The 116,935-nt window shown below is 42.7% G+C and overlaps 2 protein-coding genes across 8 annotated transcripts; one reads left to right on the forward strand and one right to left on the reverse strand.

The window, feature by feature from the left end:
* Positions 1 to 288: 288 nt before the first annotated feature.
* Positions 289 to 40,020, forward strand: RMC1 (regulator of MON1-CCZ1). Of its 6 annotated transcripts, none has more exons than XM_060173596.1 (21): positions 289 to 620; positions 1,093 to 1,169; positions 5,108 to 5,192; positions 7,602 to 7,658; positions 10,218 to 10,304; positions 12,927 to 13,067; positions 13,311 to 13,414; positions 15,842 to 15,931; positions 16,024 to 16,129; positions 16,595 to 16,706; positions 21,708 to 21,752; positions 21,978 to 22,031; positions 23,530 to 23,658; positions 24,307 to 24,413; positions 30,901 to 31,020; positions 31,241 to 31,318; positions 31,770 to 31,874; positions 31,982 to 32,050; positions 32,138 to 32,363; positions 37,484 to 37,569; positions 39,903 to 40,020. In XM_060173596.1, the coding sequence occupies exons 1-21, from the start codon at positions 519 to 521 to the stop codon at positions 39,996 to 39,998; spliced, it is 2,076 nt and encodes a 691-aa protein (XP_060029579.1). In that variant the 5' UTR covers positions 289 to 518; the 3' UTR covers positions 39,999 to 40,020. The 6 variants fall into 6 exon arrangements, with proteins under 6 accessions (XP_060029579.1, XP_060029580.1, XP_016045956.2 ...); XM_060173597.1 differs by having other exon boundaries at positions 37,484 to 37,622; positions 39,903 to 40,006; XM_060173598.1 differs by lacking the exon at positions 289 to 620 and adding an exon at positions 651 to 1,018.
* Positions 33,348 to 103,327, reverse strand: NPC1 (NPC intracellular cholesterol transporter 1). Of its 2 annotated transcripts, XM_016190469.2 has the most exons (25): positions 103,160 to 103,326; positions 88,128 to 88,250; positions 86,657 to 86,763; positions 84,325 to 84,500; positions 78,413 to 78,580; positions 76,717 to 76,966; positions 76,316 to 76,389; positions 75,401 to 75,771; positions 74,160 to 74,386; positions 69,901 to 70,001; positions 60,787 to 60,889; positions 50,521 to 50,710; positions 49,563 to 49,745; positions 48,636 to 48,750; positions 45,392 to 45,519; positions 45,158 to 45,298; positions 42,591 to 42,680; positions 41,962 to 42,152; positions 40,849 to 40,964; positions 40,020 to 40,149; positions 37,876 to 38,076; positions 36,738 to 36,969; positions 35,414 to 35,527; positions 34,059 to 34,221; positions 33,348 to 33,872 (listed from the first exon to the last, which is right to left on the reverse strand). In XM_016190469.2, the coding sequence occupies exons 1-25, from the start codon at positions 103,214 to 103,216 to the stop codon at positions 33,790 to 33,792; spliced, it is 3,834 nt and encodes a 1,277-aa protein (XP_016045955.2). In that variant the 5' UTR covers positions 103,217 to 103,326; the 3' UTR covers positions 33,348 to 33,789. The 2 variants fall into 2 exon arrangements, with proteins under 2 accessions (XP_016045955.2, XP_060029577.1); XM_060173594.1 differs by lacking the exon at positions 34,059 to 34,221 and having other exon boundaries at positions 103,160 to 103,327.
* Between the last annotated feature and the right edge of the window lie 13,608 nt (positions 103,328 to 116,935).

Genomic DNA, 116,935 nt, shown 5'->3' on the forward strand with positions numbered 1-116,935 from the left:
ACTGAGTTGGGCTGGTGCTGGTCTGAGTGGTGCTGGGGGGGTTGGTTGCTGGGCTGTGCTGGGCTGTGCTGGGGCTGTACCGGCTTGGGGCTAGCTGGGCTGGGCGGCGTGGACAAGACCTGCGACTCCTTCAGCGCTCTCCGCAGGGAGCGAGTTTAGCAGTGACCCCGCCACCCTCCGCCCCGCCCACTGGCGAGCTGCGCCCGCAGCTTGTCCATCCAGAAAGGTGAAGAAGCTCCTCCTCCCTACGCAGCGCCTTAGTGGCTGGTGGGCCCCTGCGCTGCCAGCTATTGCCCTTTTAAGCGCGGGTGGCGCAGGGAAGGCCGCTGGTCACGTGGGAGCTGGTGGGGGCGTGGCACCAGGAAGCGGCCTGGCCGCCGCCTCCGCCAGGACCTACCTAGCAGCGCCCATCCCGCTGCCCCGCCGCCTCCGCTACCGCCTGGGCCGCCCCACCGCCCCGACACCCCAGCTCCACGCTGGCCGCCGCTGGGTTCCCCGCCGCCGCGGAGGCGCCCGCCATGGGCGAGGAGGACTACTACCTGGAGCTGTGCGAGCGGCCGGTGCAGTTCGAGAAGGCGAACCCAGTCAACTGCGTATTCTTCGACGAGGCCAACAAGCAGGTCGGGCGGCAGGGCCGCCGCCTCCCTCCCCTTCCTCTCCTCCTTTACTCCTCTTTCCTCCTCCCATCCTCTTCCCCCTCCCCCTCCCCTCTCCTTCCATCCATCTCCATCCCCCCCACCCCCTTGCCAAGGGCGCCGGTTCCTCAGGTCCCAGGACCCCAAGGCCCTGGCGGGGCGCTGCCTCCCCTTCCCTCCTCGGGTGACAGCTCGCCTGGGGACCCCTCCAGCGAGCCGCGCTGCCAGCTCATGGCCTGCTGCCTTGGCTTGTCACTCACACCTGCACCTGGTGGCCTGGAGCCTTGTGGTTGCCTGAGTGCACACTGGCAACACCTCCGGGGTCTGCAGGCCTTTCAGGATCCCCGGACGCTAAGCACCTGGGGTCAGCCAAGCCCAGCCAGGTGTAGTGGAGCCCCAGGGGAGGTTGGTGTGCCTGCCCCTTTCAGAGCTAAGACTGACACTTCCTTCCCCTCAGGTCTTTGCTGTCCGATCCGGTGGAGCCACTGGGGTGGTAGTTAAAGGCCCAGAGGACAGGAGTCCCATCTCCTTTAGGTGACTATGATAGAGATTTGCGACATGTATAGACATGTACAAGGAGTGGGGCTGGGAGGGGGGAGTGCTTTCTGTTTCTCAAGTTGAAGAAATTGAAAGAGTTGTTCTCCCAAGTGCCTCTGTGTGTGTGTGGGGGGGGGTGGCACACACCTGCGGTGTCTTGACAGCACTTTCTGTCGCTGAAATTTGTGGAGTAGTTGCTTTCCTGTTGCTTGGGAACTAGACACACCAGAGTAGGGCGCATGCTGATGAGCCCATTTCCTGCCTATCTGTCAAGATTGAGCTTCATTTCCTCATTTGACTCAGGCCTTTTCAGCCTATAGTGTAGACAGGAGGCTCCTAGGCCAATGTCCCTGATGTGGTCATGCCTAAGACACCTTTAAGGATGTTCCATTTACACAGGCAGAATTGGTGTCGCTATGGCAGAAGCCCCTTTCACTTTCAGAAGTGTCAGAATCTGGGCTCTGGATACCTTAGTGCCTGTGATTCTAGAAGAAAGCACAAAGTTACAGGAGAGGAAAAGGCCCTCAGTTCAGTGGTGACTTAAGCAGAACCGCTGGAAGTGCCAGGGCCTTGCACACAAGAGATTGCACTGCTCCATAGCCAGCTTTTCCAATACCATGACAAGTACTCGTAAATTCAGTTAGGCTGTGGGGAGAGATTGAGGGAGGAACAACGAAGCACCCCTCCACCCGCCACGGTGCAGTGCTGGGCTCGTTGAGCTTTTCCTGGGTGCTGAAGAATGGTTCTTATAGTTGGCTGTATTAGGAGGAGACACTTGGTTTTATCTTCATTTGTTATTCATTTTATCGTTTGTTGGACCAACACTGCTGCCTCTACTAGGTGCCAGGCATGGGAAGGCTTTGGGTTAGTTAGCCTGGCTGACTCTCCCTGTGGGAGAGGTCAGATTTAGTGAGAGAAACAAATGAATGGAGACATTATCAGTATATCAGTTTATATGAAAACTACTGTGGGTTGTCAGGAAAGTCATGATTTTTTTTTTTTTTTGCATAAGGAAGACATAGAAAAATAAGTTGTGACTTTCCCGACAAGTCACATATAATAGCACTTTGTGTATAATGGGGTCACCCAGAATGGGCGTGGCATTTTTCTTGGATGGGGCAGGAAGGAGCACTACCCAGAAAGAGGGTGGTTACAAAGGAGACAGCTTGTGAGGTGTAGTGTCCTGTCGTAGTCCTTGTCATTCTTCCCCTTCCCCAAACACACACACACTAGAGCACAGCTGAGCTCTGGTTTATGGTGGTGCAGTGGATTGAACCTGGACTTTATAAAGCCTCAGGCATGAAAGTCTTTTTGCCTAACCACTATGCTGTCTACCCCAAGGAAACAGCTTATGAATGGGATAGGGAAAACACTAAGTGCAAAGCAAGCATGGCCATAGGGACTCAAGTCACCAAAGGTCAGGAATCCATTTAGGGAATTGGAGATTATGGGCGAGGTAATTGGTCATTGGCAGGGACCACCTTTAACCTTATACATTCTTTTTAAAATAAAATACAGGGAGTCAGGTGGTAGCGTGGCAGATTAAGTGCAAGTGGCGCAAAACGCAAGGTCTGGGGATCCTGGTTCCAGCCTCTGGGCTCTCCACCTGCAGGGGCGTCACTTCACAGGCGGTGAAGCAGGTCTGCAGGTATCTTTCTCTCTCCTCTCTGTCTCCCTTCCTGTCTCCATTTCTCTCTGTCCTATCCAACAATGATATCAATAACCATATTAACTACAACAATAAAACAACAAAGGCAACAAAAAGGAATAAATATTTTAAAAAATACATAATGAGTTGGGCGGTAGCACAGCGGGTTAAGCACACGTGATGCAAAGCACAGGGACTAGCATAAGGCTCTGGGTTCGAGCCCCGCTTCCCCACCTGCAGGGGAGTTGCTTCACAGGTGGTGAAGCAGGTCTGCAGGTGTCTATCTCTCCCCCTCTCTGTCTTCCCCTCCTCTCTCCATTTCTCTCTGTCCTATCTAACAACAACAACAACAACATCAAATAACAATAATAACTACAACAACAATAAAAATAACAAGGGCAACAAAAGGGAAAATAAAATAAATAAAAATCTAATATATATATTAATGAGAGAGAGAGAAACAGAGAGAAAGACCAGAGCACTGCTCAGCTCTGGCTTATGGTGGTGCTGGGGATTGAACCCAGGACGTCAGAGCCTCAGGCCTGAGAGTCTTGCAGAACCACTATGCTGTCTCCTGGCCAAGCCTTATACATTCTGTCATGGCGTAAGGACTTTATCTTGTTATTGAGAATCTGTAAGGCGGGAGCGGCATGATCACAGCAGTGTGGAGGGAGCACGCAGTGTACATACTGAGTCTGGATTAGTTGGCAGTGCATCAGAGTTAGGGGTGCCATTGAGATTCCTTTGCAGGAGTCTGAGCTAGGTGCAGTGAAGACCAGTCAGGCAGCTGTGTAGACTGCTTAGCCACTCAGGTAAGACTTGGCCATCTGTGGAATGTGGAAAATGTTAGTGAGCCCAGGGTGATCCAGATTTGGGGGCTCAGTATGGGCCAAAGGGGAGAAATGTGGATTCTGCTTATCAAATTTATTGTAGTATAATTATTCTTACTATTCACCATCAAGGGTCATGCCTGCACAACTCTACCATGTCTGGAAACGGTTTTTTTCCTTTCCTGTCTAGATGGGGTGGAGGGAGGCGGGAGAGGAGATACAGATACAGTACACTCCATGGCTCTTGAAGTTTCCCTTATACCGGTGCTCCCATATGGTGATCCAAGGCCCAAACCTGGGTCTGTGCACATAGAATGTATGTGCTTTGCCAGGTGAGCCCCCTGCAACCCCTACTGTAGTATAAGGACTATTACTGCACATACTTAGTTGTCAAGATCGATGAGTTCTGACATACATACTTCCATGAGACAAGTCATCATCACCACAATAAAGATAATGGACACTAACTACCATGCCTCCAAAAGTTTCTTTGCGACCATCCCTTGATTTCACTTTGTTATTTTTTTTTTCTTTCTTCTGACTGGAGTCTGCTACTGCACAGAGAATTGCTTCATATTTTCATAAACCTTTCTTCTTCAGCAGCATTACACCCTGAGAGTGTAAAGCTTATCTTCTTTGTGTGTATGTGTCTCCAGGGTTATTGCTTAGTCTCAGTGCCTGCACCACGAATCCACTGCTCCTGGAGGCTATTTTTTCACCGTTGTTGTTTTATCATTGTTGCTGCTGTTGTTATTGCTGTCGTTGTCCTTGGATAGGACAGAGAGAAATGGAGAGAGGAGGGGAAGACAGAGGGGGATACAAATACAGACACCTGCAGACCTGCTTCACCACTTGTGAAGCGACTCCCCTGCAGGTGGGAAGCCCGGGGCTAGAACTGGGGTCCTTATGTAGGTCCTTGTGTTTTGAGCCATGTGCGCTTAACCCGCTGCGCTACTGCCTGGGCCCTACTTTGTTACTTTGGACACTGTTGTGAGACACCCAGATGGGGCTGTTCTGTGCACTGAGGTCCCTGGGTAGTGAAATAGGAAGGGAGAGCAAGCAGTCTGTAAGCCCCTCTTTTCTTACATTGGTCCTTGCACTTCGCACCACTGCGCTTAACCCGCTGTGCTACCACCCAACCCCTAAGCCCCTCTTTCCAAAGAACTGAAAAGTGCTGGTTTGTGGAGGGGTTTTCTGTGTGGTGAGATGAGTCTTGTGGGAAAGTGCAGGTGATCCCAGTTGTTGAATCACTTGCCCACAGCGCAGAAACTTTCTCCAGCAACTTGTCAGTTGGCTTGCTGTTTGGGAAGAGTTCCTACTGTTAGCTTCAGAAACAAAATTTTAAGCTCAGACTAAGATTTGCTGCTTCCTGACTACTTGCCATTATTTTCATTATAAAATGATAGAAGCTAAAATTCAGTTATGGACTTTAAATCTTAACATACTCTTTCTTAAAGGATGGAAGACAAAGGAGAAGTGAAGTGCATTAAATTTTCCTTAGAAAATAAAATACTGGCTGTTCAGAGGACCTCAAAGACTGTGGTAAGGCATGTATTTAAATATAACATGTTCCAGGAGGGTTCAGGTCCTGGAGCATGATGGCAGAGGAGGACCTAGTGGGGGTTGTATTGTTATGGGGAAATATTATAGGGGCCAGGTGGTGGTACCCCTGGTTAAGCGCACATATTACAGTGCACAGGGCCTGGGTTCGAGCCCCAGTCGAATGCAGGTGTCTGTCACTCTCCCTCTCTGTAACCCACTTCCCTCTTGATTTCTGGCTTTCTCTATCCAATAAATAAAGATAATAAAAAATTTAAAAAAAGAAATGTTACACATGTACAGACTATTATATTTTACTGTCAACTGTAAACCATTAATTCCCCAATAAAGGAATTAAATATATATATATATGTGTGTGTGTATATACATATATACACACATATATATATATATAAAACATAATGAAAAGAACATTAGGGGTAGATGTTAAAGAGAATGAATTGCAAAATTCTTTTATTGTACTAATGCCATGAAAGCTATAATTGTGTTGCATTGTATTTGAGCTTTCAGATTTTTTTAAAAGGTTTTTTTTTGTATATTTTCCCTTTTTGTTACCCTTGTTTTTTATTGTTGTTGTAGTTATTATTGTTGTTATTGATGTCGTCATTGTTGGATAGGACAGAGAGAAATGGAGAGAGAAGGGGAAGACGGGGAGAAAAAGACACTTGCAGACCTGCTTCACCGCCTATGAAGCGACTTCCCTGCAGGTGGGGAGCCAGGGGCTTAAACTGGGATCCTTATGCTGGTCCTTGTGCTTCACACTACTTGCACTTAACCTGCTGTGCTACTGCTTGACTCCCTTTTTTTTTTTTTCCCCTAAAGATTTTATTTATTAATGGGAAAATAGGAGAAGGGGGCCAGACATCACTTTGGTATATGTGCTGCCAGGGATTGAACTCAGGACCTCACGCTTGAGAGTCCAATCTTTTATCCACTGTGCCACCTCCTGGACCACAGCTTTTGAATTTCTTAAAGCTGAGGCAGACATTTGAATGAGTTATGTATGTATGTATTAGAGGGAGTGAGAGAGTGAGCACAAGAACATCATTCTGGCACAATCATTGCTGGGGATGGAACTGAAAATCTCATGCTTAGCAGTTTAACCCATATTCCCTGTGTTACTTCCTACACCACAAAAGGATAATGTCTTATGACCCTAATTTGTCATTTTGCCTTAAAAAAATCTTTATAGCCTTGATTTAGCAATTTTTTTTATTTAATAGTTTGAAGCTTCAAGTGTCTTTTACATTTTTCTAAATATTCACTAATGAGAGAGAGAGAGAGAGACAGAGAAGACACACTAGAGTTTCACTCTGGCATATGTCGTGGCAGGGATCAAACTCAAGACCCTGTGCTTGCAAGTTCTGTGCTCTGTCCACTGGGCCACCTCCTGGGCCCCATGTTTCCTTTGTATTGATTGATAGCTGGCACCATAGATGGCTAGGTGTATGTTTGTCTGCTTTGTGAGTTAACCTTACCCGACTAACTTCACCTATTTACTTCTCACATCTTTGAATACTAGAGCTAATAGAAACAATCCATAGTTGGATCAGCTTACTAGCATTCCAATCTTTATAAATACACACTATCTCCATTTGTAAAGAAAAAGCACTGGTGGGAGTTGGGCGGTAGCGCAGTGGGTTAAGCACAGGTGGCACAAAATGCAAGGACCGGCATGAGCATCCTGGTTCGAGTCCCCGGCTCCCCACCTGTAGGGGAGTCATTTCACAGGTGGTGAAGCAGGTCTGCAGGTGTCTATCTTTCTCTCCCTCTTTCTGTCTTCCCCTCCTCTCTCCATTTCTCTGTCATATCCAACAACGACATCAATATTAACTATAACAGTAAAGCAACAAAAGGGAATAAATAAATATTTTAAAATAAAATTAAATTAAAAAAAGAAAAAGCACTGGGAGAAGCAGAATTGTATTTCCATCTGTCAATATTAACTGCTAAAATTTGTGAAAAGCCTATTATAAAAGGCCCATTTGAAGATCAAAGTTTCAGAATCAGTTTCTAAAATGTAATTGAATATTTGCATTAACTTTTTAACAAAATATTGAATTGTTTACCTGTTGCTATTATGTGACTCAGTTGCTTTTTTTTTTTTTTTACCAGCGCACTGCTCAGCTCTGGCTTGATGGTGGGGGATTGATTGAACCTGGGATTTTGGAGCCTCAGGCATAGAGAGTGTCTTTGCATAATCATTATGCTATCTACCCTCCACTGCCTGTTGCTATTAAAGAAAAGGGTTGTATTTCTTTTACTTGTCTGGGTTTTTGTCATTTTTTTTTTATGATCGCTTTTAAAATTTATTTGTTTTTCTTTTGTCTGGTTGTGTACTGGTCTAGCTCAATCTAGGCTTTTCTGTTTTTTTGTTTTTTTTTCTTTCAGGATTTCTCTAATTTTATCCCAGATAGTTCTCAGCTGGAATACACTCAAGAGTGTAAGGTAAGGACCAATCCTTTCTCAGCTGGTCAGTCTTTAACTATATCACTGGAAAAACAACAGGGGGCTACTTCACCTGATAGCTCACTTATCTGAACTTGGACCCCTGGCCACCACATGCAAATGGAAAACTTGATGAGTGTTGGAATGGTATTGTCTCTTCTCTGCTTCCTATCTCTCTTTCGTGTCTGGAAAAGAAAGAAAGAAAAAGAGAATCTGCTGGTAGCATTGAAGTCCTGCCAGACATGAATCCCTGGTGGTGGAAAACAAACAAACTAACACTATCTGCCATGCTGTAGAGACATAGCCTGTAACAGAGGGCGCAGATGGGAGACTGGCTGTGCTTCCTGCTGCTTTGTGACTTTGGGCAGATTAACAGTAAGGCTGCTGCTTCCTCTGTGATACGGAGCTGGAAGAGTAAGTGGGCCTTGGGTGCTGATATATTCTGGTCACCTTTGCTGCTCAACTGACAGCACCTCTGAGCCAGACCTGGTGCCTTTTCACAGCGACTGCTCATGAAGGTTGCTGGGAGAGAGGAGCTTCTGTTTCTTTCCTGGTGACACTTTGACTTATTTTCAAGGTTTCTTTTATTGATTTCACATTAGATAGCTTCACATGAAAAAGAGCTCTTGTACATGTGATAACGGGGGCTGCAACTCGGGGTCCCAGTTATGTGATTCATGTCCTCTACCAGGAGAGCTCCCTGGCTTTTCTGATAATGCTGTCTTTGCACCATCTGCACTCCCTGTCACATCTTTCCTCCTTTCCTCCCTGGGTGTAAGTTGTAGTTCCTGTTAGTCAGATTTGCGAGGTCTGTTAAACTGGGATAGAAGGAGCTGGAATCGGGGTGTGGCACACACCCTGGAGACGAGCCAAAACTCTTCATGAATGGGCTGTGACATTTTGCATCTTTGTAATGGTTTCAGTCAGGGCAGTTGAGAGTGAATTCTGGAAAGCTGACCCCCTCCCAGGCCTCTGATGCTCTGTAGAGGAGCCCTTGTCATTGCCCTGTTGACCTGCAGGCTCTCGGGCTCTGCTGTTCACCACGGGAGTCTTTGTGTGGCCTCAGTGCCCCCAGCCTCATCTTGGCACAAAGAGCAATAAGACCTTTATTATGCCAGCTTTTTCATGACAGGTTTGGCAAAGAAAATGTCAGCTGCCCTTCATTCTAAGCTAAAGGTAGGGGCTGGTGTCTGTGCAGTGCTGATAATCAGTCACCTTCTCTGCAAAACCCTCCCCCCTTTTTTTTCTCTGTTCTGACAGAGAGAAGGAATCAGCCTTAGTTGAAGTATTTAAGAGAATATATGGGGAGGCTGTATGCAAATCTGCGTCTTTTAGTAAGTGCTACAGTCTGGGTGAATTTTAGTAAAGAGTGACGTAAAAGCAAGGCAGGATAGCAGCATATTTGGTCTAGCACTCCTGTCAGTACGAAAGGATCTGGGCTTTAGCTCCTGGTCCCCACCTGAAGGGGGTATATGCTCACAGACATGTTAAGGATCTTTTTAAAGTCTGGGAGAGTTCACGCAGTAGAACACATCCTTGAGCATGCATGAGGACCATGATTAAAGCTTCACAGGCAGCGAAGCAGTGCTACAGAGGTCTTTCCTTTTGAAAAAGATTTTCTTATTTTATTTATTTATTGAGTAGAGATAGCCAGAAATGGAGAGGAAGAAGGAGGAAGAGAAACAGACACCTTCAACACTGCTTCACCAAGTTTGAAGTTTCCCTTCTTCTTTTTTTTTTTTTTCCTCCAGGGTTATTGCTGGGCTCGGTGCCTGCACCATGAATCCACCACTCCTGGAGGCCATATTTTCCTCCTTTTGTTGCCCTTATTGTAGCTTTGTTGTGGTTATTATTATTACCATTGTTGATGTTATTCATTGTTGGATAGGACAGAGAGAAATGGAGAGAGGAGGGGAAGACAGAGAAGGGGAGAGAAAGATAGACACCTGCAGACCTGCTTCACCGCCTGTGAAGCGACTCCCCTGCAGGTGGGGAGCCAGGGGCTCGAACCGGGATCCTTACGCCAGTCCTTGCACTTTGTGCCACGTGCACTTAACCCACTGCGCCACCGCCCGACCCCCTGAAGTTTCCCTTCTACAGGTGGGGACAGCGGGCTTAAACCTGGGTCCTTGCACATTTTATTATGTGTATCAACCAGGTGTGCCACCACCCGGCCTCCTCTCTTTGTCCTTCTCTGATTCTCCATTCACTCTCAAGTTCTCTCTGTCTCTATCAAAAACAAAGAACAAACTTGGCTCTTGGGAGCGGTGGATTTGTAGTGCAGGCACCAACCCCTATTGACAACTCTGGTGGAAGAAAAAAGTGATATAAAGACAGACTGTTTTTTAACTTTTGAGGAGAGTTAGAAGTTTTTCTTAATTCATTACAGAGAATTCTTTCAGGACCCAGAGGCATGACTCGGGGGGCTTGCATGTGTGAGGCTGTGAATTTGATCCCTGGCACCACTTGAGAGCAGCAGAAGAAAAACTGAGAACCCCATGAATGGTAGAGTACTTATTTGTGTTCTGCTTCTCATAAAAAAAAATTAATTTTTTTCAGACTAAGAATGCCAACATACTAGGATTCTGCTGGACCAGTTCTACTGAAATTGTTTTCATAACAGATCAAGGGATAGAATTTTACCAGGTATGACATCTATCATTTTGCTTGCTGGACACAAGTCTGATAGCAGTTTAGGAGTCTTTTTGAATTCTAGAGCTTTATTCTCTCGCTTTTTTCCCCCCCTCTTGTTACATGTAATAGATAAATCATAGAATAGACATTACCAACAAAATATAAAAATGGAAAGAACTAAAATAATCCTTGGAAATAACTATTGTGAACAATTTGGTTTTTTTCTTCACTGTTTTTGTTATTGTTATTACTAGTGCTTTGTTGTTTTTGGAGTGGAGAGAGAGAGAGAGGGAGGGAGAGGGATAGAGAGAGAGAGAGGGAGAGAGAAAGGCAGGCCACAGCTCTGAAGGTTCCTCTGTTACAGTGGGGGCCAGGCTTGAACCTGGGTTTTGCTTATCAAAGAAGGTACTATCCAGGTGAGTTATTTTGCCAGACTATACTTCTATATTTTCCCATTTCTCTCTCTCTCTCTCTCTCTCTCTCACACACACACACACACACACACACACACATGTTTACATGTACCAAAATGGGAATATATATATATTTTTTGTAGCATAATGTCTTTGGTCTACAATATGTGTGTACTAGTTTATTTAACTGGTTCCCTGTTGAATGCGCAAACTTAGACTTAGTTTGTGATTATGAACAGTTCTGCAGTGAATATACTCATCAACATATTTAAAGGTCTTTCTAGGGTCTGGGAGACAGCTCACCCAGTAGGGCACACACACTAGCATGTGTGAGGACCGTGACCAAAGTCATCACAGGGCAGCATGCAAGGGGGAGCTGCCCCAGTGTCCAGCAGTGCTGGCACGTCTCCCCTTTCTCTGACTCCTTATCTGCCACACTTTTTTTTTTTATTAATGATTTATTTACTTATTTTTTATTGCCTTCAGGGTTATTTTTATGGCTTGGTGCCAGCACTACAGAGCCACTGCTCCTAGCAGCCTTTACTCCTTTTATTTACACTTGACAGGACAGAGAGAAACAGAGAGGGCTGGGGGCACAGAGAGTGAGAGAGAAGACACTTGCAGACCTGCTTCACTGCTTGTGAAGTGTCCCACCACAGATGGGGAGCAGGGATTCAAACCCAGGTCTTTGCGCATGGTGATATGTGTGTTTAACCTGGTGCGCCACTGCCTCCCCCACCCCTGCTATCTGTCACACTACCCACTCTCTTGTTAGAAATGAATATCTAGGTCTCTAGATTTTATAAGTTTTTGCTAGAGGGATAGAAAAATGTTTTATTCTTACTTTAAATTTTTGCTTATAGGGGCTGGGCGGTGGTTTACCAGGTTAAGTGCACATGTTGCAAAGCACAAGGACCAGCATAAAGATCCTGGTTCGGGCCTTTGGCTCCCCACCTGCAGCAGGAGTATCGATTTATAAGCAGTGAAGCAGTTCTGCAGGTGTCTATCTTTCTCTCCCCCTCTCTGTCTTCCCCTCCTCTCTCTATTTCTCTCTGTCCTATCCAATAGCAATAACAACAACAACAATAATAGCAGCAACAACAAAATGGAAAAAATGGCCTCCAGGAGCAATGGATTTATAGGGCAGGCACCAAGCCTCAGCGATAACTTTGGAAGCAAAATAAATAAATAAAAATAATAAAATTTGCTTATTATTGAGAGAGGATCAGATCAACACTGACATATGCAGTATTGGGGATTAAACTTAGGGTCTCATGCCTGTGTGTCCTGTGTCCTACTGTGCTACCCCCTAGGCTGCTAGGAAGACGTTTTAAGTTTCTTGCACTGTCAGTGGAGTCCTGCCTGTGTTCTCTGGGTTTGGCACTGGCCATGGTGCTCTAATGTGGGCCAGGGATCAGCCCTCAGACATGTGCTTTACCCACTGAACCACCTCCCAGGCCCCAAGGAGTTATTTATATAGTCTGGGTATTAATCCTTTATCAGATACATTATTTGCAGATATGTGTGTTCTTACTCATTGTGGGAACTGTCTATAAACAAATTCTGTGGCTTATTTTCACCTCTCAGATTGGGTTAATGATACCTCTCAGGGTTGGGGCAATACAGAATGAGTCAAGGTTTGTGAGCACTAAAGTACATGCTACATTCTTATTTATAACAAAAATGACTTTCAATTTGGTGTCTTTTCTGCCTTGTTTTTTTTTTAATATTTATTTTATTTATTCCCTTTTGTTGCCCTTGTTTTTTTGTTGTTGTAATTATTATTGTCATCGTTGTTGGATAGGACAGAGAGAAGTGGAGAGAGGAGGGGAAGACAGAGGGGGAGAGAAAGATAGAAACCTGCAGACCTGCTTCACCACCTGTGAAATGACACCCCTGCTGGTGGGGAGCCAGGGGCTCAAACCGGGATCCTTCTGCTGGTCCTTGCGTTTTGCGACACATGCGCTACCGCCCGACTCCCTTCTGCTTTGTTTTTTAAATTTAATTCACTGTGTCAGTCTTCTGCCATGTTGATGATCAATCTATCTGTTGATTTATTTTTACCAGAGCACTCCTCTGCTCTATGTTGTGGTGCTGGGGATTGAATCTGCGACCTTTGGTTCCTTAGGCATGAAAGTTTTTTTTTCCCCCCCTAACCACTGTGTTATCTCCCCAGCTTTTCATGTCCTTTATGAAGATTTTGTGTCAAATTTTGCTTCAGGTATCACCAGAGAAACGCAGTCTGAAACTTCTGAAGAGCCAGAATATCAATGTGAATTGGTATATGTACTGCCCTGAGAGCACGGTCATCCTGCTGTCCACGACTGTCCTTGGAAATGTGCTGCAGCCCTTTCATTTTCGGGTGAGAGAGAATTCCTCCTGCCCCTGCTTTCCTGTCCTCTGACATCCATGATCAAGTCCTCAAGTGGCAGCGCCTCTCCCTGGCCTCAGTGTGACCACTAGAGGGTGCCACATACTGTCCCTCTTGGAGACTCTGGTCTGTTGGGAAGGATGGAAAGAATGGTGTGTTCTCAGTGATTTCACTCAGGAATGCCACAACATGAAGGAACTTGACAAACTCCTCCTAAAACTTCCTCCTAAACAGGCTGGCACTATGTCGAAGCTGCCCAAATTTGAGATTGAATTACCAGCTGCACCCAAGTCAACTAAAGTGAATCTTTCTGAGAGAGACATCGCCATGGCAACCATGTATGTCAGCCCTTTGAGAGCAATGTCTGTCGTGCTTTTTTCCTGGATATAAGTAATAGAAGTACATGATGAGGAGTCCAGAGCTGCCCTTTGTTAGGTGCCCTGCAGACACACCGCAAGGTGTTCCCTTGCCTGCTCGGGACCTAGGGCATACAGTTACAGAAAGCCAGTGGTGGACTGGGGAGATGGCATGGGTGGTCATGCAGAAGATTTCCATGCCCAAGTCTCAAGTCCCAGATGTGATTCTTGGCACCATCAAAAAAAACCGGAGATGGGAGCCGGGTGGTAGCACAGCGGGTTAAGCGCAGGTGGCGCTAAGCGCAAGGACCAGCATGAGGATCCCGGTTCAAGCCCCCGGCTCCCCACCTGCAGGGGAGTCACTTCACAGGCGGTGAAGCAGATCTGCAGGTGTCTGTCTGTCTCTCCTCCTCTCTGTCTTCCCCTCCTCTCTCCATTTCTCTCTGTCCTATCCAACAACGACGACGACATCAACTACAACAACAATAATAAAAAAAAAAAAAAGACAACAAGGGCAACAAAAGGGAAGATAAATAAATAAAATTAAAAAAAAAAGTTTAAAAAAAAAAAACGGAGATGAGCAATTTATTTATTTCCTTTTGTTGCCCTTGTTGTTTTATTGTTATAGTTATTACTGTTAATTGATAGCGGCGTTGTTGGATAGGACAGAGAGAAATGGAGAGAGGAGGAGAAGACAGTGGGGGAGAGAAAGATAAACACCTGCAGACCTGCTTCACCATTTGTGAAGCAATTCCCCTGCAGGTAGGGAGCCAGGGGCTCGAACCGGGATCCTTCCACTGGTCCTTACACACCGCACCACCTGCACTTAACCCACTGCGCTACCGCCCAACTCCCAGTGCTCTGTTTTTTTAAAAAATAGAAAAGTCGGGGTTTTCGTCCAGCCGCTGTCTTGGTCTGTCATTGTGGCTAGTTTATTCCATCTTCCCTTTCAGTTTGGCTTTCTGTGAGAACAAGGTGTTGAGTTGGGTGGGGGCTGAGCTGGACCAGCAGGGCCAGGGCCAGGCTGTATTGTAGTGGGTGCTGGTTAGCAATGGCAGAGGAGGGCCTGGGTGAGTGGCAGCACAGCAGTTGCCACAGTGGGAGTCTGGTTGGGTGGTGTGGAATCCTGCAGGATCTGAGCCTTTAACTCTGCCGTGGGAATCTGTGCTCCTAGCCTGGATTATGGGCTCCTCCCTTCATTATTAATTATCTAGGTTCCAAGCTAGTTTTTTTGTTTCTCTTTTATTAAATACTTTATTGCTTTATTAATGAGAGGGATAGGAAGAGAAGAACCAGACATCACTCTGGTATATGTGCTGCCGGTGATCGAACTCAGAACCTCATGCTTGAGAGGCCAGGGCTTTATCCACTGTGCCACCTCCCAGACCCCAAGCTAGTTTCTATACTGTTTTTTTTTCTCCTCCCTCATGTATGTTGTAGAGGCCATGAGAGAAAATAAATCAGCTAGCTCATCACTGTCTTGGCCAAGATATGTATATCTTTTTTTTTTTCTTGGCCAATATACATATATTACCCCTTCTTCACTTTGTGATTTTTTTTAATTTCTTTTTTTTTTTTTACTTTATTTTTCCTTTTTGTTGCCCTTGTTTTTTAATTGTAGTTACTGTTATTGATGTCATTATTGTTGGGTTGGATAGAGAGAAATGGAGAGAGGAGGGGAAGTCAGGGTAAGAGAAAGGTAGACATCTGCAGACCTGCTTCACTGCTTGTGAAGTGACTGTCCTGCAAGTGGGGGGCTCAAACTGGGATCTTTACGCTGATCCTTAACCCGCTACGCTACCGCCCAACTCCCATTGTTTTTTTTTATTGTTGTAGTTATTATCGTTGTTATTGATGTCATCGTTGTTGGATAGGACAGAGAGGAAGGGAAGACACGGGGAGAGAAAGACAGACACCTGAAGACCTGCTTCATCCCTTATGAAGTGACTCTCCTACAGGTGGGGATCCGGGGGCTCAAACTGGGATCCTTACCCTGGTCCTTGTGCTTTGTGCCACGTGCAATTAACCCACTGCACTACCGCCCAACTCCCATTTTTTCTTTTTATACCTTATTTTACATGACAGGACAGAGAGAAATTGAGAGGCAAAGGGGGTAGAGAGGAAGAGAGACACTTGTATCACTTCTTCCCCACTCATGGAGCTTTCCCCCTGCAGGTGGGGACCAGGGCCTTGAACCCAGGGCCGTGTACATGGGAACACATGTACTATCACCTGGCCCCTTTACTGTGCAAATGCAGTTTTTCTTTTTTCTGCACAATAGAAATGGTAAACATTTTCACTAGCTGTAGAATATTTCACGATGTGAGCCTATCCTGTATGATTCAGTATTTAGAATGGAGCGATTTTCAGTGACCAGAAGTGGCCACGGTGTCTTTGTTCTCTGATCAGATATGCACAGCTGTATGTTCTCTTCCTGAGGCACCATTCTCGGACCTCCAACAGCACAGGAGCAGAGGTGGTCCTCTACCACCTTCCACGGTATAGTCGATGCTTTCTCTCTTGCCCTGTGACCTAAAAGTGGGAACTGAATCTTGTTGATGCATTTTCTGACCTTCCTGTTAACCCTGCAGAGAAGGTGCCTGTAAAAAGATGCACATACTAAAATTAAATCGGACAGGGAAGTTTGCTCTCAACGTTGTGGATAATCTGGTGGTTGTTCATCATCAAGACACTGAGGTATGAAGTGTGTCTGGGTATCCGGTCTGTGCTGGTATAACTTAGCAAACTTGGGAGGTCTGTGAGCTCTGGTAAGATAGTTAGAATCAGGATTAGAAAAGTACTTTCTTGTGGTCTGGGAGGTGGCACTGTGTTTTAAAGCATTGGATTCTCAACCATGAGGTCCTGAGTTCAATCCCCAGCAGCACACGTACTAGAGTGATGTCTGGTTCGTTCTCTCTCTCTGCTTGTCTGTCTCATGAATAAATAAATTCTTTAAAAAAAGAAAAAAATACTTTCTTTCATCAGTCAGGAATATTTGTGAGAGTAAAAGAGTTGTGTAACAAACCATTTCTCAGACGCAAAGTAGCCTGTTGGGACGGAACACAAGTACCTTCTAAGTGGTTCTGAAATAGCGAGGTCTCAGCTAATGGAAGAACAGAACCAACTGTGACTTATCTGGCATTTTCTGTTTCTCCAATCTAGACTTCAGTAATATTCGACATCAAGTTAAGGGGAGAGTCTGACGGCACTGTGACCTTCCACCACCCAGTCCTTCCAGCTCGATCCATCCAGCCCTATCAGATCCCCGTGGCAGGTAAAGGGAATCACGCTGTGCTTGGGAGTCAGATTTAGGCTCTTAGATAGACACAGCATCCAGATCATTCTGCTTTTTCAAGTTTTTTTTTTTTTTTTTTAATGCAACCAACTCTTAGTTCTGTAAGCAAACACTGTATCGTTGTGGAAAACATTTTCTGGCAGGAGTAGTAGATAGCTTAATGGTTCTGCAAAGAGTCTCTCATGCCTGAAGCTTCAAAGCCCTAGGTTCAATCTACTGCACCACCAGGAGCCAGAGCTGAGCAGTGCTCTGGGGAAGGAAAAAAAAAAACACTTTCTTCCATTGAGGAAAAGTAGAATGATTTTTCTAGAATGATCTCCTAAGCTTCACAATAAAGAGTGGTGACTGACATTGAAACGGGGAGATTTTGTAATGTTGAATGAACTCTTGACATTTTCTGCTTGTCTGTGACCCTGAGATTAGAATGGGCTGCTTATGATTGTTACTTTAGCCTGGGGACATTTTCCTGATCTTTCTCAAACTCTGTGCAGTTTTCTCCCCTCACTGGTAGGCTCATAGCTGCCTACAGCTGTGGATCTTAGGATCGTCTAGATCAGTTCTACTTGAAAATGTGAGAGTCAGAGACGGAAGTCAGAGACGGAAGGTTAGGATTTCAAGAGAGAAATCATTTGGCTTTGTCTTTCCCTAGTATCAGTGGTTTCAAGTTAGAAGTCAGGTAAATACCCAGCTCTCTTAACAGGGTAAGGTGTTGCAGTGTCAGAAGGCACACGGTTGGAATTGCAGTAGCAGTGTTTTATTTATTTATTTTTTAAAATATATTTTTATTTATTGTTGAATAGAGAGAGAGAAACTCAGAGGGAAGAGGGAGATAGGGAGAGAGACAGAGAAACACCTGTAGCCCTGCTTCACCACTTGTGACGCTTCCCCCCTGCAGGTGGGGACCAAGGACTCAAACCTGGGTCCTTGAGCACTTTAGTGTGTGTGTTTAACTAGGTGCGCCACCGCCTGGCCCCAGTAGCAGTGTTTTATTTCCGGGGGAACATACATCAGATGGCATTGGAGGGCCGCCCGCCTGCAGTCAGGATGTATTTATCCAGAGAAAGCTTAAATATTGGCAGATAGTGAAATGAAAGCACCGTAGTGGCCTGACCACTCATTCTTGCAGGAATTTCTAGAAGCTTCTAACTAACTCTGAAAGTTGGAGAAGGAACTAGTTCTCACAGATACTTGAATAGGTCATTTGACATCCTTTATCCTCCTCCTCATTAATAATAGTAATAATAATAGTTACTGTTATTTAGACACAGAGTGACACATAGCACTAAAGCTTTCTTCAGCGTGATGGGGGCTGGGCTCAAACCTGAGTCATGTCTGTGGCAAGGCAGCACACGACCTACGTGAGCTATTCTGTTCTTTTGAGCTGCTTCCCTTTCCCCAGGATGACAGTGTTTAACATGAAAAGAAAAACTTATGTCAAATGATTACCCGTGCCTGCTACCCACATGAAGTACAGCTGGTAAATTAGGGGGGGAAATTACAAACATTAAAAACCTCCAACTCTGTTCTGGTTTAGGAGTAGTTCAGAGGTAGACCTGTTCTAATTGCCTGCTTGTAGTAAAAGCGAAGTCAGGGGTGGTCAAAATAGTAGTAAAAAGATAAGAATTTGAGTCCAGTAACTTCCTAGAGTTGGTGATAAATTCTTTCTTTACAGTCCATGACTTTGTTTTGCTTTTCCTTTAGACTGAGCCCCTCAGTTACGTAACATCCTTGTGTCTGATGTCCAGAGGGCTCTTTTGGGAGAGCTTCTTGGGCTGTTTTTTTTTTTTTTTTTTTAAGATTTTTAAAAAATTTATTTATTTTCCCTTTTGTTGCCCTTGTTGTTTAACATTGTTGTGGTTATTGATGTTGTTGGATAGGACAGAGAGAAATGGAGAGAGGAGGGGAAGGCAGAGAGGGGGAGAGAAAGACAGACACCTACAGACCTGCTTCACCACTTGTGAAGCAACTCCCCTGCAGGTGGGGAGCTGGGGGCTCAAACCGGGATCCTTTCGAGGGTCCTTGCACTTTACGCCACGTGTGCTTAACCTGCTGCACTACTGCCTGACTCCCTCTTGGGCTGTTTTGAATGATGTGGCCAGCTTTGGGAAGAGCCAGCTGTTCTCACTTCCACCTGCGTTTTTTATCTGTTTGACTTGTGGTTCTCAGCGACCACACATTAGGACCACTTGGGAGCCTTAATGCCCAAAGCACTTGACTCACCTGAGAGCACCTGAGACCATTTGAGTGAGTGAGTGAGAGAGAGAGAGAGAGAGAGAGAGAGAGTGTGTGTGTGTGTGTGTGTGTGTGTGTGTGTGTGTGTGTGTGTTGAGACCGTGTGTGTGTGTGCAGGCTTCAAATACAGGTGTCCCTTGCTTTATCTAGGCACTTTTCTCCTTAAATTATTTAAACTTAGTTTTTTTTCTAGCCTGCTGATACTTATCTTCTGGGAGTCAGGTGGTAGTGCAGTGGGTTAAGCGCACATGGCGCAAAGTGCAAGGACTGGTGTAAGGATCCCAGTTCGAGCCCCCGGCTTCCCACCTGCAGGGGAGTTGCTTCACAAGTGGTGAAGCAGGTCTGCAGGTGTCTGTCTTTCTCTCCCCCTCTCTGTCTTCCCCTCCTCTCCATTTCTCTCTGTCTTGTCCAGCAATGATGAAAGCAATAACAACAACAGCCAACAGTGAACAACAGGGGCAAGAAAAGGGGAAAATTAGCTTCTAGGAGCAGTGGATTCGAGCCCCAGTGATAACCCTGGAGGCAAAAAACAAAAAACAAAACTTCTGATTAGAGCTGGGTAGTTAGAATAGGTACAAATGGGAGTCATACTTTGTCCCAGGTCAGTGTTTCACCAGGATGCCCAACTTGTCACATGAGTCATGAAACTGGCAGGTAGGAGTTCCTGTCGTGAGGAGTTTTGGAGTCTTTCTTAGAGGTTATCTCTGTCTGCATCTGCTCTCAGCAATGGAGAGCTGGGCTAATTAAACCACAAAACACTTCGATTTGAAACATTGTTTGTGAATCATCTGGGTACATTTCTCAGATCTTTAATATGCACATGGTTAGTCTTTTTTTTTTTGCCTTCAGGGTTATCGGTGGGCCTCCTCGGTGCCTGTACTACAAATCCACTGCTCCTGGAGGCTATTTTTCCCTATTTTTGTTGCCCTTGTTGTTGGATAGGACAGAGAGAAATGGAGAGAGGAGGGGAAGACAGAGAGGGGCAGAGAAAGACAGACACCTGCAGACCTGCTTCACCGCTTGTAAAGCAATTCCCCTGCAGGTAGGGAGCCAGGGGCTCAAACCGGGATCCTTATACAGTCCTTGCGCTTTGCGCCATGCGTATTTAACCCATTGCGCTAACACTCGACCTCCATGATCAGTTTTCTTTGGCTGCATGAAACCCTGAGACATTTTTCCTCCTGTAGGGAAAGTATTTTCTTGAATTGCTTTTTGTTTTGTTTTGTTTTTGATTTTCCTCTTCCTCCCTGTGTGTTTTCTCAGTGGGACATGGATGCACTTCTTAGTTAACTATAATTGAAGGTACATTTACTGCACTCACCCAGTAGAGCCCATGAAGCCTTATGGCAAGGCCCCAAGTTCAAGTCCGAATACCAAATGGCAACATCCTGGACAGCACCACGGGGAGTTCCAGAGATGGGGTTGTAGCATAATTTGTCTCTCTTCCTCCCCAAAAATAGAGAATGGAAAGTATTGGTCCGAGGAGTGGGTGAAATAGCGTACTGGTTACTCAAACAGATTCTAATGCCTGAGGCTCTGAGGCCCCAGGTTCAATCCCCCAGACCACCATTAAGCCAAAGCTGAGCAGTGCTCTGGCAAAAAAAAAGAAAAAGGCCCAGTGTCCTTACAGTTCGGGGCTCCAGCAGGCCAGGCTAGCTTTGCGGCGGTAGACAGAGACGACCAGAGACACACGGCTTAGCCAAGAAGCTGTATTTCTTTATTCACGAACAACGATTCATAAACTAACCCAAACTAATCACCACACAGATCTGTCTTGCATTCTTCTCTTTGGTGGGGGGGGGTGTGTGAGACCAAAACCAATGTGAAGCATACAACAATTCCCCCTTTTCTTTTTAACTAAATGATCATAGTATCAGGGGTGTGGTGTGAACAGAAACCTATATCGTACAGGCATTTTTTTTTTAAAAAAAAGAAACTGGCACAAACATGGAGGAACATGTAAGCGAGTAACAAGAACCAGTGTGCTGTCAAGGGAAGACCTGAGGGGGACCTTTTTTTTGCCTCTGGAGGGCGTTACTTGCCTCGACAGGCATTTTTTAGCATGGGGGGAGGGGTAAGGCCTAGAATCTCAAGGCAGCTGGCTGCAGTCAGTCTTTGTGTACCAGTGAATCTGATAGAAATGCCAGTCCAAAGCAGATGTCCACGGAAGAATGCCAGGGGGTGTAACGTTGTATGAGGAAGGTCAGCTGCTTGGAATTCCGCTTTTCTGTAGAGAACTTGACAGCTGCAATTTATTTACTATGAAACAAAACTTGTAGCAGGTTAGAAGTTTATCACAATTGATAACTCTATTACAATTGGAAGCCTTTTTTAGTATGATTTTAAGGTTGTTTAAAGTTTAAACAATAGAATGTGGAAGGGTAAACAGAAGAATCATGAAAAAAAAAAAGCCTCATGTATGAGAATCATTAGCATAACCATAGCGCAATCTAATGTTTCTAGTTGAGAAGGAATTTGAGAGTTTTACATATCAGCAGCGTCTTTTTAACCTTTTGTTACACCCATTCTGAGGCCCCGGGTTCAATCCCCCAGACCACCATTAAGCCAAAGCTGAGCAGTGCTCTGGCAAAAAAAAAGGTCCAGGAGGCTACTTTACAGTGTTATTGTGCATATATGAGTGTCTTTTCAGGAAGAGCTTGAACATAGACACTTTGCATATTGAGTACCAATGTTGGCAGTGTCTTCTGATTGCTTCCTCCTCCCTTGCACTGTTTTCTCCATTTGTAGGTCCTGCTCCGGTGACCAGCCAGTCTCCTGTCCCGTGTAAGCTCTGTATCCTTTCCAAAGGCAGTGGCACTGCACACAAGGGCAGCTGCTCCCTCCCTCTCCTTCACATGGGCGTCTGAGAATGGTCCTGAGCCCTTGTCAGCCATGAATTCCTGGGGAGCCTGGGCTGTAGAAGCAGCCTCAGCAGATTACTGGCTGGGCACACTGATCAAAGTGGGTGTGCCTTTTGTTCGCATCTCTTTCTGGTGTAGTATTTCCTTTACTATGCAGATTCTTCATCCTGGATTGTCTTTCAGCCTGACATCATCATCAGTGCAAGCCAAGGTGGGTCAGAGATGGTCCTTCTGTTAGAGTAATGGTGCTTGTTGACTTGGGGTGGCAGGTGTCACCAGGGACATTTTCAAGGTGAAGCTGAGAAATGACCTCCATCTTGGGAATGGGATTGTTTTCCACTTTCTACTGTGGATATTTTTTTATGAACATATATTTTTCTTTTCTTTTTATTTATGAGAAAGACAAGAGGAAAGAGAGAGAACCAGACATCATTCTGGTACTTGTGCTGCCAGGGATTGAACTCAGGACCTCATGCTTGAGAATCCAATGCTTTATCCACTGCGCCACCTCCCGGACCACAACATATATTTTTCTAACTAAGAGGAGGGGCCATTCCCCTGCTTGAAGTCTTTTAGTTCCCGCCTCCTGAACAGCCTTCCTGCCCTGTCTCCATCTGGCAAAGTCATGCCCACACATCCCTGTGTCCTCTCTTCTGTTTATGCCTCGGATGCTCTGTTTCTTATAGTGCTGATGAAGCCTCCATAGGACTTAGTTGTCTCTTCCTGTCAAGTCTGCTATTATCATTTGTCTTTTTGTATTAGAGAATTTTCTACATTAGTTTCCTATTTTTACCCATTGAGATTGTCAAGGAAGAGAATTATTAATATCCAAGACATTACTATAAACAATGAATTTGCATCAGTAGGGGAGAATTGAGAAAGTGGGCAGATCATTCTTGTCATTTGTCACTGCCTCCAGGGCACTGTGAATCTGTTCTATTTTATCTGATAGGGCAAATGAGAGAAAAATGGAGAGCACAGAGGGAGATATAGAGGGAGAGAGAAAAAAAATAGACATCTTCAGACCTACTTCACCACTTGTGAAGCTTTCTCCTGCAGGTGGGGGTGGGGGTTCATAGCCGGGGCCTTGCATGGGGTGACACTGCTCAACCAGGTCTGCCAGTGCCTGCCCACAGCAGATCACTTAAGGTCTTGTTTGATCTCTTGTGAAACCCCCCAACTGAGAAAGGCTCTGGCTTCCTTTGGATTTTCAGGGAGTTCACAGATTGATGAATGGATGGAATCCCTCAGAGTTAGTTGTGTGAGTTTTTGGATCAGTGAGCTGACACAGGAGAAACAGAAGTACAGGACCAAAGTTAATGCCACCTATTAGCATCTTTTTCTTTTACCTTCAAGGTTAAAGGGAGCTAGGTATGGGGAAGGAATTGTTCTGAGTTGAGTAGACTTGTTTCCTGTGGGGGTAGATAGCATAATGGTTATGGGAACAGACTCTCTTGCCTGAGGCTCTGAAGTCCCAGGTTCAGCACCCCCCCCCCCCAGCTGAGCAGTGCTCTGGTAAAAAGAAAACAAGACTTGTTTCCCTGCGCTGCTCATTCTCAGGGAGCTATGCCAGTGATGCTGTTGTCAGCAGAGGGTCACTGTGTTGCAGTATTCATGTGCTTTATGGTCTCTGCTTCCTTTGATTTAAGGAATCACCTGTTAGGCTTTTGTTCCCATTTGATCATGAAATTTCTCCCTCTTGAACCCAGGTTACCTCTGGAACCTCCAAGTGAAACTTCAGCCCATAGTAAACCTCTTGCCAGATAAAGGAAGACTTATGGACTTTCTCCTCCAGAGAAAGGAGTGCAAAATGGTCATTTTGTCTGTCTGTTCACAAAGTAAGTAGAGGAATCCTTCCCCACTGGTTTGCTTCAAGCCTCCTGACTGTATTGGGGCTGGGAGGTGTGACATTTTAAAGCTGTATCTATAGGTTGGAGCCTCATTGTTCAGATAACTTAACCTACTAGGCTGCTAAGTGGGCTGGGGAGACAGCATAATGGTTATGCAAAAAGCCTTTCATGCCTGAGGCACCAAAGGTCCCAAGTTCAATCCCCAGAACCACCATAAGCCAGAGCCGAGCAGTGCTCCATTAAAATAAATTTAAAAAAAAAAGAAGGCTGCTAAGCTTAAACATGTGGCATGCAGACTCTGGGAGAAAAGACATCATTAGGGTTGTTTCAGACAAAAGCGGCCGTGAGCAAAGGCACATGAAAGTAGTTTTTCAACATAGAGTGCAGCTCACTCGCTTCATATTATCTGTGCTTTAAGGTTGGCTTGCTGGTAGTCTCCATGGCTATTTCCCCCTAGAAGTCAGAAAGGACTGGTGAGTGAGCTCTAGGCTTACAGTCTCTGTACTGTAACATCTCCCTCAATACCTGTTCATGGTATGTTTGTACTGGCAACCATGAGTTCCATTATTTTTGTCCTGTGTGTTCAAGTTCTGAAGTTGATTGACCTTTGTGAACACTGATTCTCACTCATTCCAGTGTTGACTGAGTCAGACAGAGCAACGTTGCCTGTGATAGCCACTGTGTTCGACAAACTCAATCATGAGTATAAAAAGTACTTAGATGCTGAGCAGAGTTATACAATGGTAAGTTGATGTATGCATTATGGTGATTGGCTGCTCCATTCCTTCCTTTTTCTATTCTGTAACTAGAGAGCAAGATCTTGCTTGCTGTGTGTGGTCTGTGTGGGGGACAGTAACTTGAGGTGCATGTCACTTAATGCCTTCACCTTTTTAAAACTGTTTGTAGTCTAATCCTTGATCTACCTCTTTGAAGAAAGCCAGTATAGTCTCCCAAGAAAATTTTTTGTAAGGGGCGGACCAAGTCAACGTGGTTTTATGACCAGGTTTTGTGATACTTTTAGTATATCATATCTTCTGAAACTACAAAGGTTTAGGATAAGTGGAATTAAAATGTGGGGGGGGGGGGTTCAGAACTCTACTTCTCTCTAGTCACTGAAGGCCAAGTGACCCTGAAGAGCTTCTGTCCCTAACAGAGGGCCAAGCTCCAGGTGCCTCGCTTTTCCTGCTGGGCAGTGGGAGGCGTCAGGTCTGGTGCCAGTGGCAGTGTCTATTTGGTAGCTCCTAAGTCCTTGCTAATCAGGAGTGTGATCTTCCACCACCAGTGCCGATTTCCAGGCTGCCCCCAGCACTCCCACAGAACCTGCATTGGTCTGAGCTCCTGCACGTGGAGGATGCGGGGTGGTCAGGATCTTCTCAGTGATGCTTGGGGAGCACTGCTGACCATTCAGAAATCCAGACATGGCCATATTGTAGGGCTAAAATTTAATAGAACCAGAATACAGTAAGATACACATATTTTATTATATAGAAATAATAGGTGTTTAATAGTCCACGGGTAAGAGAGAGAGAGAGGGGCCTGGGAGCGGTTTCAGTGGATTAAAAAAAAGCACACGCCTTACCATGTATTTGTGGTTAGCTTCAAGGCCCAACACCACATGATAGGACAGCAGTAAGAGAACTCTGTAAATGGTATTTAGGTGTTTCATTCTTTTAAAAAATATATTGGTGGTCCGGGAGATGGCACATTGTTTTAAAGCATTGGATTCTCAACCATGAGGTCCTGAGTTCAATCCCTGGCAGCACATGTACCAGAGATCTCTGGTTCTTTCTCCTCCTATCTTTCTCATTAATAAATAAATTCTTTTTAAAACTATGGAAGGTGCCAGGCGGTGGCTCACCTGGTTAAGGGCACACATTACAATGGCAAGGACCCAGGTTCAAGCCCCTATTCCCCACCTGCAGGAGAGAAACTTCCATGAGTGGTGGAGTAAAACTGCAGGTGTCTCTCTCCCTCTCTACCTTCCCTATCCCTTTCAATTTCTGTCTATATCCAATAGTAAATTAATTAAAAAATTATGGAATAGAAATTCGGACTTAAGAGTATTGAATTAAGGGCCCTGGGTTCATTTCCTGGTATCACATAAAAAAAAAAAAAAAAAAAGGTGACTTAACGTCACAGTGAATGCCTTGCTCCTATGCAGCTGAGTTCAAATCCAGCACTGCATTAAAGAAACAAAGTGAGCTCCAAGGATGGTGGAGTGAGGTTCTTACTGTCTCACTTTCTTTTTTTTTTTTTTACTGGGGAATGTTATGCATGTACAAACTATTGTATTTACTGTTGAATGTAAAACATTAATTCCCCAATAAAGAAATAAATTTAAAAAAAAAGAAAAAAAGAAAAAAAATGTACTGTAGTATGGAGGATAATAGCTCTCTAGAGATATTTGCACCCTAATTTCTCTAACCTATGACTATGCTACCTTAAATGGCAACAGGGCCTTTGCAGATTTAATCATACTAAAAAAAAAAAAAAAAAAAGCTTAAAATGAAATTATCTGGGTGGTTGTTCACCAACTGGCAGGACAAGGCTAAATTGGCAAATAGAAGCCTTACTTTCCAATCCAAAGGAGCCATTTTTATGTCTTCTTAAAAATAAGAGGGGGTGGAGGTAGATAGCAAAATGGCCATGAAAAGAAATGCTCATGGCTGAGGCTCAAGAGTCCCAGGTTCAACCTCCTATACCACCATAAGCTAGAGCTGAGCTGTGTTCTGGTAAAAATAAACAAATAAATAAATAATGAGGGTGAAGGGGTGGAGATTTGACAAGATAGCTCACTTGGGTAATATACCTGCTTTGTCATATGCATGATCTAGGTTTGAACCTGGCCCACACTACACCTAGGAGGAAGCCTAGGTACTGTAATGTCTTTCTGTCTCTGTATGGATGACTGAAAAGTTGACCAGGATTGGTGAAGTCCTAGAGACTACAACTATTTTATTTTATTTTGTTTTATTTTGTTTTATTTTACCAGAACTGTTCAGCTCTGGTTTATAGGGTGGGGGGGGGGATTGAAACTAGGACTTTGGAGCCTCAGGCATGAAAAGTCTGTTTGCATAACCATTATGCTATCTACCCCCGCCCACTACAAGTTATTATTATGTAAATCATTGTGTGTGGGTGAGAGAAAGAGAGAAAGAGAGAAGCTTTGGAAGTTGGTAGGTATCTAGGAAATCATTCATTTCTTTCAGGTTCTCTAGCTTGGTGGCATATAGTTGTTCATAGAAGCCTCGCATGATATGTTGAATTTCTGCAGTGTCTGTTGTGATATCTCCTCTTTCATTTACTATCCGATTTATTTGGGTCTTCTCCCTTTTTTGTTTTGTGAGTCTGGCTAAAGATTTGTCGATTTTGTTTACTCTTTCGAAGAACCAACATTTACTTTCATTGATCTTTTGTATGGTTTTCCTATTCTCAATGTAATTTATTTCTGCCCTAACTTTAGTAATTTCTGTCCTTCTGGTTGCTTTAGGATTCCTTTGTTGTTCTTCTTCTAGGTCTTTAAGATGTGCAATCAGGCTGTTTATTTGTGCCTTTTCTTGTTTCCTAATGTGTGCTTGTATAGCTATGAACTTCCCTCTTAGGACTGCTTTAGCTGTGTCCCAAATATTTTGATAGCTTGTGTCTTCATTTTCATTGAACTCTCGAAACATTTTGATTTCTTCCTTGATTTCCTCTTTGACCCAGAAGTTGTTAAGAAGTGTACTGTTGAGCTTCCACATTTTGGCACTGTTACTAATCTTTTGTTGATTGTTAAGTGTTAGTTTAATTCCACTGTGGTCTGAGAAGATGCTTGGGATGATTTCAGTGCTCTTGAATAGGCTGATGCTGTCTTTGTGGCCTAACATATGGTCTATCCTTGAGAATGATCCATGCGGATTTGAGTAAAATGTGTATTCCAGTTTCTTGGGATGAATGACTCTGAAAATGTCCAATAGTTCTAGTTTATCTATCTCTTCATTTAGCTCCCTTATGTCTTTACTGATTTTCTGCCTGGATGATCTGTCAAGTTGAGATAGTGGGGTGTTGAAGTCCCCTACTATGATTGTGTTACTGTTAATATATTGCTGTAGCTCTTTCAGTAGAAGTTTGATGTATTTAGATGGCTTCTCATTGGGTGCATAGATATTAATAATTGTTAAGTCCTCTTGATTGACTGATCCTCTGAGCATTAAGTAGTGTCCATTCCTATCTTTTTTAATCTTATCTATTTTAAAGTCTATCATGTCAGATATGAGAATAGCTGTTCCTGCCCTTTTTTGTGGGCCATTGGCTTGAATGATAGTTTTCCATCCTTTCACTTTAAGTCTGTGTTTGTCTTGTTGAGTTAGGTGAGTTTCCTGTAGACAACATATTGTTGGGTTGTGTTTTCTGATCCATCTTCCTACTCTGTGTCTTTTAATAGGTGAATTCAGGCCATTGACATTTATTGATATCAAAGATTGAAGATATTTTAACGCCATTCTTGTAGAGTTTTAGAGTGTTTTGATATATGTCCTATTTGTGGTGGTCTGGTTGTTTATAGGAGACCTTTCAGAACTTCTTTCAGGGCAGGCTTGGTGATGGTTGCTTCCTTCAACTGTTGCTTGTCTGAGAAGGTTTTGATGCTTCTTCTAGTCTGAATGACAATCTAGCAGGATATAGTATTCTTGGCTGAAAGCCTTTCTCATTGAGCACTTGATAGATATCTTGCCATTCTCTTCTGGCCTGTAGTGTTTGTATGGAGAAGTCTGCTGCTAATCTTATGGGTTTTCCTTTGTAGGTGACTCTTTGTTTTTCTCTTGCAGCCTTGAGGATCCTTTCTTTATCCTTATTCCTTTCCAATCTAAGTATGACATGTCTTGGTGTCTTTAGGTCTGGGTTAATTCTGTTTGGGACCCTCTGGGCTTCTTGAATCTTTATGTCTTTGGTGTTGTCTAGACTAGAGAAATTTTCAGCTATTATGGCCTGGAGAATGCTTTCTTCCTCCCCTTCTCTTTCTTCCTCTGGTAAGCCAATAATGCGTATATTGTTTCTTTTGAAGTCATCCCATAGGACTCTGTTGTTGTTTTCAGAATCTCTTAATCTCTTTTTGAGATCTCTTACTTCTTTTTTAGTTGTCTCTAATTCATCCTCAATCTTGCTAATTCTGTCTTCAGCCTCATTGATTCTATTCTCTCTGCCCTCTACTGCTTTCTGGAGTTCATCTATTTTGTTGCCCTGCTCTGATACTGTTTTAGCTTGTTCAGCTAGTTGCCTTCTTAGCTCAGCGATTTCAGCTTTCAGCTCTCTAATAACCATGAGATAATTAGAATTTTCTTCCATTTTCTCATTTGTTGTTCCTGCATTTCTGATTACAATTTTTTCAAATTCTTTACTCACTCCTGTTATTATTTCCTTAGCTAATGTTTGGATGTTGAACTCGTTGTTTTGTGCTTCACCCTCTGGAGGACTTTTAGCTGGACTCTTGTCCTGGTTTGAGTCTCCAATATTTTTTCTTGTTGTTTTAACCATTTTATATAAGTTAACAGTTTTTTCAATCCCTGAGTTGGAGTTCAGTGGTGTAAAAGCCTTTTTTTTTTCCCCTGTAGGCTATGGGAGCCTGAGGGCTTTTAAACTATCAATAATAGGCTTCTTAGCTTAATCACTGACTCCTGACCAAGAGATAAAGCAGGGTGTGGCAGAGATAATCCAGTGGTTATGCAAAGAGACTTTCACAGCCCCTCAGCTATGCCACCGAGGTATAGGTCTTCTCCTGAGTTTCCCGGTTAGATCTCTGTACCCTGGTGTCCCTCCCTGTTGCTGCTCCAGATTCTGAGGGTAGTAGCAATGGAGACTCAGAGTTGCACTTGGTGAGTCTCTGGGGAGTCCTTTCCTCCCTTCAGCTGTCCCCTTGTTGGTGGAACAGACTGGAGGTGGTGTCTCCACTGACAAACTGTTGAACTGTTAGCAGTCACTTAGTCTCTCCTTAGGCCCCTCTCTCCTCTCTGTCACCAGCCACACGTGTTTGTACTCACAGGTGATTTACTGGGTTCCTGTGGTCATTCTAGTCCTGTCTTGTTTCGGTCCGGGTGGTCTCCTTTGGTATTCCTAGTTGATCCGGGAGAGGAGAGGAGAGGAGAGGAGAGGAGAGAAAGCGATCTGCTGCTCGTAGCTCCGCCTCCGGAAGAGGACTGTCTCACTTTCATGATTGTTTTTTTTTCTTTTTTAAATAGAGGCAGAGAGAGTGATGGAGACTACAGCATTGAAGCTTCCTTCAGTACAACAGGGACTGGGCTTGAACAGGGGCTGTATACATGGCAGAGTAGCGCACTATTCAAGTGAGCTGTTTTGCCAGTCCCCATAATTTTTTTTAAGAGAGAAAATTAGAACAAATTTTAAAAGGGGGGTTGGATGGGGAAGAGAGCATAATAGTTAACACAAGACTTTCATGCTTGAGGCTGTGAAGTGCCAGGTTTAATCCCCTGCATCACAGCTAGAGCTCAGCAGTGCTCTGATTTAAAAAAAAAAAAAATAGGTGGGATTGGGGAAAGGGGTGCTGGCAGTGTGACTGACTTGGGTCGTGTGCTACTTGGCTCTATGTGACCTAGATTCCAGCCTGGCCCCTACTTTATGGAAGGAAGATTTGGTGCCGTAGGCTTTTTCACTATCACCCTCTTTAAAACAAACAAAAAATGCCCAAGAAGGCCAGGAAATAGGTTACCTAGTGCACACCTTGCCACAGGCCAGGCCCTGGTGTCGAGCTGGGAGCCCCATGCTGGTGGGATGTGTTGAACAAGTTAGCTTGGGAGGCCACTGACTGACACATATGAGACCCTGACTTCATCCGTCATTGTCAAAAGGTCTTGGGCTGGAAATCTAGCTCATGAAGTAGGGTGTATACCTCACGTGTGCACAGACTGGGTTCAAATGCCCTGACCCCTGGTGGTGCTGCGGTGCCTCTCCCTGTGTTGAATGTGGCTGGTGCAGGAGGCCAGAGTCTGAGGAGAAAGATGTCTTATGCTGGGGTTAAACAATGGAACTAAAAAGTGCATTTTCAAGATGACCAATTCCAAATTCCTACATTCTCTCCCAGTCAGCCCAGGAACTTTTGTCCACGTTTTGAAGTTAAATGTCACGCTCAGTTTATATCTTTAGTTCACATGCAGCATTTAGGAATTTAGTCCTTTTGAGTTAACTATAAAACTACCAATACCTAGATAGCCAAGATCACATTCATACTTTCTCCTCTAGGCAGTGGAAACAGGGCAAAGCCGGAGCAGCCCCCTTCTCAAGAGGCCTGTACGGACACAGGCTGTGGTTGACCAGTCTGACATGTACACACATGTCCTATCCGTGTTCACAGAAAAGAAGGTAGGTGACTGCTCGTTGGTCTTATTTTGAAGGGAAGTAGAAAAAACTAGACTTCATAATGTTACTGGAGTAACAGTTTGACTCCTGATAGTCAGACCTAAACATGGCTGTGAAGAGGATTTGTGCAAAGTGAGCACAAAGGAATCTTGGGCCACATTAAATATGGGCGGGTGGACCAGGAGTTTGACCCACCTGCTTTGTAACTGTTTCTTTCTCTTAGGAGATGCCTCATAAATTTGTGATTTCCGTGCTGATGGAATATATCCGTTCTCTTAACCAGTTTCAGATTGCAGTACAGGTACCTACAAACCAACATTTGTCTTCTCAATTTATAACAGATAAGCAGGGAATTTTCTTCTCCAAAGACAAAAGTTGTTTGTGGGGAAACAGCATAATGGTGATGCAAAAAGACTTTCATATGTAAGGCTCCGAAGTCCCATGTCCAGTCCCAGCACCACCACAAGTTAGAGCTGAGTAGTGGTCTGGTTTAAAAAAAGGCAAAAGTTCTTGTAATATCTTTGTGCTGCAAAGGTTGATACATAATTGACCCCAATTCTGTATTTCCCAACATTTCCCTGTTGTTGTTCTTAGTTGAAGGGAATAGTACATCAGGCAGGTTCTTCACCTATAACCTGAATCCAGGTCTTTCAACAATGGGAACTTTGGTAATAGAGCAAGGCTGCAGGCCCTTAGCAAACCTAGTTTGTGGTACTTGAGCGCCCTGGAAATGGTCTTTGGTTCTATCTCAGCACTACTTACATGAACTTGTGATCAAGACGCTGGTCCAGCACAACCTGTTCTACATGCTACACCAGTTCCTGCAGTACCATGTCCTCAGCGACTCGAAGCCTTTGGTATGCATTGCCAGGTTCACTCTTGTAGTCACAGAGTTAAAGGCTAGCCCCTAAAATGCCAGCTGGCTGACATGGTGTGCTGAACTAGCTGAAAATCTGCCTTTCAGGCTTGCCTGCTGTTATCCTTAGAGAGTTTCTACCCTCCTGCCCATCAGCTGTCTCTGGACATGTTGAAGGTAACTGACCCATAAGTTTTAAGCTGCGTGGCAGTGTCTGTTGACTGCAGTGACCAGGGCTGACTGCTCTTTCTCCTTGCCTTCTAGAGACTTTCCACAGCAAATGATGAAATAGTAGAGGTTCTTCTTTCCAAACACCAAGTGTTGGCAGCTTTAAGGTTTATCCGGGGTATCGGTGGCCACGACAACATTTCCGCACGAAAATTTCTAGATGCTGCGAAGCAGACTGAAGACAAAATGCTTTTCTACACTATATTTCGTTTTTTTGAACAGCGAAACCAGAGACTGCGAGGAAACCCTAGTTTTACACCAGGTGAGAATAGAAAGATGCAGGGTGACAAGAACCAGAGTCTTAGCAGGGACATGGGCAGCTGGCAGGCAAGCATCGTGCATCTGGACCTCTGGGTTGGCTTTGTTAAAAACACACTTTCCTAAAAGCTCACTTACTGCTTGGCCCATTGTTTTCAGAACAGTGATTTGGGATGTTATAGAGTCTGAATTCTGCTTTAGAACTTGGATAGAGGGAGGCTCAGGGCCCCAGAGTAGGCAGTCTGGACACAGCTGACATCTTAAGGCTGCTTTTGGAAAAATACTCATTTCTGAAGAACTGAGAAGTGGTGACAAATGGGGCTTAGATCCTGAAGCTAGGAAGTTTCTGGTGGCATTTAAGGATGGGAAGGAACTTTTTTTTTATTATTATCTTTATTTACTGGATAGGCAGCCAGAAAGCGAGAGGGAAGGGGGAAGATAGGGAGGTAGAGAGACAGAGACACCTACAACACTGCTTCAGCACTCACAAAGCTTTCCCCCTGCAAGTGGGGGCCAAGGGCTCGAACCGGGGTCCTTGTGCATTGTAATATGTGCAGTCAACCAGATGTGCCACCACCTGGCCCCCCAGTTTTTTCTAGTTTAGAGGATAGTGTTAAGATGGCACTTAGTACCATGAGGTCAGATTGTCTACTTCTCTCAAAGCAGATGGCTGTTGCTAGGAGTTGCAAAGGTGTCTGAACTTATTTGCAACGGCAAGAGCTATGTAACAAAAAGGACAATTCAGAAGCTTAGGAAAACAAAGTTATTTTATGAAATAAAGTAAGTTAAAACCAGTTCAGATGAATGGCAAAGTTTTCCTCTTTTTTGGTGCAGCATCTAATGGATCAACTCTGCATCTTTTTCCAGGAGAACACTGTGAAGAACATGTTGCTTTTTTCAAACAGACGTTTGGAGACCAAGCTCTAATGAGGCCTACCACATTCTGAAGTCACTTGCTAGGCTGTTTTGCTTTTTCACATATAAAAAATATGTACAAAGTTAATTTATTGCATTAATAAAGCTCTTTAAACTATAAAATGTTATAACAAAGTGTCTCTACAACATCCTCAAGTGTTACTAAAATATGATATTGATGGCTTACTCCTAAAATGGAGAAATTGCATTGATTGGCCTTAGAAAGTATCAGTGAGCAGATCCCATCCACAGCCATCCTAGTACTCAGTGGAGAATCCAGTTTCATCCCGGAGAGCTGGAAGATGCTTTAGTGTTCTGGAGTTGCCTTCAGGTTTCGTAATACTGCCTCACAGTTCATATTTGCATTCCTGGGCTTACAGCTACTGCTGCTGAATAGCCTGGCTTTTGATCACATCTTCTCTTTGTTCGACTTCCTGACAGTGCAGCTACTAATCACCCAAGAGAAACTAACTGACCTGCAGAGTCAGAACTCAGAGTCCCCAAGCTCCGATGGGCTAGAAATTTAGGAGATGTTCTCGCTCTGTACCTTTGAGTCGCTCTTTAGTGGCCAAGCTTCTGGCTTTATTTATTGATGGTCCTATGAGGAACAGAAAGAGAAAACTTGTATCATTTCCTTAGAAGGAAGAAAAAAATTGTACTATAATATGAAACAATTGTGAAGCCCTTGGATAAGAGTTATCCTCAGTCTGGTTATCAAATGACCATCAAAACCTAATGTTCCTTTAGTAACGTGTACCCTTGTATCCCACTGTTGGACTCTTACCTATATAACTGAGCAAGATGGGGAGGAATATTAATCCGTGAGTGGCTCCTAGTAAGACCATAGCTACATACATCCTGAAGTAAAATATCTGGAAAATTTTAGATTTGGCAAAGGCCAATACCACAATCCCTCCAAACTTTGTTAGTGTGATTCCACTGAATACCTAAAAAAAGAGAAATGATGTTTAGAAACTATTTTTATCAACCTTTCATAACAATATTTCCCTACACAGGCATTTTTAAATAGTTAAGGCCCACTTTTTAAAAACAACGTGAGTCGGGTGGTAATGGGTTAAGTGCACGTGGCATGAATTGCAGGACGGGTGTTAAGGATCCCAGTTCGAGCCCCTAGCTCCCCACCTGCAGGGGAGTCACTTCACAAGCGGCGAAGCAGGTCTGCAGGTGCCTATCTTTCTCTCTCCCTCTGTCTTTCCCTCTTCTCTCGATTTCTCTCTGTCCTATCCAACAATGATGACACTGACAACAACAATAACTACAACAATAAAACAAGGGCAACAAAAGGGAATAAATAAATACTAAAAAAATAATATTAGTGATTTACAAAGTTATGAGACAACAGGTATAATTCCACACCTTTCCCACCACCACAGTTCTGTGTCCCCATTCCCTCCACTGGGAACTGCATTAGTTCTCCCAATATCAGATATGGGTTAACTAGTAATTCTATAACTATGTTTATTACAGTATGTATTTGTCAAGACCCATTTTAAAAATAATACTAAATCCAGCCTTTAGATTCACTGATGATTAGCCTGATTTTTTTTTTTTTTTTACCAAAAAATACTTGCTGCTTTTGAGTCTGGGAAAATAAAGGTAAAAACTGTATATTCTGCTTAGACATTATTCTGCTCTTACTGAGAAAACAGATATTCTCAGATGAATGTTTATCTCAAATTGTTATCAAACAAAGTTTAGTTCTGCTCTAACAATATTTTCTATAGTGAACTAGTTGATAAGGTTAAGTATGCTATCAGATTAAACTAAAGTTCCCAAGACATCAGCTACAAATTGGGGGCTGTCCAGTGCAGCAACACTGGTGCTTATGCTTTTAATGAGAAAGACTCATACCTCTCTCAGAACATCTCTGTTCCTTTCCTACTTCAGACTGCTGCCTACAATGGCTTCACCAACAGGAACAGGAATTTCAGGGTTGTGTGAAATAAAGCTATTTCTTGAATTCCCTGATACCTGAAATCTTTAGGAGCTACTAGTAGGAATCCAAACTTCCTACTGAATTGAATTCTAAAGTTTCTTCTGGGAAATACTAAGTTGCTGAGCTGGGCTGAGTGTGATCTGAGCTGGAATTCTGCCCCGTCACCTGGTGGGGTTACTCACAGAGCTCCCCATGTGCGCAAGGGCCTCTTCTGCTCGTTGCACACGGCTGCCCTTGGTGCTCACTGTGAAGGCTCTTGTGACGTGGCTGCAGAACTCCACGGAAATGCCACAGCTCTGAAATAAAGTTCGAGAGTCACAGGCTGCTGCTGGAGGAGAACTGAGTATCCTCTGATGTGTAATACCTAGCCCCTACACCAATCAACTCAAAATGCACCAGGAAAGCTGTAGACTTTTGAGGCACAGCAAACAAAGCCCAGCTGTACACATTTGCCTAAATCAAGGGAGTTGTTGAAACCGAGGGTTTCCTTGCCCCCAGCCAAGCAAGCACAGTGTTACCATATATCTGTACCTGGGCCTCATGCCTCCTGAATCAACCTTCACATCTTCAGTAGAACATACATTCTATTTACCCTTAGTACCTTCTCAAATGCTTAGATCTTAAAGACTTTTAATATTTAAAAGTCTGCAACTTCATGAAAATAAAAAGCTAGGAGTCAGAGAGTTCCACTGGAGATGGGGCAATTTTCTAAATGAAAAACCATTATAGGGGGCTGGGCAATAGCACACCAGGTTAAGCACACAAAGTGCAAGGAACCTGGTTCGAGCCCCGGCCCATCTGCAGGGAGCAGCTTCAGAAGCAGTGAAGCAGGTCTACAGATGTTTTTCTTTGTCTTCCCCATCTCTCTCAATTTCTCTCTGTCCTATTCTAATAATAACAAAAATGGGAAGAAAAAAAAAAAGGCCTTCAAGGGGAGTTGGGTGGTAGTGCAGGGGGTTAGGTACATGTGGCGCAAAGCGTAAGGACTGGTGTAAGGATCTTGGTTTGAGCCCAGCTAGCTTCCCACCTGCGGGGGAGTCGCTTCACAGGCGGTGAAGCAGATCTGCAGGTGTCTTATCTTTCTCTCCCCCTCTTTCCATTTCTCTCTGTCCTATCCAATAATAACTACAACAATAAAACAAGGGTAACAAGAGGGAATAAAAAAAAGACTTTCAAGAGAAGTGGGTTCATGACATAAGCACCAAGCTCCTGGAGGTAAAACAAAACAACAAGCCATTTTGTTGATTAGGATACATGCTTTTGTAAGTCCTTCAGAATAATAATAATAATAATATTATAATAATATATAATAATAATAATAATAATAATTTAGTGTGGGTAGAACACCCACACTAAATCTAGAAATTACAATTTCACTGTTACATGTACCATCTAGCTCTTACTCCATTGTGTACGCCAAGAGCAAGAGCAGAATTTGGTATTTTACCCAAGAAACAATGTATGCCAACAACATTGGTTAGTTACAAACAGTGGACTAGGACTTACCATAACCAAATTGACTAAGGAAACCGCGTTCAGACTGATGCCCCATAGCCACATGACTCCAAACATGTTGACCAGGATCATGGCGATGGTGACACACATGATCACAGCAGACCAGATTTCACAGCCCAGAAGAACCATGGTCACCAAAAAGATTGCTCCCAAGGACACGCCAAGATTAAAGATGGTGTCATCAATAATGGTCAGGTACTGTTCATAGAAGACATAGAACACACTAGGAAAGAGGGGAAAAGTTTTCTTAGAGCTCATTTTCATTTCTAGAACACTCATCCTGTAACTACTGCAAGATTGTGAAACTACTCCAAAAAGGAAACCCTTTGCAGAAATAGCTCCTTGGTGTTTTGCAGATTTTCTCATAGTATTCCCATTTTTGATGGCTGCTGACACCCGAAGAAAGGTTTATTTAAGCCTTTTGTTCATATGCCTATTACTTTGTAGGCATTTACAAATTAAATCTCACTGTTACTTCAAAGAAACAAGTCTTGATCTGTCCTGAAATTTGTCTTGGGCCAAGCGGGACCTATGTAGGGGTTGAGGGAAAAACACTTTCTCTCCAAAACTAACCAGCTCTTCTCAGGATTAGGGCACCCACTCAAAGATCAAAGAACAGGCTATCCGGCTAGGGATAGGTCAGGAAGCCCTTTACAGCCTTAGAAGCGGGGGAAAATATCACCTGTTTCCAAGTTGACTATTCACTTGTAATACCAATTTTTGTTTTTTGCCTCCAGGGTTATTATCACTGGAGCTCGGTGCTGACACTATGAACCCACTGTCCCATTTTATTGGACAAGACAGAGAGAAGTTGAGAGAGGAGGTGAGAAAGACCTGCAGACCTGCTTCACCGCTTGTGAGACGACCTCCCTGCAGGTAGGGAGTCAGGGACTCAAACCAGGATCTCTGAGTGGGCCTTGCGGGTACTATGTGTGCTTAACCCGCTGTACTACTGCCCGGGTGGTCCTGTAATAATGTGTTTTTTAAGGTTAAACAACAAGGAAACAAACAAAAAGTTAATGAGAAAAAAAAAATCTCCATAAAAGCACTTCTCCAAGAATTCAGCATCCCCATCCCAGCAGGGAAGCCTCCAAGGCTGTGGATACCCCAGTTCATGAAGCTCTCTCACCTGTATGGAAACACACGGTAGCTGCTTTCTTCAAGGCCCATGGTTTTAGTGATGTTATCAGCGACCAGGCGGGCTTTCTTCATGGCATCAATAAAGTCAGCTGAGGTCTGAAGAACGGTGTGATAGGTCATGAAGTACGTGGCTCCGACGTTCGTGTCATTGCCAAGGATGTTCACTGCAGAGCCATAAGCAGCGTGACCCCTGAGAAGAGACGGACTTGTGTCAGAAAGGCTCAGTACCTGCAGATTCTGAGTACCCTAGGCTCAGAGGTCAGCTAAGCAGTAAATTTTAGGGTTAGGGAAAACATCCTGGAAGAGAACAATCTGGATTTTACCTTATTCTCTCCCATGTTTCATTTACTGCTTTTGGTTCCTTTAGCTGTTTTTACTTCAATATCTAGTTATGTTGGATATCTAGTGCCTTTCCATACAGTCTGCTCAGCTGTGTGGTAAGAGGCGAGAAGGGCAAGGACTCTGAAGACAGCTGTGAGACCATCCTCAGTCCTAGCACTTATCAGTCAGGAAAACGAGCAAAGCTACTTAGTTTTGCCTGCAAGTACTGCCTCCTATAAACTGTTGTACCATTCCATTCTCACACGGCTATCTGGTGATTAGGTGAACTATCAAGTCAGGTGCTGTGATGATACCGATATACAGAAAGTTCCCAAGTAGTGACTAGTGCCTCCAAAAAAACTGAACTCACCTTGACTCATCTTACCTAAGCCAAACCTATCAGTCTGCAAGCAGAACAAGATGCAAAATTCATTCCTATTTTATTTTGGGGGCTAGTCTTCCCACAATATCTATTACAGACCATAAAACATTGACATGATACATATGACATTACTGTGACTGGTCAAATATGGTTCTGAGCAACAGGGAGGCCCAGGGTTTGCCTGCTGTACAGGTGGACACTGACCTTCCTACCAGCTCCCGAGGCAGTACTCCCTGCTTTCATGCTCTGTCCACCCCCAACTTCTAGTCATCTCACTATTTCTGGGCCAGGTATCCTGCTTGTCTGGGCAACTGGTTCCTGGAAAAATGAGGCAGTTCATAACTTCACGGATGGGCTGGCTAGCGAGAAGTTCAGTGAATGGAGCTAAAATACTCTAAATCTGAATCTAAGATGACATCCCCAGAGCACAGGTGCTGCCCCATGTGCCCAAGGGCACTACTGAACAGCCCATTTCATCACTAGGGCTATATTGATCCAGGCTGGCTTTCTCTTCAGATAGAAACCGAGGGAGAGACCACAGCAATGAAGCTGGCTCCGGTGCAGTATTACTCCCAGTGGTACCAGGGGGGGCTCACACCTGGGTTGTGTGCATAGCAAAGCAAGCACCTTCCCAAGTGAGCCACCTTTCTGCGCCTTCCTCCCATTTCTTGACTTCAAATACCCAATTTGTGGCCCTCTGACACCATGCACAGGACCCTGTTATCCATTATAAGAGCCAGCAGGAGAAGGAAGAGAGACACAGAGAGAGAGAGAGGAGAAACAAATGCTCAAGTCAGCATGAGAGTGTGAGTCGGGAGGTGGCATGCTTTGGACCCTCAAGTTGAGGATCTAAGTTCAATCTGTGGCAGCACATAGGAAGTCTGGTTTTCTTTTGTCTCTATTTCTCTTATTAACAAATAACAACTTAAAAAAATTTTTTTTTTTTTTTTAGCTTACAGGTTTATTGCTGGGGCTCAATAACAGCACTCCTCTTATCCTGGTGGCCCTTTTTTTTTAATTGAATAGGACAGAGAAAAACTGAGAGGGGGGAGATAGAGAGGGAGAAAGATAGACACCTGTAGACTTGCTTCACCACTTGTGAAGCGACCCCCCTGCATGTGGGGGGCCAGGGGGCTTGAACTAGGATCCTCACACCGGTCCTTGTGGTTCATACTATGTGCACTTAAACCAGTGTGCGCCACCGCCCAGCACCAATAAATAACATCTTTAAATGAAAGAAAAAAAGTCAGCATGAGATCCTGAAAACAATACAAGTTTTGTTCTACATGTTTTTGACTTCTTTGCTCTTACAGATGGACTGGACAGGGCTGAGGAGTGGGGAAGACCACCTTTCCCACGCTCCCGTTTCTTCTGCCTGTGCCCTCACCCAGCATCCTAGCACAAAGTAAAGGAAACTCTGAAGTACTCACCCTTTGCCACAACTTGGATTTGGGTTGTCGGAAAGGAACATGGGCAGGAACCTCATGAAGTCTCCACCCTGAGGCCTCTGTTTACCCTTAGTAGTCAGAGGCCTGCAGCGCAAGCAGGCTGGGTCAACCACTAGCAGGCATACAGGGGAGAAGTCAAGAGTGAGCAGACTGGTTCTCTAGATTTCATTTTAAAATATTTATAAAGAGTTGGTGTACTGCACCAAAGTAACAGACTCTGGGGTGGGGTGGGGTCTTTCCTGGAACAGGATAGCAGAGGAGGACCTAGTGGGGGTTGAATTGTTATGTGGAAAACTGGGAAATGTTAAACATGTACAAACTATTGTATTTTACTGTTGTCTCTAAATCATTAATCCCCCAATAAAGAAATCTAAAAAAATTAATAAATAATTGAATTTTGAATCTTTTCCTCTACCCAAATGCTTCAAGCATGTGTGCTTTTCTGAGTCTAATAAATCAAGAGATAGCTTTTTTTTTTTTAAATCTTAGGCAGGCTGTGCACATTTTCTTATCCTAGGCAGTTTTCCTGTTTTAAGGATGACCATTGACTGGTTTAATGAGAGCAGAGGACACCCACATTTTCATTAAGACAATTCCAGGCCAACCTCCACATTCTTACAAAAACACTGATAAGCATCTATGAGATGCTCTGGCCAGCTGCCAATCAAAAAGAAGAGACAACTGATGTTGGCAAAGGCTGAGAAGCCTGAAAACTAGTCATGAGTCTTGCCTGGCTAAGCCTGCAGTGCTGCAAGGAGCTGTCGGAGACAGGGACAAAACACACATGGTTTGGAAAAGGAGATGGGAGCACCTGAAGCATTGCAGAACTGATCAGTATTGTTATAGACTCTACAGCAAGAAGACTGTGGCTTGATCCAGTCAAAGTAATCATCGATCCAGGAGGATGGAGTGAAGCCTATTCGGGTGCTAGAAAAAAAAGAAAAGAAAATTCATGCTCAGCCTCATAAATGAGTTTTCAGTTTTAGTCCTTTTCCTTGAACCTTATTTAGATTTTAAAGTGCTACCCAATGAAAAGATGAACTATGTTAGCACTTAATGGAAAACTTGCAAAAGTACAAGATTATATGTTGGTCCTTTAAAAAGTGATATTGAGGGGCCCGGGCGGTAGCGCAGTGGGTTAAGCGCACATGGCACAAAGTGCAAGGACTGGAAGAAGGATCCTGGTTCGAGCCCCCGGCTCCCCACCTGCAGGGTGGTCGCTCCACAGGCAGTGAAGCAGGACTGCAGGTGTCTATCTTTCTCTTTCTCTCTCTGTCTCCCCATCTCTCTCAATTTCTCTGTGTCCTATCCAGCAACAACAATAGCAATGATAACAATAATAACAACAACAATAAGGGCAACAAAATGGGAAAAATGGCCTTTAGGAGCAGTGGATTCATAGTGCAGACTCCAAGCCCCAGCAATAACCCTGAAGACAAAAAAAAAAAAAGTGATATTGAGGTCAAGTTATGGGAAAGTCAAACACATATACTGTATGTATGAATGTACCAAAAGTTTTGTACATGTGGCTGATAGTAGTGTGGGGGATTGAACCTGGGACTTTGGAGCCTCAGGCATGAGAGTCTCTTTGCATAACCATTATGCTCTCTACCTCTGGCCCAATTTTTAAAATTCTACATTCTTGGAGAAACAGAAGAGAGGGAGAGATGATAAGACATCAATCTATAGAACTCTCTCTATTACTGCCCATGGTATCTCGTGTAGGGCCCACAACTAAGTCCTAGGCTCATTCACGGTAAGGCATGTGTTTTACCCACAGAGCTATCTCTTGGTCCCTAGCATATATTTAAAAAAAAAAATTCTAAGAAAACCTATTCTCAGTGAGACATTTCAAGCTAAGTTGATCCCAGCCAAGAACCACCACCAGCGCCCCCCGCTACCCCCCAGGAAGATGGGTACTGACTAGTTGTCCAGCTGAGCTGCAGTGAATATCTGTTGCACCAGGGAGTCGTTGTTGCAGCCCATTCCCCCGCACACCATGTTCTGCCCTTTCAGAGAAGTATAGTCGTGCCCTTCCTCCAGGACAAAGTAGACCGGTGGGCCTGCGTGCAGGTACTGGCCGAGGGACTTGAAATAGTCTGTCATGTAGGAGTCCTGGAAGAACGGCCAAAGCCAAGACTGGACATGAGTGTTCTCAGGACTTTAAGTGAGATAAAGACTGTTGGTAGAGTGCTGGACGGCTTCTGACAGGGCCATTTCCAGCTCAGACTCATCCCTGTGCACCAAGCCTCTCCTGCTCATTCTCTCTGGGGCCTCACAGAGGAGGGAACCACGTCTGGCTGGTCCCACCATAGGAGGGCCCCTCACAACGGAAGAGAGTAACTTCTCACATCCTGCTACTGTGCTCCAGAAGCTGCCAGAGTAGTTGAGAAGGCCAAAGCACATATTTATAGAGCCTTATGGAGGTTCTTATAACACGGGAGAAAATACTAGCACCTGCATTTAGAAGCCGGCATCAGACCCACATGCATGTTTTGAAAAACTGATTCACAGATTTCTAAGTAAGTTAAAACAAAAAAGAAACCATCTTACATCTGGCATTGAAAGAGACTGATCCAATCCAATTTCTACTTTGTTCATGACTGCAATACTGAATGAAAGAACACCTACAAATACAGCCACCTGGAATGAAACACGAGTTATAAGACAGTGACTGCTTAGAACTAAAATGAGCTTAAGAATATAAGTAAGACTTAAACATAAAAGGATCCAGAACTTCCCTAAATGGCCAACTTTAAATGGCAGAGACTATAGGACAGTGGCTAAGATAATTGTAGCTAGATTCAAACTACCCAAATTTTAATCCTGGCTTTACTACTTAAAAGTGAGTGACCATGGGGAAGTCCCTCAACTTCTGTATCTACATTAATAAAATAGAAAAAACAAGATACATAAAAGCAGATGGTTTTGTGGATTAAATGAGAAGAATCCAGGGTTAGTTTAGATATTAGTATAGTACTCAACATTTATTATAATACTGAATAAAAATGTTTAGTGGTATTATCAATGGAAGAATTTCTTTAATTTTTTATTTTTAAATTATCTTTACTTATTGGATAGTAACAACCAGAAATTGAGACAGAAGGGGAGAGACAAAAACACCTGCAACACTGCTTCACCACTTATAAAGTTTTCCCCCCGCAGGTGGGGACCAGGGGCTTGATTCCAGGCCCTTAAGCATTGTAACTATGTGTACTCAGTCAGGTGCACCACTACCCAGCCCAATACAGGTAGGGTGTTTTGTTTTGTTTTGTTTTTGTTTTTTAATCAGAGCACTATTCAGTTCTGGTGTATGGTGGGGCCAGGGACTGAACCTAGGATTTTTGGGCCTCAGGTATGAGAGACTCTTTTAAAAAATATTTTATTTATTGATGAGAAAGACAGGAGGAGAGAGAGAATCAGACATCACTCTGGTACGTATGGTTCTAGGGATCGAGTTTAAGACCTCATGCTTGAGAGTCCAGTGCATCACCTCCCAGACCACCATCAGAGACTCTTTTTCATGACCATTATGCTAACTATCCCTTGTGTTTTCTTTTTTTTTTATTAAATTTATTTATTGGCTAGAGATAGCCAGAGATAGAGAGGGGTGGGGGAGATAGAGAGAAAGACAAGACACCTGCAACCCCGCTTCACCACTTGTGAAGCTTTCCCCCTGCAGGTGTCTACCAGAGGCTGAACCTGGGTCCTTGCGCACTGTAATGTGTGTGCTTAACCAGGTGCACCACCGCCTGGCCCCGTGTTTTCTTTTTAGGTTGAATAGCTATCATTGTTGGTTATATGCAGTACATAAACTATGAAAAGCTTTTGCATGGTGACTAAGCAGTTCACGGAGCAGAAGAGAGAGGCGAGTAACACTGTAAAGGGCATGAAGGAGAGGTTGTGGTGATGGAAAAGTTTGTATCTGGGTGGGCCAGGTGGTAGCGTAGTGGGTTAAGCGCACATGGCACAAAGCACAAGGACTGGCATAAGGATCCCCGTTTGAGCCCCCAACTCCCCACCTGCAGGGGAGCCACTTCACAGGTGAAGCAGGTCTGCTGGTATCTATCTTTCTCTCCCCCTCTGTCTTCCCTCCTCTCTCCATTTCTCAGTCCTATCCAACAACAGCAATAATAATAATGATGATGATAATGACAACAATAATGAACAATAAACAACAAGGGCAACAAAAGGGGGAAAAATGGCCTCCAGGAGGAGCAGTGGATTCATAGTGCAGGTGCACTGAGCCCCAGTGATAACCCTGAAAGCAAAAAAAAGAAAAAAAGAAAAGTCTGTATCTTGATTGCACATGTGATAAATTAACACAGAACTAGATACATACGCTGTGCCAATGACAAAATCCAGGTTTAACAGCAAAGTACATTAATCATGTAAGACCACATGAGAAATAAGCAATGGGCACCTCAGTCTTCTATAATTTATAATTATCTCAAACTGGAAAATTCTTGTCTATATACTAAGTGCTAAAAATGAGCTAGAGTGGTCCAGGAGGTGGAGCAGTGGATAAAGCATTGGATCCTGGGTTTGAGCGATAGCACAGCTGGTTAAGCACATGTGGCGTGAACCGTAAGGATCAGTGTAAGGATCCTGGTTCGAGCCCCCAGCTCCTCACCTGCAGGGGGGGTGAAGTAGGTGAAGTAGGTCTGGACATGTCTATCTTTCCTCCTCTCTCCATTTTTCTCTGTGCTATCCAACAACAATGACATCAATAACAACGATAATAGCCACAACGATAAAACAAGAGCAACAAAAGGAGAAAAAAAAGCATAGGATCCTCAAGCATGTGGTCCTGGGTTCAATCCCCAGCAGCACATGTACCAGAGTGATGTCTGGTTCTTTCTCACTCTCTCTCTCTCTTCCTATCTCATTAATTAATAAATAAAATCATAAAAAAACTAGCTAGAAAAATATCCTCTAGATTTGCAAATGTTTATTCCCTTTGCAGGTGGGGGTCAGGGGCTTGAACCTGGGTCCTTGAACACTGTAACATATATGCTCTACCAAGTTTGCCACCACCTGGCCCCTTGTCTGATTTCTTAGAAGGTGTGTGACAAATCTGTCTCAAGGGGAAATGAGAAAAATCACAGAAAAGCTTATACCACAATTGGTCTCATCCAGTCTTTAAGCAGAAATGGGGAATAGGAGTTTTTGAAGAACCGAAACAAGTAGCTTTCAGAGGCCTGGACACTTGTGCCATCTTCAGCACCTCTGACACAGCAGAGGATGTCCATACGATTTTTCTGAGGGAATAAAGAACAAAGGTCACACCTACCGGTTGTTTCATCTAAATTCTAGACCAAGTGAGAGAGACTGTAATCTTGCTAACAACTTACCTCTTGACGCTTAATGTCTAGCCCCAAGAGACTCACAAAACAGGTAATCTGAAGAAGGAAATCAATGAAGACCGCCATTCCCGCAAACAGAGAGAAGGTATGAACCGCCGGCATCACTGACAAGGCTCCTGTGGGGAGAGAAAAGCTGTGGCAGCACTTCCCTCTACAGCAGGAAGTCCTCTTACTTCATGCACACCTGTCAGGACTGGGAGCCAGAAATAGTCCACCCCGAGAGCAGACCCCTCTCCCAGCACCACCATGACAAATGAATCAGTCCTGCAAGTCTATGGCTGTCACACAAGAACAAGAGGAGAATATGGAAGACTAGTGTATTTCAAAAAGGAGTCAGCATCAGAATCATGGGGAGTTAAGAATATAGGTCTCTGGGGGGTCTGGTGGCAACACAGCGGGTTAAGCGCACATGGCGTGAAGCACAAGGACCAGCTCAAGGATCCCAGTTCATCTCCCAGCTCCCCACCTGCAGGGAAGTCGCTTCACAAGCAGTGAAGCAGGTCTGCAGGTGTCCTTCTCTCCCCATCTCTCCATTACTCTGTCCTATCCAACAACAGCAGCAATAACCACCACCACCACCACCACCACAAAAACAACAAAAAGAATTACAAGGGCAACAAAATGGGAAAAATGGCCTCCAGGAGCAGTGGATTCATAGTGCAGGCACCGAGCCCCAGCAATAACCCTGGAGGCAAACAAATAAATAATAGTAAAAAAAGAATATAGGTCTCTGTGAACTCCATTCCACTGTTTTTAACATATTAAATTTATGCATATTAAAGTTTGAGAACCACTAATATAGACAATGTACAGGTTTTTCTTTCTTTTTTAAATTTATTTATCAATGAGAGGGGTAGGAAGAGAGAGGGAAAGAACCAGACAACACTCTGGTACATGTGCTGCCAGGGATCAAACTCAGGACCTCATGCCTGAGAGTCCAATGCTTTACCCACTGTGCCACCTCCCGGACCACTACAGATATTTCTTAAGTGCTTTCTGTGTTTCACTGAGAGAAGGATGGTATTTTCTATCTGCTATTATGTCAACCACATCACTCTCCCAGTTAAATTAAAAGAAGGGCCTCTGAGTAGCACCAGGCCTGCAATCATAGCATCCTCCTCCACGTGCCTCAGTCCCCACCTCTCTTACTCCCACCCCCAAGCCACTCCAAACATGAGGTGCTTTGGCAGCTGCTTTTAGCATACTTGTACTGGCTTTCTAATAACAGAAGAAATATCCATAAGAAGGAACTATTAACGACCACAGTGCATTGTAGAAACGAAGAACAACATGCTGATAGTGTGTCTACACTGAGAGACTTCTACATATGAAGTCCCACAACAGTCCTGTGTCAGATGACCTGGTGGCCAATGTAGTGATTTCTGTTTGTAATCCATGGACTGTTGGTCTTCCCTGGATTTACTGGACAATTCTAATCTGGCTTTCTCTCTAGAGGTTTTAGTCAGTGTCTCACTACATGTCAGAGCTGGGAGCAGAGGCAGCCCCACTAGAAAGCGTTAGTTGACTAATCCATATGGAAGAAATAGACAAATGCTGATTTTTGTTCCAATGTATTCTAGTTTTTGACTGAAGACCTAAGAACCTCTGTTTAATAATGAAGTTGCTTCCCTAGTGAACTGTGTACACAGAGGAGGAAAAGGAAGACTAGCTATGACAGAGACAAAAGACCTATAAGCTACTGTCTATGATTTTGGTCTGCTACTTATTTCTGTTTTAAGGATTCTGTGACTGCAAGAATGCTGTTTTCAAATAGCAACAGCTGCCATGGATACCACAAAAGGCAAGTAGGAGGGGAATGCTAATGCAACATTATAAAACAACACAACAGATGGCCCTTTTGGTCACTACCAGGCCACCCCATCATCTGGGGTTCTAATTAGGGAATCATTGGATTCCCACATAGACATGATGGGCATAGACCTCTAACAGATCCCTCTCTCCACCATCACTAGCCACTTCCATCAAGAAGAACATCATAAGCTTTTTTGTGGGCCTCTATAGGACCTTGCTCTCAGTGTAGAAAAATAGTGGTAGAGACTCCCCCACTCTTTGAGGGGAGGCTGGATTAACATACTCTGCCACTCAAGAAGACTGGTTCTGAAATGAGTACAACCTAGAATATTCCTAGCTGTGACCATGGACTATGAGCTCAGACTGACAGGGATGCAGAGGTTACACAGGCTCCTGTGTTAAATATGAATAGACATGGGCCGTAGGTCAGATTGATGGGTTTACAATTAATGGTAATTATATATTTTCCTCATACTTGGGAGCTAATCTCTGCCCTGGTCCAGCTTTGTAGTCCTATTTCTAACTCTGACACCAGCTTCCCAAACAATACTTTCAGCTCACTTACCTGTTAGCTATCATGCTCAGGCAAAAATTAGTAAAGTCATTGGCCCCTGGGAATATACCTAAAATAGACTTCCTAGCTTCTTCCTACATGAAGACCCTTAGTTCCATCTGCTCTTTTCTTACCTTTAGGTTCCTGATTACTATTATTTTTTTAATTTTTTATTTAAGAAAGGATTAATGAACAAAAACATAAGGTAGGAGGGGTACAACTCCACAAAATTCCCACCACCCAATTGTTCCTGATTATTAAACAATTGGTTCTGCTTTATATCTTAATCCTATTCAGCCACCAAGCTGCAGATGCTACCATGTTGCTATCCTTACTTTCCTAGGCAGATGACCTCACCAATGTGTCCTGGAATCTCACCTTCCCAGAGCTCTGCCCCTCTAGAGAAAGACAGAAACAGGGTAGGGGTATGTATCCACCTGCCAACACCCATGTCCAGTAGAGAAGCAATTACAGAAGCCAGACCTCCCACCTTCTGCACCCCATAAAGAATTTTTGGTCCATACTCCGGAGGGTTAGAGAATAGGGAGCCTTCTGATGAAAGAGATGGAATATGGACCTCTGGTGGTGGGAACTATATACAACTGTACTCTCTTACCCTACAATCTTGTCATTATTAGATCAATTAATAAAAAATAATAAATAAAGGAAAAACAATGTGAGAAAGAAGACACCTGCCAAATGATAGCCAAGATAGTGACACTAATTTTTCTTGTCCACTCTAAAACAATTACAGATGGTACTTGAAAGAGAAAAAGGAAGAACACATGAAGCACTGAGAAACTCAGGGGCCATCTAGTCCCAGGTTCAGCTAACTACAAGACTGTTAAGATTCAAAGTGAAAATTACCTAAGAAAAAGGCTACCGTCTCTGAGAAGGACGACAGGAACATACTGGGAGCCACTTCACCCAGCACCCTGCCCAACTGCTGGTCCAGGGTTTCCCCTTGAAGACGTTCATCTCTCTTAAAGAATAAAACACAACAAGCAACATTAACATTTCTCAGCAACAGTAACATCCTGTTCTACCCTGTTTTAATGGCAAAAATGTTTTGTAGCATTTTTTATTACTATATTCAACATATAAGTTTGGGAGGGAGACCTAAAAATTTCCTCGTTAATTTATGCAGAGTATTTCTAAACATCTGAGTTAGTAACAGGTGAGAAGTTCAAAGAAAGACTATCAGAGAGATACATGGAATACAGGCTTTAGGTGGCCAGGCAGTTAAATGACACCAGTACACACCACAGATTCTCCAGGCAAAAGAGAACTGAGAATCAATGAGACCTTCTGATTTGATTTTTTACATCAGCTGGGCTGATGCTGACTTTTCCTTTTTTTCAGTGTATTTCACTCTTCTATGCTACGATGAGTGTCATTCTACAGCGGTTGTACCCCCGATATTTTCCACACATATGATGGTCCTTTGTGCATGCAAGTTGTACTTTCTTAAAACCAGATTCTTGACTGTCTCGCATCTTGGGACAACTGACTCTAACACCTTTGGAATGTATTTCTTTACTAACCTGTACTTCACTTCTGCAATAATTCGTTGTTGCTTACCAACAACAATAGCAACAACAACAAAAAAACCCGTAAATAAACAAATTCTCCCTTTATGTGTAGTTTATAACCAAAGGCAAAAGTGAAATTCTTGGCCCCAAAATGTCCAGAAGAAGGGGCAAAAGAGAAAAATGAAACAAAGCCTCTCACCCCAGTGCCTATTCCTGGAGCTCTGTCCCTGGTTAGATGCCAACTCCGAGTGGGAAAATGTACCTGGTAGGTCTGGACCAGAATGAAGATGTTGTCCACCCCAACAGCCAGCACAAGGAATGGGATAACTTCAATCACAATGAGGGTGAGTGGGATCCCCAGGTAGCTGAAGATGCCGAGGGAGCATGCCACTGAACTCAGGACAATGAGGATGCCAGCAATGCCCAGCGAGACTTTGGAGTCCACCTAGGAGAGTGACAAGGATGGATGAGTCACCCCAGGTGGCTTCTGTTCAGTTTCCAAAAGGTCCTAATTTTTACTTGCTTATATGTACATATTCAATCTAATGTGATTTCCACTGAAGAGAAGATATAAAAAAGTTTCAATCGTCCCAAGCAACATATTTTATGAGTTTATAATCTGAGGTGATGGGGATAGACAAATGACAAAAATCGGATCATATAGGAAAAAGTTTAAGTTAAAGATAAATAAAGGGGGCTGGGTGGTGGTGCACCTGAGCGCATGTATTACAATGCACAAGGACCCGGGTTTGAGCCCTGGTCCCCACCTGCTTTATGAGTGGTGAAGCAGGGCTGCAGGTGTCTCTCTGTCTCTCTCCCTCTCTATCACCCCCTTCCTTCTTAATTTCTGGCTGTCTCTATCCAATAAACAGATAATAAAAAAAAATTTTTTTAAGTTAAAAAAAAAGATAAAAACCCATGAACCCTAGGAAAATAGGTAGGAGATAGTGAATGTCAAATATGTTTAAAATAGGAATTTAATGCACTTTTAAAATAATGAACTAAAAGTTGGGGACACAGCATAATGATTATGCAAATGATTTCCATGCCCGAGACTCTGAGGCCCCAGATCAATACCCAGCACCACCCTAAACCAGAGCTGGGCAGTGCTCTCGGGAAAAAAATGAGCTGGATTAAATACAGGCAGAACAGGACATGATACTCTGCACACTGTCACTTAGAGGATGCATCAGATACATACACACACACACACCACTTACCAGAATCCTGCTGCAGCTTTTGATGTGTCCTAAGGCTATGGAAATATACAGAAACATGATGCCATAGCTGATCATAATAGTGAAAACATCACTGTTACTTTCACGATTCAGTTCATCTTCAATACTTTGTTCAGCCGAGAAAGAAACAGTCAGATTTGGATTCTTGTAGTCTTTCACAAAACTAATAAACCTAAAGAGCGAAAAGAAATGTGTACTTTTAGCTAAGACTTAATGAGAGCTGAATGATGAGCTTCTCTCCCACCTTCCATGACACAGAAACCAGGTTTACTTAACCTGTACCCCACAGTGAAATCTTCTCCAATGCAGAAAAGTGGAAGATTTCCTATATTACACTGTTTCATGTATGCAGGATTTTCTATTTAAAACATGTCAGAGGGAGTCAGGCGTAGCTCAGCGGGTTAAGCGTAGGTGGCGCAAAGCACAAAGATCAGCATAAGGATCCTGTTTCGAGCCCCCGGCTCCCCACCTGCAGGGGAGTCGCTTCACAGGTGGTGAAGCAGGTCCGCAGGTGTCTATCTTTCTCTCCCCCTCTCTGTCTTCCCCTCCTATCTCCATTTCTCTCTATCCTATCCAACAATGATGACAGCAATAACAACAACAACGATAAACAACAAGGGCAATAAAAGGGAAAATAAATAAATAAATGTAAAAAAAAAAAACCAAACATGTCAGGTGGTCCGGGAGGTGGCACAGTGGATAAAGCATCAGACTCTCAAGCATGACGTCCTGAGTTCAATCCCCGGCAGCACATGTACCAGAGTGATGTCTGGTTCTTTCTCTCTCTCCTATCTTTCTCATTAATAAATAAAATCTTTTAAAAAAAATTAAAATATGTCAGGAAAAGTTTAAAACGTGGTTCATGGTCTCACTTTTTTTTTTTTTTTAACTAAAAAATCTGTTCCTAAGTAAAGAAAATTACAATAAAGATACTAAATTGAGAGTCGGGCGGTAGCACAGTGGGTTAAATGCATGTGGTGCGAAGCGCAAGGATTGGACTAAGGATCCTGGTTTGAGTTCCCAGTTCCCCACCAGCAGGGAAATCGATTCACAGGTGGTGAAGCAGGTCTACAGGTGTCTATCTTTCTCTCCCTCTCTCTGTCTTCCCCATCTCTCTAAATTTCTCTCTGTCCTATCTAATGACGACAACATCAATAACAACAACAAAAAACAAGGGCAGAGATTCAACTTCTGGAGGCGGAGCTACGAGCAGCAGATCGCTTTCTCTCCTCTCCTTTCCTCTCCCGGATCAACTAGGAATACCAAAGGAGACCACCCGGGACGGAAACAAGACAGGACTAGAATGACCACAGGAACCCAGTAAATCACCGGTGAGTACAAACACGTGTGGCTGGTGACAGAGAGGAGAGAGGAGCCTAAGGAGAGATTAAGTGACTGCTAACAGTTCAGCAGTTTATCAGTTGAGACATCACCTCCAGTCTGCTCCACCAACAAGGGGACAGCTTAAGGGAGGAGAGGACACCCCAGAGACTCACCAAGTGCAACTCTGAGTCTCCATTGCTACTACCCTCAGAATCTGGAGCAGCAATAGGGAGGGGCACCAGGGGACAGAGATCTAACCAGGAAACTCAGGAGAAGACCTATACCTCAGTGGCATAGCTGAGGGGCTGTGAAAGTCTCTTTGCATAACCACTGGATTATCTCTGCCACACCCTGCTTTATCTCTTGGTCAGGAGTCAGTGATTAAGCTAAGAAGCCTATTGATAGTTTAAAAGCCCTCAGGCTCCCATAGCCTACAGGGAAGAAAAAAAAAAGAGGCTTTTACACCACTGAGCTCCAACTCAGGGATTGAAACAACTGTTGACTTAAACCACTGTGAACCCTTTAATTAACTTACTTAGACACAAGTCAATCCAGGCAATAGTGATCAATAATTTGAAAAGTACTGATAAAGGGAACTCATAATATAATATATAAAATGGTTAAAACAACAAGAAAAAATATTGGAGAATCGAACCAGGACAAGAGTCCAGCTAAAAGTCCTCCAGAGGGTGAAACACAAAATAACGAGTTCAACATCCAAACATTAGCTAAAGAAATAATAACAGGAGTGAGTAAAGAATTTGAAAAAATTGTAATCAGAAATTCAGGAACAACAAATGAGTATATGGAAGAAAATACTAATAATCTCATGGTTATTAGAGAGCTGAAAGCTGAAATCACTGAGCTGAGAATGCAACTAGCTGAACAAGCTAAAACAGTATTAGAGCAGGGCAACAAAATAGATGAACTCCAAAAACAGTAGAGGGCAGAGAGAATAGAATCTATGAGGCTGAAGACAAAATTAGCAAGACTGAGGATGAATTAGAGACAACTAAAAAAGAAGTAAGAGATCTCAAAAAGAGATTAATAGATGCTGAAAACAACAACAAAGTCCTATGGGATGACTTCAAAAGAAACAATATACGCATTATTGGCATACCAACAGAAGAAAGAGAAGGAGAGGAAGAAAGCATTTTCCAGGCCATAATAGCTGAAAACTTCTCTAGTCTAGACAACATCAAAGACATAAAGATTCAAGAAGCCCAGAGGGTCCCAAACAGAATTAACCGAAACTTAAAGACACCAAGACACATCATATTTAGAATGGAAAGGAATAAGGATAAAGAAAGGATCCTGAAGGCTTCAAGAGAAAAACAAAGAGTCACCTACAACGGAAAACCTATGAGATTAGCAGCAGACTTCTCCATACAAACACTACAGGCCAGAAGAGAATGGCAAGATATCTATCGAGTGCTCAATGAGAAAGGCTTTCAGCCAAGAATACGATATCCTGCTAGACTGTCATTCAGACTAGATGGAGGCATCAAAACCTTCTCAGACAAGCAACAGTTGAAGGAATCAACCATGACCAAGCCTGCCCTGAAAGAAGTTCTGAAAGGTCTCCTATAAACAACCAGACCACCACAAATAGGACATATATCAAAACACTCTAAAACTCTACAAGAATGACATTAAAATATCTTCAATCTTTGATATCAATAAATGTCAATGGCCTGAATTCACCTATTAAAAGACAAAGAGTAGGAAGATGGATCAGAAAACACAACCCAACAATATGCTGTCTACAGGAAACCCACCGAACTCAACAAGACAAACACAGACTTAAAGTGAAAGGATGGAAAACTATCATACAAGCCAATGGCCCACAAAAAAGGGCAGGAACAGCTATTCTCATATCTGACACGATAGACTTTAAAATAGATACAATTACAAAAGACAGGAATGGACACTACTTAATGCTCAGAGGATCAGTCAAGAGGACTTAACAATTATTAACATCTATGCACCCAATGAGAAGCCATCTAAATACATCAAACTTCTACTGAAAGAGCTACAGCAATATATTAAAAGTAACACAATCATAGTAAGGGACTTCAACACCCCACTCTCTCAACTTGACAGATCATCCAGGCAGAAAATCAATAAAGACATAAGGGTAGATAAACTAGAACTATTGGACATTTTCAGAGTCATTCATCCCAAGACACTGGAATACACATTTTACTCAAATACACATGGGTCATTCTCAAGGATAGACCATATGTTAGGCCACAAAGACAGCATCAGCCAATTCAAGAGCATTGAAATCATCCCAAGCATCTTCTCAGACCACAGTAGAATTAAACTAACACTTATCAACAAAAGATTAGTAATAGTCCCAAAATGTGGAAGCTCAATAGTACACTTCTTAACAACTTCTGGGTCAAAGAGGAAATCAAGGAAGAAATCAAAATGTTTGGAGAGTTCAATGAAAATGAAGACACAAGCTATCAAAATATTTGGGACACAGCTAAAGCAGTCCTAAGAGGGAAGTTCATAGCTATACAAGCACACATTAGGAAACAAGAAAAGGCACAAATAAACAGCCTGATTGCACATCTTAAAGACCTAGAAGAAGAACAACAAAGGAATCCTAAAGCAACCAGAAGGACAGAAATTACTAAAGTTAGGGCAGAAATAAATAACATTGAGAATAGGAAAACCATACAAAAGATCAATGAAAGTAAATGTTGGTTCTTCGAAAGAGTAAACAAAATCGACAAACCTTTAGCCAGACTCACAAAACAAAAAAGGGAGAAGACCCAAATAAATCGGATAGTAAATGAAAGAGGAGATATCACTACAGACACTGCAGAAATTCAACATATCATGCGAGGCTTCTATGAACAACTATATGCCACCAAGCTAGAGAACCTGGAAGAAATGAATTATTTCCTAGATACCTACCAACTTCCAAAACTAAGTAAAAAGGAAGTGGATAACATGAACAGGCCCATCACAGCCAATGAAATTGAAACAGTTATCAAAAAACTCCCCAAAAGTCCTGGACCAGATGGTTTTACAAATGAATTCTACAAAACCTTCAAAGAAGAACTAATACCTCTACTTTTAAAAGTCTTCCAGAAGACTGAAGACACTGAAATACTCCCTGCCAGCTTCTATGAAGCCAACATCAAAAGCCCTGATACCAAAAACAGACAGGGACACAACCAAAAAAGAAAACTACAGACCAATATCTCTGATGAACATAGATGCGAAAATATTGTACAAAATTCTAGCCAACTGGATACAGCAGTATATCAAAAAGATTGTTCATCATGACCAAGTGGGGTTTATCCCAGGCATGCAAGGTTGGTTTAATATACGTTAATCAATCAATGTGATCCACCACATCAATAAAAGCAAGACCAAAAACCACATGGTCATATCAATACATGCAGAGAAAGCCTTTGACAAAATACAACATTCCTTTATGATCAAAACACTACAAAAAATGGGAATAGATGGAAAATTCCTGAAGATAGTGGACTCTATATATAGCAAACCTATAGCTAACATCATACTCAATGGTGAAAAACTGAAAGCATTTCCACTCAGATCATGTACTAGACAGGGATGCCCACTATCACCATTACTATTCAACATAGTGTTGGAAGTTCTTGCCACAGCAATTAGGCAGGAGCAAGGAATTAAAGGGATACAGATTGGAAGAGAAGAAGTCAAACTCTCCTTATTTGCAGATGACATGATAGTATACATGGAAAAATCTAAGGAATCCAGCAAGAAGCTTTTGGAAATCATCAGGCAATACAGTAAGGTGTCAGGCTATAAAATTAACATTCAAAAGTCAGTGGCATTCCTCTATGCAAACACTAAGGTAGAAGAAATTGAAATCCAGGGAGTCGGGCTGTAGTGCAGCGGGCTAAGCGCAGGTGGCGCAAAGCCCAAGGACTGGCATAAGGATCCCGGTTCGAACCCCGGCTCCCCACCTGCAGGGGAGTCGCTTCACAGGCGGTGAAGCAGGTCTGCAGGTGTCTTTCTCTCCTCCTCTCTGTCTTCCCCTCCCTCTCTCCATTTCTCTCTGTCCTATCCAACAACGACAACAACAATAATAACTACAACAATAAAACAACAAGGGCAACAAAAGGGAATAAATAAATTAAATAAATATAAAAAAAAAGAAAAAAAAAAAGAAATTGAAATCCAGAAATCAATTCCTTTTACTATAGCAACCAAAACAATAAAACATCTAGGAGTAAACCTAACCAAAGAAGTGAAATACTTGTATACTGAAAATTATGAGTCACTACTCAAAGAAATTGAAAAAGACACAAAGAAGTGGAAAGAGAATTAACATCATCAAAATGAATATATTGCCCAGAGCCATCTACAAATTTAATGCTATCCCCATCAAGATCCCAACCACTTTTTTTAGGAGAATAGAACAAATGCTACAAATGTTTATCTGGAACCAGAAAAGACCTAGAATTGCCAAAACAATCTTGAGAAAAAAGAACAGAACTGGAGGCATCACACTCCCAGATCTCAAACTGTATTATAGGGCCATTGTCATCAAAACTGCTTGGTACTGGAACATGAATAGACACACTGACCAGTGGAATAGAATTGAGAGCCCAGAAATGAGGCCCCACACCTATGGACATCTAATCTTTGACAAAAGGGCCCAGACTATTACATGGGGAAAGCAGAGTCTCTTCAACAAATGGTGTTGGAAACAATGGGTTGAAACATGCAGAAGAATGAAACTGAACCACTGTATTTCACCGAATACAAAAGTAAATTCCAAGTGGATCAAGGACTTGGATGTTAGACCACAAACTATCAAATACTTAGAGGAAAATATTGGCAGAACTCTTTTCCGCATAAATTTTAAAGACATCTTCAATGAAACAAATCCAATTACAAAGAAGACTAAGGCAAGTATAAACCTATGGGACTACATCAAATTAAAAAGCTTCTGCACAGCAAAAGAAACCATTACCCAAACCAAGAGACCCCTCACAGAATGGGAGAAGATCTTTACATGCCATACATCAGACAAGAGTTTAATAACCAACATATATAAAGAGCTTGCCAGACTCATCAACAAGACAACAAATAACCCCATCCAAAAATGGGGGGAGGACTTGGACAGAATATTCAACACAGAAGAGATCCAAAAGGCCGAGAAACACATGGAAAAATTCTCCAAGTCTCAGATTGTCAGAGAAATGCAAATAAAGACAACAATGAGATATCACTTCACTCCTGTGAGAATGTCATACATCAGAAAAGGTAACAGTAGCAAATGCTGGAGAGGGTGTGGGGTCAAAGGAACCCTCCTCCACTGCTGGTGGGAATGTCAATTGGTCCAACCTCTGTGGAGAACAGTCTGGAGAACTCTCAGAAGGCTAGAAATGGACCTACCCTATGACCCTGCAATTCCTCTCCTGGGGATATATCCTAAGGAACCCAACACATCCATCCAAAAAGATCTGTGTACACATATGTTCTTGGCAGCACAATTTGTAATAGCCAAAACTTGGAAGCAACCCAGGTGTCCAACAACAGATGAGTGTCTGAGCAAGTTGTGGTATATATACACAATGGAATACTACTCAGCTGTAAAAAATGGTGACTTCACCGTTTTCAGCGGATCTTGGATGGACTTTGAAAAAATCATGTTGAGTGAAATAAGTCAGAAACAGAAGGATGAATATGGGATGATCTCAGTCTCAAGCAGAAGTTGAAAAACAAGATCAGAAAAGAAAACACAAGTAGAAAGAACCTGAAATGGAATTGGCGTATTGCACCCAAGTAAAAGACTCTGGGGTGGGTGGGTGGGGAGAATACAGCTCCATGAAGGATGATAAATGACATAGTGGGGGTTGTATTGTTAAATGGGAAACTGGGGAATGTTATGCATGTACAAACTATTGTATTTACTGTTGAATGTAAAACATTAATTCCCCAATAAAGAAATAAATTTTAAAAAAAAGAAAGAAATGCTGTACATACCAAAATAAATAAAAACTGTGCCAGTGGCGGGGGGAAACAAGGGCAATAAATAAATATAAAAACATTAAAAAAGGGAGTCGGGCTGTAGCGCAGCGGGTTAAGCGCAGGTGGCGCAAAGCACAAGGACCGGCATAAGGATCCCGGTTCGAACCCCTGCTCCCCACCTGCAGGGGAGTCGCTTCACAGGCGGTGAAGCAGGTCTGCAGGTGTCCATCTTTCTCTCCTCCTCTCTGTCTTCCCCTCTCTCCATTTCTCTCTGTCCTATCCAACAACGACAACAACAATAATAACTATAACAATAAAACAACAAGGGCAACAAAAGGGAATAAATAAATAAAATAAATATTAAAAAAAAACCATTAAAAAAAGATACTAAATCATGGGAGGGTTATGCATGTATGTATGTCAGTGGGGCATCACCATTCCTGAAAGGATTTATACAATCCACAGTAGAATCCTAGATGACTATATATATATATATATATATATATATATATATATATATATATATATATATCACAATATTTAAAAGGAAGCGAAAAGAAAGATATGGTGATTCTAAACTTCACACTGAAGTCAAGGGGCCCAAATTAACCACAAGGTTGTTATGCAAGAAGAAAGCAGGAAGACCCACACTTCGCAATTTTAAATTTACTACGAAAATAGTATTACAACAGGGTGTACTAGACATGTAGAACAATAAAACAAAACAGTTTAGAAATACACCATGTATCTGTGGTAACCCAATTTTCAACAACAGTGGCAAGACTTCAAATGCGAGAAAGGGCCTTTTTATCTAGTGGTCTAGTCAAAATAGAGAGCTGAATGCCACAGGATAAAGGTGGAGTTTTACCTCATACCATGCAAAACAAACAGACAAACAAACAAACAAACTCTAAGACCTAAATGCAGAACAGTAATAAAAATCTTAAATTAGGAATGGCTTCTCAAGCATGATATCAAAAAAGTACAAGAAGCAAAAGAGAAAATTAACTTTATCGAAAATAACAACTTTTGTATTTCAGTAAATACATCAAGAAAGCAAAAAACAAAACAGATGAAAGAACAAACCAAAATCAAACCACAAAAAACACCACCAGGGAGTCGGGCAGTAGTGCAGCAGGTTAAGCGCACATGGTGCAAAGCTTGAGGACTGGCGTAAGGATCCCAGTTCAAGCCCCTGCTTCCTACCTGCAGGGGAGTCGCTTCATAGGCAGTGTAGCAGGTCTGCAGGTGTCTGTCTTTCTCTCCCCCTCTGTCTTCCCCTCCTCTCTCCATTACTCTCTGTCCTATCTAACAACAAAGACGATACCAATAACAACATTAATAACTACAACAACAAAAAACAAGGGCAACAAAAGGGAAAATAAATAAATATTTAAAATTTTTTAAAAAATCCACCAAAAGTGGGAGAAAATACTTGCAAATCATATATCTTGTATAGTACTTTAAAATATTTTTATATGAAAATGTAGATAAGATACATAAGGATTTATATAATTTGCACACTAAAATTCATATCACTTGAAAACATGGATAAAAAAAGACTGATGTGGTGATCAAGACTGTTCACGTGGACAGCACACCAGCTTTGTCTTGCATGTGACCCACACTCCAGAATGGCCCCAGAGATGACTTCTGTGCTATGGCATCTCTTCCTGTTTCTATCTTTAAAAAGTTAGCTTAAAGTGGTGAAGCTCCAGAGGAGAAGAAGGAGGAGGAGGAGGAGGAGAAGGAGAAGGAAGAAAAAGGAAGAGGAGGGAAGGTGGGAAGAGATGGCCAACAACTGCATAAAAAGATGCTTAAAGTTATTAGTCCTCAGGAAAATGCAAATCAAAGACAAAACTGCTACTTTAGCCCCACTTGGACAGTGACAGTCAACAGCCAGACCAGGGCCCAGGGCTCACCTGACACAGAGCTCATGTCAGCGCTGTGAGAACCTAGGTTTAAAGCCTTGGTCTTCACTTACAGGGTGAGAAATAGAGCTGTAGATGTCTCTCCCTTTGTCTCCCTCTTCCTCACACTCTAGTAGGGGAAAGAAACACAGGGAAAAAAAGTGGCTACTAGGAAAGGCAGAGCCATGGAGAGGGAAGGGGAAGACAGAGAGGAAGAGAGAGAGAGACATCTGCAGCCCTGTTCACTGCTCATGAAGCTTCTCCCTAGCAGGCGGGAACACTTGTCTTGAACCCAGGTCCTTGCGCATGGTAACAGGTGTGCTCAACAGAGTGTACAACTGCCTGGGCAGCCTCCATGCCTCCCCAAAATGATTTATCATGTGCTGCTGGGAGTTGAATTCAGGACCTCATGCTTGAGACTCCAACCCTCTATCCAATGTAGTACCTCCCAGATGACATATATATATATATATGAGACTGTAGGGACCAGGAGGTAGTACATCTGGTTGAGTGCACACATTATTACTATGTCCAAGGACCTGGGCTCAAGCAGGCAGAAGCTTCACAAGCAGTGGGGCAGTGCTGCAGGTGACTTTTCTCTTTCCCTAGCTCTCATTTCCTTTTTCAATCTCTATCTATTTATTTACCTACCCATCAATCAAATCAAATAAAAAGACCCCTACAAACCAGAAAGCCGGATTGTAAGTATTGATGGGGATGTTGAGAATTTTAAGCACCATAATGTCAAGTAAAAACAAACAAACAAACAAAAAAACTGATCTAACTCCAATGTGACCATTATTAATTTAGCTGAAGAAAGTTTTAAGAGTCCAACACACACAAGGTTGCAAGTTTGATCCCTAGCACCATATATACCAGAGCTGAGTAGTGTTCTGGTTTCTCAATCTCCTTCCACAGTTTCCTATTTATTATTATTATCATCATCTGTACCTGCAAGTTTATGTGCACCCATTAGTGCCTAGTTCCCCATGAACAAGGGCAGTCTGTTCAGATCCCACAAGTAACTTACTCTCTTTCCCAGGCCTGGGCTCTCTGCAGCTTCTCTGTGTCGTTATAGTAATTATTGACTGGGAAGGTAATTACAAGAGCTGTGGCGTTATTGTAGTTTTGATCTAGAAAGGAAAATGTAACATCAATAAAAAAATTAGAAGCATGCAGGAAATTAGATGAACACATGGAAAAATAAAAGACTGCTGACTTCTCACTGTAGACTATTATCCCTGTTCCCATAGACAAATCAAGAGGTCACTGCAGTTGTGTAAATGTAGTCTAGTCAGGGAATAAGAAGGATTCCCTATCAGCATTCAGAAATGTATCTTTCAGAAATACTCAATGGCATGTGTACAATAATGCCAAGTAGCAGAAATGTGCCCAGTGAAGTTTTCTTTCCTCTTCCAGTCCTTATTCTGTTCTCTTTTCCTCCCCATTCGGTGGAATATGTCCCAAACACGAACAAGGAAACACATTTTTCCAATTCATTAATTTCTGCTGGAGCTTCAAGCCTGCATAATGCCACCACTCCCAGGACTCTTCCCCATCTCTCAGACAGAAGGTAAGAAACAGAGGGGGAGAGAGGAGACACTGATGCATCTCGAGAAGCCTCCCCTCAGCAAGGTGGTCCCACTGGTAACTGGGGGCTCAATCTGAGTCCTCACACATGGTGATGTGTGTACTCTAGTGGATGAACTACCTCCTAACCCCAAACCCATCCATTTTCCACTTTTCTGCATAAACGTCATGCTTTTCAATTTGTATCATGAGACTATTTCACTTTAGTACGGCTTCCTTATTCTTTTCTAACATCATTTAACTCACCCTCCAGCTGGTGAATATTTTTGCAATCTTTTTATTGTAAGATTACAAATAATAACTTGATATTTCAATGTATAAGATACATATTTGATCCACTGAATCAAAGTCATATGTACTTCAGTTTTTACAATATTCTTCCAAATTTCCCTCCAAAGAGGTTATTTTTCCCTTTTACTCAATAAACTACTAAAAAATTTTATTAGTGATTTAATAATGACAAGACTCTAAGATAACAGGTGTTCCATACAGCTCCCACCACCAGAGTTCAGTGTCCCATCCCCTCCACTGGAAACCTCCCTATTTTTTATCCTTCTGGGAGTATGGACCCAAATTCTTTATCTTCCCTGTGTAGACAACCTCACCAATGTGTCCTGAAGTATTACCCATTCAATAAACTGTTTTTGGAGAACTACTTCTGTGCCAGATAGGCATTATTTAGGCACAGAGGATACATCAAAGAACAAAAGAGATAAGCTGGCCAGGTGGTGGCGCACCTGGTTGAGCACAAAAGAGATAAGCACCCCCCCCACCCTGTCTTGGAATTTACATCCCAGTAACTAATGTACATTCCACCCACAATGTATTTCCCCGTACTTTTACCCACACAGGATTTAGCTGAAATTACAGATGTTTGTTAGTCTGTTAGGTAGAAAGACTGAAATGAAATGCACGTCACTGGTCAAAGTATTAAAAGCCATGTGTACTTCTTCTTTTGTCAGCATGATCTGGCTTTACCCACTTCGCCTCTGAGTTACCAACCTTTCCCCTTCTATCACACTAACACTTTATATAGCAAGGACATATTATGTTATATACTGCCTCTTCCCTCTGGTTTGTTTCTTTTCTAGGAAATTAGTGATTTTATGATGCTTGTTTTCCAGTCCGGAGTAAAAACTATTCTCATGAAGCCAAAGTCGTCTCTGTTTGCTTTGGTGGCTTTTGGGTTTTGCAAAGAAATTTCCTTTACATTTAATAATTATCCTTGTGACTTGTGTGTGTGTGTGTGTGTGTGTGTGTGTGTCCATCCTTAGGGGCTTCACTGTTTCAGGTGAACGTCTTTCCTGATAGAAACAGAGAAGGAAGGCAGGGAGAGACGCCACAACGTTGAAACTCCCCAAGAACTGTGGGGGTCAGGGCCTCAATCTGGGGTCAAACCAAGTCCAAGCTGTGTCACATACACGGCAAAGCAGGCACCTTTCCAGGTGAGCATTTTTGCTGATCCTAAAACTTATTTAAATATAGCCACACAGGCTCTTCTGTGTTTTCTAATTCTTTAATAGTTCTCTTCTTACAGTTCTTTCTCTTTTGTTGTTCTTCTGCCTCCAGCATTATCGCTGGGGATTGGTGCCTGTGCTACAAACCCACTGCTCCTGGAGGCCATTTTCTCCATTTTGTTGCTCTTTTTGTTATTGTTGCCATTACTGTTGTAGGACAAAGAGAAATCGAGAGAGGAGGGGAAGACAGAAAGAGGGAGAGAAAGACACCTGCAGACCTGCTTCACCACCTGTGAAGTGAACCCCCTGCAGGTGGGGCGCCAGGAACTGGAATCAGGATCTTTATGCCAGTCCTTGTGCTTTGTGCCACATGCACTTAACCTGCTGTGCCACGCCTCTCCCCCCCCCACTCCCTTCTGACATTTCCACCTTCTATCTGTATGGAATTTACTGTGGTAGATGATTAGAGATCTAGCTTTATTTTGATGGTGTGGATAGCTTGTTACTGACAAAGCATTTAATTATATCACATAGAGTGCAATTTAAACACAGATCACAGCTTCACCTTTCCCACAGTGAGTAAGGACATCTGCTTGGCTTCTTCCTTAGGTTGGAGAAAAACCTGTTGAACTGCCTCTAATGAGCAGTTTAGATGTCAAAGTCATCACATGAATCATTCTTTATCCCACTGTAACCAGTATAGTCTGTTTCAAGGTGCTACCAGAGCCAGAAAAAAGCAAACCTCTCACCATAAAAAAGGGCCTGGGCAGAAGTTGAAAAGCAAGATCAGGAGATAAAACACAAGTAGAACCTGAACTGGAGTTGGCGTATTGCACCAAAGTAAAAGACTCTGGGGTGGATGGGTGGGGGGGAGAATCCGGGTCCAAAAAGGATGACAGAGGACCTAATGGGGGTTGTATTGTTATATGGAAAACTGGGAAATGTTATGCATGTACAAACTATTGTATTTACTGTGGACAGAATGTAAAACATTAATTCCCTAATAAAGAAATTAAAAAAGGGGGCGGGTTGCACGGTGGCACAGCGGGTTAAGCACACATAGTACCAAGCACAAGGACCTGCACAAGGATCCTGCCCCTGGCTCCCCACCTGGGGGCGGGGGATGCTTCAGGGAGGTGAAGCAGGTCTGCAGGTGTCTATCTTTCTCTCTCCCTCTCTCAAGTACCCAATGGTCCTATCCAATGGGGAGAAAACATGGCCTGCCAAGAGCAGTGGATCTGTAATGCCAGCACCAAGCCCCAGGCATGACCCTGTAGGCAAAAAAAAAAAAAAAAAAAAAGTGGCTGAATTTCAAACAATTTGTTTTCAGAGTGAGAGAGATATCAGAGTGTCTCTCTGGCTACATGTAGTGCTGAGGATTGAACTTGGGAGTTCAGGTTTACAAATCATGAGCTGTATCCACTGAGCTACCTTTCTAGGAACAAAAGTGACTGAAACAATTCTAATCACTTTATCGAGGAAATGTTTATTTACAGGGTTATCCTAGTCACAGTGGTATATTTCTGTATCTTGCCAAGATGGGTGTCAGCATACTTCACCCTTCACCACTGTAGGACACTGTACTTCCAACCCCCACTACTTGCCCCTTCCCAACTCCAAGTCCTTTGAGCTGCTACCAGAGACGATAGTCCACTGGTTGAAGGAAACGTCTAGGACAGCTGTCTCAGCATGCCAGGCTTGCGCTTGCCTTAGGCTTGTGCAACCCATGACCCATTTTCTCTGCATGGCCAGTCAAGATCTCTAACGCTTCAAACATTGGTAGGTTTCAACAGAGCCAATGCTCCAGATGCCAAAGTGCATGGCCACAGCCAATTCGATATCTGATATGAATGAGGGAGCATGTAATTTGCTAATCACCACAGCCATAGATCTGCTGTGATTCTTTTAGGAATACTACTGAGGAGAGTTATGTTTTGTTCCCAGTATTCACCCACCTCCTGGCTTGCTTCACTCGACATGTCCTTCCAGTTCTATCTATGTTGTAGCAAAGGAGGAGGTGTCATTTTTTAACAGCTGAGTAGTACTCCATTGTGTACATATACCAAAACTTCCTTAACCATCCTTAAACACTTGGATTGTCTCCCAATTTTGGCTATTACATGAGCACAGGAATGCACACATTTCCTGGGCTAAGTGTTTTTGAATTGCTTGATCATACAGTAGCTCCATCTTTATTTATTTATTTATTTTTGTATTTATTTTTTTATTTTCACTTTTGTTGCCCTTGTTGTTTAACATTGTTGTGGTTATTGATGTCGTTGTTGTTGGATAAGACAGAGAGAAATGGAGAGAGGAGGGGAAGACAGAGAGGGGGAGAGAAAGACACCTGCAGACCTACTTCACTGCTTGTGAAGTGACACCCCTGCAGGTGGGGAGTCAGCGGCTTCAACTGGTATCCTCACGCAGGTCCTTGCGCTTTGCGCCACGTGCACTTAACTCGCTGCTCCACCACCCAACTCCCATTTATTTATTTTTATACTAGAACACTTGATCACCTCTGGCTTACAGTGGTGCGGGGGATTGAACCTGGGACTTTGAAGCCTCAGGCACGAGAATCTTTTTGCATAGCATTATGCTATTTACCTTCACCTCATTTTAAATCTTTTCATGAATCTCTAGACTGTTTTCCACAAGGACTAGGCCAATTTATATTCCCATAGTGTAAAAGGGTTAATTTTCCTCCACATCCTTGCCAGCACTTGTTTCTGTCCTTTTTGCTCAGCTCTTGCTTATGGTGGTGTAGGGGACTGAACCTGGGACTTGGAAGGCTTAGGCATGAGAGTCTTTTTGCATAACCATTATGCTTTCTACCCCCATCCTGCTTCTGCCCTTTTCGATGAAAGATATTCTTAGAGGTATGAAATGGTCTCTCATGGTCTTGATTTGCATTTCTCTAATAATTAATGACTGAACATTTTTTCAAATGCCTGTTGGCCATCTGCATCTCTTTGGTGAAAAGTCATTTCCTATCTTTGACTGTTGGGAGTACTACACCTAAGTAAAAAAAAAAAAAAAACAAACTCTGAGTGGAGGGTGAGAGTAGACCCCCTTCTCCCTTTTTTAAATCAAGTTGTTTGATTTTTGGATGCTGAGCTTGTTTTTCGTTATTAACTTTCTGTCTGATGAATGGTATGTAAATATCTTATCTCATTCTGTATGGTGTCTTTTTGTTTTGGTGATGGTTCCTTTTGCCGTGTAGTTTTTCAATTTCATGTCATCTCATAGGTTTATTTCTTGTTTTTATTTTCCATGCTGTTGGACTCAAGTCTTTCAAAATACATTTCCAAAGTAGACATCATGCAGTATTCTGCTGATGTTTTCTTTCATTATTTTATGGTTCTTAGGTCTTGAATCCATTTTAAGCTGACTTTTGTGCACAGTGACATGTGGTGGATCTGTTTCATTCTTCTTCATGGAGCTACCCAGTTTTCCCAACATTATGTACTAAAAGGCTCTACTTTCTATGCTTAGTGTTCTGGGCCCCTCTGTCATAAATTAACTGTCTATATGTGTTAGGGCTTATTTCCGAGATCTCAATTCTATTCTATTGCTTTGTGTGTCTATTTTTGTTTAATACCACACATTTTTGATGACTATAGCCCTATATTATAGTTGGAGGCTAGGAAATGTGTTGTTTCCATGCTTATTTTTTTTTCTCAGGACTGCTCTGGTAATTCTTAAATCTTTTATATTTCCATATAAACTTCTATAGTATTTGCTTATTATTATTTTTAAAGCTCCTTGGGATTTTGACAGGGATTGCTCTGACTCTGCATATTGTTTTGGGTAAGACAGTCATCTTAATGATGCCTATTCTTCCAATGCACAAGTGAAGATTATCTTCACATTTTCTTGTTTTTTGTTTAAATTTCCTTTCCTAGCAACTCACAGTTTTCTCTGTACAGCCTTACACCTTCTTTGTTAGGTAACTAATTCTTTTGGATGTTACTGCAAATGGGAGTGCTTTATTGTTTTTTCCCTTCTAGTTTGCTACTTGCATAGAGGAATGCTACCAATTTTTGTATATTAGTTTTATAGGCTAACATATTACCTAGTTTCCCTTTTACATTATTTTACTTATCTGGATAGAGACAAAGAGAAACTGGGAGGGAAGGGGAGAGAGGGAGACAGAAAAAGAGAGACACCTGCAGCACTACTTCACCACTTGGAAAGCTTCCCCTCAGTATGTGGGGACTGGGAGCTTGAGCCAAAGTTCTTGTGCATGGTAACATGGAATCTCTACCAGATGTGCCCCTGCCTAGCTTTTGCCTAATGTTTAAAAAAAATTAATATTTATTTCCTTTTGTTGCCTTTGTTATTTTTTTAAATTGTTGTTGTTACCGATATCGTTGTTGCTGGATACGACAGAGAGAAATGGAGAGAGATGGGGAAGACAGAGAGGGGGAGAGAAAGATAGATACCTGCAGACCTGCTTCACTGTCTGTGAAGTGACTCCCCTGCATGTGGGGAACTGGGAGCTCGAACTGGGATACTTATGCCGTGTTGGAGAATGGGTCCACTGTTGTGGAAAGTCCAGGTCATTGTTTCCATGAGATCTGAGCGAGTTGACCCCCAATCTCCCTTCAGGTCAAGAGAAGGGCTGGTTACCCCGTCTCTGGAATTTATGACGGCTGGATCCCCAGACTTGGGCGTCTTTCTACACACGCCACCTCTCTCCCTTTCCTTCTTTGATTAAAAGCCATGGATTACTGTGTTAACTTTAAAACCCCAGCAAACACCGCTGAGCTTTTCCTCTCTCCTGCTGCCCTAAAGTACCTGCAATTTACCTCCAGAAAAATGTACATTGTAAAGCTTATGATCAAACAGTCTGTTGGTAAAAATGTAACTATTGATTGTTGCTCTATGTTTGGGTTAATGGATACCCCAAACCTTCACCCCAAGTTATGGCCTATATCTACCTGCTTTTTCTTTCAATAAATAAATTGTCCTCTGAGGCTTTTCTCAGAGCTGACTGTCCTGTCTCTCTGCGCACTTTGCCCTCGGCATGCTGAACTACCCCGGACCCCTGGGGGGCCATTTTGACCTCTGTCTCCCAACAGCTGGGGAGACAGGCGGACCCAGTGAGGCATGAGCCTGCCTGCAATGCCGGTCCTTGCACTTTGTGCCACCTATGCTTAACCTGTTGCGCTACCGCTGTTGGGGAATTGTGCAGATGTGGCCGAACACTGACAGGGCCCACAAACCACTATATTTCCATGCAAGTATTATTTATAGATATCCAACACGTTATCCCCTCAGGGTATTGCTAATTCAGTTAAAACCATTGCAACAGTTGCTAAAGACGCTTCTACCTTCCCAACATGCCTTTTGCCTCTCTCCACCCCCTTTCCTAGCCAATCCCATCCCAACTTGCCACTTCTGGAATCCTCCCATAAAAGCCTCTATTTCCGCTTTCACTCTCTTTGCGCTTTTATTTTCCGAGACCTGACCTGGAGAAGAGCTGGTGGGCATAGTAGGAGGCGGCCATTTTGCTAGCTCCATGGGGCCTGAACTGTTGTGCTCACACCCAGTTCTGGGGTGTCCGCGTGAATAAAGATTTGTGTTCCCGCTCTGCCACAAGTTCCTGGTCTCTTCTTTCTCCCCCGAGATGCAACCTGACATACCACCTGACTCCCTTTTTTTTAATTAAAAAAATTTTTTTTGCCTCCAAGTTTATTGCTGGGGCTCGGTGCCTGCACCATGAATCCATTGCTCCTGGAGGCCATTTTTCCCCTTTGTTGCCCCCCTTCTTTTATTGTTGTTGTGGTTATTACTGTTGTCATAGCTGTCGTCGTTGTTGGATAGGACGGACAGAAATCAAGAGAGGAGGGGAAGACAGAGAGGGGGAGAGAAAGACAGACACTTGCAGACCTGCTTCACCACCTGCAGGTGGGGGGCCAGGGGCTCAGAATCGGGATCCTTATGCCAGTCCTTTGCACCATGTGCGCTTAACCCACTGCAGTACCTCCCACCCCCCTTAATGATTTTTAATAGCTTTCTACTGGGCTCTTTTGAATTTTCTATGTATCCCATTATGTCATCTGCAAATAGTGATGATTTTACTTCACTTCTACTTTTGATTCCTTTTTCTTGACTAACTGCTATTGTTAGAACATCCAAGATTATGTTGTACAGTAACGAATGGTGATTATGGGTGGCCTTGTTCTGCTGCTGATCTAAGAGGAAAAGCTTTTACACTGAGTATAATACTGGCTGTGGGTCTGCTGTATATAGCCTTTATTAAAATGCGGAACATTACTTCAATTCCCATCTTTTAAAAGTTTTGATATAAAAGGATGTTGAATCTTGTTGAAAGCTTTTTCTGCATTGATTGAGATAAACGCAATTATTTTTCCTATTTCTGACACTGACTTAAATGTGTTGAAACACCCTTGTATCCTCGGGATAGATACCTTTTGGTCATGATGTACAATATTTTTAATGTAGTGGTGAATCCAGTTTATTAATCTTTTGTTCAGAGTCTTAGCATCTATTCTCCTCAGAAATATTAGCCTGGAGTGAGTTTCCTTCCTTCCTCCTTCCCTTCCTTCTTTCTCCTTTCCCTTATCAGTAGATTTAGTATCTGAATTCTTACCTAACTGGATTAGAGGGGAAAATCTAACTACTTTGTTTCTTTTCTTTTTTTTAAATTTATTTATTGGGGAATTAATATTTTACATTCTAAAATCTACCTACTTTGTTTCTTGCCTCCATCTCTACATGTTATATCTTTTACCATTTCAAATGTTAAGCTAGTGGTGCTCTGTATCAGCTTCAAGGAGCCTATAAACTCTTAAATCAGAACAACATCTGTGCATGCATGTAATTTGATTATACTTAAGTAAATGTCCTTAACTGTCCAAGTATGACTGACAGAGGCTAACACTATCTACCTCTTTTAAATACAGAATAAAACCCAACCCAGAGGAAATAATACATTTGCAGCTGAACTGACAGAAATTATTAAAGTTGTTCAATTTATTAAATCTTTCTTCATAACTACTACTTCACTGTTAATGATGAACTGACAGCATTTCATTTAACAACAACAACAACAATAATAATACTTCTCTTACCATCATAGCCTCCTAACACAAGCCATGGGAACACTGGTCCACCAAACGTGCCCAGACAAGGATCATGGAGCAAACTGGTATCATTCAAAGAGGCAGGAGCCCTGACAAAATTTGAAAAAACAACTCCAAATTAGAGTAAGCCTTCAGATATAGAGAACTAAATGCTTATGCAATAAACAGTTAAAGAGGTTGATTAATCTCTATGCATAATGTGCCCAAAGGTCCCTCATATAGTTCAGTACTTGCCTTAGAGCTCAGGATCAGGAGAGGTAAACAAACAGAGCACTATGTGGTATACACAGCACACAGTTCACAGAAGAGAGAGGTGACACAGGGAAAACTGCTCCCCAAGACACCTGTACAGGACCAGGTCTCTAATACCAAGGGAAAAGTCGTTTGGGAGGAGGAAATGAGAGTGCTCTATGCCAACTACAATCATGGGGAGGGAGGGGATGCATGAGGCACGGGGTATGGGGAGTGGAGAATAGGACACAAGAGGAGTGAAGTGACAAGAATCTCAAGTGTAGAGTTTGGAGTGCCCATGAAGAGGGGGACCGTCTGAGGAAGGGCCGGACAGTGTGTGGAACAGATGATGAGGGAAAAAAGGATTAAGTGCTATGCTGAGTAGGTACTGGGGAACAATTAGAGATTTAGGAAAAAGGGATAGCCCGAGCTGTTTACAAAGGTAACTCAGGTGTTGCCTGGGAGGTGGCACAGTAGATAAAGCATTGGACTCTCAAGTATGAGGTCCCAAACTCAATACTTGAATCACATGTGCCAAAGTGATACTCTGGTTCTCTCTTCCTTTCATTATTAATGAATAATTCTTGGGAGCCGGGTGGTGGTGCAGTGGGTTGAGTGCACATGGCACGAAGTGCAAGGACCAACATAAGGATCCCAGATTAAGTGCCCGGCTCCCCACCTGTGGAGGGGGGGTGTTACTTCACAAGCGGTGAAACAGGTCTGCAGGTGTCTATCTTTCTCTTTGTCTTGTCCAACAATAATAACGAGGGAAACAACAAGGGCAACAAAAATGGGAAAAATGGCTTCCAGGAGCAGTGGATTTGTAGTGCAGGCACAGAGCACCAGCAAAGACCCTGGAGGCATAAATAAATAAATAAATAAATAAATGAGGAATTCTTAATAATAAACCAAGCAAAAATAAAACAAAAGATGACTCATGTGGCAAAGTGGAAGACCTGTACATTAGGATGAGGGGGGCTATGGGAAGACCCTCAGTCTTATGCAATGGCCCACACAAGGGATGTTCAGGAACAGAGAAGAGAGATACAACCAATGAAGGGAAAAGGAGCTATTGTAGGAAAGATCATAAACCAGAACTCTTCTGGCCACTTAGGGAGGTCTCAGCATAGTCAAGCCATATTTTTCACAGTCAGTGGCTGACAGCATCAGACTCTGGAGGTCAGTTAATTGCTAGAGGCAAAAAAGCCCACAGAGCTGCAGCCAGAAGGTAAGTGCAGGGCTCTGCCCCCACAGAGAGCTCATCCAGAGGTTCAAGAAGAATTATATGGCTATAGAGCCTCACGTCTGAGCAACTGGTAGGTGCTGATGGCATTGTATGACACGGGATGCAGTGAAAGCAGTGTTCAGTGTTTGGCTGGGATGCATTGGATCGACCTTCCCGTGGTGCATCCCGTGAGTACCCATTCATTGGGGAAACTGACGATCCTTCCTAGCCGACTGAATCCACATGGATCCCAGTCACTTTCAAAGCCAGCAACAAGCAGCTCAACCTGACGCTGTTGACTGGCTACGGAAGAAGGGCAAACGCTAGAAGAAGAAAGTGTTTGGCTCTTTGCTGACTAGGTCTCTCTTTTCTGTAAGGACTTCCAGAGGAAAAAGCCCTGTGAAAGTTGGAGGATGAAGCAAGGGATGAGGAGGTGCAAAGGTGTGGCTGTAATCATACACAAAACAGACCCCTGCCCTACAGAAACTAAGGCCACTCTCGCTTCTTCTTCTCAAGTGACTTCTCCCTTGGTCTTGGTTTCTGCTGACAGCAGAGTTTCTGTGCGTATCTGAATCAGTCCTCACTTGGGAAAATATGATTCTGATTTATCTCCCCACTACCCAAAATTTGTTGTCTTTAAGTCTGTAAAACAAAACAAAGTAAACAGCTTTTTCTAAACAGAAAAGGTAGATCAGATTTTTTTGCTTGTTTTTTTTTCTTAATTGTCCAAATAACTATTCTGTACCCTAACTTTATACAGAAAGCTGCTTTAGGGTAAATAGTCATTCATTACCACCTTATAGGTGGAGTTTATGATTTTCGAGGTGACTGCCTTGAAATACAGTAAACACAGAACCACCACCTACACAGTAATTCCAGTAATAAAAACAGAACTTTAAGTCACCAAATTGAAGCAGACGTCAGGGTAAGTGGCTTCTGCAATGTTGAGCAATGCACCCAGTGGTGCCCTTCCCCCGTCTCTGTCCACACCACTGCAGTTGGCCTGGCTGAACAACTTTCTTGTTACTGGTCTTGCCAGGCTGAAGGTAGGGTATTCAGGGAGAGAAGGCCTAGACTGTGCAAACTGCTCTAATGGCTACAGGGACAAGTCACAGGCACAGCTGACTCATTCAACGTATGCTGTGCCTTCACAGGGTAGCAATTTAGCATAATCCCAGCTAAACTGCACACAAATGCTGCCCCCACTTTGGGGAGGAGGGCACTGCACATTTTTTTTAAATGTACACCTATTTTATTTATTTATTTACTTAATTTACTGCCTCCAGGGTTACTGCTGGGGGTTGGTGACAGCACTATGAATCCATTACTCTTGGTGGCCATTTTTTTTTTCCATTGCATAGGACTGAGAGAAATTGAGAGGGGAGGGGAAGACAGAGGGAGAGAAAGACACCTGCAGACCTGCTTCACCGCTTTTGAGACCACCACCCTCCACCCCCACCCCCGCCGCAGGTGGAGAACTGGGGCTTGAACTGGGTTCCTTGAGTGGGTCTTTGCGCTTTGTGCTACCTGTACTTGAACCGGTGCGCCCCCACCGCACCTCCCCATTTATTTATTTAATTTCTATTTATAAAAAGAAAACACTGATAAAAACCATAGGATAAGAAGGTACAACTCCACACAATTCCCACTGCCAGAACTCCAAATTCCCGTCCCCTCCCCTGATAGCTTTCAGGCAATGCACATTTTATTATTTATTTACTTACTAGAAAGAGTCTGCAGAGAGTAAGAGATCACAAGTTCCTGCAGAGCGGTGGGGGCCAAGCATAAAACCAGGTCACACACAGAGCAAAGCAGGGCGCTATCCAAGTGGACCATCTCTCTGGCTCCATACCACATGCTATAAGAGCAATTCAATATAGAGGCTAGGTGGTGGCGTATGTGGCTGAGTGCACACGTCACCATGTGCAAGGACCTAGGTGTGAACCACTGCTCCCCACCTGCAGGGGGGAAGTTTCATGAGCAGTGAAATGTATCTGCATGCGTCTCTCTTTCTCTCATCTCCCCTATCCTTCTCAATTTCAGTCTGTCCAATCTAATAAAAAAAAGAAAGGGGTAAAAAAAAAAAAAAAAAGCAAAAATGGCTACCAGGAGCTGTGGGTTCATTGCCTAAGCACTGAACCCCAGTAGTAACCCTGGTGGCAATTGAAACAATAAATAAATAATTCACTAGCATTCCTTAAGTTTATATTTTGAAAGACAAGAGAAAACATTAAAGTCTTCTATTATTATTTTTTGAACTATGAAATCAGCTCAAAGCGACTCAATGGACAAAGAAAAAACGGCAGTGGAAGTGCATAGGACTGGCATGTGAGAGGTCCTAGGGTGGACCCCTGGCAACACCAATAAGCAGAGGAGAGCAGTGCTCTGATCAAAACAAATTCAAAAGCAAACATTAAACCTCAGAGAGTGGTGACAGCTGTCAAGATGTATCATCAGTCCCGGAACTTGCTATCCCTTCAGTCCACATACTCCCACTCCAGGGCCTTTGCACTAGCTGCTTATGCACTTGAAACACATCTCCCCCAACACACTCAACAGTTAGGCTGCCTCCCTGTAGACAGCACCTTATCCCTCCACCTCCTCACCTTGCATTCCCTTCCTAGCCCTTGTCTCTACCTGGCCTTTAAGCATGAGTTTCTCTACTCATGTTTTATATCCTCTACAGAATGGCAGCATTGCAGGGCAGCTCTCTAGTATCTATACACAAAACTATGTGCAGAACCAACTGCACAAATACTGGTGAGATGAAAGATGGCCTTCTGTCACTTACCGTGTACAGAACAGAAAGTGTGTGTGGTAGTCTGCATACGTGTAGAAATAGTCCCCTATCTTGTGGTCTAGAATGGAATGACTGTTCTGGAAGTAATTTAACACGCTCATAATGGTGCAGTTCCTGTTATATGGTGAGAGTGGGGCCAAGCAGATGTCTTGAAGTGTCACGGTCTCATTGTTATAGAATGCAGTCAAGTTTTCAATGGCTGTTTGTAAGTCAAGAACCTGAAAGATTTAGAAAATAGGTCCAGAAATACATTCAGATTACTCTCATTCTGACTAGTCATTATTGTCCGGAAGGGTCCGAAGATAGAGATTATTTGGGTAAAATCCTGAAAACAGGGGAGAGGACTAAGACATTCTGTTGTAGTTATCCAATGATGCTAAAGGCCCACGACGGGAGAAGTGGAAGTGCTATTTATAGGTGCTTAGAGGCGGGGTTGATTTCCAGGCCAGAACTCAGTGTAGAACACACATAAGTCTTGCCTGTATCCCCTCACCCCCCAGCAAGATCACAGAGGGAACACTGGTAATCTGCCTGGTATTCCCAACAGTTCCTACATGATTATTATTTACATGTATCCTCACATCTCCTAACACACAAAATACTCTTGAAGCTAAACACACATATCACGCACTTTTCATAACAAATTGGGGAAAAGCAGGTTATTGGGTGAAGAAATTATGCTTTTCAAGTCCTGGGTCTTTTCTTTTCCTTTCTTTGGCTTCTTGTTGCTGGGGTAATTGCTGGGGCCCTACACTTGCATGATTTCAGTGTAGAATCTTATTTCTTAATTCTTTAGAAAAAAAGGTTGAGAGACAGATAGAAAGGAAGAGAGGGAGAGAAGGAAAGAGACCACAGCATGGCTGTACTAGATGGGCTACTAGACCTCCCCCAGTCTCCAGCAAAGCACCACAAGTTTCACTTCTTTTGAGTGTGGCAAATGAACTATAAATGTAATTTATTCAGTAGGAAAATACTCATCTCAATTTCAAGAGAGAAGACTTATTATTATATGAAGTAAACATAAACGCAGTACATTTTTCATCAAGTTCAACACCTTCATTTCACTTTCTTGAAATGCAAAAAACCCCTTCCTTCTAACATTAAGGTTTCTAAGACATACCATTCGTTACATTCAGCCCCAAGCCCACATTAAACAGAACTAGTAGGTGAACATGTAGGAGTTAGCCAACCACCTGGTTCCCTGGGGCTAATTTCTGCAAAGAGCAAATTACCTGGTGCAAAATCTCTATGTCCAGCGGAGGTCCAAAGGGCACATCAGATCCTGAGGGGTATGGCTGGTAAGTATGTATTTTGGTGTTAGGGGCCCGGATGATGAGCTGCTCAGTGCGGAAGAATGGCCCAAAGTGTGTGTCAAAGTATTCTTTCTCCAGGCGTGCCTGGCTGCTAGGGGCTGACCAGAGGTCCACTGGATTGGTTGTGACCTGCACAAACACCAGGCCTGAAGAACATGCCGCAATGAAGGCCACAGAGAAGAAAATGATGCAGCCAGGGTTTCGAACGCAGAAAGAGCCCCACTGAGAGAAGAGCTGCCTCAAACAGTTTTCAAATGCTGCGCTGACTGGGTCACAGCAGGACACCTCCCCTGGAAGGATGGGAGAGGAAGGGAGGGTGGAGGTTAAGAGCCAAGCCACTCTTGAAAGTCAGGAACAGGGAAAGCACCAGCTACTACTGCTTATGGTGGCAACAGGGCCTGCCTTGGGGGTATGCACAAGCCTTCCTTATCCTCAGCTACTTATCTGTTCTGGAAGTGACCCTTGTCTGTCCACCAGGAGTGCTGGACCCGCTCCAAAGGGCAGGCTCACACACAAAGGCAAAGTTCCTGAGCATTCTATCCAAAGCAGCTCTCATCAACCTTTCCTGCTACTCTTTCTCTGCCAGTTCTATTAGGACCTTCACAGCTCTTACCCCAGTCCAGTTATTCTATGCTATTATTAACTACCTGACTGTCATCCGTCACCTCAACTAGAATGTCAGTACTACAAACACAAACACAAGGATCCTGTCCGTCTGTTCACAAACACAAGGATCTTGTCTGTCTGTTCTGGTCATAGCTGTGAATACCTCAAAGTGAATACCCGCACTCGAGCATAATCCTAAACTTTTTGTTTAAGAATCAATGTGCTTACCTTTGTCACTGGCATTTACAGAGAAAGCTATATTACTGTCGATAGGGGTGTACTCCGAGACAAAATATCGTTTCCTGGAAGATAAAAGCACTTAAGTGGTTTCAGGGAACTTTCCGATAAAGAGACTTTTCCCTAGACGGTCCCACAATTCCATTTTAAAGTTCACTCCTCATCTTGTCTCCTTCCTAACTGTTGTATTCTCCCCTTCAGTTCCTTTGTTCTAGGGTCTCTCTACTCACTCCATCTCAAAAGAAGTTTTAAGAAAGAAATGAAAAAGTTAACAAGGTACAGTAACAATTATCATTACAGTGAATGAGTGAGGTCAATGGAAAGCTAGAAATGTTACTTGGCTAATTTCTTTTTTTTCTTAAATGTCCTAGAAGACAAACATAAATGCTTACCTGTAGCACCACATAGCAAAAAACACTCCAAAAAACACAAGCAGAAATGCCATGTAGGTGGCCCACATAATGACATACATGGCATCCAGTCCCAAGATTCTCCAAGGAATAGGAGGTGGTGGTGGCTGGGGCTTGGGGCCACATACGACTGAACAGTCCTGGCAGCTGCATGGCCCTGTGACCTCATCTACAGACTCATCACAGCCTTTGGTGGCATTATTCATTGGCTCCATCCCATGGGTTGGGAAATCTGTCAAATCACACATATATATGAAATTATAATGAAAACCAATGATAAGCTCATGAAAATATATAGAAGAGTAAAAAGAATTGCAGGGTTGCATTTGATTAGGAAAATGATTTACAAGACAGTTGTCACATGCAGGTTTTTATCTGATCAAAATAGCTTATGTAGTTCTATCAGATTTTAAGTTACTTCACTTAATCTGAGCATAGGCTCTTGCAGCTATCTTTTAAGTGTGATACATCTAAGGTAAAAAATTTTCTATTATGTCTCTATCAAGGAGCTAGTTTTGTACTAGTGTCCAGCTCCTGAAAAGGTTTTTCTTAAATCTTTGGGGCATTTATTTTTTAATATTTATTCCCTTTTGTTGCCCTTGTTCTATTGTTGTTGTTGTTACTGATGTTGTCGCTGTTGGATAGGACAGAGAGAAATGGAGAGAGGAGGGGAAGACAAAGAAGGGGAGAGAAAGATAAGAAAGACAGACACCTGCAGACCTGCTTGGCTGCTTGTGAAGTTACTCCCCTGCAGGTGGGGAGCCAGGGGCTCGAACTGGGATCTTTAGGCTGGTCCTTGTGCTTTGCAGCATGTGCGCTTAATCTGCTGTGCCTGACTCCTGTTTGGGGCATTTAAAAATTTTTTTAAATATATTTATTATTTTTCCTTTTTGTTGCCCTTATTTTACATTGTTGTAGTAGTTATTATTATTGTTGTTGTTGTTGATGTTTTCGTTGTTGTACAGGACAGAGAAATATAGAGAGGAGGGGAAGACAGAGAGAGGGAGAGAAAGACAGACACCTGAAGACCTGCTTCACCGTCTGTGAAGCGGCTCCCCTGTAGGTGGGGAGCCAGGGGCTTGAACGGGGAACGTTATTTTGGTCCTTGCGCTTTGCGCCACATGCGCTTAACTCGCTGTGCTACTGCTGTTTGGGGCACTTTTTAAAAAATTTTTATTTATTTATTACCTTTTGTTGCCCTTGTTGTTTTATTGTTGTAGTTATTGTTGTTGCTGTTGTTGTTGGATAGGACAGAGAGAAATGGAGAGAGGAGGGGAAGACAGAGAGGAGGAGAGAAAGACAGACACCTGCAGACGTGCTTCACCGCTTGTGAAGCGACTCCGCTGCAGGTGGGGAGCTGGGGGCTCGAACTGGGATCCTTACTCAGGTCCTGGCAATTTGCGCCACGTGCGCTTAACCTGCTGCGCCACCGCCCGGCTCCCTGTTTGGGGCATTTTTAAGAATAAAACTAAAATAGTTTTTCAGTTAAGTAGCAGAATCTATAGGCAATTCTTTTTCCTCCTCCCTCCTCACTCCCAGACCCCACTAAGTTGAACATGGACAGGGTAAGGACCAGGACAACAATCTCATTGGAGAGAAACTGCTGAAAGTACTTAGCTGAATTTGGGAGCTGAAGACTCCCAGAATTTAAAATAACACCACAAATACAACAAAATACCTGAAAAGATGGGTATGATGGTAAAAGGTGCCTGGCCATTGTCCTTGCTGAACATGTACTCGATCCAGTTAGTGGCGTTGCAGTCACTGGCATCCCGCCCACACATGAGGCCCAGGGCTCTGTCATTACTTGAAGGGGCTTCAACATCTTGGCAGGCATTGTACATCGCTAGCAGAGGGACAGGGGATAAGATGGAGATTACTATGCTACTTTAACTCACTGGGTGAGACCTACTAAAAGGCTTCTTTGGGGGCCCTGTGGCAGCACACCTGGTTGAGCATACACATTGCAGTGTTCAAGGTTTAGGCCTCTGGTTCCCACCTGCAGAGGGAAAGCAAGCTTCACAAGTGTGGAAGGAGCGTTGTGGGTAGTCTCTCTTTCTCCCTCTCTATCTCCCCCTTCCATATCAGTTTCTCTTTCTCTATCCAATAAATGACTGAATAAATAAAATGAGACTTTTAAAAGCCTGTGAGTCTTCAAGGCTTTCTCTGTTGCCAAGCACTTCCCATGTGGTGCCAGGATTTGAGCCTGAATAGGGAACAGGGCAATGCAGACACCCTGTCCTATGAGGCCCTTTCTGGTTCCAGTAAAAGGTTTCATAAAAGGGAACTCAGAAAAGGAGATATGTGGTGGCCAGTAGCTACATTAGGGAGTGGGTCACAAGAGTAAGCAGGAAGGGGAGGACTAGAGATTGCCCTTGAAAGGACACTGATGGACAAGAGTTCAAGCAGTCTAGAGGCAAAAAAGACCAGGAGGATTTCCACCATCCCACATGGTTCGCAAAAAAGCCTAGGGAAGTATCTGCATAGTATGGAACAGTAGACTAAAGCTGAGGAAGAAGTTAAGAACCTTAGTGTCTTTAAAGTCAGTGAAGCTGGTTCCAGAAAACTTTTGCAGCAGAAAACTTAGTAGCTAAAAAGTTATACAACTTACAGAGGACAACTTTTTTTTTTTTTTTTTGGCAGAGTACATACATGAGTGGACATAATATTAGTTTTTTATTTTTATTTTATTATTTACTTAAAAATAATCAAGTACTGTGAGAACAACAGGAAGCACAGCTCAGGTCTGGCTAATGTGTGATGATGGACTGAAGTTATGGCCTCTGGAGGCGTCAAACATGCAAGTCCTGTGCTCTGACAGGCTGAGTTAGCTCCCCAGCCCTGGCTTCTTTTAGTTCACATCACGGTAAGACACTCAATAACATCTCACACCACTTCATTTCGTTTGATTTTTTTCACTCATTATCTTTATTTTTTATTAACAAATATTTTACTTTATTCATTTTGCAACAGATGGAGATTCAAATGAGAGAGGCAGAGAAAGGAGCCAGACATTCTGGTACATGCAGCGCCCAGGATCAAATCAGGAGCCTCAGGCACACAAATCCTGTGCTCGACCAGCTAGGCTATTTCCACAGCCATTAGTTTTTCTTCTCTGTAATATTACTTAAATGGTCTCTCCTAGGGGAAGGTGTTATACATTCTATCAAATGTATGATGGCAGAAATAGCTCACCTATAAGCTACATTGCCATGTACACAACATAGGTTGTTCAAGCTCAGCCCCCACTGCACTGAAGGAAGCCTTGAAGCTGTGGTCTCCCCCATTCTTCCCTCCCTCTCTCTCAGCCATCTCTATCTCTACAGGAAAGAGAAAGAAAGGGAGAAGAAAAGGAGAAAGAAGGGAAGAAAGAAAGAAAGGAGAGAGAGGGAAAGAAAGAAAAGACAAGTATAGTGACATTATAATGTCCACAGTGGCCCCACTGCTCTCAACACTCTCTTGGTTCTACCTCTCCAACCCCCTCCTCATAATGCCTTGGACGACAGACCACTTTCCTATCTGCACAGTTTTGCTACTTCCAGAAATGTCATAATCGGAACTAGACAGTATGCAGCCTTTTCAGATTAGTCTCTTGCACATAGCAATATGCATATAAGGTCTTTCCATGTCTTTTTAAAAATAAATATTTATTTGTTCCCTTTTGTTGCCCTTCTTGTCTTATTGTTGTAGTCATTATTGTTGTTATTGATGTTGCTATTGGATAGGACAGAGAGAAATGGAGAGAGGAGGGGAAGACAGAGGGGGAGAGAAAGATAGACACCTGCAGACATGCTTCACCATGTGTGAAGCGATTCCCCTACAAGTGGGGAGCTGGGGGCTTGAACTGGGATCTTTACGCTGGTCTTTGCGCTTTGTGCCACCTGCGCTTACCCTGCTGTGCTACCGCCCGACTCCCTCCATGTCTTTTTGTGACTTGATAGTTTTTTGGTTTTTTTTTTTTGATACTTCATTTTTAATGTTAGTAATATTTCATTTTCTGAATGTACCAATTTATCTTTTCACCCACTGAAGGATGATTGGCTGATTCAAAATATTGGCAATCACGAATACAAGGTTATCTGTGGGGATGTCATTTATTTTTTCAAGTAAATATCAAAGAACACAGTATGGCGGTTAAATCATCTGGTAGTTTCCTGAGAGAGTATCACATTGGAATTCTACAGTGGTTATGCCGCTTTGCAATCTCATTAGCAATGGATGAGATTCCCTGTGGCTAATAAACTTGCCAGCACTGCTGGGTGTGCACTTTGAGTTCTGTCATTTAAATGAGAATATACTGGTATCTCATTATTTGACACCAACATTTCCTCTTTGCTAACACATTTGCTTAGGTCTTCTGTCCATTATTCATTGTTCAATCTCTTACTGCACATGTGACTTATCATTCTGGATTTTACTTTTTTTTTCCCCCTTCCAGATAGAGATAAGCGATATTTCAGCACCAGAATTTCTCAGTGTCCACAGTACTCCTATATGCTGCCAGGGCTTGAACCTGGGTCACATGCAAGGCAAGATACATGCCCTACCTTTTTGCTATTTCTCTAGCCCTCTTAGCAGTTTTAAGAACTCTTTATATTTTCAAATAGTAGTTTTCCATAACATATCTTTTACAAATATTTTTCCTGGTCTATGGTTAACTTTTCATCCTTCTGACGTCTCCTTTTTAATTTTTATTTTACCATTACAAGAATGCTAAAGTGGGGGGCCAGGCAGTAGTGCAGTGGGTTAAGCGCACATGACACAAAGTACAAGGACAGGCTTAAGGATCCCGGTTCAAGCCCCCAGCCCCCCACCTGTAGGGGGGCGGGGGGGGGGTTGTTTCACAATTAGTGAAGCAGGTCTGCAGGTGTCTTTCTCTCCCCTTCGCTGTCTTCCCCTCCTCTCTCAATTTCTCTGTCCTATCCAACAACAATAATAGTAATACTAATAACACAACAACAATAAACCACAAGAGCAACAAAAAGAGAAAAAAAAATGCCCTCCAGGAGCAGTGGATTTGTGGTACAGGCACTGAGACCCAGTGATAACCCTCTAGGCAAAAAACAAAACAAAACAAAACAAAAGAAACAAAAAAACAATGCTACAGTGAACTTTTTTTTTGGGGGGGGAAGATGTCATTGATTTGAGGAGGATAAAAGGAGCAAATCAGACTTTTTTAAGAGCCTTGAATCTCAAAAATTATCTATCAACTATAATACATAAAAGACCTTAAAATTATAGTATGACAATTAAAACAAGGATCAAAGAATTTCATCTTTACTACACAAAAAATAATCTAACAATGAAAAACAAACCATTTTTTCCAGAAAAAAAAAATGGTGTGGTTTAATAATGAGCAAAATTTGAATAAACCCTAACAAATTTGCCTATGCTACCTGTTCTGAAACTTTTATCCGTAATTTAGTGTTCTCATATGTTCACTAACAAAATGTTTAACCAAAGCAGCAGTCATTTACAGCAAAGCTGGTACCAACAGCAAAAGAAAAAAAGAAAAGTTAAGAAATGGTGCATAAGTCATTTCTGATTTTAGTACAATCACAGAAAAGATGAATACAAGTTTGTAATTAATATTTACACATGTCAAAGAAACTGTCAGCACCCAAAGTATTTTATTGCTATATTAACAATGAATTTTTGGATATTTTAAAGGGGCCACATAAAAATAGATTCAAGGAACAGATTAAATTGAATTCCTAGGTTAAAATGCTTGGTTTAAAGAATTTTCTACAACAATTTTATGTATGAAAAGTTATATAACCTTATATGAAAATGTCATGAAGTATATTATACACTATATTAAATGTATTTCCCAAGAGGGAAAAAATTAAAATATCTAAAATATATTAGATTAAGATTACAAGACCCATTATAGATCCTTTGAACATGCATCTGTTTACAGAATTAACAATATACAAGATGTTTATCATGGATCATAAAGAAAGAAGTTGATGACTACTATCCTTTTCACAACATTATCAACTCACTTTAGCCACAAATATGTCCTTGGTATGCATTATACAAATTATGTACTTTTACCCCCCATCAGATCATCCATAGGTTTACTTAGAAGTAAAGATGAAGGCGAAGAAATAAGCCAAGTGTCTGTCTTCTCTCTTTCACACAACATCCCAAGCATGGCATAAGTAGCCTGAAACTATAAAATACTAACTGGGCTTTTAGTTATCTACACAGACTGCTAAAAAAGTAAATTAAGTTGCCCAATTTAGTGCATTAGATAACAAAACCAGCCAGCCACAAAGCAAGCTGGAAAGCATTAAATTAAATGTTTCATATTTTATATATTTTAAATCATTTAATTTCTATAGAAAAATTTTATTCACAATATAATGTGACAGAAAATGCCACAGGAATGATATACTGATTGCAATAAGGATGCATGCAACAGCAGCTTTTTATTTTATAGCTATTTGTTTATAAAAATTAAACCTCTCCAGACATGCTTTATCACATGGTTTTAGATTTGTAATGTAAATGAGTAAGGCATATCATATAGTTAGAAGAGAGAATGTCTCATCATTTTGAATGTGAATTATCTGCAGAAACATGTACTGAACCCTGAAATATGCATGTTTAAATATGCATGTTCTGTCCAAATCTGGACAATCTACAATCATTTCCTACAGCGAACTTTTTACATGATTTTTCCCCCCAATTGCATGGACTAGACATTGCTTGAGGGCATTTATAAATGCAATTTAAAAGATAAGAGTACATTTATCTTCAACTCTAGCATGGACTGCAAGACAGTTTTTCAAAAGACTAGCAAACCAAGTCTGGTCATCAGTTCTCATCAAGATATGGCTACCAGTGGTACGGTGCATCAGCAATTCCACCACTCCACATCAGTATACACATTTTTTGAGGGGCAGTGATGCACCCAATTAAGTGCACACATTACTATGTATAAGGACCCAGGTTCAAGCCCCTGCTCCCCAACTGTAGGAGGGATGTTTCATGAGCAGTGAAGCAGGTCTGCAGGTGTCTTTCTCCCTTTCTACCTTCCCCATCCCTCTCAATTTCTCTGTCCTATCAAAACAAAATAGGAAGGAAGGAAGGGTGGAAGGAAGGAAAGAAGGAAAAAAAGGAAAAGGAAAAAATGGCTGCCAGGAGCAGAATTTGTAGTGCTGGCAACTGAGCCTCAGTGGTAATCTTGGTGAAAATAAAAAATAACATAAAGTAGATAATTTTTTGACATTTTAAAAGACTTATTTATCTATGTTACAGAGAGAAAAGACCTGGCATCAATCTGGTATATACTGCACTAGGGATTAAACTAGGGTATAAGGCTGGGGTTCCTGGTGCCCGAGAGGCCAGAGCCCTGCTATGCAGCTATATGCCCACCTCTGGGGCTGCAATTCCTGTACTTTTCAGATATGCTGCCTCTCAGGCTGCATTTTGTTTTAATATATTTTTCAAAGGTTTATTTATCAATGAAAGAGAGCTAACAAATATCTAGAATTGAAAAGGATCAATTTTTGAAATCTGCAGTTTATATCATTTACTATAACTGCATTAGTAAGATTATTAAAGTTTCCAAAATTTACTTACCATTGGCAAAAGTCTCTCCAATATAGTACTGTAATTCTTTTACATTTGTTTTTGTTTGGTTAGTAACAGGATCAACATAATCTTCAGTTGCTGTAATATTCAGAAACTGACTTTGTCGGTGGCTACATGTCAGCTCACAAAACAAGTTCATGAGATTATAAAAGCAGGATGGACATCTAAAGAAAAAGTTGATTTTATTTTGTATACTCTCATAGGTAATACAGTAAACAAAAAGACAATTTAGTCAAAGACTATTAAAGATTTATCATAAAGTAAAAAATGAATTAAGGTGAAGATATTTAAAATCCAGCAATTCTAAACTTGAAGCTGCCTCTTAATAAAGACATCTTGTGTCTGAGGGTGGCACATCCAGTTGAGTATATATATTACCATGTGCAAGGACCCAGGTTCGAGCCCTAGCTTCCCACGTGCAGGGGGACACTTCATGAATGATGAAACAGGTGTGCAGCAAGTGTCTATCTTTCTCTCTCACTATCTACTCCACCCTCTTAATTTCTCTTTATCCTAGTCAATAAAATAAAAACAAGAAAAAATGGCCTCTAGGAGCAGTGGATTTGCAGTGTAATAACCCCGTTGGCAAAATAAATGAGTAAATACGTTTTTAAAAAGGACATCTTGCAGTCTGAGAGGTGGTACAGTGGATAAAGTGTCAGACTTACAAGCATGAGGTTCTGAGTTTAGTTCCTGGCATCTTTATTTTTAATAAAGATTAAAAATATATTTCTTTAAAATTTGCTATAACTTATGTTAATTTTGTCCAGATATAGCTTTTTAAATATCAATTTACTCCTTTGAAAAGACAGAGAGAAATTGAGGGGGGCAAGGTAGAGATGGGGAGAGTGACCTATATCATTGCTTCACCACTTATGAAGCTTCCCCCTGCAAGTGGAGGCTGGGGTCTTGAACAGGCATCCTTATGTATTGTAATGTAATTCATCCAGATGTGACACCACCAGGCCCCATTGTCTGTATGGAATTTCAAAAAATATGCTTCTCTGAAGTCTATGCATTATCACCTGAAAACAAGTCGTAAAACTAAAAAGACTTAGGAGTATCATAACAGTGGCAACTGAGGGGCCCCCACAATTTGGATCAACAATGGTAGAGAATGTTCCTTGCAAGTCTGATGAAGCAATACTTTTGCAGATAACAGGGAGCCAGAGAGGAGAGTTCCTGTACCATATAGCTAGTCAACATTAGAAGCTTCAACTCAATCTGAAAGGACAGTAGACAGCTGTGGTTCTCAGGAAAACCTGTGTGTTTGTGAAATGCATGTGACCAGAGAACACCATTGCTGTTCTTCTTTTTAATTTTTCCAAAGTTATAGGGATATTCTCTTGAGTCTAGAGTGAACCAAAGAGACTGGAAAGATAGCTCAGCATGTATGGTGAACACACCTCAAAGGAAAAGCAAGTGTCAACTCTAAAGTGACTAGGAAGAAAACTGTGTCTAATATTGATGCTTTTCTAACAGATATAGTATTCTATATTCCTAGAAAATCACAAGATTGCTTTCTTGAGACAAAAGCTTTCTTCTACTTACACTTCACTGGGAAAATGTCGATTTATGAGACTGTTGTTAGGGGCTGGGTGGGGGCACACCCGGGTAAGCACACTTGTCACCACGCACAAGGACTGAAGTTTAAGCTCCCACAACCCTCCTGCAGGGGGGAGGCTTCATGAGCGGTGAAGCAGGTCTGCAGATATCTCTCTCTTTCTCTCCCTATCTCCTTCCCCCCTCAATTTCTGCTTTATCAAAAATAAAATAAAGGGGTGGGGGGAAGTGGTGCACCCGGTTTAGCTCATACATTACAGTGTGCAAGGATCCAGGTTCAAGTCCCCGGTCCCCACCTGCAGGGGGAAAGTTTCACAAGTAGTGAAGCAGGGCCACAGGTGTCTCTGTCTCTTTTCCTCTCTAGTTCCACCTCCCCACTCAATTTCTCTGTCTCGATCCAATAATAAAATAAAGTAAAATAAAGGATAAAATAGCCACAGGGTATGGTGGATTCATCCTGTGGCGCCAAGCCCCAGCAATAACCTTTGTGGCAAAAACACAAACAGCCGCTGTTACCGGTGTACAATTTCTTATCTCCCCCCCCCAACAGGTCTCAGCACACCATCACCCCTCCACCAGCTCATCTTTCCCTCTGCCATAGGGCACTGGTCCCCAACTCCTTGCTAGGCCCCGCCCCCTTCCCCATTCTTTAAGTCCTTTGGCTAAGGAAATTGTGAAACACACTGACTTTAAAAAAGGAAATCAGAGTGTTAGTGTTTAATAGATAAATATATATTCTGTTTAACTACCAACCTACCTGGACAGAAACTGTAGAGGCAGCTGAAGACTGTTTTTCAGTGTCTGAAGCTGCTGGACATCACAACAAAGACTGACATTGTCGAAGAAGAATCCTGGACACAGTTCCTTTAGAGTGAGAAAGTGTCGATGTCAGGGTAACACAGTTAAATAAAGATACTCATTCCTCAATGAAATGAAAGGAATTAATTCATGTAAATCCTTTTAGGTACAGAAAAGTAATATGTAGATTTGGAAAGTACTCAGAGAATCTTTAAAAAACTATAAACGGGGGGACGGGGGCAGGTGGTAGCACACCTAGTTGAGCACGCACACTACAGTGCGCAAGGACCGGGTTCAAGCCCCTGGTCCCTATATGCAGGCAAAAAGCTTCACAAGCGGTGAAAAAGGGCTGCTGGTATGTCTCAGTCTCTCTTTTTCTCTTCTTTAAATTTTTTCTTCGATAGAAACAAAAGAGAGAGAGAGAATAGAAAGGGACAGAGAGATACCTACAATCCTGCTTCACCACTCATTAAGTGCTCTCCCTGCAGGTGGGGACCGGGGGCTTGAACCTGGGTCCTTGTGCATGGTAGCACATGCACTTAACCAGGTGTGCCACCATCCAGCCCTTGTAGGTGTCTCTGTATCTCCTCTCTAATTTCTCTCTGTCTCTATCCAATATAAATAATAAATCTCTAGAAAAACAAAACAAAAACTATAAATGAGGAATTAAGAAGTAGAGCCAGTAGAAACCCCTTTTCCTTTAGAGTACTTGGATATTCCTTCTTTATTTGGTAATTCACTCTCCCTTAACTATTTTACTTCTCAGGTTGTTTTTTGTTGCTGTTTGTTTGAATTCAACTAGAATTTCATTTACTAATTCCACTAGTCACTCTAGGGAGAGTCCAGTGCCTTTAAGAATTCTGATGAAAGGAACAAGCAAGCCCAGAAGGCCTGCTACCATGTCAACTTGACTTCAGATTTCCCAAGCCTCCAAAGCCAGTTTCTTCACACTGCTTTTTCTAGTTCTTTTCTAATAGCTATTATGCTTCCCTAGTATCCAAGCTGTAGCATCAGGTGTGATTGAAACTTACAGGCTCTTGCAGGAAAATGAAGGGATGATTAGAATGAACATGGGAAAATGAGATAACCACTTAGCAGCCCAGTCCATTCAAGTCCTTGAGACCCAGGAACCAAAAGGAACTAACCCCTAATAAATCCTGAAAAAAAGCCACAAAGGACACCCTTTAGAAACTACGGTCAGGCCCTGAATGGTGAGCTGCTACTGGGAAACTATGAGAAAGACATAAAGTCAACCCTTCTGACTCTAGAGCTTTATCATCATCTCTGCCTGGTGTGCTACTGACAGTTTAAGATAAAGCCTAGGTCTTAGTTCTACGTTCACTCCACCACATAGTAATTAATGCTTAATGTATAGCTACAGATGCTAGGCTGAGTCTTTTGTGCTCTTAGTGCACTAATAATCAACTTACCTGCACTAGGTCATATCCGTCCTTTGGCAATGGCTTTGGTGGCCCAGAATATTTGCAATTGTACCGCTTATCTCCAGATGCGATCCCACACTCTCCATACCAAATACAGGACTGTGTGAACACCTATAGGCCAACACAAAAGTCAGCTGCCCAAGTCACAAGGGTAAAACCAATTTTAACAGCACAAAGTACCTATTTCAATATCATCAGGGTACCTATCCTTCAAGGTCAGCTACAAAATGAAGCAGTTAGAAACAGTAGTTAGGTTAACATTTGGAAAGTATTACTTGGGTCCCCAAAGGGGCTTATCAGTGAAGCAGATGAGAGAAATTCTTACAGCTTCGTATTCTGGCTAGTTTATTTTATAGTAGGAAGCCTGAGTTCCATCTAAGAATCATGGTGGGAAGACATTGAAAGTAACTAGAAGACTAGGAGGTCAAAACCAGGTGTCTTAGCCCATGTCTTACCCCCATGTTGTCCATTGTTCTTTTGATCAAGGTACTGAGTGTTAAGGCTTTATTAAGTATTTAAATGTGAATTGTGAGAGAGGAGATCAGAATGAAAGTTAAAACGTAAACTTTGAAAAGGTGAATTATTCATTTATTATTACAGGGGGTATAAGTTCAATTTCTCATGAATATTAGTAGATTCCAAAAGATAAATGCCTAGGTATTCATTAAGAAAATCAGATGGGAAGTTGGGCGGTAGCGCAGTGGATTAAGCATGTGGCACAAAGCGCAAGGACCAGCGTAAGGATCCCGGTTCAAGCCCCAGGCTTCCTACCTGAAGGGGAGTCGCTTCACAAGTGGTGAAGCAGGTCTGCAGGTGTCTATCTTTCTCTCCCCAGTCTTCCCCTCCTCTCTCTACTTCACTCTGTCCTATCTAACAACGACGACATCAACAACAATAAGTATAACAACAGTAAAAACAAGGGCAACAAAAAGGAAATAAGTAAATATTAAAAAAAAAAAAAATCAGATGGGGGAGTTGGGTGCACGTGGTGCAAAGTGCAAGGACTGGCCAAGGATTCTAGGATTCTAGTTCAAGCCGCTGGCTCCCTACCTGCAGGGGAGTTGCTTCACAGGTAGTGAAGCAGACCTGCAGGTGTCTTTCTCTCCCCGTCTTCCCATCTCTCTCCATTTCTCTCTGTCCTATCCAACAACGATGACACCAATAACAACAACAATAACTACAACAATAAAACAAGGGCAACAAAAGGGGATAAATATATTTTTTAATTTTTTTAAAAAGAATATCATACGGGAAAAACTAGTATAGTCATGGGCCCTTTGGAATATAACTAAAATATGCCTACTAGCTATCTATAAAATGGAGACCTCCCCCCAACTCTTCATCTGAACTATTCCAGCCTTTAGGTTCATGATCAGTCAAAAATTTGTTTGGCTTTATATGTTAACTCTTTTTTTCAGCTATCAGGTTCCAGATGATACCATGATGCCAACCAGACTTCCCTATACAGACAACCCCAGCAATGTGTCAAGGAGCCCTGCTTCTCCAGAGCCCTGCCCCACTAGGGAAAGAGACAGGCTGGGAGTATGGATCCACCTGCCAATGCCCATGTTCAGCAGGGAAGCAATGACATAAGCCAGACCTTCCACCTTCTGCACCCCATAATGACCCTGGGTCCTTCCTCCAGAGGGTTAAAGAATAGGGAAGCTATCAAGGGAGAGGATGGGATATGGAGCTCTGGTGATGGGAACTGTGTGGAGTTGTACCCCTCTTACCCTCTTTTTGTCAGTGTTTCCTTTTTATAAATAAAAAAAAAAATTTTTAAAGAATATCAGATGGGGCTGGGTGGTGGCACACCTGGATAAGTGTACATCTCACCATGTGCAAGGACCCAGGTTCAAGCCTCTGGCCCCACCTACAAGGGAAAATTTTCATAAGCGTGAAGCAGTGCTGCAGGTGTCTCTTTGTCTCTCTCCCTTTCTCCCCCCCCAATTTCTGTTCTATCAAACTAAAGTTTAAATAATATTTAAAAAATAACTATGATTGAAAGAAATCAATATAGTATGTGAGTTTCCGTTGTCACTATTTTTGTGACAGTCATTATTTCTGTACATCATAAAGCTATATAAGCTCTAGAGAATAAAAAAACATGTTCATGAAGAATGAACAGGGATGATCTCACTCACAGGCAGAAGTTGAAAAACAAGTTCAGAAGAGAAAATACTAAGCAGAACTTGAACTGGAGTTGGTCAAGTATTGCACCATAGTGAAAGATTCTGAGGTGAGGGGGAGGGTTCAGGTCCTGGAACACGATGGGAGAGGAGGGAGGACCTAGTGGGGGTTGTATGGTTATTTGGAAAACTGGGAAATGTTATGCATGTACAAACTATTATATTTACTGTCAACTTTAAAACATTAATCCCCCAATAAAGAAATTCAAAAAAAGAACATGTTCACATATCCATAGTTTAATATCAGTAAATCATCAATTAACAAAAAGAAAACTACAAATATGAATTGGCCCTTAGTATGAAGGAGCAAGGATGACCACCATACTAAACAAGAAAAAAGGACGTGTCAACTTGAAGGAAAATCCCATCAGCAACCTTTTGAGAACAAAACGTAAGCCTGTTCAAGACTTTTCAAGAGCCACTCATCCCCATGTGACAGTCACAAGGCTGCAGATATTTCAGAAAGGGTGGGGGTGGGGGGCAGTGTGAATCACCATGTCAGCATAGCCACTAAGTGCCACCCAGTTGGCTAGGGCACAGGCTCACAACCTGTCATCATCTGTCCGCACAGAAACAGAACATCTACAATAGCAACTGTGGCCCTTTGGCACGCATTGGGAAAGCTGTTTTATGACGTGAATACGAGGAAGAGTGTGGATTCTTTCCAGGGACACTATTTACAGAGGAGTCAGTCTGTACTGGCTCCCAGCAATTCACATAATGGTCCCTGCAGCTCTGAAATCATGATAGAAATAAGCAGGAGACGAAGGTATGAATACAGGAGCATAATGGGTCAGCTGACTTTCTCTGAATCCCGTCTAAAGCAGAAATTACGACTTACTCCTGAGCCATTAGAAGCTTATGTCAGGAGTTGGGCAGTAGCACAGCAGGTTACGTGCAGGTGGCGCAAAGTGCAAGGACTGGCATAAGGATCCTGGTTCCAGCCCTCAGCTCCCCACCTGCAGGGGAATCGCTTCACAAGTGATGAAGCAGGTCTCTCCCCCCTCTCCATTTCTCTCTGTCCTATCCAACATCAATAATAACTATAATAATAAAACAAGGGCAACAAAAGGGAATAAATAAATAAATATTTTTTTTAAAAAAAGAAGTCATATGTCTAGGTCACGAGGGAGAAATGCAAATGGGGAAGTGACACTTATTCAGTGACTTCCATTTGTGCACCTGTGGCAGTCAGCTGCAAAGACTCCACCATCATTTTATATAAAAATAATCACATTATTGCTGTATTGCAGCAAAGTAAAAGACTGGGGTTGGGGGGTTCAGGTCCTGGAATAGGATGGCAGAGAACCTACTGGGGATTGTACTGTCAAGTGGAAAACTGGGAAATGTTATGCATGTACAGCATGTACAAACTATTGTATTTTACTGGTGATTCTAATATATTAGTCCCCCAATAAAGAAAAATTTAAAAATCCCACTATTCCCATAAACCCAGGAAACTGCTCAGCAGGTAAAATACATGCTTTCCGTGCATTAGGACCTGGCTTCAAACTCTAGCACCACATAACAGGACCAAGGACAGAGAGGGAGAACTGCATGGATGGTGGAGTAGTGCTTTAGTCTCCCTCCTTCCCCGCCCTTCATAAAAATAGTAGAAAACAGCATGAAAACTGGGCCAGGTGACTCAGCAGGGAGTGCATGCAGGAGGCTCTTTGAGACTTTATTCCCTGAGACCTGAGAGGAAGAACAATACCAAGCCAAAGCGCAGCAATGTTAGGGAAAGTAGACCAACGCGGGCTTTCCAACATAATGTACCTAACTAGCTACTTAAATCTGACAAGCAAAATTGATTAAGGATGTGGTGGCAAGCACTGCTGATGCTGACATGTAATTTAAATGCAGTGATCCCTCCCCAAACCTCACACAACTCTCAACAGACCAATAGGGAAAAGGTCCGAGGTCACAGGGAGGGATGATCAGCACAGGAACAAGGGGTAGGCACAGAAGCACTTTTAGCAAACTGTGTAGCACAATACAATGAGACAAATCAGTACTAATATTGGGTTTTTTAAAATAAAGATTTTATTTATTTATTCATGAGAAAGATAGAGGAGAGAGAAAGAACTAGACATCACTCTGGTACATGTGCTGCCAGGGATTGAACTCAGGACCTCATGCTTGAGAGTCCAGGCTTTATTCACGGCACCACCTCCTGGACCACAGTATTACTATCTTTTTTTAGACACAGAAAGCCAAATTAACGTGTCCAAAAGTGGCAAACCATGACTCACGCTAGAATATTCTAGTTATCAATGTCCCCACACTAGTGTTATACCCTCCTGCTGGCCCTCATCCTGTGCAAGGTACCTGAACACACACTTGCCAGATGAACTGGCAGAGGGCCCCAGATCATGCTGTCTCCTCTTCTCACATGTGAAAAAGAAAAGCTGAACTTCCTCACCTAACGGCAGGTTAGTGCAGTACTGCTGAATCTTTCTCTCCCTCTCCTCATTATCACTATAATCACTTCACCAGAGTACTGCTCAGTTCTGGCTTATGGTGCTGCTGGGGGTTGAGCATGGGACCTTTCGTACCTCAGGCATGAATATGTTTTGCATAACTACCATTGTTAGAGGATAGGGCCCACTGTCCCGGAGAGTCCAGGCTGTAGTTTCCATGAGGTCCAACTCTCCCTTCCAGTCAGACAAGGGCAGGTTCTCCTAACCTCCTGAACTAATGACAGATAGCTTCTCAGGAATGGGGGCTACCTTCCTGCAGATGACCTTCCTCTCCCCTTAAAACAAAGGTCATGAATTACTGTACATTGTGTTTGGACAAACTTGAAAAACCACTGCAAACTCTTGTTACTCAAGCCCCCTTCCTCCTCCCCTCGCCCTAAGGTGCCTGTAATTTACCCCTGGGGAAATATGCAATGTGAAGCTTGTAATCAAAACTTGTATGGTAACTTTCTACTTGTGATCAAATAGTTTGTAGATCAAAATGTGACTATGCATTGTGCTGCTTTGTGTTTGGGTTAATGATTACCTTAACCGTCTTCCCTGTGCAATGGGTATAATTTGCCTGCTTTCTCTCTCAATAAACAAGTCACCCACTTTTCTGAGGCTGCTCCTGGAGCTGTGATTCTCTTCTCTCCATAAACATAGCCCACGACACACAGTTACCCCGGGATTCCCAGGGGGCCATTCTGACCTCCGTCACCCAATGGCTGGGGTAGGTGACCTGGAGCAGCCTGCATGCCACGGTATCTCCCTGGCCCTATTTATTTATTTATTTATTTGCTATTTATTAATTTCCAGCAGGGTTACTGCTGGGGCTCAGTGACTGTACAACAAATCCACTGCTCATGGCAGTCACCCTTCCCCCTTCATGTTTTAATAAAGATAGAGAGGAAATGAGAAAGGAGAGGGAGATAAAAGGGAGACAGAGACACCTATAGACCTGCTTCACCACCTGCGAAGCTTCCCCCGTAGGTGGGGCTGGGGATTTGAACCCAAGTCCTTGAACATGGTGATGTGTGTTTTCCCAGGTGTGCTACTACCCACCTTGCCCTCATGTTTAAGAAATATGTTCTGTTTTTGAGGTAGCCTTGGTTTATAGCAGGCTTGTTTATTTTTTGGATTTTCATGTTGCTGTCTTGACTCACCAGTGTGGCTAATTTCTTCTATCTTCTCACTGTGTTTGATGCTCCCTGAAATTGAGTCAACCTGGGTTGCTGGCACTATGACATAACACTGGGTACTAACAGCCTATCAGTAGTATTCACTGAAGGGAGGGAGTATTGTGCCCATTATTGAGATAAAAATCTACCAAGGTCAGAGACAAAAATGCATCTCATCAAAAGAAGAGCAGAAGGCAATGGTATTTGCACAAAAATAAGCATAGTTACTGCCACTGAACATAACTGTTTTGGGGTCAGGTGGCAGCACAGTGGGTTAAGCGCACATGGTGCAAACTGAAAGGACCCACATAAGAATCCTGGTTCAAGCCCCCGGCTCCTCACCTGCAGGGGGGTTACTTCACAAGCGCTGAAGCAGGTCTGCAGGTGTCTGTCTTTCTCTCTCTCTCTCCTCATCTGTCTCAATTTCTTTCTGTCCTATCCAACAACAACATCAGTGGCAACAAGAGCAACAAAATGGGGAAAAATGGCCTCCAGAAGCAGTGGATTCATAGTGCAAGCACAGAGCCCCAGCGATAACCATGGAGGCAAGCAAACAAAGAAACAAAAGAAAACAAAAAAAACACATGACTGTTTTATTTATTTCCCAAAGGAAGGTGACTTTGTACCTGCAGCTTGCGTAAGCACATCGGTTGGCCAACTCAGACTTTGTAAAGTAGCCCACAAGCAGGCCTGGTTTCTCCTGTCTGGATGAAGTGAAAGGTACTTATCTAGCTATTACTGCTTATTATTATCAAGCTATTACTACTTTCACACTGGCTTGGTTTTGGCTAATGAGCACTGGTTGCTTCTAGTGGGGTCACTACCTATGGCAAAGCAGGCAGTGCCCCTCCTCTGGATACTGGACTCCTCTTCAGTGGTTCATCAGGGGTAGGTGTTTGTATTAGTTGTCATAGGATCCAGGGGTTGGTGGTGGTGCACCTGGTTCTGTGCAAGGACCCAGGTTCAAACTCCCCATCCCCACTTGCAGGGGGAAAACTTCAAAAGTGGAGAAGCAGGGCTGCAGGTGTCTTTCTCCCTATCTCCTCTCCCCTCTTGATTTCTGGCTGGTTCTGTCCAATAAACAAATAAGGATAAAAAAATTCAGTTGTCACAGAATCCTAGAAATATTTCAGTGTTCCTAGCAATATCTGGAACGTTGACTGATGTTAGAAGAATGAAATTCAATGATTCTGGAAAACTTATTGCCCTTATCTGTACTTCTCTGTGTCCCAAGGTCAAACTCCAGTTCCAGAAAAAGTAACATAACCACTGTTGTCACTGGAGAAACCTACTCATCCTGAATCATCCTTCCTTCACACAAGCCTCTCCCAAGACTTGCTGCTACCAGTAGATTTAACTCTGGCTCCTTTCTTTTTTATTCATTTTCCCCCTTTACTTAAGAGAACAGAGAGAATTCAGAGGAATGGGGGAGAATGAGAGAGAGACACTTGCAGCACTGCTTCACAGCTCATAAAAGTTTCTCCCCTGCAGGTAGACACCAGGGACTTGAACATATGTCCTTGATCATAGTAATTTGTGTTTATTTAGTGTGCCAACACCTGGTCCCTCATTCCTATTTCAGGTACATAATGAGAGAGGGAGGGAGAGAGAAAGAGAAAGAGGGAGAGATGCACATACAGCACAGTACCCTCCCACCATCCATGAGCTCTCCCAGTTCCACCCACGGTATTCCTTACATGGCAAGTCCTATATCAGGTGAGAGGTAGCAAGGGCACTCTAACCTTTTTCTTGACTCCCTCATTAAACCATCAGGTCCTAAGTCAGGGCACAGCCTAGGTGTTACATTTCCTTTGCTCCCTACAGTGCCCATACAGTGTTCTAGGTTCAGCAGACACCCAAAACCAAGGTGAATTGAAGAAGTTCAAGTAGATTTTCTGTAAGTTCAGAAATAAGAGGTGGTTGTTTTGCTTTACCGAGGCTAGAGTGTACTTTAAAGGTCAGGTTATTAGGCTATTTTGCAATATACTCCAGCATTTAGTTACTCGTTTTATGAGTCAGTAGGAAAGCTCATTTCTGTAATTTTTTTTTAAATCCCCCTTTGGAGTAAATGGGTCAGCAAGTATAGCAATTACTCATTCAGACCCTAACAGGGAACTTTATGGCAACACAACTTATCCTGTGAAGATGCTCTAATGATCAGCAACAAACTGACACTCCAGGCTGCCTTGAGAAAATTCTCAAGTATTACCTAATGCAAATTCAAATGCTCACTGAACCCCAACCTGTGTCCAACACAAAGTTAAGTGTGTTTTTCTGCACAACCTCCTCTATTTCTCAACACTCGAAAGAATAGTATCACAGCATCTCCTATGTGTGGAAATAAGGCTCAGAGAAGACATGGAAATTGCATGGCTTCTATGTGATAAAACCAATAATGAAAATCAAGAGTTTAAACACCAAGTTAAGCATTCTCCATCTTGTTCCCCTTTGCTTATCTTCCCCCTGCCCCACCCACACACACACCTACTATGACACCTTTAGAACACCAGCTCAGTTTACAGGCAATAGAACCTCAGATTTTGACAAGGCACTTGAAACAGGCTGTCCCACCCACTGTAATTTTTTTTCTTTCCTTTTTTTTGGCCTCTAGGGTTATTGCTGGGGCTCGGTGCTTACACTACAAATCCACTGTACCAGGATGCCATTTTTTCCCCATTTTGTTGCCCTTATTGTCGTTATTGTTGCCACTGATGTTGTTGGATAGGACAGAGAAAAATTAAGAGAGATGGGGAGGCAGAGGGGGAGAGAAAGACACCTGCAGACCTGCTTCACCGCTTGTGAAAAGACCCCCCCCACAGGTGGGGAGCTGGGGGCTTGAACTGGGATCCTTGCACCTTGTGCCATGTGCGTTTAACCTGCTACGCTACCACCGTACCCCCCCCCACTGTAGTTCTACACAATTGTCACTTTTTAAAAATTTCTTTATTGGGGAATTAATTTTTTATTATTTATTTATTTATTCATGAGAAAGATAGGAAGAGAGAAAGAACCAGATATCACTCTAGCACATGTGCTTCTGGGGATCGAACTCGGGACCTCATGGTTGAAAATCCAATGCCCTATCCACTGTGCCACCTCCTGGACCACCAATTGTCACTCTTTCTACAGACTGCTCTCTTGTAGAAAAATGACTACCATTTACTTTTCTCTCATGCTTTGTTAGACTGAACTCAGGGTCTTATGCTGCACTTTACCCTCTGCTGCCTCCCAGTGTATGCATGTATTTACAGAGCAAGGGCTTTATGCATGTACATATGCATGCACAAATCATTGATGCAAGACTACTTCTTCATTTACACACACACACACACACACATACACACACACACCAAAGAAATGGAAGCCTGCTGCAGTGCCATAGCACCTCATGTTGTGATAGCATTCAAAACTGAGCTGCACACATAGCAAGGCATGCACCCTACTGAGTGAGCAGTCTGATCATTACTCATCTGAGAGAAAGAGAACCAGGGCAAAGAACTGTTCTATCATCCAGGGAGTTTTGACTCCTTTGGCCCCCCCGCTGCTCTCACATGATACCTAGGATGAACTCGGGGCCTCTCATTTGCCACACCATTAAACTGCCCCTCATTTTCCACATCTTCCTAGGTAATCCTTCGGCAGTGTCAAGTGATAGCTCACTTCCTCAATCCCAGTGACTGTCCAATCCAGGCCCCCACTCAACCATCCCACTACAAATGGAGAACAGGATCAGGTTCCTTCATATATGCTGACCAATCCGGACGATACACGATGAGGTGGAGGAAAGGGCACGCAGAATTCTGTCCACAGATGTTTCCTGAAGACAGGTAGGCAAGCCAAACAAACCCAGCAGGAAGTTGAGGTGGAGACTGGGTGTATCTGACTTCCACTGGTGGAAATCTCTGGAACTCTGTCTCACACTCAATCTTTGGTGTAAACACATCCACATATCAGTCTAATGTGTAAGCATCAGCCTTGCCTGCAGATGGCTGTTTAATCAGATGGACTCAGCTATTCGTCACTTTACATACAATCTTGCTTACTAGCTTGCAGTTTCATTAAGTGACAGACCCAGGGTCATGCTACTAGTCAGTACTAGATATTTCTGGGTGCCAGAATGTATAAATTTGAAATTAACCCATGGCCATAAGACCAAAATAAAACCATGGAAGCAAACAGGGATGTTTGTCTGTCTGTAGGTATGCCTCCTGCAGTGCTTTCCCCATGCAATATCCTCACAGTATAACAAGTGAGCCATGGCTCAAACCAGGTTAAGCTGATCCTTGGTTCACTACTAATTTTTCAGAGAAGTCACAATGGAGGCAGGGACATACCTTGAGTGAGATGCCTCACTGAGCAGGTGGGCTATCTGCCTAACACCCACTCAACTTAGCTTGATAAATATCAATTATCTAATAGCATGTTTTGAATTTGAATAAATTAACACAGAGAAATAAATTTGCATACAAAAGTTAGAAGAAGTCAAGCCCACACAAAAGTCCTCAGTCTGTCATTTACTAGCCATGTGAACTTGGGCTTAATATTCACATCCACACAATGGCATTACATCTATCATTATTACTATTATTTTTAAGATTTATTAGTTAACAAGAGAGGGAGGGGGAGAGAAGGGAGAGGGGAAGGGAGAGGGGGAGGGGGAGGGAGAGGGAGAGGGAGAAGGGACATGAGATGCCGGAGATTGAACTCAGGATCTCATGCTTAAGAGTTCAATACCCTGCCCACTACGCTACCTCCTGGGCTGCCAACACATCTGTCTTAAGGGGGTTCTGTAAGGTTAAAACAATTATCAGATGTGTTGCAGTAATGTAACACTATGCAAAAATTATAGAACTTTCCTTTTTTTTTTTTTTTGCCTCTAGGATTATCACTGGGGTTCAGCACTATGAATCTACAGCTCCTGGAGGCCATTTTTTCCATTTTACTGGATAAAACAAAGAGAAATGAGAGGGGAGGGGAGACAGAAAGGGAGAGACAAATGAAGACCTGCTTCACAGCTTGTGAAGCATCCCCTCTGTAGGTGGGGAGCCAGGGGCTCAAACCCAGATCCTTGTGTGGGTCTTTGTGTACTTCACTACCACCCAGGTGCACTACCACCTAGTCCCCTACAACTCTTTATTTAGTGTCTTGAAACCTAGAACAGTATTACAAAACTTTTCCAAGTCCATCCTTTCTGAGTATATAATTGAATGTTTTTACATCAACTCATACTCCAAACTTCTGCAGTCCGATAATTATTCATCTGAGAGAAAGAGAACCAGGGCAAAGAACTGCTCTATCATCCAGGGAGTTCCGACTTCTTTGGCCCCTGATGCTCTCACATGATGCCTCGGACAAACTTGGGGCCTCTCATATGCCACACCATCAAACTGCCCCTCGCTTTCCACATCTTCTTAGGTAATCTTTTGGCGGTGTCAAGTAATGACTCACTACCTCAATCCCAGTGACTGTCCAATCCAGGCCCCCACTCGACCATCCCACTACAGATGGCATTTTGCACAAACACTTCACATTCACAGATCATTTCCCATGTTGGTTAATTCTTTTGACAATATTCTACACTGCCTATGATGATCCCTTTACAGTTATGGAATTAGTAAGTACAGCAGTTTCTCTATGACCTAAGTGACAGTAACAGATGCTCCTCTTGCAAATCCAGCAGTATATATTCATCTGAGTTGTTTTATTTTCTAAGTGCTCTTGCCAAATCAAAGATGCACATGTTGGTCACAAATGGCATAGACAAAGCAACAAACACTCTGCCAGGCCAGCAGTCATCACTGCTGTCACCTAGAAACTACCGGTGAACTCGACTCTGCATCCCTTCCCCATCTCCCCAGGCCCCTCTGGCAGCCCGATTTGGAAATCCAGTAGAGTGTGATCATATTGGAAATAGTAAAGTCCTTTCGTTTAAGAATCCTTCAATCTGTTTGATTCAAATTCTATTTCTATGTATTTCCAGAATACTCACAAAAGCCAGTGGAGTTGTTGATCAGTCTTACAAGGAGGAGATGGGGGCTGCTCCCACACTTGGGAGTTAAAACCCACACTTGGGTCTTTTGATTTAAAATCTTCTGCCAAGCATCAAATGCTATCACAGCAGATTAAATAAAGATTGAAAATGTCAGAAGGATGGCATTCCCCTTGAGCGAACACGATAATAAATATCACAGTTGATGTGGCATTTGAATGGGCAGTGGAAGAGTGCACAGGTTTAGATAGCAATAGTTTGAGCATAATTTCAGAGAATTATGGGTGAAAGGGCAGAAAGAGGTGCCCAAGATCAGATTAGATATGTCCTACTCTCAGCTTCTGAAATACCCTGGAAGCATCATTTTAAAGAGAATGGGAGCTGGGGAAAGGCTGCAGAGGAGAAAGACACTGCTAGAGCTGGCTTTGTTCTGTGTAACAGAACAAGCACTGAAGGACAACAAAGCCCTATTCAGCAGAGTGGTTTTCTTTATGCCCACTCACAAAAATAAAAAGCCTCATTTGCCCAGGATTATTCACTTAGTCATATCTAGATGATCAAAGCATCAATCACAGAGTGGGAAAGACTGAGAAAGATGACCCACATTCACTCCAATTTCAGATAGTTTCTCTTCAGTCTTTCTGGCAGGGAGATTAACTCATTCTGGTTCTCTACAGGAAAAGTAATTTTAATGGCGTAGTTCCTACCGAGGCGTCACTATGTTCTATGTCCGGAGAAATATTTACAGTCCCTCAAGCCATACACCTTATGTAGAGGATCACCGGGTGTAAACACCAACGTGGTTTGAGGGCTGGGGATGTATGTAGCTCAGTGGTAAGTGCAGGCTTCATATTCAGGGTACCACAGCATCCAGACAACACCTATACAGCCTACTATTATTTCAGCATTTGGAAAAGTTAGAAAACAAACACATGCCTCAGTTGTATTTGAAACCTTACCAAAGACAGCACTGTAACTGATGACAGAACTTTATTAGTGCTGAAACTGCTTAAGTACCTACATTGGTTAGGCAAGGATTCTAAACGCAGGGCCCTTCTGCTCCCAAGTATGTTCAGTTGTACTGAAAAGCTTATGGAAATACAAGAATTAATTGACTTCTAATTATTTTCTTTCTTTTTTTACTTTTTAAAAATATTTTTGGGGCCGGGTGGTGGCGCACCTGGTTGAGCGCACATGTTACAGTGCACAAAGACCTGGGTTTGAGCCCCCGGCCCCCACCTGCAGGGGGAAAGCTTCACAAGTAGTGAAACAGTGCTGCAGGTGTCTCTCTGTCTTCCTCCCTATCACCCCCTTCCTTCTCGATTTCTGGCTGTCTCTATCCAAATAAATAAATAAATAAATAAAGATAATTAAAATTTAAAAAAAATTTATTATTAGAGACAGAGAGAAATTGAGGGGGGGGAGACAGAGAGACACCTGCATCCCTGTGCACTGTAATGTGTGCACTTAACCAGCTGCTCCACCCCCTGGGCTTCTTGATTTTTTTTTTTCTTTTTTTCTTTCTACGAATGTTATCACTGGGACTCCATCACTCTCAGTGGATCTTTCTTCTTGTTTTCTTTTTAGGTAGAGGTGAGAGATAGGAAAGAAGAGAGGAGGAAAGAGACAGCACAGCACCACCATTCATGAAGCTTCCTCATGAGGTGCTAGCATGAAGAGAATGGGAGCTGAAACCTGTACATCTAAAGTGTGTGCTCAACTGGGTGAGCTTTCTCCCAGCCCTAAATTAAAATTTTAAATAACAGGACTGTTTCCAGTTAAGGTCTACAGAATCCAAGGCTTACAGATTGTTTTGCACGGAACTCATAATCAAACCCAGACCTGTCCAACCCAAAAGTTCTAGGAGGGGCAGGGAACTCACTGGTTATTAAATTTGTCTACTTTGAGGTGAAAGAATTTCAGAGATAAATTAAAGCTACTTAACAACGTGAAGCCGTCCTACCTGTTCCTGACTTCAAACTCTAGGAAAAACCAACAGCTGTATTTCCTTTAAGGACACAACTATTATTGCTTGAGTGAAGAGGTTTTTTTTTTTTAAAACATAATTTAAAACACACACACACACACACACACACACACACACACACACACACACACACACACACACACACACACACACGGGCAGAGAATGAACAAGACCACAGCACTGAAGTTTTCTTCAGTGTGGTGGACTGGGCTCGAACCTGGGTCCCGAGCATGGCAAAGCAGTGCGCAAGTCAAGTGAGCTGCTGGACTGTCGGAAAAATCGAGCTGTATTTTTCTATGCAAAGATGCATCATGACTTTTCCAACAAACCAGTATTTCAATGGCTCAAGGTTTCTTTTTAGATCATTTTATGCAGGGGTGGGGGAAGCAGGGGTCAGTTCATAACGCAGATGTTGACACATGAGTAGGACTGCTCGCTCATCTACTCCGCATAGATCCCTGCCACAGAGTGAAGAGGCTTCTTTATCAATTTGATAATCCCAGTAGCCCTATAAAACACCTTCAGAAAAAAAAAAAAAAGTTTGGTGAATTGCACCAGAGTAAAAGCCTCTGGGGTGGGTGGGGAGAGGCTGCAGATCCTGGAGCAGGACGTCAGCGCAACACCGAGTGGGGGTTGCATCGTCCTGTGGAAAACTGGGAAAGGCGCATACAAACTGTTGCATTTTACTACCGACTGTGAACCACTAATCCAAGAAAGAAATCGAAAAAAAACAAAACAAAACACCATGAAAACAAAAACAACTCTGGTCCCCCCCACCCCCCGTTGGCGGCTCACTTTGCAGGGGTGTCAGGGCCGCGAAGCCACTGCTCCCAGGTGGGACCGGCCCTCCCCAGCTGCCCCCGGCCCCCGCCCTGAGGGAAGAGCCGGGTGGGCCACGCAGTCCCGGGAAGCCGGCGGACCATCCCGCAGCTTTGCTCGGCCAAACACCGCGCCCACCGCCCAGGCTCCTGCTCACCAGCCCCACAGCTGGACCCCGAGCCAGGAGCCCCTGACACCCAGGTCCGACCAGAAGCCCCCGGTGGCCACCGTCGCCTGGACCGCAGGGAGAGCAGACCGGAGGGGGGGGCGCCATTATGACGCCCACTTGCCCGCGCCCCCGCACGACGGGTCCCCGGAGGAGCTCTGCGCATCACCCTCCTGACTCGCCGCCCCCCGGCGTCCCCCACGGCCTTCCTGAGTGCCGGCGCCCCTCACCTGCGCCGGGCCGCAGACAAGCAGGAGGAGGCCGAGGGCCGCGGAGCGCGCGCCCATGATGCCGCGTCGCGAGGCGGCAGACGTCTGACGACGTGCAGCTGCAGCTGCCCCGCGCCCCGTCGGTGCCCTCACACGGCGACAGGGGATGGGGGCGGGGCCACCCGCGCCGGGCTGCGCGCGCAGCTCAGGAAGGACGCAGCGGCCCCGCCCACTCCCGGCGGCGGGCGCTGCTGGGCGGCACCCGAGTCGTCTGCCGCCGTTCAGCCGAGGGAGTGTCTCCGGGGCCTTGGCGTTCTGGCCAGACGTCCCCAGTCCTCGGGTCGCTCCGAGCAACAAGCAGCCCGGCCCTTCCCGCGAAGCTGGGCGGTGCGGCGAAGTGGCCTGACGAGGTGGAGCGCGGGGAGTCTTCTCCCGCCCGGCTTCCGACACGCGGGACTCGCGCCCTCTGCCGGCGGCCACGCTCACAGTGACCAGCCGATCTCGGGCCGTGTGGCCCTCCGCGGCGGACTGGACACCTTTGTTTTGGTTCTGTTTTATTGTCTTATTGTCTTCATGTTTTTTTAGAATTTCTTTCTTGGGGGGGTTCCTGGTGCACCGTGGAGAGTTAATACAGTAGTTTGTACAGGCATAACAGGTCCCAGTTTGCCACGCAACATGCAACCCCCACGGGGCCCTCTGCCCTCCTGCTCCAGGACCTGCACCCTCTCCACCAGAGTCCTTCACTTTGGTGTAGTACTCCACCAGAGACCATTTTAAATGCTCGGTGAAGCCAAGACTTAATGCAACGATTCAAAGTCTGAACTTATCCCCACTCCTTTCGTCTCTTTCTCTCATCTTGAATATATATATATATATATATATATATATGTAAATATATATTAATTTTTATTAGTGATTTAATATTGATTTGCGAAATTATAAGACAACTGGGGTATAATTCCACACCTTTTCCACCACTAGAGTTCTGTCTCCATTCTTTTTTAAAAAAAACATTTATTTATTACCTTTTGTTGCCTTTTTTTTTTTTATAAAAAGGAAACATTGACAAAACCATAGGATAAGAGGGGTACAACTCCACACAATTCCCACCACCGGAACTCCATACCCCATCCCCTCCGTTGACAGTTTCCTATTCTTTATCCCTCTGTGAGTATGGAACCAGGGTCATTATGGGGTGCAGAAAGTGGAAGGACTGGGTTCTATAATTGCTTCCCCGGTGAACATGGGTATTGGCAGGTAAATCCATACTCTCAGCCTCTCTCTTTTTTTTTTATTGGGAAATTAATGTTTTCCATTCAACAGTAAGTACAATAGTTTGTACATGCATAACATTCCCTAGTTTCCCATATAACAATACAACCCCCACTAGGTCCTCTGAATCCTTCTTGGACCTGTATTCTCCCCACCCATACACCCCAGAGTCTTTTACTTTGGTGTAATATGCCAATTTCATTTCAGGTTCTACTTGTATTTTCTTTTCTGATCTTGTTTTTCAAACTCGGCCTGAGAGTGAGATCATCCCATATTCATCATTCTGTTTCTGACTTATTTCACTCAACATGATTTTTTCAAGGTCCATCCAAGATCGGCTGAAAACGGTGAAATCACCATTTTTTACAGCTGAGTAGTATTCCATTGTGTATATATACTACAACTTGCTCAGCCACTCATCTGTTGTTGGACACCTGGGTTGCTTCCAGGTTTTGGCTATTACAAATTGTGCTGCCAAGAACATATGTGTACACAGATCTTTTTGGATGGATATGTTGGGTTCCTTAGGATATATCCCTTAGGATATATCCCCAGGAGAAGAATTGCAGGATCATAGGGTAGGTCCCTAGAAGCCTTTGGAGAGTTCTCCAGACTGTTCTCCACAGAGGTTGGACCAATTGACATTCCCACCAGCAATTTAGGAGGGTTCCTTTGACCCCACACCCTCTCCAGCATTTGCTGCTGTTACCTTATCTGATGTATGACATTCTCACAGGAGTGAAGTGGTGTCTCCTTGTCTTTATTTTCATTTCTCTGACAATCAGAGACTTGGAGCACTTTTTCATGTGTTTCTCGGCCTTTTGGATCTCTTCTGTGTTGAATATTCTGTCCAAGTCCTCCCCCCATTTTTGGATGGGGTGATTTGTTTTCTTGTTGTTGAGTTTGGCAAGATCTTTATATATGTTGGTTATTAAACTCTTGTCTGATGTATGGCATGTAAAGATCTTCTCCCATTCTGTGAGGGGTGTCTTGGTTTGGGTAGTGGTTTCTTTTGCTGTGAAGAAGCTTTTTAATTTGAAGTAGTCCCATAGGTTTATGCTTGCCTTAGTCTTCTTTGTAACTGGATTAGTTTCGTTGAAGATGTCTTTAAAATGTATGTGGAAAAGAGTTCTGCGAATATTTTCTTCTAAGGATCTGATAGTTTGTGGTCTAATATCCAAGTCCTTGATCCACTTGGAATTTACTTTTGTATTTGGTGAAATACAGTGGTTCAGTTTCATTCTTCTGCATGTTTCAACCCATTGTTTCCAACACCATTTGTTGAAGAGACTCTGCTTTCCCCATTTAATAGTCTGAGCCCCTTTGTCAAAGATCAGATGTCCATAGGTGTGGGGGCTCACTTCTGGGCTCTCAAGTCTATTCCACTTGTCAGTGTTATCTATTCATGTTCCAGTACCAAGCAGTTTTGATAACGGTTTTGATGCCCTATAATACAATTTGTGATCTGGTAGTGTAATGCCTCCGGTTCTGTTCTTTTTTCTCAAGATTGTTTTGGCAATTCTAGGTCTTTTCCGGTTCCAGATAAACATTTGTAGCATTTGTTCTATTCTCCTAAAATATGTGGTTGGGATCTTGATGGGGATAGTATTAAATTTGTAGATGGCTCTGGGTAGTATATTCATTTTGATGATGTTAATTCTACCAACCCATGAACATGGAATACATTTCCACTTCTTTGTGTCTTTTTCAATTTCCTTGAGAAGTGACTCATAATTTTCAGTATACAAGTCTTTCACTTCTTTGGTTAGGTTTACTCCTAGATATTTTATTGTATTTGTTGCTATAGTAAAAGGAGTTGATTTCTGGATTTCAATTTCTTCTAGCTTAGTGTTTGCATAGAGGAATGCCACTGACTTTTAAATGTTAATTTTGTAGCCTGACACCTTACTGCATTGCCTGATGATTTCCAAAAGCTTCTTGCTGGATTCCTTAGGTTTTTCTGTGTATACTATAATGTCATCTGCAATAGGGAGAGCTTGACTTTTTCTCTTCCAATCTGTATCCCTTTAATTCCTTGCTCCTGCCTGATTGCTATGGCAAGAACTTCCAACACTATGTTGAATAGTAATGGTGATAGTGGGCATCCCTGTCTAATACCTGATCTGAGTGGAAATGCTTCCAGTTTTTCACCATTGAGTATGATGTTGGCTATAGGTTTGCTATATATAGAGTCCACTGTCTTCAGGAATTTTCCATCTATTCCCATTTTTTGTAGTGTTTTGATCATAAAGGGATGTTGTATTTTGTCAAAGGCTTTCTCTGCATCTATTGATATGACCATATGGTTTTTGGTCTTGCTTTTATTGATGTGGTGAGTCACATTGATTGATTTACGTATATTAAACCAACCTTGCATGCCTGGGATAAACCCCACTTGGTCATGATGAACAATCTTTTTAATATATTGTTGTATCCGGTTGGCTAGAATTTTGTTCAGTATTTTAGCATCTATGTTCATCAGAGATATTGGTCTGTAGTTTTCTTTTTTGGTTCTGTCCTTGTCTGCTTTAGGTATCAGAGTGATGTTAGCTTCATAGAAGCTGGCAGGGAGTATTCCAGTGTCTTCAATCTTCTGGAAGACTTTTAATAGTAGAGGTATTAGTTCTTCTTTGAAGGTTTTGTAGAATTCATCTGTAGTTGTTTTGATAACTGTTTCAATTTCATTGGCTGTGATGGGCCTGTTCATGTTATCCACTTCCTCTTAGTTTTGGAAGTTGGTAGGTATCTAGGAAATCCTCCATTTCTTCCAGTTTCTCTAGCTTGGTGGCATATAGTTGTTCATAGAAGCCTCGCATGATATGTTGAATTTCTGCAGTGTCTGTTGTGATATCTCCTCTTTCATTTACTATCCGATTTATTTGGGTCTTCTCCCTTTTTTGTTTTGTGAATCTGGCTAAAGGTTTGTCGATTTTGTTCACTCTTTCGAAGAACCAACATTTACTTTCGTTGATCTTTTGTATGGTTTTCTTATTTTCAAGGTTATTTATTTCTGCCCTAACTTTAGTGATTTCTGTCCTTCTGGTTGCTTTAGGGTTCCTTTGTTGTTCTTCTTCTAGGTCTTTAAGATGTGCAATCAGGCTGTTTATTTGTGCTTTTTCTTGTTTCCTAATGTGTGCTTGTATAGCTATGAACTTCCCTCTCAGTACTGCCTTAGCTGTGTCCCAAATATTTTGATAGCTTGTGTCTTCATTTTCATTGAACTCTCCAAATATTTTGATTTCTTCTTTTATTTCCTCTTTGACCCAGAGGCTGTTAAGAAGTGTACTATTGAGATTCCACATTTTGGGACTATTACTAATCTTTTGTTGATTGTTAAGTGTTAGTTTAATTCCACTGTGGTCTGAGAAGATGCTTGGGATGATTTCAATGCTCTTGAATTGGCTGATGCTGTCTTTGTGGCCTAACATATGGTCTATCCTTGAGAATGATCCATGTGGATTTGAGTAAAATGTGTATTCCAGTTTCTTGGGATAAATGACTCTGAAAATGTCCAATAGTTCTAGTTTATCTATCTCTTCATTTAGCTGCCTTATGTCTTTATTGATTTTCTACCTGGATGATCTGTCAAGTTGAGAGAGTGGGGTGTTGAAGTCCCCTACTATGATTGTGTTGCTGTTAATATATTGCTGTAGCTCTTTCAGTAGAAGTTTGATGTATTTAGATGGCTTCTCATTGGGTGCATAGATGTTAATAATTGTTAAGTCCTCTTGATTGACTGATCCTCTGAGCATTAAGTAGTGTCCATTCCTGTCTTTTGTAATCGTATCTATTTTAAAGTCTATCATGTCAGATATGAGAATAGCTGTTCCTGCCCTTTTTTGTGGGCCATTGGCTTGTATGATAGTTTTCCATCCTTTCACTTTAAGTCTGTGTTTGTCTTGTTGAGTTAGGTGAGTTTCCTGTAGACAGCATATTGTTGGGTTGTGTTTTCTGATCCATCTTCCTACTTTGTGTCTTTTAATAGGTGAATTCAGGCCATTGACATTTATTGATATCAAAGACTGAAGATATTTTAATACCATTCTGTAGAGTTTCAGAGTGTTCTGATATATGTTCTATTTATGATGGTCTGACTGTTTATAGAAGACCTTTCAGAACTTCTTTCAGGGAAGGCTTGGTGATAGTTATTCCTTCAACTGTTGCTTGTCTGAGACGGTTTTGATGCCTCTATCTAGTCTGAATGACAGTCTAGCAGGATATAGTATTCTTGGTTGAAAGCCTTTCTCATTGAGCACTCAATAGATATCTTGCCATTCTCTTCTGGCCTGTAGTGTTTGTGTGGAGAAGTCTGCTGCTAATTTTATGGGTTTTCCTCTGTAGGTGACTCTTTGTTTTTCTCTTGAAGCCTTCAGGATCCTTTCTTTATCCTTATTCCTTTCCATTCTAAATATGATGTGTCTTGGTGTCTTTAAGTCTGGGTTAATTCTGTTTGGGACCCTCTGGGCTTCTTGAATCTTTATGTCTTTGATGTTGTCTAGATTAGAGAAGTTTTCAGCTATTATGGTCTGAAGAATGCTTTCTTCCTCTCCCTCTCTTTCTTCCTCTGGTAAGCCAATAATGCGTATATTGTTTCTTTTGAAGTCATCCCATAGGACTTTGTTGTTGTTTTCAGCATCTCTTAATCTCATTTTGAGATTTCTTACTTCATTTTTAGTTGTCTCTAATTCATCCTCAATCTTGCTAATTCTGTCTTCAGCCTCACTGATTCTATTCTCTCTGCCCTCTACTGTTTTCTGGAGTTCATCTATTTTGTTTCCCTGTTCTGATACTGTTTTAGCTTGTTCAGCTAGTTGTGTTCTTAGTTCAGCTATTTCAGCTTTCAGCTCTCTAATAACCTTGAGATAGTTAGTGTTTTCTTCCATATTCTCATTTGTTGTTTCTGAATTTCTGATTACAATTCTTTCAAACTCTTTACTCACTCCTGTGATTATTTCCTTAGCTAATGTTTGGATGTTGAACTCGTAATTTTGTGCTTCACCCTTTGGGGGGCTTTTAGCTGGACTGTTGTCTTGGTTAGTTTCTCCAATATTTCCTCTTTTTGGTTTACCCATTTTATATATTATGTTATGAGTTCCCTCTCTTAGTACTTTTCAAATTACTGACCACTATTTCCTGGATTGACTTGTGTCTAAGTAAGGTATTTAAAGGGTTCATAGTGGTGGAAGTTAACAGTTGTTTCAGTAGTATTTTAATCCCTGAGTTGGAGCTCAGTGATTTAAAAGTCTCTCTTTTTTTTTTCTTCTCTGTAGGCTATGTGAGCCTGAGGGCTTCTAACTTAATCACTGACTCCTAACCAAGAGATAAGGCAGGGTGTGGCAGAGATAGTCCGGTGGTTATACAAAGAGACTTTCACAGCCCCACAGTTATGCCATGGAGGTATAGGTCTTCTCCTGAATTTCCTGGTTAGATCTCTGTCTCCTGGTGTCCCTCCCTGCCGCTGCTCCAGATTCGGAGGGCAATAGCAATGGAGACTCAGAGTTGCACTTGGTGAGTCTCCAGGGAGTCCTCTCCTCCCTTCAGCTGTATTCTTGTTGGTGGGACAGACTGGAGGTGGTGTCTCAACTGATAAACCACCGGACTGTTACCAGTCACTTAGTCTCTCCCTAGGCTCCTCTCTGTCACCAGCCATGTGTTTGCACTCCCCAGTGATTTGGTGGGTTCCTGTAGTCGTTCTAGTACTGTCTTGTTTCAGTCCCAGGTGGTCTCCTTTGGTATTCCTAGTTGATCCAGGAGAGGAGAGGAGAGGAGAGAAACAGGTCTGCTGCTGCTTGTAGCCCCGCCTCTGGAAGTCTCCCTGTCTCTCTCTTTACCTAGTGGGGCAGAGCTGTGGGGAAACAGGGCTCCAGGACACATTGGTGGGATCATCTGTTCCAGGGAAGTCTGGTTGGCATCATGCTAGCATCTGGAACCTGGTGGCTGAAAAGAAAGTTAACATATAAAGCCAAACAAGTTGTTGACAAATCATGAACCTAAAGGCTGGAATAGTGCAGATGATGAGTTGGGGGGATCTCCATTTTATAGATAGCTAGTAGGCATATTTTAGTTAATCCAAAGGGCCTGTGGCTATACTGGTTTTTTTTCCCCCCTGGGCCTGAAATATGATATGCAGGTGGATCCAAGTTATTGTTTTAGGAGATGATACTGATTTGTGAAATTATAAGAGGACTGTGGTATAATTCCACGCCTTTTCCACCACCAGAGTTCTGTGCCCCCATTTTTTCCACTGGAAACTGCATCAGTTCTCCCAAGATCACAGATCATAGACTGTTATTTCTATAACTATTTATAGTGGGGTTTTTTTGTTTGTTTGTTTTTTACTAGAGTACTGCTCAGCACTGGCTTATGCTGGTGCGGGGGATTGAACCTGGGACTTTGGAGCCTCAGGCATAACCATTAAGCTATCTACCCCTGTCGTATAGCTTGTTTTTTCAAGGTTTTGTTTTGTTATAAAATGGAGATACTGCGCATTGTAACATGTGCCCTCAACCAGGTGCACCACAGCCCAGCCCCCCTAACTACCTATTTATATACAGTTGCCCATTTTTTCTGTGGCCCTGCCTTCATTTGTTTTCACCAGAGCAACCACTCAGGTCTCATTTATGCTGGCGCCATAACCATGAAATTCTGATCCATCAACACTTTGCTACTCTCCTGCCCAAACTTACTTTCTTAAAAAAATATTTATTTATTCCCTTTTGTTGCCCTTGTTGTTTTATTGTTTTAGTTATTATTGTTGTCATTGTTGTGGGATAGGACAGAGAGAAATGGAGAGAGGAGGGGAAGACAGAGGGGGAGAGAAAGATAGACACCTGAAGACCTGCTTCACTGCCTGTGAAGCGACTCCCCTGCAGGTGGGGAGCTGAGGCCTGGAACCGGGATCCTTCCAGGGTCCTTGCTATTTGTGCCACACCCACTGCGCTACCGCTCAACTCCCCCAAACTTACTTTTTCCAAATCATTTCATTGGGGAGATAGTGGTTTGTAGTATGGTTGTTTGACACATGGGTAGGATTTCTCTTCTCCCCAAGATGCGACAGGTATCTGCAGAACATTTACCCCAACTTGGGTCTTTTCCCACTAGCAGACACCAGACCCCAATCTCCTCTCCATCTGTCTTGTCCTCAGTCCTCTCTGGAGGACTTTGCTTTGGAACAATAGCCTGAACTTGTTTTTACTATGTGCTGTTAATAGTTCCCCCTTAATTTAAATTATCAGCACAATTTGAAAGCCTTAGTCATTCCATTTCAAAGGTAAGGAAGTGGAGATAAAAATCTCTTTTCCAACATAAAAGACAGCAAACAATGAAAAGACTAAATACTCACTTGTATTTGGTTCTAGGTAGGACCACCATGCTAGAGACACTTCCAGCCTTACTCTTCTTGAAGTGGCCTGGCCACCTCCTCGGCCCTAGGATGTGCAGCTGGCTAGGTGATGAAACTGTGATTTTCTTTGGATCATTAGTGCTGATCTTCCATGATGATCTCCTGCTCCCCATCCCACTGTGTGTTCCCCAGTTCTTAGTCATCTTGCAGTGATAATGCCATGTGCTATCAGGAAGTTTCCCAAAGTGTTGCCGAGCCCACAGCACTGAGAACTTGTAAGAAATGCAGATTCTCTGACTTCACCCTAGACCCACTGAGTCAGAAACTGTGTAGAAAGAGTTCAGCCATTTGTGTTCTAACAAACTGTCTGGAGGTGTGTTCCAGATACACAATTTCAAAAACTACTGTCTGTAATGCATTTGCAAGAACCTGGTAGGTTAGTTTACCCTTTCAAGTTTAGTAATCGACTGAAGGGAATTTCGGTCAATGAAATATTTCTGGGATGAGCAAAATATATATATATATATTTCTTTTCAGATTTTTCTATCACCTTTTTTCATTTTATGTGAGGGGGTAATTGTTTACAATACAATTGTAGACACACAGGTATAAGCTCTCATCTATCAAGATGTGTAGTTGTCTGCAAGACATTCTCTCTCCCAGTCTAAGACCTTTCCTCCCATCATACACTAGGGCCCCAAACCCTTCCCCTCCCAGCCCTTTGCCTCCTTCCCCAGATTATTTTGCCTTGGTGCAACACCCCACCCCTAGTCTTAAATTTCACCTTATGCTTCCCATTAGTGTCCTTATTTCTTAAGTTCTTCCTATGAGTGATAGTACATGGTGTTCACCTTCTCTTTTTGATTTTATCACTCAATATGATACCTTCTAGTTCAGTCTAAGATATGGCCAAAGAGATGACTGTCACTTATAACAGCTGCAATTTATATTTATACTTATATTTATATTTAATCTCACAACTTTCTTAGCTACTCATCTGGGATGCTTCCAAGTTTGGGCTATTATGGATTGTGCTGCTCTAAACATGGGTGTGCATAGAAATCTTCTGGCAGGTGTATTTGTTTCCTTTGGGTATAACCCCAGAGAGGAATTGCCAGGCCACAGGATAAGTCCATTTCTAATGTTCTGATGATCTATGGATCATCACCACAGTTTGGACCAGTTTTTTTTTTAATTTTTTTTTTTAATTTTATTTATTTTCCCTTTTGTTGCCCTTGTTGTCTTTTTTATTGTTGTTGTAGTTATTATTGTTGTTGTTATTGATGTGGTTGTTATTGGATAGGACAGAGAGAAATGGAGAGAAGAGGGGAAGACAGAGGGGGGAGAGAAAGATAGACACCTGCAGACCTGCTTCACCGCCTGTGAAGCGACTCCCCTGCAGGTGGGGAACCAGGGTCTGGTACCCAGATTCTTACGCCGGTCCTTGCGCTTTGCGCCACCTGCGCTTAACCCACTGCGCTACCGCCCGACTTCCAGTTTGGGCCAGTTTACAGTCCTACTAGCAATGCTGGGCGTTCCTTTTCCCCATAGCTTCTCTAACAGTTGATATTTCTGTTTTTTTAATGCATGATATTCTCACAGGTGGAAAGTGGTGCCCTGTTGGTGTTTTAACCATTCATCCATTCATTTATTTAAAATATTTTTATTATCTTTATTTATTAGAGACAGTTAGAAATCAAGAGGGAAGTGTAGATAGGGAGAGAGACAGAGAGACATCTAAAGCATACAGCACTGCTTCACCACTCGCAAAACATTCCCCCTGCAGGTGGGGACTAGAGGCTTGAACCTAGGTCCTTGCGCATTGTAATGTGTGCTTAATCAGGTGTGCAACTACCCAGCCCCTCATTGGTGTTTTTATTTGCATTTCCTTGATCATTAGTGACTGAGAATTATTCATTTGTCTGTTGTCCTTTGGATATCTCCTTTAGAGAAGATTCTTTTTAAAAAATTTTTATTTATTTATTCCCTTTTGTTGCTCTTGTTGTTGTATTGTTGTAGTTATTGTTGTTGTTATTGATGTCATTGTTGTTGGATAGGACAGAGAAATGGAGAGAGGAGGGTAACACAAAAAGTGGGAGAGAAAGACACCTGCAGACCTGCTTCACTGCTTGTGAAGCGACTCCCCTGAAGGTGGGGAGCCAGGGGCTCAACCAGGATCCTTAGCCTGTCCTTGCGCTTTGAGCCACGTGCGCTCAACCTGCTGCACTACCACCCGACTCCCATTTTTGTTTTTGTTTCCCTAGCAGTTGAACTTGAGTTGTTAAAGATGTTTTTATAGCTTAAGTCAGAAAAAAGTACTGCCAATGTTTTCCTCTTAAGTATTTGATAGTTCCCTTCCCCCTGGTTCTTTTGTGTAATTTTAACAATGCTCAGTAGGTTGGGAAGATTATTTTTTTTAAAAATAAACTATCATGTTTGTAAGAGAAATTATTTTTGATTATGAAGTAATTCATGCTTATGGTAGAAAATTTAAAAATATATATTGTGGTTTTGGAGGTGGTGCAGTGACTAAAGCATTGGACTCTCAAGCATGAGGTCCTGAGTTCTATCCCTGGCAGCTACATGTACCAGAGTGATGTCTGTTTTTTTCTCTCTCCTATCTTTCTCATGAATAAATAAAATCTTAAAAAAAAGAAAAATAAAATTTGAAAATACTGAAACATTTAGATTCAAGAATTAGAAAACAAAACAAAACAAAATCAAACATATAATTCACCACTATGGGTAACCTGCATTACACTGTTGTGTGTTTTTTTCTATGAAAACTATTTTAATATGGCTGAGATCCCTCTTTGCTTGTCTGTTTAGATAATGCTTATTAACACTGTATTTATTATACTAATATATTATTTATTATACTAATATTTATTGTATACTGTTTTTAGTGTCACATATGTAATTTCATTGAGTCAATTTTTTTCCAGATAAGGTGTGAGAGACCAAGAGAGAAGGAAAGACACTAGCACTGAAGCTTCATTCTGTATCTTAGTGCTTTCATGTGATGCCAGGGGCTGAGACCCGGGCTGTGGGAGGCAGAGCAGGCACCCAACCAGCTGAGCTATCTCAAGGACCCTCTTAAAACCATAAACACCAGTCAGTATTGACTGCCTACAATTAAAGGACCAGAGGGAAGGTGGAATTATTAGATGCATGACTTTTTACTAATGTGCAGAAATAAAACATCCTTCTGGAAACATTCATGCATTTGAAAATATGTGACTATAATATATGGCCTTTTTATGCAAATAGGGAGGTATAGCATGATTTATTTTTTTCATTTAGCAATATGCTTTTCCACTTCACTATTTATGCAGATTCTATAGGATTACATTCTGTGTAAGGCATTTCTGAAGTCAGTGCCATGAAGCCAGTCTCAGAATAGAGTCTAAGTCAGGCAGTTCACCATCCAGCAAGTAACTCAAAGAATCTTGTTTCAGATTGCATTTGTGGTCTGTGGGAGGGGTTAATATGGCGCTAGTGACAATGCATAAAATCACCTTTCTCTTTCCATATGCTTGCTGTCACTCCTGAGCTTGTCTGGGTCCCACAAAGCTTTGCATTTTCTGTGCCCTCTGATTTCCTCATGATTCTGCATTACTGAAGTCTAAAAGCAGCCCTCAGGGAGAGAGGGAGCACGTTGACCTAAGACAAAAAAAAAAAAAAGCCCTTTACTTAGAAGATGGAAAGAGAAGGTTAGGAATAACCTTGCTAATAGTTTTTGATCCAGTACATAATTCATTTAAGCAATCTCCTGTTGGACATTTAGTTTGTAATTTTTTAATACTAGAAACAATGATGTAATGATCATTCATGTACCTAAATCAATCAAACACATCCAGAACTGTTGGGAAATCTTGTTTTTCTTTTAAGCCACTTTTTAAAAAATTGTGATTAGTAATGGTTTACAAGACTGTAAGATTACAGGGTATAATTCCACACTGCACCTACCACCAAAGTTCTGTGCCCTCATGCTCTTTCATAAAATTCTATATATTGTTGAATCACAGGAATGTACATTTAATTTTTTTGTGATTTGATTTTTATTTTTGTTATTTGCCCTCCAAAAAGACAGCAATTTACCCCTTTGTTAACATATGGAAGTGCCTGATCCTACTTCCTTACCAGCATTTATTTGCCTTCTGACACATGAAAAATGGCATCTGTGGTTTTTCTTATTTAAAAAATACTTTATTGTAATCCTTGTATTAATTTTTCTATTAATTATAGGTGAGACTGAATTTCTTCTTCCTTTTTTTTACCAGAGCACTGCTCAACTCTGGTTTATGATGGTGTGGGGGACTGAACCTGGGCCTTTGGAGCTTCAGCCATGAGAGTCTCTTTGCAGAACCATTTTGCTATCTATACCTGCTTTTTCATTCATTTGTAGATTACTTTTATGTGTGTGTGTTCTTTTTTCTATTAGCTTTTATTTTTTCCATATTAATTTGGAAATAATATTGAGAAAGTTAATCTGCTGGTTTAGTATATGTTTAGAAAATACTTCTACTCATTTACTAGTTTTCAAGGTTATCAACACCATTCTATGGTTTCTCTAGAATCTTTTTTTTTCTTCTTCTAGAGCTTGAATGTGACAATAAGGATACACCTGGAATTACACTGGTATATGGGATGATGTAAGGACTCAGCTCTCTTCTCCCCACTTTGATCAGGTACCTGATATTCCAAAGACCATCATGGGCCAGGGAGATAGCATTGTGGTGATGCAAAAGACTTTCATACTTTCTTGCCTGAGGATCAAGGTCCCAAGTTCAAACCCCCACACCCCCATCAGCTAGAGCTAATCAATGCTGTGTTCTTTTTCTCTCTCATTAAAAATATATATTTTTTAAAAGGTTGTCACTGGTTTTTGTGCTACCAAGTCCAGTGGTAACTCTTCTGTTCCCTTCACTTAACCTCCTAGTAAGCATTCAACACAGATGTTCACACTTGCTAGAAAACATGTTCTTTAGTCCTCATTCACGTGGGTCACCGCATTGCCTAGTTATTATCTGTGTCTCATCTTTTAGACGAAGGTTGTGATCTGAGCAGTGTACTCACATCAGCAAATCTTCATGGCAATGGGATAGCTCTGGTTTCTTCTAATATAGAAATTTTTTCTTTTGTCTTGCAGACATCAGTCAGTCATTTAAATGAAGATAAAA

This window comes from Erinaceus europaeus, chromosome 15, assembly GCF_950295315.1.
Source record: "Erinaceus europaeus chromosome 15, mEriEur2.1, whole genome shotgun sequence".
NCBI classification, from domain to species: Eukaryota; Metazoa; Chordata; class Mammalia; order Eulipotyphla; family Erinaceidae; genus Erinaceus; species Erinaceus europaeus.

Excerpts from the sequence above, each read along its gene's own strand:
- RMC1 (XM_060173596.1), top strand. The coding sequence starts at position 519 with ATGGGCGAGGAGGACTACTACCTGGAGCTGTGCGAGCGGCCGGTGCAG. Across the intron at positions 1,170-5,107 it reads AGGAGTCCCATCTCCTTTAG|GATGGAAGACAAAGGAGAAG; the intron begins GTGACTATGATA and ends TCTTTCTTAAAG. Across the intron at positions 16,130-16,594 it reads TTCATCATCAAGACACTGAG|ACTTCAGTAATATTCGACAT; the intron begins GTATGAAGTGTG and ends TCTCCAATCTAG.
- NPC1 (XM_016190469.2), bottom strand. The coding sequence starts at position 103,216 with ATGGGCGCGCGCTCCGCGGCCCTCGGCCTCCTCCTGCTTGTCTGCGGC. Across the intron at positions 60,890-69,900 it reads TGTGTTAGGAGGCTATGATG|ATCAAAACTACAATAACGCC; the intron begins GTAAGAGAAGTA and ends TTTCCTTTCTAG. Across the intron at positions 42,153-42,590 it reads AGTCTCTTTCAATGCCAGAT|GACTCCTACATGACAGACTA; the intron begins GTAAGATGGTTT and ends CCGTTCTTCCAG.